Source organism: Eulemur rufifrons, chromosome 9 (assembly GCF_041146395.1).
Source record: "Eulemur rufifrons isolate Redbay chromosome 9, OSU_ERuf_1, whole genome shotgun sequence".
NCBI classification, from domain to species: domain Eukaryota; kingdom Metazoa; phylum Chordata; class Mammalia; order Primates; family Lemuridae; genus Eulemur; species Eulemur rufifrons.
In genome coordinates, this window is record NC_090991.1 from 33,085,258 (window position 1) to 33,208,966 (window position 123,709).

General features: G+C 57.4%; 4 protein-coding genes across 38 annotated transcripts; all 4 read right to left on the bottom strand.

Moving 5' to 3' along the window:
- Positions 1-233: 233 nt before the first annotated feature.
- CACNA1G (calcium voltage-gated channel subunit alpha1 G) lies at positions 234-62,472 on the bottom strand. 32 transcript variants are annotated; one of them, XM_069481175.1, is made up of 38 exons: positions 61,482-62,472; positions 54,450-54,561; positions 54,156-54,289; positions 53,656-53,753; positions 51,521-51,680; positions 50,711-51,011; positions 50,451-50,543; positions 47,243-48,026; positions 45,048-45,424; positions 33,346-33,497; positions 32,364-32,549; positions 32,135-32,249; positions 31,900-32,055; positions 29,020-29,088; positions 27,434-27,518; positions 27,152-27,345; positions 24,541-24,972; positions 23,626-23,726; positions 23,280-23,403; positions 21,650-21,718; positions 21,363-21,547; positions 20,597-20,723; positions 19,282-19,407; positions 18,336-18,425; positions 17,625-17,817; positions 15,737-15,790; positions 10,482-10,633; positions 9,668-9,777; positions 8,860-8,993; positions 8,544-8,614; positions 8,352-8,430; positions 8,136-8,257; positions 7,470-7,823; positions 6,672-6,815; positions 4,992-5,126; positions 3,144-3,321; positions 2,728-2,897; positions 234-1,688 (listed from the first exon to the last, which is right to left on the bottom strand). In XM_069481175.1, the coding sequence occupies exons 1-38, from the start codon at positions 61,721-61,723 to the stop codon at positions 954-956; spliced, it is 7,143 nt and encodes a 2,380-aa protein (XP_069337276.1). In that variant the 5' UTR covers positions 61,724-62,472; the 3' UTR covers positions 234-953. The 32 variants fall into 32 exon arrangements, with proteins under 32 accessions (XP_069337276.1, XP_069337303.1, XP_069337279.1 ...); XM_069481202.1 differs by lacking the exons at positions 4,992-5,126; positions 6,672-6,815 and having other exon boundaries at positions 234-1,385; positions 1,623-1,688; XM_069481178.1 differs by lacking the exon at positions 4,992-5,126.
- Positions 62,473-67,222: 4,750 nt separating this feature from the next.
- SPATA20 (spermatogenesis associated 20) lies at positions 67,223-75,089 on the bottom strand. 3 transcript variants are annotated; one of them, XM_069481212.1, is made up of 17 exons: positions 74,978-75,089; positions 74,524-74,641; positions 73,848-74,027; positions 73,686-73,750; positions 73,376-73,530; positions 73,153-73,296; positions 72,853-73,054; positions 72,256-72,386; positions 72,054-72,158; positions 71,825-71,899; positions 71,516-71,725; positions 71,244-71,436; positions 70,775-70,943; positions 70,281-70,492; positions 68,651-68,850; positions 67,743-67,823; positions 67,223-67,586 (listed from the first exon to the last, which is right to left on the bottom strand). In XM_069481212.1, the coding sequence occupies exons 3-17, from the start codon at positions 73,970-73,972 to the stop codon at positions 67,416-67,418; spliced, it is 2,238 nt and encodes a 745-aa protein (XP_069337313.1). In that variant the 5' UTR covers positions 73,973-74,027; positions 74,524-74,641; positions 74,978-75,089; the 3' UTR covers positions 67,223-67,415. The 3 variants fall into 3 exon arrangements, with proteins under 3 accessions (XP_069337313.1, XP_069337312.1, XP_069337311.1); XM_069481210.1 differs by lacking the exon at positions 74,524-74,641 and adding an exon at positions 74,135-74,254 and having other exon boundaries at positions 67,234-67,586; positions 74,978-75,044; XM_069481211.1 differs by lacking the exon at positions 74,524-74,641.
- A 4,174-nt stretch (positions 75,090-79,263) lies between these two features.
- On the bottom strand, positions 79,264-88,663 carry EPN3 (epsin 3). The gene is made up of 10 exons (XM_069481213.1): positions 88,435-88,663; positions 84,528-85,228; positions 83,469-83,587; positions 82,740-82,820; positions 82,296-82,424; positions 81,287-81,374; positions 80,556-80,825; positions 80,262-80,372; positions 79,898-80,128; positions 79,264-79,755 (listed from the first exon to the last, which is right to left on the bottom strand). The coding sequence occupies exons 2-10, from the start codon at positions 85,087-85,089 to the stop codon at positions 79,415-79,417; spliced, it is 1,932 nt and encodes a 643-aa protein (XP_069337314.1). The 5' UTR covers positions 85,090-85,228; positions 88,435-88,663; the 3' UTR covers positions 79,264-79,414.
- A 1,336-nt stretch (positions 88,664-89,999) lies between these two features.
- MYCBPAP (MYCBP associated protein) lies at positions 90,000-109,013 on the bottom strand. 2 transcript variants are annotated; one of them, XM_069481215.1, is made up of 19 exons: positions 108,932-109,013; positions 102,946-103,073; positions 102,190-102,349; positions 101,935-102,038; positions 100,591-100,774; positions 100,217-100,332; positions 99,510-99,657; positions 98,459-98,574; positions 98,256-98,368; positions 97,625-97,736; positions 96,890-97,079; positions 96,230-96,417; positions 94,568-94,714; positions 93,680-94,090; positions 93,190-93,311; positions 92,373-92,488; positions 91,729-91,883; positions 91,481-91,654; positions 90,000-90,136 (listed from the first exon to the last, which is right to left on the bottom strand). In XM_069481215.1, the coding sequence occupies exons 1-19, from the start codon at positions 109,005-109,007 to the stop codon at positions 90,071-90,073; spliced, it is 2,826 nt and encodes a 941-aa protein (XP_069337316.1). In that variant the 5' UTR covers positions 109,008-109,013; the 3' UTR covers positions 90,000-90,070. The 2 variants fall into 2 exon arrangements, with proteins under 2 accessions (XP_069337316.1, XP_069337315.1); XM_069481214.1 differs by having other exon boundaries at positions 91,738-91,883; positions 102,160-102,349.
- Between the last annotated feature and the right edge of the window lie 14,696 nt (positions 109,014-123,709).

The window sequence follows — 123,709 nt, forward strand, 5'->3', positions numbered from 1 at the left end:
AAGGGGCTTCGCCTGTCCTTCCCGCCCGGGGAGGGCAGGCTGGAGGTTGCAGTCCTCCAGAGCAAGGCGTGTGGGTTCTCTCTCCCTCAGACACACACACACACACACACACGCACTCACACACACCTTCCCTTCCTGCCGCCCACTCCCCAACTCCAGGAATCTCTCTCCAATGCCATCTGGACATGCCTAACTCTCCACACCCTTGGCTTTTACTCTGGACCGTGATTTATTTTTTATTTAGGAAAATTACTTTATTATATATATATATATAGATATGTATGTATGTATATATAAAAAGGTTCCATTTCATTTGTAAAATCTCATTTTTTCCTTTTTTCTTTTTTTTTTTTCTTTTTCCCCTACAGAAAATGATGACGAGGTTAAAGGAGAAAATTAGTTACATTACAGTTTCCAAAATGGTTCTCGCTCTCCGCCGAAGATGGGCCACCGTCGGGGCGGTAATGCACTCGCGCTCCCAGCTTGTGCTTTGCAAGAAGAGGGAATATAACTAGACTGGTTATTTTAGGTTAAAATAGCCAAGAGACAGACGCCTTCGCCTCAAAAATATTCTGAGACACATAAAAGTAGAAGGAAACAAGTCTCTTCAGTCACAAAATGTCGTACATCCCGCATATACTAGATTCAATTAATTTAATAAAATAGAATATACATAGAGATTCTGCACAAACGTATTGCTTTCTCCCAACAGCTCCTGGTGTCGGGAACCTCAGCTGCACTGGGCCTCGCTCTCCTTCCGCCCGGAGCCGGAGGTGCCAGGGCTGCTGCTCCTCACTCTTTGGAAGTTCTGCTTGCAGGTGCCCAGAGCCACCGAGGCGGGCGGAGCGCCTCCTTGGTGTCTATATGGAACTCTTGTCAGGAAGATAGCCCAGGAGGAGGAGCTAGGATTTGGCACCCAGTGGAGAAAGGCGAGTGGGAGGGTGGGGCAGGACTCAGGGGTCCAGGTCTGCTAGGTCAGAGGATAAGCCGGAGAGACTCAGCACGTCTGTCTTTGGGGAGGGTGAGGCAGCCATGCTGTCAGGGGGGCCAGAGGCCAAGGGGTCCTTGGACTCGCTGGATGGAGCCCTCCTCCGGAGGCAGACGCCAGGGCTGGGTGGGGGCCGAGGGCCCTGGCTCTCAGGGGGGTCTATGGAGATACTGGGTGGGCTGAATTTTTTCTTGGGCCGGCTCCCTGGCCCCCCAAGAGGCTGGCCCCCGAGGTTCGAGGGGCCTGGGCCCAGGTGGGGTTGGGAGCCGCTGTCCAGGCAGCTGACGGCAATGGAGTGTCTCCTCTGTTCATCCAGCCAAGACACAGGCCGGCGCTGGCCGCTCTGGGCTTCCACGCTGTAGCACTTCTTCAGGTCCCGCGGGGACGGGGGCTCCTCCTGGCCGCCAGTGGGCAGGAGGTCTCCCGAAACCCAGCTCAGCTCCGTGTCCAACTCTAAGCTGCTTCTGGTCTCCGGAGGGCCCTTGTCCTGGTGGGGTTCCGGGCCTGGGCAAGGGGCTGGCGAGGGCATGTGCTTCAAGATCTTGCTCTGGCTGCGCGAATGCTGCTGCATTTGGATGCTCGACTGGCCCCAGAAGGAGTAGGCCCGGGCCAGAGGTGGGGAGGGCCCGCTCACCTCTGACAGCAAGTCCTCCCGGCTGCCCAGGCCCTGGACGTCCAAGGAATCAGTCCTTATTGCTGCCTGTATGGGGTGGGGGAGGGGTCAGCGCAGGGGTTTCCTCTGCAGTGTGGATTGTCCCTCCCGCCATCACCCCCATGCCCATGCAGCAGCAGAGGTACTGGCAGCTGCTCTTACTGGGACAGAGGTTCCGTATACAGCCTGCCGTCTACCATGCCTCCCCTCACCCCAAATCCTGTCTTCCCTTCCCCATGTCCTGGTATCCTCCAAGCCTGCAGGAACAACTCTCTGCAGCCCCCTATCCCTTTGGCTTTGAATTCCCTTCCCAGTTGGGAAGCACCTCTCAACTTTAAGGAAGCAGGTTCTCTGTGATGTCGTGCTTGACAGTCTCCACCCCCAAGTAAAACTGCCCCCTTCCTCCTCCGTGCTCCCCGTTGCACCACACACGAGCATCTGGCAACTGTGACCTGTTGCTGCAATGATCTGATGGTGTGTATGTCTCTGCCATGGGACTGTGACCTCCAGAGGGCAGGAGCTGTGTCCCCAGTGCCTGGCACACAGAGGCCGTTTAGTGGATATTTGTAGAATAAACAAGGACCGAGCCTGCTGTCCCAGTGCATAGGACTGAGCAGATTCTTACGTTCATGCAAAGGGCAGACACCAGACACGGGCTGTGGACTTGTCACAGGTGGGGCAGATACGTCTCACCTGGCTTCATGTGGCTCTGCTCTGTGCCCTGGGAGTGCTTGGGACTTGGCCAAAAGTGAAAACACTTAAAACCTATTTCATGTCCCTCACCTCAGTCCAAAGTGTGGAGAATAGGGAAGTGGCTCTGGGCTGGGGGAAAGGAGGTCCAGAGGCCTGGGTTCTATGTATGGTCAATATGTGTGGCCCTGGGCAACTGCTGCCCGCCCTGTCCCGGCCCCCAGGCCTTCTCAGTAAAACAAGAGAGTGGGTGTGAAGTTCAAGAAGGCACAGGCCACCTCTGCTTTGCCCTATCCTGTGTCCCTGGCACCCAGAACTGATCTGGCACAGCCTGGGCATACAATAAATGTCTGCTGGAAGCCCCCAGGCCCATGCCCACCACTCCACACCTGCTCACCTGGCGCCTGAGTGGCCTCTGAGCCAAAGGGGAGCGGCCCGGTGGGGGTAGTTTGGGGATGGTGCCCCACGTGGGGGCGCCGTGGGGCTGGAGCAGGTGGGGCACATCTTTGGGAAGCTGCGGGATGTAGCTGGTGTCTGCTGGTTGGGAGTGAACGGACAAGATGGAGCCTGCCGGGGGAAGGGGAGCAGGGGAGGGGTGAGGAGGAGAGAGGTTGTCCTACCCCAGCCCCTCCCTTCCACACTCCCTCCCCCATCAGGGCCTCTACCCTTAACCCCACCCCGCGGGCTGGGGGCTCCCCAGAGGTAGGAGAGCCCCCTGTTGCTGCCTCAGTCCCCCCACCCAAGTCAGGACTGGCTTAGGAAAGGAGGGGGTCTCCCTGTGTGAGCTGAGCCAGCCTGGCCCAGCCCTGGTACCTGACTGAGCTTTGGGGAGCCCCCAGCCCCTGTGTCCCAGGGGCCCCTCGGTAGTGCTTCCATCCCGACACATGTAGCTGTCGTTGGGCAGAGAGTGCGTGCGGCTGACCCCAGACTTCCGCACGGTCAGTAAGTCTGGTCCCAGCATGACCGGCACCTCCTCGGGGCGGGGCTCCATCTGCAAAAGGAACAGGGGTGGGAGGTGCGGGGAAGAGAGGGCGTCTGGGTTTGGTAACTGAGGCAGAGCTGGACTATAGAAACCAGCCCCCCCCCACCGCCCTCACCCCCACCCCTCCCAGGACAAGGTAGAGATGGGCATGAGCGTGGCTGGGGAGCGGCAGACATGGGGAGGAAGAGGGTGGGAGGAGGCCCTGCCCCAGGAACCTAAGCACATTGTCACCTCCAAGCCTCCCAGCGGGGCGGTGTAGGGGCGAGGAGGTGTCCAGAGAAGGGAGAGCAGCCCCCAGCCCCCAGCCCTGCAGCTGGTTCACGAGCTCATTCTAAGGCCCCCGTTTAGAGGCTCTGAAGGGAGCCCTGGTGCCACAGGGGCTGGGCCTGGGCCCTGACCCAGAGCAGCACAGGAGAGGATTAAAAGCTAACAGCAGCACCCCCCGCCCCTTGCTGGAGCTGTGCGGGGAGAGGACACTCCCAGTGAGCAGGGGACTGGGCAGCCCTTGAGAGCCTGCAGGGACGAGGCTGTTAATCTGGTCCCTGTGGCAGTCCCGGTCCCAGCACGGGGCCTGTGCTGAGTTCCCGTGGGTTGAATGACAGCTGAACACCAGGGAGATGCCACAGCGGGCTCCCCTGCTCCACTGCAACAACACAGGGACTCTGCGGGGACCTGGGCTTGTGGACTCAGCTCATCCTTAGTGGACAGACTTAGGGTGGGAGTGGGTTTTTGCTGTTTCAAAGAAAGGTGATAATCAGCCTCCGCCCACTGGAGGGAGCAAGGTTTGCTCCCAAGAGCTTTCTCCATGGCCCTCGTGACCCCACCCCCATTCCTAGTTCCCCATTCGGGTTTCTGTCCCCGAAGTGGGCCCAGCCAGCTGAACAGCCCGCAGGCCTGAGGATGGCTGCGGGAGAGGCCAGTCTCCCTTCCTTGCTTTGTCTCTCAGCCCGGGGCTCCGCTTCTGCCAGCCACCCAAGACCCCTAGGCACCCCCAGCCGGTGGTCAAGCCTCTGCCCCAGCTGGGCCTGCTCCGACAGCAGGAGGGGAAGGGCTGGGAGGAGGGGCTGCTCACAGCTGGAAGGGGACAGGGAGCTGGGACAGGGCAGGGGTGGGGAGGAGGGAGTTGTCAGACACAAAGAAGCCCCCCCCCCACCCCGCTGAGTTCGGCAAAAGGACGGCAGGGACACACAGGGACAGTGACAGAGGAGACAGGAACAGCGCCCCAGGTGAAGAAGGGCAGAAGGGCGTGGTGGTAGTGGAAGAGATGTGGCTCTCACCCACTGTGTGGTGGTGAATGTCTCATGTTGGGGGGAAGGAGGGGTGCAGGGACGGGGAGGGCTGGCTTGCACAGGGCTCCAAATACAGAGACTGGCTCTGATGCCACCTCTGTGTTGGGCTGTGTCACTCCTGGGTGTCCGGTTTAACCCTTTCATAAGCACTGTCCCTACACCCTTCTGGGCAAGGCCCCAATTTAATCTCATCTAATTTCTTTGTCCCCGGTGGGGGACTTGCAGACCTCATGCCAGCAGAGCCAGCCTGCCTGCCAGCTGATGCCTCTGGATGGAGCCTGGTGGCAGAGTGAGAGGAGATGCCCAGGGTCCTCCCTGGGCTGCTCTGGAGCCCTGCAGCCAGCCCAGCCCCGGGGGTGGCCGGGGAGCCGTGAGGGGCAGTGTATGTACATTGCTCTCCGGGGCACTAAGTAAGAGTGTGTGAATGTCATCAGGCAAAGAGTCATCCGTCAGAGCTAGAGAGCAGGACGGTTCAGACACAATCTCTGACGTCAGAGACAGAGCCTCCATCTCAGCTAGAGGGATCTAGACAGGGAGAGAGATGATCAGGCATGAGAAACCAGGACAGCGCGCACGTGTGCACGCGCGCACACTCTCTCCGTCCCCACTTCCCCCTTTAGACCAAGCCTGGGGAAGAAAGGCGTCCCTGCTCTCCCCTACCCTTTCCCAAACAAGCCCACAGCGCCTCCCCTCACCCCCTTCAACCCCCTGCTCTGATCAGAGGCTGCGGCAGGCACCAAAGAGCCAGAGCAAACACTGACAAAGCCGAGACACAGAAACACATTCTAAAGACACCCCGGGAACCTCACCAGCCCCTCCCACACTACCACCGCCCAGGGGGGGAGCAGGGAGGAGGGGGGGCTTTCGACGTTCATAAAGATGATACCAAAAAGAAAAATGAAGAAAGGCCAGCAAAGCACCGTCTCTCCTCTGGGCACAGACAGGGCGGCACGGGGGTGCTGGGGACAATGCCGCCAATCTGACGGCTGTTTTCTGCCTATTCTCTCCGCTTCCAAGAGCCTGGCAGGACTTGGCCTGCCCCCAGATTCCGGCTTCTCCCCTCGCGGGCCCTCCTCCGCCTGCCTGCAGCCCGCCCTCTCCAACTCGGGCTCGGGGAGGCGCTCTCCTCCCGCCCGCCCAGTGGGCGCACGCGGGTGGGCCGCCACACCATCTGGCTGAGACTGAGTCCCATGAGGCGAGGTCCCTTCCCACGTGAGGATCACTGTCCGTGTTTTTGGATCAGGCTAAAGGCTTCCCGGGAACCTGCCTGCGGAGGACCAGGCCTTTCTATCTCCAGCTGACTCCTGTCTCCACTCCAGGTCTGAGCCCCTGACCTAGGTGGAGGGGTGGCGGGGCCCTCTGCCAAGGGGAAGGGATCCAGGGCAGAAGAGGAGGGCAGGAGGAGCCCAGAAGGCAGAAGATCTGGGATTAGATGGTACTGTGGGAAGGGACTGGGCTTGGGGAGGAAGCCAAGCCCTGTTCCACACCACGTCTCAGAGCCCATGCCCAAGCGGGAGCCCTCCATCCCTCCCAGGACAGAAGTCAGCAGCTACTGAGCACCCATCGTGCCCAAAGGGCTCCACGGCTTAAAGAGCCACCAAACGGGACTGGGGTGGGTGCTGGACACAAGAGGAGAAATGGACTGTGGCTGAAGGCATGCCCCTCAGTGGGTTCCCTGGCCATCTGTGCTATTCCTGGCACCTGCGTCTGGCACCTCACCCCTCCGCCCCTAAGGTCCCACTGCCAACTTGTCTTCTGCCCCTTTGCTCTCCTCTCTTTCAGATTCTTTCTTACAAACTACCTCCCCAAGCTTCTTCTCCCTCCATCCTTCCCCCTTGGAAGGGCAACCTCAATATCCCTCCCTTCCAATTCTGTTCCAGAGGTTGATCTCAGCCTGCAAGAACCCCTGACTGCCTCCTGCCAGGCCCAATGCTCAACTGAGGCCCTGAGGCTGCCCTTCCTGCAGATACCCAGGGGCCCGGCAACACCCCCAGCCTCCCCAGAAGCGCGGCACAGCATGGCACAGCCCGGCGCAGTCAGGGGAGGGGCACAGCACGAAGGCACAGTAACCTGTGGGTCGGAGCCGCCCAGGCTGGGGGCAGAAGGGAAGGCAGAGGGCTGGCCCCCCGGGCCTGCCAGCTCGTCCATCAGCTTCAGCTCCCCCTCCAGGGAGCCCTGGATCAGCAGGGACATGGTGTCAAACAGCTGTCTGTCCTGGGGAGGACCAGCCCGCAGGGGAGCCGGAGAGCCAGGGAGCACGGGGTGGAGGGGCAGTGACGGGAAGTGTCGTGGTAGAGGGTGGACGAGAGACAGAGGGAGAAAGAGGAGGTGAGACCCACGTGACACACAGGCACACACATACACACACACACACACACACACACACAGCGCAACAAAGAGACAGAGGAAGAGGAGGGCGTGGAGAAGAGGGAAGGTGTGAGAGGAGGAAGGAGACATGGGAGATGGAGATGAGAAGAGCCCATGTGAGGGAGGGACAGGGAGAGGACAGAGAAAAGGATGGAGGGATGGACGGATATCAGGGGGGTTAGAGGGTGGGTAGGACAGAGGTTTGGCAATTGGGCAAGGGTAAGAAAGAAACAGGAAGGAAACAGAAAACTTAGCCTTGAACCTAAGAGCCAGGAAGGGGAGGCCAGACCAGGCCACGGGAGCCGGGGTGGCCCCGTGGGGTGAGTGTGGGCAGCCTGCTGGGGAGGGGCAGGGACTGCTCCCCAGCGTCCAGGCAGCGGGGTCGGAAGGATCCAGGAGGAGCCTGGGGTCCCCTGTGCTGCCACAGCGCCTCCCACAGTCCACCCCGCCCGCCCTCCCCCTGCCCCAGGCCCCTCGCAGCAGGGCTGGGTGTGCGCTCACCAAGGGGTGCTCCAGGGAGAGGCGGGAGGCTGCTCTAGCACGGGCCTCGGTGCACAGGCCCCCGGGCTCAGGGCTGTCGGGGCTGTCAGGGCCCGTGACCCCGGGCCAGAGGAAGGGGCTGCCCAGCGGCGAGTGGGGCTGGGGGCTGAGGGTCTTCATCTCCAGCTCCAGCTCGGCCTCCAGCTCGGCCTCTTCCTTGGCCTCCTTGTTGCTCTCCTCCAGGTGCTTCATCAGCACAGCGATCACCACGTTGACCAGCACGAACTGGGCCGTCAGCACGAAGGACACGAAGTAGATGGGCGAGATGACCGTGTTGTAGCAGGTGGACTCCTGGTCACAGTCCCGGAGGGTGTCCTGGGGCGGGCGGGAGAGAGGGTGAGGCCGGCAGGACAGAGGATGGGGCTGTCGTGGAAAATCAGGTCACTGGTGTCACAGAACATGGGAACAGGAGAAGGGAGGGGAGGAGGAGGGAGTATCCTGGGGGCAGAAGAACATTAGATGGCGCCTAAGGAAGTATGAGTCAGAGCATGTCCTGGGGAGAGGGAGTTCCAGAGCCTTCTGGCATGGGGGAGAGAAGGTCACATGCTTTTATTCATGGCCAATCCATCTTCCCAAGAAATAGGGCTGCCTCCCTGGCACCTGGGCCAGCCCTGGGTGGGCTCTCACCTTCATGATGCCGTTCCAGTTGTCACCTGTGGAGACTCGGAAGAGGGTCAGGAAGGCCATGCCAAAGTTCCGGAAGGTAGCATGCCGGCCCAGGCCCTCACAGGGATGTGTCTCATCACACTCTGGGGAGGAGGGGGAGGGGGAGAGGGCTGTGTTAGTCCAGGAGCCCCTGGATCTCCTGCCCTGGCTCCTCCCCCCTCCCCCACCCCAACTCACCCAGGTCTCCAAAGAGCTCCACGCCCAGAGCTGCAAAGATGAAAAACAACAACATGAAGAGCAGTCCCAGGTTCCCCACCTGGAAAAGAGGAAAAGAAATGGGAAAGGTGCCACTGGATCTCCCAGTCAGCTTCCCTGAGCCCCCAGCCCCTCTGGAGGGCACCTCCCCATCCCCAGAGGCCCCCCAGCTACCTGGGGCAGGGCCTGCATCACCGTGTCCAGCAGCGCCCGCATGCCCACAGCCATCTTCAGCAGCTTCAGCACTGCAGGACAGGACAACGTCATGAGCTGGCCCCTCTGGGTCCCTGGCCACACAGCTGGCCCAGCCAGGCCGCACCCCCACCTTCAGCCCAACCCTCAATCTTCCCCGGTGGCAGAGGCTGGGAGAAAGACCCATGGAACCCACGGCCACCCAGTCCCTGGCCAGCCACAAAGCTGACTCTTGCCACCTCTCCCTGGGCTGGTGCCCCAGGGGGACAGGTGTGTGGGCAGGCAGCTGGACACCAACCTCGGGCGATGCGCAGCACCCTCATGATGCGGATGATGGTGGGGTTGATGGGCAGCGAGGCGTTGACCTCAATCTCCTCCAGCGTGATGCCCATGATGGACAACAGCACGATGGCCAGGTCCAGCTGGTTCCACCTGAAAGCCCAGGACACGGCCCCCTGAGTGGGGGCAGGGGTCGTGGAGGAGGGGCAGTTGCGGCACAGAAAGACAGGGCTGGGAAGGAGGGCAGAGGCCAGCTGGTCCAGCCTCCCGCCCTGCAGAGGAGAGGCATGGCTTACCTAAGGCCACACGGCCAAGTGGCGGCACAGGTAGGGCTAGGACTTTAGCTCGAGGGCCTCTGCTTTTTATCTGTATTCATTTGCTTTTATACAATGTTTACTATGCACCACTTTACAAATAGGAACCCATAAACTCACAGCTCTGTGATGTGGATATGATTATAGTCTCCTATTTCACAGATGAGGAAACTGAGGCACAGAGAGGTTAAGTAACTTACCTGAGGCCACCGGGATTCAAATCTGGTCCAGTCAGTCTGGCTCCAGGCTCTGTGGTCCTAAGCCCCAGGCTTGGCCACATTGATTTCCAGCTGCCAGTGCCCCCCAGGCCCTGTCTTGTCAAACTCCCTCCACGCTCTCCCATCTCCCAGGCCCTGGGTGCTCCCCTGCCCCTGCATCAGCCACCAGTGGGGGCTGGACCTCAGCAGTTACCAAAGGGCTTTAGGCACTAGGTCCTCCTGGGTATTTCCCCAAGAGACACACCCCTCTCTGCCCCGCCACCCAAGTCTCCCACCCCTCTCTCCTCTCCATTACCTGTCCTGGAAGAACCGACGGAAACCGAAGGCCACGAGTTTGAAAACTGACTCCAAGACGAAGATGACAGTGAAGATGTAGTTGCAGATCTTCAGAGCCTCATCCAGGATCTGGCAGGGACGGGGACAAGATGCAGGGTCTCCTGAGGCCCAGGGCAGAGGCCTGCCCCCCACCCCATCATACCGCCCGGACCTGGGAGACAGGCTGAGTCTGAGGAGAGCTGTCCTCCCTGCTCCCGCCAGGAAGGCTGACCATCTGCCCCCCACCCCAGGGTGGGGTAAGCTCCTCATTCACGAGAATGTGGGCCTCATGAGAATGTGCTGGAAGGCACAGGGTGCTAGGACTGGAAGAGGCCTTGCGCATTACCAATTCAACCTCCTCATTGTACAGATGGGGAAACTGAGGGCTGGAGGGCAGCCAAGGGAGGCTGACTGGAAAAGTGGCAAGATCACAGGTGAGTTCTGAAATTCCAGGAGGGCAGGCACCGAAGTGCCTTCTTTCCCCTCAAAGGTCCAGTGCCCAGCTAGCTCATGGCAGACACTCAATAAGTATTCGCTGGGTAAAGAAACCAGATCCTCCACTTTCTAGCTGTGTGACCTTGGTCAAGTCAACTAACATCTCTGGGCCTCAGCGTCCTCATATAAAACAGAGATGACACCCACCTCCAAAGGTCACCACAAAGGGCACAAGGGGAAACCATGTAAGCTGCCCAGCACTTGTCTGGCACAGAAGTGCCCTGGCTCAAGTGTGCTAGCCTCGCCCTGGGGTTCCATGGCTTGAGGTGGGGGTCGGGTGGCTGGTCCCTTGCTCCTACCTGGGGCTGCTGGTAGTGCTCCATGGCCATGGTGACCACATTCAGCCCGATGACACCTGTGATGAAGAGATCCAGGTAGTGGCTGGTGCACAAGTGGTGGACGAGGAGCCGGAAGCGGGAGTAGTCCGAGTAGTAGGGTTTGGACTGGGCTTCTGGCGGGGCAGGGAGGAGAGCAGAGCAAGCGTCAGGCCCCTGCCCCCGGCACCCCGCCACCCCCAGTCCCTCACAGCTGCCAGCCTCTAACGCCAACATTCCGGTGTCATCAGCATCCTCACCCTCCCCACGCTGCCCTTTGGAGGGGGTGCCGCTCTCTCAGCACGTCCCCCTCCAAGCATCTGTTGTACTGGCTGCAGTTGGGTCAGGACATGCAGAGCTCCCCACCTACATTAGACACCAGGTGAGCCCCCTCCCCAAGACAGCCTCCGAAATCCACCAGCCCCTCTTAGAGCCCTCGACTCAGTGTTCCGCAGCGAGGCCGGATCAATAAGATGAAAAACCACCGGCCTTATCGGGCTCAGAGGAGGCTCCATCAACAGAGCAGCAAAGCCTTTTGCTCATTCACCAAGCTCAGCCCCTTGGGGGGAGCACAGGAGATTACACATAGCCGGGATTGGAAGATAAAGCCGGAGATTGGAAATTGGACGTCTTCTTGGCTGGCTGCACTGACCCACTCAGAGGGCCTCCAGGGGGCAGGGCCTGGGCCTCCTGCACCCTCGTGTGGGGGAGGGCAGCGGGGAGGCCTCAGGGCTCTGCTCCATCCCAGACTCACGCTGGGAGGGTCCCACTTGTGGACTCACCCAGTTTCTAATGAGGCAATGCCTAGCCTGCTCCTGGGTGTCGGGGCAGCATTAGGCTGCAGGCTGGGCTGGAAACACTGTCTGAGATCTGTCAGAGGCACAATATTTCTCTTGTAATTAGTGAACCACTTCGATATAAAAATCATGGTGCCAGAAGGTTGGCCTGCTAAGCAGGCAGAATCTGGGGGCAGGAGATTGCAGGGGGCCCCTCCTCTAGGTGCCGAGGAAGGGCTGGGCCAAGTTGGGGCACATATTATCTGGAGGAGGTTGACAGATTGGTCTCCCAGGCAGCCACAAAGAGGGAGGAGGCTCCTCACGGGGAGGCTTGGGGCAGCCTCAGGTCCCAGACAGCCCTTCCCCCTCTCAGGAGGTCCAGGGTGGAAGCCAGCCAGCAAGGGCTGCAGCCTCTGAGGCCCGTGCCAGGGGCTGGCTGGCTCAGGGGCAGCAGGAAGCTTTGGGCCCAGGCCAGCTCAGATGTAACTGTCCTTTCCCATGCAGAGGACCATTTTACAGAGAGGTAAACTAAGGCAGGGAGTGGCCTAGGGTGGGCTCCCACCAAAGGCCGAAGGAAGAAGAGTGCCCAGGAGCTGCACAGTCGGCCTTGTGAGCTGTCGCTCCAAGCCCACGCGGCCACTCTCCAGCATCGGCCCTGAGGTGTGGATAACCAAGGGGCCGAGTCCCCGAGGAGTTCTAGTGTGCCTTACGGGCACGTGAGGCCATCGTTTTGTTTTCAGAGAAGTGGCTTCATTTGTTCAGGCTGCCCTCCTGCGCCCCGGGAGTGTGGGGGTGGAGAGGCCTGGGCAGGGGACGTGAGGCCCCGGGTCATCCACACTGCGATGGTGGAGGGTGGACCGGGAGAGCCGGGCCTCTTCCTTCCTTCCATCAGTACCACGAGAACCAGAGGGCGCTAGTCGCCCTGCGTTGCCTTAGCAGCCGGAACTCTTTCTCTGCATTAATCTCCATAAATGCCGAGAGCACCCGATCCCATTATGCTAAAATATGAATGGAGAATTAACTAAAATGTTTGAATACAATTAGGTTAGAAAAAGCGGCTCCTTATTAGCCCCATTATTAGCCGAGACAATGTAGAGGAGAGGCTGGAAGGGAGAGCTCCCCCCTCTCCCAGGTCACTCCAGCCTGACTCTGTAGGCAGCCCCAGGCCAAATAGGGCCCCTGCTACCACCAACTCTGCCTTCCAGCCTTGCTCTGGGAGCCTGAGGGGTGGGTGGGCTTGGATTCAGCCAGGGACCCTCCTGCAAGCAGCCCAGAGGGAAGGTGGGGGCAGGAGGACGGAGGCAGGGCATGTGCTCACAGCGACAGATCCCAGGCCCCTGAGGTCTGTACGATACCCCTCCACCCCTGCCCCTGCCCCAGACCAGCAGGTGCTGAAACTGCCAGAAATCCCCCCCTTGAGCACAGGTCCAAAGAGTACCAGGCCAAGCTGATCAGCACCTCCCCGGGAACCATTTGTTTTACAGAGGGAGAGAAGGAGGCTCAGTAAAAGGTGATCCTTTCAACACATTGTGAGGCATGACCCAGCAGGACTGAACTTCCAGCTCGAGTCCCTCACCCCCACTGCCATGTGGGTTTAGACACAGGCCTTGAGGCTCTGGCCCCGAAGATGCCCTTGGATGGTCTGTCCAGAGGGCTCTGGATTAAGCCACTCCCCCAGCCACCCCCCCATCCCCCCCCCCTTTGCTGCTCCCTGGACCTTGTTCTATAGGCAAGCACCGAGTTTGGAAGAGAAACAGAACCCCCCTGGGAGGAGCCTTGGGCAGGTGAGCTGCTCGGACAGCTCCGGCCACAGCCTAGGAGTCTGCCCCGCTGGTCACTGGCAAGCTGGAGGCCGTGGCCCCACCTGCCTGCCTCCCACCAGTGTGAGCTGCCCTCCCAAAGAAAATACCAGAGTCAGACCCAGGACTGTCCAGACCCCCAGTCAGGCGCAAGGGCAGGGAAAGGGTGAGAGGCGCTGTGAGGCAACAGGCACGCTGAGTTAGTAGGGGTCACTGGGAGCCCGAGGCATGGCCAGGGTGGAGGGTTGGCAGAGGAGAGTGGCAGTAAGTAGGTGGGAGGCAGGGGTTGCTCCCAGGGACACAGGCCCCCACGGCAGAGGCCACACCTTCAACTGCCGTGGCCAGGCCTGATCACTGGGCCCTGGCCTGGTGGAAGGAGAGGGTGAGCAGAGGTGGATGCTGCAGGTGGCGAGGACAGTGGAGCTGGGGCTGGAGGCTGAGTGGTCACTTGGGGCTGGCAGGATCACCCAGCAGCCCGAGTCCCTCCCTCCACCAGGGATGCCGGGCTAGGCTGGACGCAGGTGTCTGGTCAGGCCCATTCCCCAGATAATCAAAGGCTCTTTTCTGCTCTTCCCTGGGGTCTGGCTGCCGGCTCCCCCTGGGAGCAGCCCCAGGGGAGAGTGGTACCAGCAGGGAGGTGTGGTGCAGTGTGTGATTCCCACAACCCCAGGCTAGGGGGTTTGACTTTGTCCCCATCATCCCGGTGGGCATCACCCCGGTGGGCAGACAGGTGTATCAGCATCACCAACCCCCGGGAGCCGATTGGAAATGCAGATGCTCAGGTCCTGCCCTAAACCAATCTAGGGGAACTTCTTTGGTAGGGCCGGGGAATCTGTGTGCTCTGCAGGTGGTGCTAATGAACCCTGAAGTTTGAAAAGCTCTGTTCTGGACCATGCAGAACTCCAGGTCCTGGGAAGAGGGATATGGGCTGATCTGAGCCCCTGTTCAGGGTCTCTGAGTCTTCGTTAACAGCCAGGGAGGGTGATCCGTGTACATGCCTGCATGTGCCAGCAGGAGCGAGGCAGCATGTCCCCAGAATGGGGGTGCAGTGCAAGAGTAACCAGGGTGTTTGGCATCGAGTGGGTGTGTCATGTCTCGGGGGCCGTGACGTGTGCATGTGCTGATTCACGGGACAGCCTCCGTGGCAGAGGAGCCTCTGCGGGCCCGCCTTGTGTGAGGGTGGCGTTTGGGATGAGTGTGAATGTGTGCACACTTCCATCGACAGACTAGGTAGAGCCACAGGGGGAAAGCTGAAGGCCACGTCTCCTCCCACTCAGTCCCCTAGCACTTCAGGAATTTGCAAGACAACTTGCTACAGGGGTGGCGGAACCCCGGCAATCTGGACGCAAACCAGCCGGAGACTCCTGAGCCCCCAGAGAGACGGTCTCTCAATGCCAAACACCGCAGCTCAGCACCATGGGGACAGGAGACAGGGATCCACCGAGGGCCTCAGGGATGACTTACGGAAGGGCAGCTCAGGGGTCCTCCCTTGGGTGGGTCCCTGAGCCCCCATAGACCAGACAGCCCAACAGCCGCAGGGTAGCGTCTGCCTGATTCCTGCTGGGGGGTGGGGGGTGGGGAACAGTGGAGAAAGGTGCAGCCAGCGGCTCCCAGATGAAGTCCCCTGTCCCCAGCAGCCTGAGAAGGCAGCCACATGGTGTCCTTACGTTCTTTCCAATACTTCTAAAAGCTTAAAAGAAATGCTACATTTGCCTGCATTAAGACCCCACAGACTAAGGACAAAATGGTCTTTCTTTGCCATCATTTAGTGTGTAACCTTCTGGAGCTCAGAAGCTCTGATTAGCAATTAGATGTGCCTCTGATTAGTAAAAACGGTGAAACAAAGTCATTACTGAAGTGCTCTTAACTCCAGAGACAGCCTTTTAAAATGCGGGGTCTGTTGGACGACACGATAAGGGGCCCCTTGGGGAAGAACAGCTCGGGAACCACCGGCTGGACACATGGCGTGGCCAGGCCCCACGGACTCGCTGAGCCTCTGAAGCTCCGTCCGGGGGCCGGCAGGGGCAGGGAGCAGAGCGGGAGACCGAGGGACCAGAGGAGGGCGGGATGGACCAGGGGGGCCTTCCCAGAGACACAGCCTTTGAAGCTAAGGACCCAACTCACTCCCAAATCTCTGGCTTTTTTGGGAGAAGCTCGTGGCCAGCACAGGCCTTCAACTCCCAATTCCTGCTGTGTGTAGCGATGACGTGGCCACTGTGATTGCTTGACTATTAATGAATCTGTTCAATTATTCATCGTTACATTTTTAAAACAAATCCTTCCCCTCTCTGCTCCTCTCATCCTGCTCCCTTGGATCAAAGTCTTCCCCTCAGACAAAAGGAGACGGGAGAGATTTGCAGCTCTAATAATCGACCGGTGAGACATAGGACGCAGGCACAGGAGGGGATGGGGGGGGCTGCAGAAGCCTCCGCTGGGAAGGTGGGTCCTCCAGGAGGTGTCCTTGGAGGGGTGCCAGGCCCTCCCCTCCCGTCCAGCTCAGCGCAGGCCTGCGGGGTGACGCAAAGCCCAGCGCTGCAGCCCCTGCCCTCTTGGGGGCCCCAAGGACCCTCACCCCGTCACCCCAAGAGGATAGAATCAATGAGCCATGGAGAGGGAGCAAAGAGCACGTCCCCACACGCATGAACCCACACCCCAGACGCAGTACCTGACGCAGCGCTGGCTGAGCTGCCGGAAGCAATTACATCGTCCAGCATTAGATCTAAAAGAACGAAACACGACATTGGTCACTGGCCGGACCAGGTGGGCTGGGCAGGGCCCCTCAGCAGCTCGCATCCCCTCGGCTCCGACCCTCGCTCTGCCTACGAGTAAGGTGCGCTGAGCGTGGGTGGCGGGTTCTGAACGTCCAGCCCCAAACTGGGGGCACAGGGCACTTGAGGAAGATAAATGATCCCGCCAGCTGGCCAGGGTCACGGGGCAGGGAGGCACCAGGAGGGCAGGCAGCCTGTCATCGGAACAGATGTCCGCTCCTACCTCGAGTGGCCTCAGCTGCACCTGGGACGGCTACAGACCCCAGAAGGGGAGCCAGCTGGTCAGGCAGGGGCCACAGTGCCTCCTGCCAAAAGAATTCCATCTGTCCAACTGCAGGGAGGGGGTGGGGCGCATGGAGCAGGGGCGGGAGCGTGGCCGCTGGGGACAGCGCACCTGCTCAGCTTGAGACATCCATGGGGAAGCCGAGGCCAGACCCCTACCCGGAGCTGGGCAGGAGGCCTGGGAGGCTGATGTCGAGGGTGTGGGACAAGCACTGCATTGCCCACTGCTGCCCGGAGGCCAGCGTCTCCTCCACGTCCTCCCGGAGCAGCCTCCACCTCTCGCAGGGAGCACGGGCCCTGTCCCACCCCCACCCTCCTCTGCAACTCCCACACTCTGCCCCCTTCTCCAGGCGCCTCGCTCAGGGCTCGGGTGGCAGGAGATAGAGCCGAGGGCAGAGGGGAGGCGGGGGCACCGCAGCCCCTAACTCACTTGGTGGTACTCACATTTCAACACACGCAAGGGGAACTCGGGGCCCGGCACGCGTCTTATCGGCGGAAGGAAGACGGTTTGTGAAAGGGCAGAGAGAGCGTGGGAAACCCACACCCCCAAACAGGGACAGACACACAGACAGACAGACGAAGGCCTGGAGGAACCCACACGTGAAGACACTTAGAGAGACGTGGGCTGTGACTGAGAGAGGCTCGGAGGTTCTGCTGTACCAGATAGACAGGAGCCCTGAAGACAGGGACCCAGGTGCACACGCACCTGGAGACACACTACAAACAAAGGGACAGGGCGCCTGCCGCTTCGCTCGCGTCCTTCCTGGCCTGTGTGTCTTCCCTCTTAGCCTCGGCCCACCCGTGGCATAAGAGCGCGAGGAGGGACGGGATGGGAGCTTCACCCACCCAACGCCAAGAGACGCTGGAGAGCACAGGTGAGGTCCTGTGACCCCAGACCTCCCCTGAGCCTGGGGAGATTTTTCCTTCTTTAGTTTGGCCAAAAAAAAAAAAAAAAAGATGGTCAGGAAGCCAGGTAGTTTTGCCGGACGCAGGGAGGGAGGGTGGGCTTGGGTTCTCATGCTGTCGTCCATTAATAGGTCCTGCTGAGGCCTTGCTCGGCAGCTACAGACAATATTCGGGCACGGGGTCAAGAGGTTTGCCTGCCACCCCTGGGCGGGCAGGGCTGGCACCTGGGCCAGTCCCCGGGTGGCTGGATGCCAGCACAGGGCAGTGCAGCATCCCACGAGGCTCCTCTGAGAGTCGAGCCGGGGGAGGCCGTGTGTCCGCTCCCACCTGGCATCATCCGGGGAGGATAATGCTGAGACCCAGGGAGCCCCCCAGGCGGGGGGCAGCTCCTTGAACCCCCGGGGCTGAAGTGGCCGGCTTCATGCGGGCTCTAAAGGCAGACATGCTGTTGGGGGGGAGGAGATGAGGAAGGGGGTGGGAGCATCTTCTCCCTGCCCCCAGCCCCAGCCCCCAGCCCCCTGCAGTCGCAAGGCCAAGGTCAAGCACGACCCAGAGAGATGTGGAAAGACTACCGACCAGCCATCTGCTTCTCCTTACTCCTTCTCTTTTTCTCCAGTCTCCGCAGACGCTTCTCCTCCCGCCGCCGGGCTTCCTCCTCCTCCTGGTGCTGCCGACACTTGTGGAAGTTCTCCACCACCACGCCCACAAACATGTTCAGGACAAAGAAGGCCACAATGAGCAGGAACGAGATGAAGTACAGCAGCATCCAGGGGTTGTGGTTCATGATGGGCTGGCGGGGAGCAGGAAGGACGGGGAGCATCAGGCGCTGCCCACAGCCTGAGGTCCCGCAAGCCCACATAGCTGCAGGGAGCCGGCAGGTGATATAAATGCTGTGGGGTTGACGTTAGGCAGTAGGGAGGGGTGGAGACTATGGCAAAGGAGAGAGTATATTCTCAGCTTCTTTGTACCAGCTGACTCCTCCCGCCCTGAGGAAACACAGGCCCAGTGTCCTCAGACCTTCACTCTTCCCGAGTAGACCCAAATCTGGATATTCACGTGAAATTCACCAGTTTTTAGATATTCACCACAAATTCAAAAACTTTTAAACATGTTGCAGGCCAATAAAACACGTCCAGATTTGGCCGGCAGGCCACCAATTACAGCCTCTGCTGTAAGATGTGACGCCCCTTTGATGGCATTTTGCCAACCCACCTTGCTCTTTCTGTCCTGTGCCTGCAGCTATGCCTGGCACCATCCCATACTGAGTGACCTGAGCCCAAAGATGGATCCTGCCCACCTCGGCCCTACCTGCTGGTCCACGCCCACAGCATCCAGCCCATCGTACATGATGTCCACCCAACCGTCCTTGGAGGCCAGCACGAACAGGGACATCAAGGCCTGGGGGGAGGGGAAGGAGATCATGTGAAATCTAGGATGTGTGGCTGAACCACCCACCACCTGCCCCCGAAGTGCCTCCAGGAAGCAGCTCAGGGTACTCTAGCCCTTGAGAGGTTGGGCTGGCGTCCCACTCCTGGCCCCAGGAGAGCTCCCTGTCCCAGGGCTCCATGGCTAGTCTGAAGCCAGAGGAGCCCTGAAAGATGTTCACACTCTGAGTTCAGGCAGGTAGTAGGGCAAGGGACCCCAAAGCCCTGGAAATCCAGAAACCAAAGCCAGGGTGGGTCTGGGAAACGAACCAGCAAAACTGAGCGAGCTACTTCCTTTTCTACATTTGTTTCTGCAAATGTAGAGCGAGGAAAGGAATCGGGAATATGCGTGTGCTCTGCACACGGGAAGCAAATACGCACATCCTCTCATCGCATCCTTACTGGGACCTCCAGGGAGACACTGTATGGCCCCACTCACAAGCTGATGAAACTGAAGCCCTGGTCAGTCAGTTGCCCACGGTCACTGAGCTGACACTGATGGTGGAGAAGTCACACCCAGGGCTACCCCCGCTACACCCGCCAACCTCATGTGTGCTTTCTGCTCTGCCATGCAGCTCTGTGGCCCTGGGTGAGCCCCTTACCCTCTCTGAGCCCCTGTTTCTTCATCTTTAAGGAAGGCTACAGACCCCTGTGGGCGCACCTATTGGATTGCCACCAGAGGGACTGGGCTTTGTGACACCAGAGGGAGTGAAGGGCTGCTCTCTTTGTGGCTGCCCACCTCCAGTGGAGTCAGCATGTGTCACTGAGCCTGGACTTGTGTCCCCTCCTGCCTCCTCCGCCACCACCCCACCTCTGAGCCTGGGGCTCACCTGGCCGAGGTTGTCAAAGTTGTACTTGTGCCGGACCCACCGGTAACTGGCCTCGGCACAGTCAGACTTGTTGGTGATGTTCCTGGTGTCCTCGCCCTGGCACACAAAGAACTTCCCTTTGAAGAGCTGGACACACACATTCCCGGGGACAGAGAGAAATGAGCTGTGAGTGTAGGAAGCCAGGACTCCTGAGCCCCACCCCCCACAGCAGCCCTGGGGCCTAAGAGCTCCGGGCACACCTGGGTGAGCTTGGGGTGCTCTACTCTGGGGTAAGCCAATTGGGGAAGCACTGCCAGGACTCTCCCCTGCAGGCACGCCCTTCCTCTCCCTAGGGAGGGGAGGAATGGTATTGGGGGCAGGGACTGGGACAGGGCAGAAGGGTGGTAACAGTCACTCATCTTTTTCAAGGGCCAGGCCAGTGGAGCTCCAAGGGGGAGTCCCCATCAGCACCATCTGGGACCATGTTAGACATGCACGTTCCAAGGGGGCTGGGGAGCTGGGAGGGGAAAGGCACTGGGTAGAGGGAGGGGTGCAGAGAGGCGCCACAGGGCTCTGATAAATGCAGCCCAGCCTAGCCCCCAGGGCTGAGAATTTCTAGGAAACTGCCTCTCCCCAGGGCAGAGTGGACATCCCAGGAAGCCAAAGGAAGGAGGGAGGGGAAGGGAGGAGAAAGTCACTCAGGAGCAACTGTGCTGCCCCAACAGCCAGCTGTCTACTCTGCAGCTGAAACAGCTGGAGCCAGGGGCCCTGGAAGACTGGGGTGGAGGGGCTCCCAGGCCCCTGAGGTGTCTGCAATCCTGCAGGCAGCTCTGACTCTCTCCTCCAAATCCAAGTCTCCTCCCTGTGCCGGAGGCCAAGTTTCCCCAGCAGCCCCCACTTCCTGCCTGTCTGGGGTCTGCACCCGCCTGCCTGCCAGCGTGCTGCTAACCTGGCCCAGCTGTCTGGGCCCTGGATCCCCGGGCCTGGCCTGCAGCCCACCGTGCTCAAGCAGGGAAGGAAGGGAGGAGATCCCGGAGCAGACGTGGGCCAGCGTCTGCGCTCCAGGAGCTCATGGTTGGGGGCAGGAACAGCAGCCTGCGGCTCCCATGGCCCGAAACCTCTCTGCAGCCGGGATCCTCTGTGGGGCCCTCCTCTAGGCTCCCCGTGTTCTGCAAAATGCCCAGAAGGCAAAGGGGCCTGAGGCCCCGGTCCTGGAGGGAAGCTCCCTGCTTGTGCTCTTCTGGAACAAAGGCAGCAGCAGCAGCTTGAGAGCCTCAGGACCCAGGGCTGAGACGAGAGCACTCCCCAGGCTTTCACTGACAGCTGGCCCACACACCTGCACCCCCAGGATGCCAAAAATGATGAAAAAGGCACAGCAGATGACCACGATGTTGCCGATGGGCTTCAGCGAGGACATCAGCGTCTCCACCACCAGCTTCAGCCCCTGTGCCCGGCTGATTACCCTGGGGAGGGGAGGGAGGGGGGTGAGAGGGGCTCCCCCTGCTCGGGCACACCCTTGTCCCTTACCCAGCTGGGTCCCAGCTCCCCACCCCAGCCTTGGCTCATGGGTCCCTTCCTGGGCTCTGGTGGCAGAGCACAGTCCTCTTTTCACAGGACTCTGCCATCAGGAGCCCCACAATGAGCCCTCAAAGCCGGTTATGGACACCCCTGGCCCCTACATCTCCACCTCCCCCCTCAGGATGTCCAATGTATTACCTGTTGGGGCCGGGGTGGGGGGGACTCAACTCAAGGGGGCGTTCCCTAGGGATGCAATGTGTTGAAGGTCCAACCCTGACCCCTGAGGGGACCACCCAAGGGAGAGCTGAAGGCCGTGGTATGGCCCCTTGTCTTGTGCCCTGCACAGGGCTGCCAGCACCTCACGTGGCATGGAGCAAAGTGGCCCTCAGGAATAGGTCGTGCTGACGGGAAGGAGAGGGATGAGCTGAGAGCAGGTGGGCACCTCGGAGGGAAAGTGCTAGGGCCGTAATTTGAGCGAGTGTCATCTGGGGTGGGGGTCGCAGACAGGGAGCAGGCGTGTGTGGGCTTGCGGGCTAGGGGTGGGGGCCGGTGGGGGGCTGGCGGTGTCCCCCAGGAGGGTTCACCTGAGCGGGCGCAGAGTCCGCAGCAGCCGCAGCACCCGCAACATGCCCAGGATCTTGGTGCCGCTGTCGGAGACCATGGACACCAGGATGTCGATGACGGAGATGAGCGCCAGCAGCCCGTCTAGCACATTCCAGCTGCTGCGCAGGTACGCCTGCTCCCCGAAGCACCAGCCCAGGGCCACCACCTGGGGACCACCGCTGCGTCACTAGCCACCTGCGCTGCAGCCGACCCACCCACCCTCCTCCAGGAACCAGAGGGCTCGAGCCGGCGCCAACCCCCCTGTCACCTTCACTGTCATCTCAGCCAGGAAGACCGCAGTGAAGACGTAGTTGGAGAGGGTCAGGAAGATGCGTTCCTGCAGGAGAGAGGAGGCAGGGCTTGCCCACCGGGAAGCCCCCACCCTCAGGCCAGGGCTCTGCATGCAGAAGCCAAAGACTGCTTCTAACACGTGGCTCAGAAAAATGAGTCACCCCACCCAACCCCACACACACAGAGCCAGTGCCAGGACCCTAACTCACAAGCAGCCCTGGGGACAGTCTCCCCCGCCCCGACCAGAACGCCCCTGCAACGTGGCCTGGAGCGGGAAATGAGCGCACCACAGCGCTGTCATGAGTCTCATATCCCAGGCCCTATTCCCCGATTCCTTTCTTAAAACTGGGGCAGGATTTAACTTGATCTCTGACCCCCGTCCGCCATCCTGCCCTCGTCACTTGCTCTCCAGCTGTGCGCCCCAGAAATGGAGCACACAGACTGTGCACCCCCAGGCACGGGCTGGGGCAGGGCGGGAAAGAAGGCGACCCAGGCTCATCCCTGAGTGGCCAGGAGAGGGTCGCAGAGCACTGGAGGGATGAGGTGGAGCAGGAGCACAGAGGGAGGGGTCTGGCACAATGACAGAGCCGGAGATGGAGTGGCTGAGCGAGCAGACGGGGACAGAGATATGGAGACAGTGACACAGTGACAGAGAGCTCTGAGGCCAGCCGCCCTTGCTCTGCCCCCACAGCCCCAGGCGTGGAGTCTCCCATTATGGTGCTCACTCATCCGCCTGGTCCCGGGCCGACCCCTCCATCTCCACCCTGGCCTGGCTGGAGCCCACCCTAATGGAAAACAGAAGCCCCAGCGGCACTGAAATCTAAACAATGGTGAGGGAGGCAGGGAGGAGACCTGCCAGGGGACACCCTGGCCACCTCCGAGCAAGTGGTGCAAGATGTCATGAGAGGAAACAGATCCATCACCACCCATCCTTCTAGGACCCGAATCCCTGCTGGGGAGGGGCCGTGATGCCAGGCTGGGGAGAGGCAGCTCCCAGACCAGCTGGGCACATCCTGAAGACCTTAGCCCGGGGGAAGCCTGTCCAGCACCCAGGCCTCTGGCCCCTCCTCTCCTGCTGAGCAGGACTGACAGGTTCCTAGCCAAGCACAGGTGACCAGCGTCCCCCCTAATGCCCCTGAAACCTACTTGTTTGTGACCTGGCAGGACCACAAGGAGCAAAGAGCAGCTTCCCTAGCTCGTTCTGCATGGCCTACGAGGCAGACTGGGAGAGCGTCTCCTCCATCTGCACGCAGGGTTGCGTCACCCCTGTCACTCACTGGACACACACACAGGCCTCACAAGCCTCTGGCTCACGACACCATGTTGTCTGTAAATAGCCTGGGGTGAGAAGCACCCAGCTGCTGGGCTGGTGTATCACAGAAGGGAAACTGAGGCAGGGGAGGATACAGGAGGCATCTTGGAGGGCCAGGAGCGAGAGTTGTAGTCCGGGCAACCTAAGTGAGAATCCTGGCTCTCTGCTCCGCCACCGACATGTGACCCTGAGTGGGTCAGTAACTGTGTGGTCTCCTGGCCTCTCGTCTCACTCAGAGGGGCCTGGCATCAAGCAGCATGCAACAGCCACTGAGTTTATAGCCCTGGTGACTCACAGCGCTGTGGGGGTCGATTTTGGGGCGCTCCATGGCAATGGTGATGCAATTGAGGAAGATGATGACGAGGACCACATGGTCGAACATCTTGTGGGTGATGATCCGGTGACACAGGAGGCGGAACCTGCTCCAGGACAGAAGCAAAGGCTGGGGTGACAGGGCAGGGTGGCAGCGAGAGGCAGGGAGCCGTCACCTGCAGCCTCTACCCCCAGTGTCTTCCCAGGCAAGGCCACCTTGTCCCAGACCCTCACTCCCACCCCCACGGCAGGGCACCACTTCTAGCATCCCCAAAAGCATTGCGGGGTAATTTCCCATGAGACGGAGAGGCTGGGGCCCAGGTCTATACCTGGACTGAGGGGGGAAGATGTAGGCAGACCAAGAGTCGCGCTCGCGGCAGCAGGCAGGGAGCCGGGCTCGGATCCACACGCGGACTCGTTCCACTTTGCTCTGTGGAACAAACGCTGGGGCATGAGCAGGACCAGCCTCCACGCAGCTCCACCACCCAGCCCCCTGCCCACCCTCTCCCACACTGGCCTCTCCTCCTCCACCCTAAAGCCACCTCCCCACCTGCCCATCAACCCTGTGGGGGGCCATCCCTCCCCCAGCCCCCCTTACCCTCCGTCTCCTCCCCTGCACCCCTGCAGGCTCTCCACTCTCTTCCCATCCCTGCCTTCAGCCCAGCCCCTGCCTGCCCTCCCTCCTTCTCTCCCTGCTGGGCTCGGAACTACATCAATTATCAAACGTTGTCCCCGTCACAGCTGTCTGTTCAGAGACACACCTGGGCCAAGGAGACTCTGGCCTCTCTCTTCACGTGCTAGCCCCGAGGTCCCTGCTCCCATCCCAGGGGAAAGGTGTTGGGAGGGGCCGGGGGAGGGCGAATGGGTCAGGATGGGCTGGGCAGTCAGGGCTCGTGCTGAGTCGAGATGAGAAAGGGGGATGAGGGCACAAGTTTGGGGAGATGAGTGATGGGTCTTTCTGAGTCACAGGGGGAGGGCCATGAAAGATTCATACACATCTGCCCGACACCATCCACATCACTGGCCACCGCAGAGCCGCAGCCCCAGGCACGGCAAGGGAGTGGGGCTCGGCAGGCAGCCAGAGGGAGGAAGGGGGCTGTTTTGGAGCTCAGCCTCCAGGGCCGGGCACACCTCGAGATCCCTTGGGCTTGGAATGGTAACTCCCTTGCACCCTGCCAGGCCGGGCACAGCTCCCCTCTCTCAAGGGCAGGGGTGAGGGATCACTGTGCCCATAGGGGCCTCACCAGGTTGCCCTCGTCATCGGCGTCATCCCCCTCCAGTGGGGGCTCATCGGGCCGCAGGGCCCGGGCCAGGCGCCCTGAAGCCGACTTGCCATTGCAGTCCTGGTGCTCAGAAGCAGAGCTGCGGCCACTGGCTGTGCGGTGCAGCCCAGGCACCTGCAGTGTGTCCGGCAGGTCGAAGGAGCTCTTGGCCTCGCGCTCCAGGGAGCCCCTGTGGCGGCGGTCGCTGCCTGCTGGGCTGGCCCGTTCCTCTTCCGAGCTCTCCTCCTCATCCTGGCTCTCTCGGCCTTCACCGGACAACAGGGACCGCCGCTCGCCACTCGGGCTCCTCCGCTTCAGGCTGGGGGCACGGCCCAGGCTGTTCCTGCTGGAGCGCCTGCTGGTCCAGCTGCTGGCCGCGCTCCAGGGGCTGTGTGGGGAGCTGCGGGCGCTCGGCTGCAGGCGAGGAGGGCAGTGGTCTCAGCCAGCGCCGGACAGCCCTGCACCGTCACGTGCAGCCTGTCCCCCCTGAGGCACCACACCAGGTGCAGAGCAGTGAGCAGGAGCTCTGAACCCTGACGCCTGTGTTCAGATCCTAGCTCATCCAACCAGCTGTGTGACTTGGGGCAAGTCATGAAACCTCTCTGTGCCTCCATGTCCTCATCCGTAAAACAGATATGGCAATAGCACTTCATCCTCATTTAGCTGGTGAGAGAAGTGTTACCAGCAGCTGAGTGGCAGTATAAAACAATAGCGAGAAGGAGCTCAAACAACTCAACAGCAAGAAAGAAGCCCGATTTAAAAAAGGGAAGCCAGGTGCCATAGCAAGTGCCTGTAGTCCTAGCTAGTTGGGAGACTGATGTGGGAAGGTCGCTTGAACCCACGAGTTCGAGACCAGCCTGGGCAGCATAGCAAGACCCTGTCTCTTAAAATAAAAAATAATATAAAGAGGAAAAAAATGGGAAAAGGACCTGAGTAGACATTTCTTAAAAGAAGACAAATGGCCAACAGGTATATGAAAAAATGCTCAGTGTCACTAATCATCAGAGAAATGCAAATTAAAACCACAATAAGATATCACCTCACACCTGTTAGAATGGCTATTATCAAAAAGATGGAAGATAACAAGTGTTGGCAGGGATGCGGAGAAAAGGGAACCCTTTCTTACTGTTAGTGGGAATGTAAATTAGTATAGCCATTATGGCAGACAGTATGGAGGTTCCTCAAAAAACTAAAAATAGAGATACCATATGATCCAGCAATCCCACTACTGGGTGTATGTCCAAAGGATTTGAAATCAGCATGTGGAAGAGACGTCTGCCATACCATGCTCACCGCAGCACCATTCACAATAGTCAGGATGCAGAATCAATCTACGTGTCCAGCAGTGGATAAATGCAGAAAGAAAATGTGGTCTGTAGACACAATGGAACACTATTCAGCCTTAAAAAAGAAGGAAATCCTGTCATCTGTGACAACTTGGATAAACGCCATGCTAAGTGAAATAAGCCAGGCTCAGAGAGACAAATGCTGCCTGATCTCATTTACATGTATCATCTTAAAAAGTCGAACTCCTAGAAGCAGAGAGTAAATGCTGGTTACCAGAGGCTGGGCCTGGGGTACAGTGTGAACGGGGAGCCCTTGGTCAAGGCTTCGAAGTTGCCATTAGACAGGAGGAGTAAGTATTTGAGATTTGCTGCACAGCATAATGGCTACAGTTAATAATAAGGTAATGTATATTTCAAAATTGCTGAGAGTAGATTTTAAATGTTTGCACACACACAAAAAAGTGAAGTGCTGAATATGTTAATTAGCTTGATTTAATCATTCTATAATGTATCCATAAATCAAAACATCATATGCACTGCCGGGCAAGGTGGCTCACGCCTTTAGTCCCAGCTACTCAGGAGGCTGAGGTGGGAGGATCACTTGAGCCCCGGAGTTCGAGGCTGCACTTCAGCCTGGGTGACAGAGCGAGACTCCATCTCTAAAAAAAATAAAAATAAAAATCACATTGTACTCCATGAATATATATAATTATTGTCAATTAAATGTGAAATTTTAAAAATTAAAAATAAATCAAACCACAGAGAGAGCATGGGCTCTAACAGCAGCCTCCCAGATTGAGGTGCGGGCTGTGCTACTCACTTCAGCAAGCTGAGACTCAGGCCCCGTCTGGAGAACAGGGATGACACTGGCACCCGCCTCCCAGAGTTGCCATGAGGACTCAGTGCATTGAGAATGCATATGGGCAGTGTCTAGAACAGTGTCTGGCACAGAATCAGCAAGGAGATGAAGGCTTGCTCTTATTATGGTTAAGTATTAAGGAGGAAAGGACACCCCTGCCCCCATTTTACAGAAGAGGCTCTGAGAGGTTGAGTCTTGCCCAAGGTCACTCAGCTAGGGGACAGAATAGGCAGGATTAGAACCCCACTATTTTGCCTCCCCGGCTAGGGCTCCCTCACTTGCCTGCATCACCAGGCCCGACTCCCCTGGGGCTTGTCCTGGCACACCTAGGCCCTGTCCCACCCACGGCCCAGGGGCTGTCCCCTTGGACCTGCCTGCCTCCTTCCTCTCTTCCTCCTGCCCTCCTCCTGACATCTCCCACCTCTAGGCACCCACATGCACCCCCTACCGGTGACTTCATCTCGTGGGCCGCCCCCGGCTCAGCCGATCCGCTGCTGCTGGTCCGGCGGGAAGGGGGGCCCAGTGCCTCACCCATGCCCGTGCTGGAGCTCTTGGGCAGCGACATGGGTGTGGCGGCCGTGTGGATGATGAGAGGCGGCAGCAGGCTCTTCCGCAGCTCTGGGTGCTCTCCCAGGGACACCACTGCAAAGGGATAGAGGGAGAGACCCTGAGTCCACTCAGGACTGGCCTGGGGCTGGGGACCGCACCCCACCCTAGGATGGGTACTCACGGGCCAAGCGCTTCTTCCTGTCCCCATTGCCATCCAGACTGGGTGAGAAGAAATCGGGCTCTGACTCAGACTTGGTGGCATCTCCCTAGGATCAGGGAGCGGCAGGCCATTAGGGACCTGGCCAGGCAGGGGTCACTGGGATGGACTGGGTCTCCCTCTCCTCGTATACACACACCACATATAGGCCACAGGAACCAGCAACCACGGCACAAGGCATGCACCGGCACAGGCCACACCACCCGGGCTTGGGGCCCGAGGATTTGCAGGGCCCCCAACGCCTCTGCCTCCCACCAGCCACCCCTCAGAGAGGGCCGTGGCCAACCCGAGCCCACAGCACAACCAGCCTGGCTGGACGACACCAAGGCTGGCTAAGGACAGGAGGGGTAGCTGGGCGGGAAGGTGGCACAGGCCAGAAGGGGCTGGGGACCTGAGTGAAGTGGTCACTAGAGCCTCAATCCCAAAAGTCCATTTGAGGCCCCTGCCTTCTCTTCATAGCTCCCCTGCCCTGAGCCTCAGACCCGAGGACCCTGGAAGGAAATTGAAAGACCCCAGACAGAGCAGCTCAGCCCAAGGACGTCACTGCAGTCCCTCTGCTCCTTCCCTCCGCTTTCCCCAGGCCCCAGCACCCTCCCTGGCCCCATTTTTTACCTCTCTCCCTGTCTCTGGGACAGTTTTTTCTTCCTTCTTAGCAGGTCAGTAGGTTCCCCAGTAATTACACACTTCTCCTTAAGAAGTTATTAAAAAATACTTGATTGCTACTTTTGATAAGGACATAAATATTGGGTAATTGGCATCTCAGGGGATCATTTTCATTAACTCAGTTTACATCCCTAACGAGGCCTTTAATTATCAAGTGGGATCTCCAGGGGGCTGCTCGGGATGCACAGCGCCGTGGGGTCCCGCAGGAATCCTGGCTTCGCCCCGAATTCTGGTGCCAGTGCCGGAAACAGCAGAGCACGGCTCAGCGTGGTGGCCAGGGGAGGAACGTGCCCTGAGATAGCTGGCTGGACCCAACCGGGAGAGTGAGAGGCCCGACACTCAGAGGTGGATTTAAAATATTGGTACATTCTGTCCGGGGGCCACACCCCATCCCCATCCCCACATCCTCCGAGGCCGTGTCCTGAGCTGAGGCAGCTTGTGGGGTCTCCAACGAGGGCCCAGGACAAAGGGTGAAGGGGTGAGAGGAGGCGGAGCGCCTGTGGCCACGGGTATGGACTCCACCGAGGCGGGACATCTGGGACTCCTCCGGGACCTCAGCACAGGCACGCATACACGGGGTGCCCCACACACGTGCACACAGAGGATTCTAAGTCCCTTCCTTCTCTGGCCCGTCCACTGGTCTGGCAGGGACGGGAATAGTGCCCTTTTTGGATAGACGGGGGCAGAGGCAAGGAGGCTCCTCCCTTCCATGTCCTCAAGGGGGAAGGGACTTAAAATCGAAGCAAACCTCACAACACCAAGGACCACCACGGCTATCACAGGTTGCACAGCAGCGGAGCGTGGACACGAGCACAGAGACACGGAGGCGGAGTGGGGGGCGCAGGGCACGGGGCGGGGGGCATGCCAACTCGTGATCGCGTACCTACCCCCTGGGAGTCGACAGGCAGCTGAATACAGCTTAACTGTCCACTCGCATCTTCCCGTTTGCTGATTTCCTACAGGGAAAGGGGGAGGCAGGGGAGGGCCGCTGGTCACAGGCGCTCAGGCCTTCAAGTATCAGCAGTGTCGAAAGAGGATGAAGGAAAGGAGGGGTGCAAACCCCACAGCAGGAGGGGAAACGAGAGACATGGGGGAGGGGAGGGGACAGAACGGCCTTCCAGAATTCAACTGCAGGCCCTCGGGCCGGAATGAATCTGGAGGGCGGCGGGCAGAGGCCACAAAGATGGGAATGAGGGCAGGAAAGAAATGAGCCCCCAGTAGTCCTAATAATAACAGCCGCTGTTCATGGAGGGTGTGCCCGGCACCCGCAAAGCAAACTGCTCCGTGAACACAAGCTTCCTTGCAAGGTAGGAAGTAGGCACCCCTATCACCACCTTACACAGGAGACAGCTGGGGTTTGGGGAAGTGAAGAAAACTGCCCCAAATCAGAGTAGGAGGTGGATCTGGGCCTCGAATCTGAGCATCCAGGTCACCTGTCCTGGCTCCGGGGCAGGGGGCTCGGGATTAGACGGGATGGGGGAGGGAGGAGTGGATGGAAGTCGGATCCGACAGGAGCAGAAACGGGCCTCCCAGCGTCTGGTATTCTCAGCTTACGTCCCACCACATCAGAACAGATCCAGCTGCTCCATTTGGGATGGGATGTGACAAGTAGCACGGAGATGATGGCTATGATGTTGTTTAGTATCAATTAATGGCCTCACACAGGGCCTGCTGCCTGCTCATTTAATTAAGAGTGTGGATGATAAATATAGAGGGATCGAGGGCACAGCCCCCCGCAAGTCAGGAAATCAGCAGCCCAGCAGTCTCCGGCCCCCGGACCACCTCCTCCTACTTCTTGGCAGGGTGGCAAAGCCAGCAGGGGGGCCAGGCTTGAGCCCTCCTGCCGGGGAAGCCCACCAAAATGGGGGCAGCCACTTCCTCCACTGAAGGGGGTTGTCTTACTTAAAAAAAAAAAAAAAATGCTGGGCCATCACCACAGCAAAACCAGCCTCCCCTGCCAGACCGTGGGGCCTCCTTAGGAAGCGACGTGCTTGGCCCCTCGAAACCTACACAGGAGAGGGCAGGTGCCTGTGGAGGTGTCCAGGCCATTGGAATTGAATGACATCCCCCAACCCATGCCCACCACAGGCAGGGCAGGGAGTGGCCACTCCAGCCCCTCACGCGGACATCCGGGCTGCCGCTATTCCCACGGAGGGGGGTTGATCTTGAAATCCTGTCTCCATGCCACCCCAGACAGGAAGCGTCACAGCCCAAGACGCCACCTCCTGAGTGAGACCCTCCCCGCCGAGGCACTTACACTCTGAGGGTGTGGCCACCGGGCTCTTGCTGACCCCTCACGCTGGGGCAGCTCTCAGGCCCCGGCAGGGCCACAGTGACCGGCTGGCCCAAGGGCCAGGCTGCTCTCGTGCCCACACTCAGACTTTGTCGCTGCCTAGCAACCAGGCCAGCTCAGCCGCACTCGATTTAACAAGGTGTTTGCTGAAAGGGCCGGGTGGCGGGGCGGGGGCCGTCTGTGCCGGGCACCTCAAGCCTGGCTTGGCGGCTGAGTGGCAGTGGTGGGAGGGGGACAGGCTCGAGGTGTTTTCCATTTCCCTCCACGCTGTTCCACAGGAATTTTTCAGAGGAGCTGCCTGTGGAAGGGGCCAAAGGGCCCCATCCTCACTCAGCTCCCCCTCCCACAGGCCCCTCCCCCGAGCAGTGGCTGAGCGAGTCCATAGAGACCAACACTGTGGCACCCTCAACTCTTCAGGGCCCAGGGAACCCCCAAATAAGCGTCCCACTCCAGGGAGCGTGCCGACATCCCTCCCTCCCTGCAAGAGGCCCAGCCATCAGCAAAGCTGCCCTCGCTGCCACCCAGCGGGGAGGAGACGTGGTAATGGATAACCACAGAATTAAGAGGGACGCAGGGAGAAAGGCCGGTGTGGGACAGGCGCACGCACCCCACCGACCCAGCTGGCCCACGGGGAACAGCCCTCCCTCGCAAGGCTGGGAAAGAGTCGGAAAATAGATTTTTGTTTTTCCACCGTGTGCCGGGTATTTATAGACCAGGCCGCAGCGGGAGTTTCCATCCGGGTCACCCCGAGAGAACTGGACCAAGAGCTTCTCCAGGCCCAACCTGGAGCATTTCTAGGTTGGGTCAAACCATCCTGTTTGAGGCACTAGGAAGCCGGGGCGGGCCTGGGGGCTTGGGTGGGAAGAGGGGCTGAGCTGGGGGAGAGAAGGGGTGCAGCCCTTCGGACAGAGGCTGTGCCCTGGCTCGGCGAGGGCAGGATCGATGTGAATCAATATTAATTGATGACGCTGCCTGTGACGGAGGTGATGGAGCCTGGGCTGGAAATAGGACACTCATTTCTGCCATGCCCGCAGCTAATTGGGCTCATTTCTCACCCTGGGCAGCTCAGCCCTGCCCCGGCCCTAGTGGCATCTTCATCAGCTCAGCCAGAGCTCAGATGACTTGCACACAAGCCTCCCGCACCCCTCGGCTAGATGGGTCCTCTCGGGATGTCCCATAGAGCACTGTGCTCAAGAGTCCAGCTGTGCCATGGGCCCAGCACTTATCTTGTCTGGCTCTCTGGGGAGGGGTCCAGCCGACTCTGAGGGGGATGCCCACTCGGCAGCTGACCCTTGACCCAGGGACCCCAGACAACCATCCTGTGTGCCACGTGATGAGGGGCGTGGTCTGAGGGGCACTTCCTGCGGGACTTCCCAGGCCCCCACCGTGGGCAGCGGGGGGAAGAGGAGGCTCGAGCCAGGCAGCCGACTCCTCCCAGGTGTGGGCAGGGCAGGTGGGCAGGGCAGGGGGTTACCTCCGCCTGGAAGCCCTCCACCAGAATGGCGACGAGCAGGTTGAAGAGCACATAGTTGCCGAAGGTCATGAGGGCGATGAAGTAGAGGGCCGCCCAGGACGACGTGGAGGCCATGCCGTTGTAGAGGACCTTGTTCCAGTCCTCCTGCGTCAGGATCTGCAGGCGGAGTGCGGGAGTCAGGGCCTAACCAGGGGCACCCGACCGCCCTGCCCTCCCTGCCCTGTTCCCCTCGCACCTGAAAGACGGTGACGATGGCCCAGAGCAGGGAGTCAAAGTTCTTCCGGTCTGGCAGCGTGTCCCCATCCCGCTCGGATGCAAACTTGCAGCCAAAGAGATGCATGCCCAGGATGCTGAGGGCACAGGGAGCCACAGACGGGGTCAGAGCCCAGTGCTCCCTGCCCCTCAGGCCCCTCTGCCCCAACCTGGCCCGTCTCCCAGCCGGCACAGCGTTGCGCTGCCCTCACCTGAAGATGAAGATGAAGAGCATGAGCAGCATGCAGAAGGTGGCCACATTGTCCATGGTCTTCATGAGCACCACGAGCTGCCGCTGCAGCGCCGGCAGGAAGCGCACCAGCTTCAGCACGCGCATCAGGCGGAAGGTCCGCAGCACCGACAGGCCGCCCCCCTGCTGGCCCACGATCTCCCACACGCTGCAGGGGGGCAGACAGCCTGAGCCCACCGCACCTTCGCCCTCTCCCGCCCCTCCCTTCGCCCAAGGGCCTGGACCAGCAGGTGCAGCGAAAGAAAATGGGGCACAGATGGGCCCCTAGGTCGCCAAGCGGGAACCTCCGAGACAGGGAGGATCTGGGTCTCGGTGACAGCCCCGGCCCCCTCCACTCTCCCCTCCTGGCCAGAGATCACATCCTGGCAGCAGACAGCCCCCTCCCTAAATCCAGCCAATGCAACCGCATCAAGTTATGGAATATTTGCTTTGTTCTGTTCTAATGAAATCTAAAGCCAACTCTAAAAGCAATAAAGCAGTTCTCCTGGCCCCAGGCCTGGGGGGGGACGGAGCACTTTCCCAAAGTCTTGGAAACCCTAAAGCAAGTTGCTGGCATCTGAGATGGTTTCCAAGCACTTTGCAAGCAGGGACAGCTGGCTGGACCTCATACCTCCTCTGAATCCTCTCCAAAGTCAATCCCCCACCCTCACCCACCCCAGGACTGGGTGGGGTCGAGGACAAGAGGTGTGGGTGGGGAGAGGAGGCTAAGGAGGCACCGGGCAAAGAAGACGTGTGCCACGGCCCATGTGCGCAAGGTGGGGTGGAGGGAGAGAGAGGGCCATGGGGGCACACCGAGTCCCCCCACTAGAGGAGTAGGAGGTCCTGCAGGTCAGTGGGGCCTGACTCCAGATCCCTCTACCCCAGAGGAACAGACGGCATGGCCCCTGGCCCCAAGCCACCCCACTCACATCCTTCAAGCCAGAAGCAGTGGGGGGCAGCCATACCTGATGACCACAATGACACCATCGAAGATGTTGTAGGGATTCTTGATGTAGCCGAAGGGACCATACACGAGCAGCTTCAGCAGCATCTCCAGGGCAAAGAGGCTGGTGAAGACGATGTTGCTGATCTCCAGGGCGTTGGTAAGCTCCTCGGGCTGGAGAGCAGGGTGGGGCGTGAAGCAAGCGGCTTGTCACTGAGCCCCTCGTCCCAGTCCTCCGAGTGTGGGGTGCCAGGGAGAGGAGGAGCAGGAACAGCAAGCTTGGGGGGAGGGGGTGCTGGGTGCTCAGGCTCGAGAGGAGGACCCTCCTCTAAAACGTCCGGGAGCAGATGCACCCAGGGGCAGCTGTCCTAGGAAAGCACCGCGCAAAACCCACAGCCCTCAGCCGGCCCCGGCCCTGGGTCTCAGATCAGGGGGCCGCAGGCTGGCTTCGGGGCCTGTGCTGTGGGTTCTGTGCTGCCTCCTCCCGGGAGCTGGGAGGCCCATCCTGGCCGGAGCTGCTTGACGTGCCCAGGCCAGTGGCACGGATGACGCTGGCCAACATTAGAGGGCGGTCGCCAAGGCCTCACATGCACACCCGGTCACACCGCCACACACAACGTCACACGTGTTCCACAGCTACTCTGTGGACTTGGCAGCCTTCTCTTGGACAACTGTTGGCTATGCTTTGCTTCCTTCCAGACACACATGCACACACACACGAACGCACACACTCCCAGTCACACACACTGATGGGAAGAAGGAAGACTGCCCAGGAAGAGCTGTCACAGATGAGGAGGCACCTGGAGCCTCAGCCTGGGACCAGGAGACCTGCGTTACTTCTCAGCCTGTCCTATCCCTCACCGAGTGACCTTCAGCAAGATTCTCAACCTCTCTGGCCAAACGTGATACACCGGAGGTAACTCCTTTTATGCTCCTACCCAGGGTCTGGGATTGGGACCAAGGATGCAACCTAGAGAGGTCCTCAGAAGAACTAGGGACAAATCCTATCTCACCTGCTCTTCCAGCTCACTAGTCAGCTCAACATGCAATACGTCCTGAATGCCTAGCAATGCACCAGGCACCCGAGGAGCTGCAAAAACACGCCAGCCACGCTCCCTGCCTCCCAAAAGCTCAGCGTCTAGCTGGAAACAAGTTGTACACACAATACAGCTGGGAAACCACAAGAGGCCCTAGATGCTTCAGTGCCAAAATAAATTACCCAGGCAGTAAATCCAGGACTTCAGGAGAGAGGAGGTGAGGGGTGGACACAGAGAGAAAGGATTTGTCAGGAGGCGGCCATTGAAATGAACTCTGAAGGGATTGTGGGGTCTCCCCAGGTGGGTGGGGGACCACGAGCAACCTGAGCCTGCTACTGGTTGGGGGAGAAGGCAGGGGCATGGCCAGGTGGAGGGAGGGGGACACAGGGAGAGATATGGGTGGCTCTACGGATCCCTGCCCATCTGACGGGAGTCTGGACAAACCAAAAGCCCAAAGTCCATAGTAGCTGCTGAAAAAGTTTGAGTTAAAGAAATAACCAGCTGGGCACGATGGCTCACGCCTGTAGTCCCAGCTATTCAGGAGGCTGAGGAGGGAGGATCGCTTGAGCCCAGGAGTTTGAGATTACAGTGAGCTATGAAGATGTCACTGCACTCCAGCCTGGGCAACATAGTGAGATCTTATCTCAAAAAAAAAAAAAAAAAAAGAAAAAAGAAAGAAAGAAATAACCAAATGAGGCCCTTACTCCATCAGACACCTCCCCCTGTTTACCCAGCTGCCTCATCTGGCCAGCTGCCCAGGTAGGTCACCCAAGCATCGAGCCAGGCCCTGGGTGAGACCAAATGTTTGCTAATGGCTCCAATCTGTGTGGCCAACCTGGGTGGGAGGTGGGGAGGGCTGGAGGGAAGGGGCTTCTGACTAGCAGGTGCGGGCATCTAGGGGCCTCAGGGTCAAGGCTACTCAAAGGAGATAAGCTCTCAGCCCAGGCACGGGTTTCTTTCCAGAGGCCGGCTTGGGAGCAGACAGCCTGTGTCCGGAGGGAGAGTGGCTGTCAAGAGGGCCAGTGTGGCATGGAGCCCGTCGCTCCAGCAGATCTCAAGCAAGTCTCTGTTCCACAGACTGCAAGTGGGGGCAGGCCAGGACACTGCCACCTGACCTAATTAGTCGGGTCACACAGCGACAGGATCTTTAGGCCCCCCAGCGTGAGCATGGTACAGGAGGTGGGGAAGGAGCCACTGTCGGTGCCGATAAAGCCTGGAGCTCAGACCCCTCCTGGCAACGTAGATCCCCTACTCTGTGTCCCCAAGTCCAGTCTGCCAAGGAGTGGTGGTCAGCGAGGCTGCCTCCCTGTCACTCTGCCACCTGCCCTGTTCCCCAGCCTTGCACCAGACACAGGTGATGAGCACAGTCCACACAGGTGTGAGGTTTCACGGGTTCCCTGGCTCCCCACCTACTCACCTCGTGCCATCCACTCAACAGCCCTCCCACGCCAGTCTTCTACATGAGCATGAGGCCAGGAGACAGGGGCTGATGGGTTCAAAGTGACAGGGCAGGAAGAGCCGGGGGCCGGCCAATCCCATGTCCCTCTGACTCCAACAGTCCTAGACAGTCAGGATTGGGACCCATGCCACCGGGACGGCGAGAGGTCTGTGGATCCCGACACACGATGGACTGAATACACAACATGTCTTCTAATGGATATACAATCGTATTTCGGATCAGCAGCAAGCTGATGTGAAAGGATAGCGGAGGGACACTCGCAAGGGGTGAATTTTATGGCATATAGATGAGACCTCAAAAAAGCTGCTGAAAATGAAAATTAATAAAATGCTCTTTAAAAAGTAGCTGAAAACACAGTAGCTTTTGATATCGTGTATTTACTCAATCGGTGAATCCTAAAAGTACAAACACTACTGTGCGTCTTGGAGAGAGGTTGTTCTTATCACTCCTGGGCGTCATCGATGGGGCTGTCGAGGTCTGAAAGGACGGCTCAGGGACAGGCACGCCTTGCTCACCTGCACACCACGAGGGCTCCCCAAGAAGGATGCTGAGGGGCTCCCCGTAAGGCCTGCATCACTGGTCCTCATTGAGAGGGTGGCAGCAAAGCTTGGAGCCCCCACGCCACCCAGCCACATGGCTCTGGGACCGGGGAAGCAGGGGAGCCCGATGCAGGTGGGAAGGGGGCTGGCGGTCCCCCTCGGCGCTGCCTCTCCCTCTAGGCTCCCTGCACACACTCGGGGCAACGTCTCTCCCTTTCCAGGGCCCTGGTCTCCCCTCCCAGTGATCCATGGAAAAAAAGCCGTCCTCCCCCAGACAGCCAGGTCTATCCCAGTTACTAAATTGGAGGCTGGGAACAGTCTACAAATGCAGGACGAGGACACAGTCTTAGCAACAAGGTTGCCCAAGGGACCAGAGCCGTAATTCCAGCTGCAAAGGGGTGGGGGGTGTGGAGCCAACTGCTGCGGGCCCCCGCCACAGGCTCGCACTGGGCCAGGACCTTCCTCCCAGAGGGCCACTCCCTCCGTGCTCACCACCGAACCGGGAGGGATGTGGGCCTCCCAGACAGCCCCGGGCCCTGAGGCTCTGAGAGGTGTGGTAACTTGATAGAGGTCACACGGCTCTTTTGGACAGGCTCGGAGCCAGGCCCGTCACACTTTCCTCTACATCTTTGCCTTTGGGACCCTGTCCACAATGCCAGCCCCGCCACACACCCAGACAGAGCCCACACAAGCCCAACGGCCAGGCACCGGCCTCCCCTCACCGACTGTCCTCAGCTGCAGAAGTCCTTCCCTGGTCTAGCCTGCATCCTTCCTGCTGTTCACAGATGTCCAGTGGAGGCTTCTGTGAGCCGCAGCCAGGCAGCCTGAGCTTCTCCCACCCGGAGCCCCAGGTCTCTTGTCTGTGCTGATGCGAACTGTGTATCTCCTGTCTCCTCCCATCTCCTAACCCTTCCCTGCCCTCAGGCTGTCACTTGGCAGCAGCTGTGGCCCCAGGTAAGCTGCCTGGTACTTCCTAGCACCAGGACTGCCCCCAAACCCACGGCATCTCCACTGACAAATCCTTCAAGTGCCCTCTGTGTGCAGAACACTGGGATGAAAAGGTGGGATTGAACCCGAAAAGAGGACGGTGAGCTCTGAGTCTTTCTTCCTGTGCGACCTTGAGCAAGTCCCTTAACCTCTCAGATCCCCAGTGGCCTCTTCTGTTCAACAGGGTAACACCAGCTCCAGGCGAGGTTGCTCAGGCAGAACTAAGGAGTCAAAGCCTGTGAACACCGCCCGCCCAGGGCCCAGCTCAGGTGGCCCCGGGGGCACTGACAGTCCTCACACGGGCAGGACAGAGTGTCTGCAAGATTGCAGCTACACACAGCCGCGGGGGCCACACCCCGGAGCCGCGGGAGCTCAGTCCAGCTGAGGTCAGTGGGCCAGTGGGGAGGAGGACGCGGGAAGAGAACACCCACAGAGGGCGTCCCCAGCTGCCGCAGAGGGCAGCATGAGGAAGAGATGTGCAGGGCATCCTGGGGACCGAGAATCAAGGGGTCTGCCCAGGTCAGAGGGCGGAAGGAGTGGGGGATACGGCTGCAAGGTCAGCAGGGCCGGGGTGGATGGCTGGGCCTGTGCCCTGACTCAGGCTGGACCCGCCTCTGCTCACAACGCTGCCACTGAGGCCCTGGGGCCGGCGGGGGGGTGCGGGAGGGAGATGTGCAAAGCAGGGTATTAAGAAGATTAATCTGGCTGCAGTGGTGGCAGCGTGCGGACGGCTTGGAGGGGAGAGACGGAGACCAATTAGGATACTGCAGAGGTCCAGGCAGGAGGTCTGAGAGCCGGCTCTGGCAGACAGTGATGTACCTCTCACAGGGAAGGCGTGAGGGGGTGGACAAGCCGGGCCAGAGCTGAGCGAGGCTTGTACAGGGCACCCCTGTCCTGCCCAAGCCCACCCCAGCCCCCATCTCCTCAGCTCCCACCTGCTCTGCTGACCCTGAAATCTCTCGGTCGGCTCACCTCACCTCTGCTTCCAACAGCCCTGCCTACTGCTCCCCCCTACCCAGGAGAGGGGGTCCAGGCAGGCTGCAGTGATGGTGTGAGGGTCACTGGGTCCACGGGAGGCGTGGGAAGTTGGAGACCACCTGTGTGGCAGGAGGTTTCCCGAAATCCCACAGGCCTCGTCATGTAGGTCACAGCTGTGCTGTTCCCAACCCCCAGAAGCTCTCCAGCTTGGACCCTCACCTCTCTGGGCACACTCCCCTCCAGCATCCCATGCCCACTGCGCCCACCATTAGGTGTCATCGTGACCCCAGCACCTCCTAACCAGGGCAATGCCAAGAAGCAGCTTTCTCCCCTTTCCAAGATCTCTCCAGCTCCTAGAAGTCCCCAAAATTAAATACACAAGCCAACTAGGCACAGAGCACCCACGGTGTTCATGCGGCTACAAGACGGCCGACCCAAGGCCCCTGCTGCTTAAAACTCTGGAGCTGCCACCCTGCCTCTCACCCACCGGGACAACCTCTGGCCCACGGTGGACCACGGGAACGCTGCCCTCCTGACGCGGACAGTCCGGGGCTCCTGCCCTGCCCTGCCCAGCCCAGCCCAGGTAAGTCCCCTCGTCCTCCTCCTCTCCGCTGCGGCTCCGGAACTGCTGAGCCGTGCTAGAGAGAGGCACGAACCTGTGCTGACTGGACAGGCGAGTCCCTGCAGGGGCCCACGGCTGCTGTACGGCTTCATCACAGTCCCCCACTGCCCCCCCCACCGCCGCCACTGTTCCTCCTTTGTCAGGTCTCCACCTCTCTGCTCCAGCCGCTGCCTCAAACCTTCCCCATTCCGCTGCCCCCAGCTGCACTCCCCACCTGGCCTCCTGCTGCACAGGGGCTCTGTGTCCTCTGTCCCACTCCTGGAGGGGAGCCAGCCCCTCCTCCACCTGCAGGCCACGTGCTCCCCACCTCCAGGCTCTCTGGGCCCCTCACCCATCAGCTATCCCGGTACCCATCACTTCGCCAATCCCTTCCCCTCCGCCTGAAAGCAGAAAGCTTCTTCCTGACTCTGGACCCATTCTCCCCTGAACCCTGGGCCCCAGCACTGCGGCTCTCCCCAGGGACCCTCGTCCCAGCCCTGCTCTCAGTGGAAGCCTCGGCAGCATCTGAGCCTGTGCTGGCCCCTCCCGCCTGGCACCAGCCTCCCCTGGCTTCCCCGATCCTGGGCCAGCCCCTTCTGTCCCTCTAGGGCCACCCTCCCACTGCCTTCCTCCCTCAGGCCAACATTCCTCAGAGTTCAGTCGAAGCCCACAGCCTCCACCAGCTCCCCCAGTTCCACCTCTCCAGCTGTCACGGGAGTGTAGACGACACAAAACAATCTCCAAGCCCCTGGCTCCTCATCCAGGGAGCCAAGCCTGCCTGACAGCCCTCCCAGGATGGCCTGCAGCCATCTCACACTCAGCACATCCAAAACAAACCCTCTCACCTCCTCCCAAACCTGCTCCTTCCCAGCTCCAGCGTTCTCCACGCTCTGCCTCACAAGCTTGGGGTTAGGTAGGCATTGTGCCTGCCCTCCATCCCTCCGGGATGCTAAGGTGCGGGCCGGAGAACCTGCCCATGGAACTGCTGTCCTACCCACCCCCTCGTTCTCTCGCAGCTCGGCCTCACTTGGGGCCTCATCGCCTCTGATCTGAACAACAGAAATAGCCTCCAGGCCCCTCCCCCACCCAGCCCGCACCTACTGGAAGCTCCGGCTTCCTTCAGCACTGCCCGGGACTCACATCACTCCCTGCTCAGACACCTCGGGGCCAGGGTAGGGCAGAAAACACGACTGTCCTTCAGAGGTCCCGTGCCACCGAGCATTTCCCCTAACCCCTCCACCTAGACCTCTCGGCTCCTACACCCCGCTCCCCTGCACCCGCTGTCAGTCCCACTCATCTTTCAAGGCCCCCCTCAAAAACCACCTCCTCCATGAAGCCCTTCCAAATTCGTCACCTGGTGTATCTCTCTTTGTTCCCTAAAGTCTCTCTCTCTTTTTTTTTATGCATTTGGCATAATTGCCCATGAAACAGAACGGCTTTTCTACTAGAACCTATAGTTCTTGGGTGCTTCTGCCCCCGCCCCCAGCCCCCTGAAATTCTAGTGCTCTACACCAGTGTGCTGTGCACAGCATGTGCTCCCGTGTCTGTGGAATTGGGGGAGCCAGGGGATGCCGGGAAGAATGAGAACACCCCTTAGCAGACATCTCTAAAACAGCACCCCTCTCCTCCCACACCCAGAGGTCCTTTGAAAGTCTGGGGTCAGGTCAGCTATAAAGGACCCTGCTCGGTCCCCAGCCCCTGCTCCTCAGCCAGGGCTCCTCCTGGAGGCCAGGGGACTGGCTTGGGTGGAAGGTATCCATAAACTTTCGCCCCCAAAGGCCACATCTGAAGTGTCTATGCATGTGTGCAATTTCTGGGGGGAGGGTCACCAGCCTTCGGCAGAATTGAAAAGGAGTCTGTGACTCCCTTCAGTAGTTGAGACCTATCACGTCTGGACACCCCCACCCCACCCCCAGCTTCCCTCTCCTTGAACAGCCGACCTCACTCACTTAAAAATAGAAACTCTCCCTGGACATGTATCTGGAGTGACAGGATGGGCCCAGAGTGTGAGCGACCGGCAGAATCACCACCTGCCCTGTGCTCTCCCAGCCGGCCATCTACCCTGGACCCTCCCTCCCTCTCCCCTTCACTGAGCTGCCTGTCCCTCCCCCGACCCCAGATGCTGTTGCCCTCCTTCTAGAATATGAGGTTAGCACCTGCCTCCCTCGCTCCGTGACTCAGAGCCCAGCAGGGGATGATCAGGAAGCTCCGGTGTCCCCAAGACCCCTTCCTCCCCGTCCCCTCCTCCTGGAGAGGCCGGGCCCCCATGCAGATCCCGGGGCAGGGGGGGACACGGAAAAGAGGACAACCACTTTTCTGAGCTCTGGCAGCCCGCTGGATATGGCACCAGGATGGCCCGTCGGCACCTTGCATGCAACGTGACCCTCCCCCAGCCCAAATCTGCTCAAGCCTCAGTGCTCCCACCCCAGGTAGAAACCTGGGAGTCCTTCTTGCTGCCTCCTCTCCCCCAAATTTCCAACTGGTGTCGAGTCCTAAAGACTCAGCCACCTGTCAGCAATCCCAGCCCTCTCCTCTCCATCTCCAGGGACAAAGATGTAGTTTGAACTGCCTGGATCACTGCAGTGGCCTCGGTGCTGTGCCCTACCCTCCACCCTTCACTGGCTACGTCCTACTCTTCCTTCAGACTCAGCTCAGAGGTCACCTCCTACAGGGAGCCCTCTCCGAACCCTTTCCCCAGTCTGGGTTAAGGGATCCTCCTCCATGCATCCCTCTCTGGGCACGTGCCACATCATGTAGATATGACTGTAAACTTGATGGCGACCTCCCTGAGGGGAAGGACGGTGCCTTAGGCCCAGTGGCATGCTGGAGCCACTCTGCACTGGCTTGGGAGAACCAACTGTCCACATTTCTTCCCAACTCCACATTCAGAGGCATCATGTTGGCAGCTTGAAATTGACTATGGTGGGAGCATTTACACCATGGAAATTGGCAAATGCCACAAATCACGCCTTTTTTTAAAGGGCTGGTTGTTAACCATTTATCAGCACACCACCGCTTAAGCCCAGTGCTGACGCCCAGGAAACGTGTGGAATGGACAGAGGGATGGATAATTCACCAGAGTTCCGGGCTCCACGCACTGCCCCCTGGCGGATGGGGCACACACATAGCCTGGCCCTACGTCACACAGCACCCTTCCCACCTCACTCAGGTCATTTTCTTGCTCCCTCCCCAGCGTCCTGTGTCCTTCTCCTCCTCACCAGCCCTCTGGGCAAACCAATCCTGCCAGTTCTCCACCAGCCGGTGGTTAAGGGTGGGGAAAGCAGGAGAGAGTGGACAGCCTGGGGTGGGGTGGCACAAGATGGGCCCTTCCTCCGTCAAGAGGATGGCGGGGGCAGGACCTGACAGTGGGAGAGAGTGGATGGGGCCCCCAAGGACCATAGACACCATCACCTCATCAAGGGCGCTGCAGGGGTGGGCCACCAGCCTCCGCAGACACTCTCCCTCCCTGTGGCTGGCTCCACCTCTCTCTTGCAGTCAGCTCCACTCCAAGCCTACCCTGCCTCTGTCCTCGTTTGCATCTGGGTCTGGTCTCTGTCTTCAGCTCCCTCTCTGTGTCTCTGTGGCTCCAGCTGTCTCTGCCCCCTTGCTATGTCTCCATCTCTCCCTCCATCTCTTTCTCTCTGGTCTCTATGCCTCTGTCTCGCCCCCCCATCCCCCATCTCCATCAGTCTCCTCTGTGCTGTTTCCATCTATATCTCTCTCCTTCCCTGCCCCCATCGCCCCCATGTGTCTCTGTCTCCCCCTCTGTGCCCGCTCCGTGTCTCTGTCTCTCAGCCCCCCACATCTCCTCACTGCCTTCCCTGGCAACCTCCCCCCGCCACCCCCCCCAGCCTGCTCAGGCTCTGGGGCCCAGATGGCGGGACGTTCACGCCGCAGTGCCTGCAAGCACAGGGCCATGGCAGCTTCTGGGACGTCTCACCACCCCCCACCCCTGAGCCCGCTGGGCAGCAGTCAGTCATCTGCCCAGCCTGCTGGGACTCCCACTCAGCCCTGTGGGCCCTCAGCAACCAGGTACTGGGGCAAACTGGAGCAGGAACTGCCACCCCTGAGTGAGGCCTCCCTGCTGCTGAGGGCTTGGGGGTGCCGTGGGCTGTGTCCCCCTTTCCTCAGGAACCTGGGCAAGGAGATGCTGCAGGCATCCCTGACTGATGCCTTTTACTTCCTCTCCAAAGGGGTGTCCTTCTTGATGTCTAACTGAAAGCCCTCTTGCTGTGGCTTCATCTGCCCTGGGTCTGTGTGACTCAGCTTCTTCCTAGTGCAATCAAAGCCTCCACCAGCTGCATCTGGCTGGGCAGGAACTGCTGGCGTATCCCCCAGGGGGCAAGAGGAGGGCACTGAGGAGGTGCCCCCTGGGGAATGGGTACCTGACCATGGCTAGAACTGGGGTGAAGGAAAGGGGGTTGAGGTTCAGGTTCGGGGAGCCTGGCCAATGGGAGGTTAGGGACTACCACCACCTGGGTCCCAGGAGCAAAAAATGCTGCCCCACCACAACCAGCCTGGCAGAGCGGAGCACCTCTCCCCGGGAGGCTGGCTGAGCGGGCATGTGCACGCACACCCACACCCCACGCAGCCCAGACACAACAAGCCCACTGCGGTGCCATGCACGCCCACCTGCTGGCACTGCAGCCGGTGTCCCGCCCCCTCTCCACCCCACAGCTGCCGGGTGGGGGGCCGCCGAGGCAAAAGGAAGAGGCTTCAATGTGAAGTGATGGTGGCCAGACAGGGCAGTTTGGGGCAAGAGTCAAATGCTCACAATGTTGCGGGAACAGAGGTCAGTGGGGTGGAGGCAGGGGGCTTCGAGTCCGCTGCAAAGTGAACATCTCACTGTCCACTCCAGCCCCAGCTCAGACCTGTGTTCCCAGCCTTGACCCCTGCGTGCCTGCACCACCCTGCTGAGCCCGCCTGCCCTCAGCCAGGCCCCACCTGGCTGAGACGCCCCTTCCACGGAGCACCGTGCTGGTGCAGGCACCTGCCCCACACCTCTGGCCCCCTCACGCCTCTGCCCCTGACTGGGGGACATGGAGGCGCGCAGCCTCACTTCCAAAGCAGGAAAGGGTGGGTTCTGGTGGCCCCGTCTTCTCCCTGCTGCCTCTGGGAGGCAAGAACACCCAGGAGAGAAGAGCACAGTCGGCCGCGAGCTGCAGCGCCTGCTTACTGGCCTCCCTCCTATTCCGAGCACCAGCCAAGGGGTGACTAGAAGGCCAAGCGGGGGGGAGGCTGCTGACTTCTGGAAGAAACCCCGTGGAGGAGGAAGCCAAACCCAGTGTGAGGCTCATGGTGCCTCCTCTGACCCCCACCAAGGGTGCAGCCTGGTGTGCGGCGGGGAATCACTGGGGTCCCCCAGGCCACCCTTTCCGTCTCTGTGCAGCTTTGGGAGTTAGAGCAGCCTCCTCCCCCTCAGCCCAGATCCCATTGCTTGCAGCCATTGGCCCCACAAAACAAGCCTGCTCCCTCTTCCACATGACAGCCCTTCAAATATTTGAAGACAGCTCGCCTGTCCCCGCTGAGCTCTTCTCCTGACTAAACATCCCGGTTCTTAGAACGGTTCCTCAAACGCGTTGGTTTCAAGTCCCCTCGCCACGCTGGGCGCTCTCATCCGCCCAGAGCCGCCCTGGATCGCAGCACGGCTCCCAGACCGCAGGCCAGGACAAGACTGCTTCCCGCCCCAACCTCAACCGGCCTTCAATCCACCAGGCGCAGGCCCCGACCCTCCACTCCTCACCCCTACCTATGCAGGCCCCTCCTGCCTCCAACACCTCTCCTCCCGCTGCACCTTCTCCAAAGACCCAAACCTCTTCTAGTGACGCGCCTCTCCCCTTGTCCACATCCTTCAAAGCCGCCACCTCCGAGAAGCCTTCCCAGGTAGAACACACCCTGATCCTGCCCTGGGCAACCTCCATACTCAGAAACTTTGTTGCATTCACCGGTATTCACCCTCTGGAGAATCCTCATGCATTGCACCATCGCCCTTGTCCCCTCTGCCCCGCCATGCAGGCTGCAGCGTGGAGGGTGGAGAAGGAGCCAAGCAGGAGAAGAGGCAGAGGGCCCCAGCGCCCGGGGAGAAGTGGCTGGCGGGGGCCCTGCCTTTGCCCGCACCCCTACCTGTTCATGGTATTCGATGCCCATGCTGAGAGTATTGACCAAGATAGCGATCATGATGCCCCGTCCAAAGTACTTGCTATCCACAATCTTCCGGAAGGTGTCACAGATCAGCCTCCAGAAGGCCAGCACAGGGCCGGGCTCTGCGTCCTGGCTCAGGCTCCGTTGCCGCCGGCTGTGGGGGTCGCGGAGGTCGCTGTGTTGAGCGTCCTGTGTGAACTCATAAACCGCCTCGCTGTCTGAGTCAGGCATCTCGTGGTCAGCGAGCTCCACCTCCCCGGCCCCCGCCCGGGCACAGTAGGGGCAGCTATCTGGACCACAGGCTCCACTGTCTGCCCTCAAGCAAGGGCTGGAGATCTTGCAAGAGCTTTGGCAGGCACCTGGAACAGGAGAGCAGAGGTTAGGGGCTCCAGGGCCTCTTACCTGGGGCTACCCTGCCCTCAGAGTATGTAGAGCCTGAGTGAGGGCGCCTGGGGTGTCACAGTGAAGGGGGTGCTGGGCACTTGGTGGGCCCGGGGTGCTCAATGCCCTGCAATCTGGGCAGTCCTGAACAACAAAATGTCCCAGCGTCCATGGCACCACATTGACAGTCACTGCTGAGTGTCCCAGGGCTCAGGCAGAGAGGCCTGATATCCTCCGAGGTCCTGGACAGCTCCTATGTCCTAGGGGCCTTCAGCAAGGAGCCTGGACCATCTCTCCTTCCCAGAAGCTGGGCCTACATCAATGCTGCTCTGAGCAGCACTTTCCAACAGATCCTTCAGACACACCCACACGTGTGCATTTGCACACACACCCACACCAGACACATGCATATGCACTGCTCCAGACATACACGCATGTACACATATGTACTGTATACGCACTGCATGCTACCATATATACACACATGCACGTACCAAACACATGCTTGTGCAAACATGTTCATACACACAAGGCACATATATTAGATACACAACCCGTGTGCGTGCATACACACCATACCCACCAAAGAGCATCATATCCGTGTGCACATGCACCTGCACATATCAGACACATGTGCACACACGCCCCAGACATGTGCATGCACAAATGCACATACACACCGGACACACTCGTGTGCACATGCACAGTGACCTATCCCAAGACAACAATATCCATTTAAATCCAGCTTCAGTCATAGAATATGAGAGCCGAAAGGAACCTTAGAGACATCCGGGAAAAGCACATTTGTGGAGGCACCTGGCCCAGGGCCCAGCCCCTAGTAGGCACGCAGCGACATTTCCCCTACTGACTGCATCTGCACACAGGAGGGCGTCAGTAAGCCCCCACTGACAATAACGATGGGCCCAGCCCTGCCTTTTACACGTGGGTGTGTGCGACTGGCCCACGTCCCGTGGCAGGGCAGCGGAAGAGCTGGCATAAGAACCTTGCGCTCTGGGCTCTGTGATAGCACCTTCTGGTCCCAGCCCACGTTCCCACGTAACACCCCCACGAATATCCCGCTGCTCCCCACGTGCCACATCCCTCCCGAAACAGTCCCTGGGCTGTGGCTGCAGAGAACCTGTCTGCTGGGGAGAGCCCAACACCCCGTGTCTCACTGCCCCGTGACACTGGGTGCTCCACCCGTCAGACAGGCAGCTCCCCAAGGACTTGCTGCTCCTGGCCCCGGATCTCCCTGCCGGGAGGAACTGAGACTCAGGCTTAGAGTGTGGGGCGTGATGCTGGGCATAGTCACACACCGTCTCCCCTCTGAGCCTTGCGACAAGGAGTATGGAGGAGTATGGAGCGTGGGCCTCAGAGTCCACCCCTCACCCATGACACAGCCTTGGGCATGTCACACAACCTCCCCAAGCCTCCTTTCTCTCACCCACACAATGGTGATACTAAGAGAGCTTATCACCTAATCGGTGGAGAGGATCCAACGGGATTTTGCTGCAAAGCATGTGACAGGCACACAGCCATTAGGCAACAGCCACTAGATATTACTACAAACAGCACAGAGCAGAACACGTGGCAGGTGCCTATTACATGATAATTATCGCTATTACAATGCAGGAATTACAATTCCCATTTTAACAGATGAAAAAATCAGGGCTCAAAGGAGTGACATGACTGCAAGGCCATGAGAGGCAGAGTGGGAGTCTGAGCCCTGGTCCCCTCTGGGACACCACCCAGCCCCCAGACGAGGGCACCAACAGGCCCCCACCCGGAGTTCTCACCCGTGCTCTGTGTCTCTAGCAGCTTGTGCATGGAGCTGTAGGGCCCGGGTGGGATGTTGAGGCTGGTGAGGGTGGGAGGCCCAGAGCTGGGGGCCACCTCTACGAGCGCCTTCTCTTTCAGCATCTCTGGTGGAGGGCTGGTGTGTACAGTGGGGTACACCTTCCCACTGCCCACGGTTCTGCCTGATGCCACAGACGGGGACCGGGGAGGGGGCACCTGGCAGCGGACTGGCTCCAAGTGGCAGTCGGCGTGGTAAAAGCTGTGCACAGACTCTGCGCCACCTGGGGGAGCCCCGGAGAGGGCGGGTGTTGAGGGCGGTGGCAGCATGAGCCGGCGGGACCCATTGGCATCCCTGTCCTGGATCTCTGGGCTGGCCCGGGGGGCTCTGAGCGTCCCATTGCCCAGGTGGTAATGGTGGTGGTGGTGGTGGTGGTGGTGGACCAGGTGGTGGACGGACAGGCGGTGGCGGGAGCGAGAGCAGCTGCCACTGGGTTGGGGTTCCTGGCCCCCGAGGGGTGCTGGGCTGCTCAGGAGCCCGGCCCGCACGCCCACTGCCCGAGAGACCCGGGCCAGCCTGCGGGCTGCCTTCCGGAGGATATACACCAGGTACTTGAGCAGCTCCTCGTAGCAGCTGCCTGGCTCGGAGAAGCTAGCCAGGGTGCTGGCGTTGGACAGGAACCGCACGCGCTGCTCCCGCATCAGCTGGCTTTCCCGCTGCTTGGTCTCCGAGAACTGCGTGGCGATCACCACCAGGCACAGGTTGATCATGAAGAAGGAGCCCACCTGTAAGGGTGGGGACAGGAAGAGCAGATGTCCTGAAGAAAAGCGAATCACAACGTCGGCTGCCACGTACACAGGACTTCCCATAGGCCAGGCACCAGGCTCAACAATTTTCGAAGCTTTATCTCATTTTATTCTTAGGACAGTCTCAGGAGGTGACATCTCCATCTGACAGATGAGGAAACTGACGCCCAGAGAGGTAAGGCATTTGCCCAAGGTCAAGATCGCTCAGCCAATGCAGAGTAAGACTGAGACTTGAACCAAGCTCTGTGAAATTCCAAGGTGTTGCTATGGATCACGGTGTTTTCCTGCAAGGTTATCTCCCAAACTCCCTGCCCCTAAACACACCCCTCCAAGGAGACTAAGCACCCCTCCCCAACTCCCGTCAGGAGTGCAGAACGCTGTGGAAATGAGTGCGCTAGGCACATGGGGTTTTCCAGTTGGATTGAGCCTTTAAGATCTTGGCAAAAACATTGTTCACAAGACTCCTGCTTCTAGGCCCAATTCTAGCTGCGTGACCTTGGGAGAGACCCTCATCCATGGAGCCTTGGTATCCTCATGTGACAGCAGGGACCGTGGGTCTCCCCTGTACCCCTTTTCCCTGTGCTCCCCTCCCCCAGCTGAGTGAGGGGCTGAACCCTGGACCCTACAGACTAGCCCAGCTGCCACTCTGACTTGCTCACACTCCCCCGGTCCCCGTCTCCAAGCCTCAGTTTCCCCAGACTCTGGGACAACCAACGCTTGGACAACAATCCCCAACAAAGGAAATGAATATTTATGGTGACAAAGCAGATTTTCTTTTCTAGATTGTGTCCTAGTAATTATGATAATTAGCTTCACTAGTGTGATTCCAGAGAGCTGTTTGAAAAGATTTTTCGGGGGGTGTGTGGGAGGGCGGAAACTAGGCCCCTTACCTCCCTGTCTGCTTCCTTCCCCCTCCCCCAAGCCTGGGGGTGGGGGGCAGCACAGTGAGAAGACCCCGCTTCCTGAAGCACCGGCCTCAGCCCCTGAGGTGGGGGTCAGGGAAGGGAACAGGCCTCCAGCCAGGCTTCGCCCCAAGCCTGCCCACTCTTCCGCACCAGGGAAGCTAGGGAGGCAGGAGGGGCTGGCCTGGGGGACTTGCTCTTTCTCAGGGCCTGTCCTCTGCCGCTCACGCACCAGGAGCTGCCTCACTCTGTCTCCACCTTCCTCTCGAGCTTGTCCTGGGTCCTGAGTCGATCTCAATCTTCTCCTTCTTTCTTTTCTGTCCTCCACCCCCACATCTCCCCACTTTAATCTGTTTCTTCATCTCTTTCTCTCTATATCTGACCCTGTGTCTGGCTCTGTCATTGGCCTCTTGGTGACATGGAATAAGGCCGAACTTGGGGTTGGTGGCCTGGGGCTGAATTCCCAGCTCCAGGCTCTTACTTTTCTGTGTGACCTGGGGCTCTGAGTTCTCATTTAGGAGATGGGGACCGCCATCCCTGCACAGGGGACTACAGGATTAAGCAGGCAGCAGATGTTACAGCACACGTCAGCACCGATGCCCCACCCAGCGACATTAATCCACAGCTCAGGCAAAGCACGTGGTGGGGTCGGATAAACGAGGAAACATTGGTGTCCTCATCTGTAAAATGGAGACAATAGGATGGCAGCGAGGATTAAATGCAGCAGCCCATTAAAAGGGTATAGCACAGGGCTGGCACATAGTAAGTGCTCAATAAATAAGCTGTGAGTGGTCGCAGTGAAGTTATTAACTATGAATGGTAGTGATTAAAACTATTAAATATTGCTGCTTTTGTCTCTGTCTCCTGCCTTCATAAAGTCTTGGAATTTCTGAGCTGGAAGAAACAAGAGATCACGTAATGTTTCTCAACAGCGACTGATGGGGACTTTGGGTGGAACAATGCTTTGTTTGCAGACATTTCAGGATGTTTAGCATCTCTCCCTTCCTGCTACAACAAAATGCCAATGGCACTCCCCTCGTCCTTATAAAACACTGAACTCTGTGAACATCCTAAACACCATTGGACTGTACACTTCAAATGGGTGAATCACATGATAGGCGAATTATATCTCAATAAAGCTGTTTTTTAAAAAACAAAACAAAACCAAGCCAGAACCACCCTTTCCCATTTCCAAATGTCCCCCAGGGGAGACAGTATCACCCTGGCTTGAGGACCATCCATTTTACTCATGAAGAAACAGAGGCCCGGGGTAGGGTGGGGGGCTTTGAGGGGAATGACTTGCCCAAGGTCATAATAGCAGTTAGGGGTAGAGTCTTGCCTTGACCTTGGATTTCTTCCTGACTTCTCATCCAATGCCCTCCCTATGGGGACTTGTCCTGAGAGCTAAGAACTTCAGACTGAGCAACATTTCCCCCTCTGGACTGTCCCACTGGTGCCCCCAGGATCCCACATCCCCACGGGGGCCTAAGGAGTCACTCACGATGATGAGGAGGATGAAGTAGATGAAGTTGTAGAAGGAATGAGCATCCATCACAAAGTACATGATGTCGACCCAGCCCTCCAGCGTGATGACCTGGGGAGGGGCAGAGGGGCAGGCTGACTCTGGGCCCACAGAATCCTCCTCCAGTCTCCTCCAGAGGCCCTGATGCCCACCCCGACCCTGAGAGCGACCCCTGCAGGCCTGGACCGCGTCCTGGGGCCGGCATGCTGGGGGATCTCCCGGGCCCCAGGCTGCCCCACCTGGAAGATGGCGATCCAGGCATAGCCGATGTTGTCGAAGTTGATGGCGCCCTTGAAGGGGTTGTGCTCCCCAGCGGAGCAGTTGGTGTAGTACTGGTTCCAGTTGACGCAGGTGGTGTTGCTGGAGCTGTTGTAGGCCTCGTAGTCTAGACCACAGGGCGGGCCGCCGCCCCCCTCCCCGCGCAGCGTGGGCACGCTCCTGCAGGAGCGCATGCCGTTCTCGCGAGGCTGGGAGCAGATGAAGGGGCTCTCGTCCTCGTTCTCCGTCTGGTAGTAGCGCTCCAGGTCCACGCTCAGGGGGCTGCAGGGTGGGAAGCGGGGCGGGGATGAGGCTGGGGAGCAGGGCTCTCCAGGGAGGGGGCCCAGGAAGGGCAAGCTGTCGTGAGTATACCGAGGTGCACAGAGTGAGCGGGGGCAGGACTGCGGGTGGGGAAGGGACAGGGCAGGGCAGGGCTTTGTGGGCACCAGGAGAGGAGAGCGAGGGCTGAGCAGGGAAACTCCAGACGTGGGATGTCGGAAGGTCACATCCTAGAGCTGTGGTTTCCAAACTTTGCTGCACGTGAGGATCACTGGAGGAGCTTTAGAAAATTCCAAGCTGAGACCAGTAAAACCAGGACCTCTGGAGGTGGTCCACCAGCGCTAGTAATTTTGAAAACTCCCCAGGGGCTTCCAATGTGTAGCCAAGTTGTAGAACCAGACATGTCTCAGATCTGAGAACAGATGGGTCTGCAGCCGCAGGAAGGAGGGACCCAGGGAGATTCCAGGCCCACGACCACTCCCAGGTCCTCCCCGAGCCCGTCCACCACTCACAGGCTGAAATTCTCGGGTAGGAAGCATCGGTTGCGAAGCAGCCCTGCCCACAGCTGGACGCCGACGATGCCGAAGATGAAGAAGACGAAGAAGCAGAGCAGCAGCACGTTGCCCAGCATGGGCAGCGTGTCCAGCAGCAGCGTGACGAGGATGCGCATGCCTGTGGGGACAGAAGCCACGCTGGGGACGCCAGGCTGGCAGCACTCCCAGAGGGGCCTTCTGGGGACGCTGACGGCCCAGCTCAAGATGGAGGGGAGACCAACAGACACCTCTCGCTCCCCAGGCAGCCCCTGCACCCCTCACCCTACCCACCACCCCTCGTGGCTCACCCACACACCACCACCAAGGAGCCAGAGTGGCGTGGTTTCCAAACGCTCTCACACCGCGTCCCGGCCAACTCTCCCAACATCGGCGCAGGGCGAATGCTGCCACCCCCGACTTACAGATGAGAAGCCTGAAGCTCAGAGGAATGACCCAACTAGCCCAGTGTCACAGAGCTGCTAAACGTAGGTGCCAGGACTTAAGCCCAGGCTTTGTGCTTCCGAAGCCCACCATACCCAACACACACACACACTGCCCTCCCACTTCCTTCTCTCACCAGACACAGTCACCTGACCTTTCCAAGTTATCACCACTGGGGAAACTGAGGCAGAGAACGCCAGGAAGGAGGTTAAGAGGCAGGAATGTCACTCGGAGAGGCAGCTCCGCAGCAGGGGCCAGGACGCCCTGTGCTTCACCACGGTTCTGCGCCCCCCAGCCCTGATTCTGTTCCCAGCTGGGTCCAGATCCCCAAATCAGGACCGGAAGGACACTACACTGTCTTCTCGGAAGTCCATCAATTAACAGCTCCCTCCATGGGGAAAGCCACTGAAACCCCCTCCCAAAAAGCCCTGTTAGGGATACTTCCCTCTCTCCGTACTCCAGGGCTAGAACCAGCCCAAATGGTCTGAACCGGTCCCCCGTCCCCTGTCCACCAAGCCCTTGTCCAGCAGACAGATCTCTAACGGCTCCTTTCAACCCCCAAAGTGCCATCTATGGCCCCCTGCCCCCTCCAGGGCAAAAACTTCTAAGCAGCAGCTAATTAACCCTCTTGGTGACTGCGGCAAGCGGACAGCCCGCCGGCCTTCCCCATCCCCCTTCAGCTCCTCTGTGCTCCAACTGAGATCAATTCCTCAGGGTTTGCATTAAGGGAATTACACCGGTGGTTAGACAGAGGCCTATAAATCTACCAGCCATCACCTGGGGAGGGAGAGGAGGCAAGGCACGCCCCTATTCCGGAGCTCCTGTTAACACCAACACGCCCCAGCCCCCAGAGAACACACTCAGCAGCTCACCCTCCCAGCGGCAGCCACATCTCTCTCTCTCTCTCTCTCTCACACACACACAGGGGAGGGGGCTGCTGCTACATCCATCGGGCACACAATCAGACACAGAGACCCAGAAACGCGTGTCCCCCCACCCCCCACCCCCAGGACCGCAGCGGGACCATCTGCAGCTTGTGTAGGTTGGGGAGTTGCAAAGGGGGCCTGAGCAAAGTGGGGGGGCAGGATGTAGGGGGAGCTAGAGCTGCCAAAGCTTCGCTGGCTCCAGAAACCAATGCGGTTTAATTTAGATAATGGTCCCGGCAGTCGCTGCAACGGGTTGGAAGGGGCTGGGGAGGAGGAAGGGAACAGAGCTGGGAGGGTGTGGCATGGAGTGGCCTTGTCTTGAGAGAAGTCATGTTCCGCCTGGCCAGTGTGGTCTCACCAGTGAGAACCAGACCACAGGAGAGGCTGCTCTGGCTAGAACAGACCATTCGCACCTTGCATCCAGCCTGGCCTGCCAGCCTGTCCACCGTCCCCACCCAGTCCTATCGCCCTGGGGGTCATCTAGCTGAAGGGAAAGGGTCATCTGAGATGTCTCTGAGACTCTGACCCAAAGCCAGGCTAAAATGGGGGGTGCGGTCTTCCCAGGTGACTCTCACAGTGCCACAGCCAGGGGTAGGGGCTCCCTTTGGTGCCAATGACCCCAGCTCCCTACTGAGCCTGTGAGTGGTCAGGTGAGGACATGGTGGCGTGGGGCAGGGGAAGGCTGAGATTTCCACATTTCCTCTTGGGTCCCTCTGTCTAGGGGCTGAGGGCCAAGGGGTCACTCACTGGGCACCCGATTAATGGCCCTGAGCGGTCGCAGCACACGGACTGTCCTGACAGCTGAGAAGCTGACGTTCTGCAGGTCCAGCGAATACTCCAGCATCCTGCGGGAGGGGCCCAAAGGGAGGCCCTTTGAGTCGGAGGCCACCATGGGGTCAAAAGAGGTCAAGGAGGACTCCTGCTGCGGAGGCAGCAGGATGACCTCTGTCTCCTCCTCCACCAAGGGACCCTGAAGATCTGGCTCTGTCTGGGGGTCAGGGCCACCCCAAGCCAAGGACAGACTCCGCATCAGAGGAGGAGGCAGAACTGGGGGGAGGGCACGGAATTCAGAGAAGTACAGGCAGGAGTGCTACAGGCAGGACGGCCTCAGACCCTTAGTGGGCAGCCGGGGAGAAAGCAGAGCTGTAACTGGGCCAGGGCAGGGGCAGGCGGCCTGGAACCCTGGCCCTAAGGAAGGGACTGATCTGATCCATCCATGCTCTCCTGTCCCCAGCCCAGGCCCTCACCCCGCGATGACGATGAAGAAGTCAAGCCGGTTCCAAGTGTCTCCCAGGTAACACTTTTTCCCAAAGATGCCCAAGGCCACCATCTTCACCACCATCTCCACAGCGAAGAAGGCAAAGATGAAGTCATCAAAGGCCTGGCGTGGGGACGAGAGGCTGCTGAAACTAATAAAAGGATCAGGGGACACCCTCCACCCCCTCCACAGTCCCTGCCAGTCGGGTCAAGGTCTCTTGCAGAGGAGTCAGGGGTGTTAGGATTAGAAGCTGCATGTCCCCCAACCCACACGGCACACCCACCTGCAGGATCCGGCAGCGCTGGGAGTCACAGGCGATGTCCTCGCATGGCCGGAACATGCCCAGGGTCACACAGTTGAGAAGGATGACCAACATGCTGATGCGCTCGAACCAGGTATAGGGCCGTCAAGGAAACAGCTGGCCAGGGCTAGAGCTGGAGCCCCCATACCCGCCCTGCCACCTCCTGCTTGTTGGCCCCCCACCCCATCCAAGACCAGCCAGGTGGTGGGAGGAGTGGGGAGGGGGCTTGACCTCTAGTCAGACCAGCCCCCAGGCCCAGGCTCACCTGGGTCATCTCACCTCTCTGGACCCAGTTTCCTTATCCATAAAGGAGGAAAAGCCACAAATACCCTGACTATTTGCACAAGCCATTTGGGGAATAGAATCGATCGTGCTCGTGGAAATGCCAGACACCGTGAGTTTGCTGCTGAATGTGAATCCTATTCTTCCTACCGCACAGGGTAGATGTGAGAAGCAAATGAGATAATGTATGTGAATGTGTTACACAAACCTAAAGTCGGATTATGCTGCCTTACAGTTTACCAAGCACTTTCTCACAATGCCACAGCTGATGCTCACCACAGCCCCGGGAAGCACCCAGGGTAGATCATTTTATTCCCCGGAATCCAAGGAAACTGAGGCCCAGAGAGCTGAAGTCAAGTGCTGAAGGTCACTCGACAAGCCAGGACAAGGCTGAGATTTCCGAGCTCCTGATCCACGATGCTCTCCTCTGCACACCATAGCTGCTCAGGCAGGTGGAGAGGGGCTGTCGTGACTGCCCCAGCACTAGGAAGACAGGCAGAGGTCCACAGCTGTGGTCCCCTTTGCCACAGCATTGGAGCCCAAGGCTCCCTCTTCCACAGCCAGCCTCCTGACCTCTCAAGGCCCTCAAACAGCTGCTAGACACACTCACGCACTCACATATTGAGGACCTGCTACATGTTAGACACTGTGCTAGGCATAGCCCCCGGGGCAGTGCAGAGTGGACAATATACCCTGCACACACAAGCCACAGCGCGATCATACCTTCTTGTGGCTTCCAGCCCAAACCAGCCAAAACAGCAAGGGGGAGAAGGGTTCTTTCTAAACCCTGAGTCTTTCCACAGAGTGGATTCTGCTCAGTGACTCACTTCCAACCCATCAGCAGGACAATGTGCGAAATACCCCCTGGACCTTAAAAGGTTCCGGGCACTAGACTCACAGATAAATGAGGTAAACGAGCAAAGAGAGGGGACTGGGGAAGGGAGACCACCTAGGGAATGGCAGCCGCTGGCACGACCCACCAAGCCAGCCTCAGTGGGGCCCACAGCACGTGGAACCTTCCTGTCTTAACCCAACTTCAGGAATGAGGTTTTGGACAGGCGTGAAGGAATGTCCCACGACTCCCCAGTCCCCTCTCAGCTCTCCCACTCCTCCCCCCCCAACCAGGCCCTTTTCCTTTGGACTCACACCCTGCCCGCCACCTGTCCCTGGCACCCTGTGAGTCCTAAGGCACTGCAGTTTCCGTACTCTACACCCTCTTACAAGAATAAGAGTTTTAAAAAAAAGTTCTAGGTTTTTGGGGGTAAGTAGGTGGGAGGGAGGAAATAGAGAGTGCTCTGTTTCCATGGAACTGTTTTTCTGAGTGGAGCCAGAGCCCAGTGGATCTCTCCCCAGAATGGGGGTCAGCCAGGGGTCACCCTGGAAAAAGGGGGACAGGGAGGGAGTCATCATTTGAGAAGGGAATACAATTACCCTCGAGAACTGGTCTGCTTTCCCCAAGCTAGCCCTCTCCTCTCCTCCGCAGGGGAAGGGGGTCTGGGAGGGTCCCACGTGAGCAAATGTCTCTACATGAGGGAGGGTGGGCAGTCCTTTGGGGAAAAGGGGCTCCCAGGACATCTGTTTGGACCCCTCTAATGGCATGATCCCACCATATTGGTCACCTAAGCACTAGTCTCATGTCCCTTACCGAGCTGTGGGCTCCCGACAGGCAGGGACACTCTGATATACCTTTCTATACCGCACAGAGCTTGGAGTAGTGCCTGGCATGTGGCATATGATCAATACATGGGAAGAGTGAATGAAGGAATTGATCAATCAATCAATCTCCCTGCCTGGAAGCCAGATGTGTCTCCCCATTCATGCTTTCCCGCCTTGCTTCCCTTGACAGAGATAACTGATTATAACCATGGGGGCAGGAGCAGAAGTGACCCCGTAGAGGAGCTGCCTTTCTTTCTGTCCCCATCTTACACAAGCCCAGCCTGGGACTTCTTATAGCCAGAGTCTGCCTCCAAAGGACCCCATGCCCAGCTCTCAACCATGGCAGCCCTTTCGCACTCCAGCCTACTTCCAGTACGTCCTGCCTGCGCTCTACCTCTCACTACAGGTGAGCACGGTGGACAGGGAAGACACCAAGGCACAGGAAAATGTGGGACAATCTGAATAGAGGAATAATTAATGGGGGGGGGGTCTTTCACCCTTCTCAGGGTTGGGCTCGTTTCCTTGGGAACATGGCAGTATGTCACTGTGTGATATTCTTCTGTTGCCATAACAACAGGAGGATGTGTCACCAGGTGGTGTGGATTTGTTGCCATGGTAATTAAAGAGACCCCCCCCCACCCCCGCCGACACACACATGATCTCCCCTCACTCAGGCTACTGTCTCATCCTCATGCAAGGAAGGGGGATCAGGGAGACCCACAGGTTATCAGGTTGGAGGAACCATGTGACAGATCCCCATGGTAACCAAGGGAACGGGGGACACTGGTTGCCATAGCGATTATGAGACCTGTGTAGTCACATGCCTATTGTTGCTATGGTGACTGTCTGGGCTGGAGTGGATCCCAAAGGGGGGGTAGGCGAGGGGAGGATCTTTCTTCTCCCCACAAACCACCATCAAAAGCAGAGAAAAAGGAAATGGCAGAAAGAGGAACCCCACTTCCATCCCTCCTCCTTTTCTCCCTCCTGGGAGAGAGAACTAGAGCATGTTATCTCCACAAATGAGTCCTCTCAGTGGGGCTTTATCTAGATAGAGCCCTTGCCTAGCCTGGCAGCTGGAAGGGTGAGGGAGGTGGGGAGAGGGGGAGGCGGGCTGGGTACCTCTGCGGGCACAGGGGCTCTGGGAATGAACTGAGAAGGGAAGCAGGCCCTCTCGCTGCCCCATTCCCTCCTAGGAATCTGGAAATCTGAGACTGAGGAACGTTGAGGAGGAAATGGGCTGGGACCCAGGAGTCCTGGCCTTCTAGTGAGAGTTGGGGAGGTGGGGTGGGGGCAGGCTCTTGCCTTGCCCATCCCACAGAGAGGCCAGTGTCTGTCGGATTCGGGAATCCCACAGGGGCTCGGCCTCACGGCCCATGTTGGGGGGGGGAGCTGAAAGGGGGATTCCCCCAGCAGAGCCCCTACTCCTACAAGCCTGTCTCTCCGTGGTCCCCCCGCCAAAACTCGAGCGTGTGGGTGTGTGGGGAGAGAGGTTTCCAGCTGAACTGAAAACTGAAGCCCACAGAAAGGCAGCGGGCCCCACCCAGAGACAGAGACATGAGACACAGAGACACAGAGAGACGGCCCACTGGAATCTTTGAGAGGGGAAATAGGCCAGAAATCTGATTCAAGCGTCTGTGACTGTGTGTGTGTGCGCGTGTGCGTGTGTGCGCACGCGCATGCCTGCGCGTGTGAGCAGTTGTGTCTGTCGCCATCCTGGCTGAGGCAGGCAGGGCGGGGTGAGAGCTGGGCGGGAGCAGGCAAGGGGTGCGGGGGGGCTGTGTGGTGGGGGTAATCCCAGGAATGCCTCCAACTGGCACCATGGGTGACGAGGAGTCCCCCAGCAGAGCAGCGGAGTGCAGCGGGTGGGAAGGAGTGTGTGTGTGACAAAGAAGGAAGGTGGGCCTGGGGCAGAAAGACTGCCCAGGGGTGAGCTGCCCCCCAATCCCATCCAATTCCCAGCCCCAGCCCTTCGCCCCAGAATCCCAGGGTTTGGATGGGAGGAGGGAATTGATGAGGAGACAGGAAGAGCATCCACCCCCCATTTCCTCTGAGGACAGCAATGGAGAATTCTCCCTAGGTAAGAGAAACAGGCAGACTTGTGGCACTGGGACAGTGGCAAAGAAGGCTCCAGAAATCCCTGGTGTCCCCTCCACTCTGGAGGCGCACACTCAGACACACAGAGTGCCGAACAGTCAGTCACACACTCGCACTCGCTTCTGGAAGCCATTAGGGCTCCTGCCGGTCAGGCCTCCCCCTTCTCCCCGACTCCTGGCAGGCTCCCCTCTCCCCCTCTGGCCCCCCTCCCACTCCCCCTCTCTCGGCATCCCAAATGCCAGCCTGTGATTTCCAAATGAGAAAAAGCTGTGCTGGGCTCTGAGCTTGGAGAAACTCCTACACAAACTTCCAGATGTGACACAGCAGCCAGAGAGGGGATGCTCAGGATCTCCTTCCGGGAGGGAAACGCACGCCCTCGCCCTGGAGAAGCACACACTGGCGAGGGGACACACGCCCCTGTAACCTGGGGAGGGGGGCTTTTGGGCTTTGAGTTGACTGTCTGCCAATACCCTGCTCTCCCCAACACCAACACATGCACTTGTGCACCCCTGTGCCTTTCGCTGCCCTCCCTCCTTCCCTCCCTAACACACACACACACACACACACACACACCATTTCCTACCTGGGTCTAGATCTCTGCTCTAGGAGACCTGTTCTCTTAAAGAGGCTGAGAGAGGAGGGGGCCAAGAAGAAGAATGTGCCAAGAAAAGCCAAACTAGCTTCAGTTAGTGGGGGGCGGGAGGGGGGGGGAAGTGCCCTTATGTCCCTCATCCCTCTCGCTCAGAGGTGCAGAGGGACCCTTGTGGAGCTAAGGCAGGTTTCACAGATACCACAAAGAGAGAAAAGGAAATAGGAAGGCAGCGAAAATACAGATTCCCCTTGGCGCTTGGGTAGGATGGAAGTGGTGGGGGGCACAGCTCTGGCAGCCCCCTTGCCAAGAAATTGTTCTCATCCCATCCTCAGCCAAGCCAGGCTCAGCTGCTTCTCCAGACCTAGTGATGCGGATGTCCCCCATCCCAGACTCCCACTCCCCCAAGATAAGCCTGCTCCCACTCCCAGGATGAGCACCAGGCTCTCACCTCTCTTCCTTCAACCCAATCCTCACCACCTGTCTCCTTCCAGACCCTCAAGGAAGGAGTCTGCCTCCAAACTCCCTGCTGGCACCTGGAGATAGGGCAGGTGGGAAGAGACGCGAGCCAAGAAGTCTGTTTTGAGGGGCAGGGTGGGGAGGGAGATCTATCTCCCCCTGGGACCCCAGAGGACATCGAGGCTGGTGCTTTTCACCATTTATGGAGGGGTGGGTGGTTAGGGGCAGAGATGCTCAGAGCCCATCCTTCTCAACAGTATTTCATTCTCCATCTCCATCTCTGCCATGGAGAAAGGGGCCTGGGGGTGGGGGATCACAGCTCAAGATTGTGCCTATTCAGAGGACCACAGACCTCAGAAGCCCCCACCTCTCTCTTCCTGTAGCTCAGAGAGAAAGGAAGAAGGGGCAGGGGATGGGGAGAGGGTGTGATGAGGGGAGCTTCCCAAAGACCCACAGGGTGTAGAGGATGGGGGGCGGGGGGACCCAGGCTCATCACAGCTTTGCGCACTAGAGGCAGCAGAGCTGCAGAGTAAGGGCCGCACCAAGCTTCCGCACCCCCCTTCCCCAAGGCAGAGTCCGGCTGGGCTCTCAGGGGCTGCAAGGGAGACCTGGGGCTTCCCACCCTAGATCCCAAAGCACCTCTGAGCTGGAAGGAAGGAATCAGGAGAAGCTGTCAAGACCTGGGATGGCAGTGCAACCTCAGCCCACCTTTCCTTCCCTTGGTGGCAGGACCCACCCCGGAGCCTGGAGCCAGGCATTAGTCAAGCAACACTTTGTGCTTGGGGTTTTGGGGGCTGGGGTCTCCTCTACCACTCCAGACTGGGGGGAGGAGGCCAGTGCTAAATCCATCTCCCTAGAATGTGGGGCTTGCATTCCCCAAACCCATCTGCGGAACAGACACTGGGGTGGTGGACCCAAGTCTTCCTTAGTGAACACACTCACAGTCTCACTCTTCCCCCAATACTTTGGAAGGGCTGCAGTCCCCCATACCTGCCTTGCTAGCAGCAGGAGCACTCTATTTGTGAAAGGGGAGGAGTAACCTGGACCAGCTAAATCCCATCCCCCACTTGCTAAAGCTCTTGCCACAGTCTTTCCCTCCACAAGAAAAAATCCAGCACAAAACTCCCCAACCCAACCTTAAGCACCCTGCATGGAAGAAAAAATTGGGGTGGAGGGAGGCGCTCCAGTCACCCGGCTCCAGCTGAAAGGGGCTCCACTCCAGCTCCAGGGCAGACGGCCCCCCTCCACCACATCTTGTTCTCATTCTGCGCCCCTGACATCAGCCGCCGCCGGAATCTCCTTGTTGTGCCTCCAACCCGCGAGGTGGGGGGTGGCGGGGATAGGACCTGGTCCCCGCCCCCCAAATCTTCCTCTGGGTCAGTAAAAATCTCAGCCTCAAGGACCAGGTGGGGGGATTGAACCCTAGAATCCGCCGCAAACTTTGGGGCGGGGGCAAGAGGGAAACCCAGGAGATTGCGGTTCCCCCTCTTCCGTCCCCGCAGCTTCCTCCACACCCCACCCCACCCCCCAAACTCGGAAACCAAACCCAGCTCGCTAACCGGTGGCTGGCGGAGTAGAGCTCCCAGGCTCCCGAAGCTTCCCACATCTGGAGGACGACCCTCCCCTGTCCACATCTGGAGAGCATCCAACTGCGGACCATCGGGGCACACCTCTTCTCTTTTTCTGGCCTGGACCCCAAACCCCCAAGAAGGACTGAGGTGTGTGTACAGAGGTGGGGCTCGCCCGGGGTACAGACTCGACCTGCTTGCGTCCCCACTCCCACTCTGACGCCCCCTCCCTTCCTTAGCAGGCCCCTCTCGTCTGCCCACCCTCCGGGCTCACTTCTCAGACTCACCTGGCTTTCGGTCCCCTCCGGCGGCGCGGCCCGCCCCGCTTCCGACCCCCAAGCCTGGCCGTCGTGCCCCGAAGGATATGGGTTACAGACCGTGCGGAGACACCAGCTCCGCGGGCGGCTGTCCTGGCTCAAGTAGAAAAAAACCACCGGGGCCAGCGCCGGGTACGGCAGCCCCTCCACCTCGGAGTCCGCACTGCCCGGGTCCTTTTCTGCAGACCCTGGCCCCGGCCGGCCCCCGGCCCCTGACAGGTCGTTGAGCCGCATGAAGCTCCGGGGCTGTCCCGACTCCTCGGTGCCCGCTCCATCCTCCTCCTCGTCCATCCTCTGGCCAGCCGGGGCCCCGGGCGGTCCGGAGAGGGGCGAGCGGCGCCCCTCAGAGGAGGTGTCCTCACGCAACCGGGGGGCCCCGGCGGGGGCGCATCTGGGGGGCTCTAGGGCGCAAGCTGAGCCCCCGGCAGGGCCAGTTCAGCCCAGCTCCCCCTGCCCGCAGGGGCATGCTGCCCGCGGGGCGCCCGGTCGCAGGGAAGCCCCGCCTGGCGCGAGTCCCGCTTCCCCAGGGCCCCCGGGGCTCCCTGGGCCAGCCGGCCGGCTCCCCGTCACTTTGTTCCGGCTTCTTCGCTTCGCGCCCAGGCTCCGGTTGCCCGATTCGGCGCTACCTTCGGCCAAGCGGCCCCGAGAGGGGGATAGAGAAGGGGAGCACCGGCGGAGGGCGGGGGGTCCGGGGAGGGCGCCCCCACTTCCCGCGGCGCAGCTGGAGCAGGATCTAAGGGGTCAGCATCGTCCCGGCTCCGCGCCAGCGGCGGCGGGGGGAGGGGAGGAGGGATCTCTTTGGGGGTGGGTTTGAAGGGGGTGGGGGGCGGCTCCTTCCTCCGCCCCGCGGCGGGCTCACAGTCCGGGAGGGGCGGGGAGACGGTGGGGGGCCGTCCTGGGCGGGGGTGGAGGCGGAGATGCCGCCGCCGCAGCCGCCGCGGTGGCTGCCGCTGCCGTAGCTGTCGCCGGCGCCACTGCCTCCTCCTCCGGCCGAGACGCGGAGCGAGCGAGCGAAAGCGGCGGCGAGGAGCCCGGCGCACACCACAGCTGGATCCCTCACTCCAACTTCAAGCCTCGGCCCCGCCTCTCCCCTGCCAGCCTTGCAGCCAATCGCCGCGCGCCGTCGGCCCCGAGCCGCGCGTCCATTGGCCAGCCGCCGTGGCAGTGCGGGCGGGAGCGCCGAGAGAGAACCACAGCTGGAATCCGGCTCCCACCCCAAAGCCCAGGACCGCCCCTCTCCCCTCCCCTTGCCCCTGGGCCCGCTCCCGAAGGCTGGAGCCAATCACACGGCTGCCCAGACCGAACCCACTTTCCTATTGGCCTCTGGGGTCTTTGGGACTCCCCTGGAGTGAGCCCCGGAGAATCAGTATTCGGCTTGGAGGTCCTGGGGTAGCGCCGCAGGCCCCGGGGATCCTTTGTCCACGACCCCTGAATTGGACAGCAGCCGGAGGGCGGAGCTCCGCTCTGGGCGGGCCTGGAGAAGAAGGGAGGCAGGCGACACGGGGGTGAGGGTGTGACCAGGGTCCCCGAGCGAAATCCTGGGTGTCCACCTGGTTAATTGTCCACCCTGGAGTTGAGCCTGGGAGCGGGACTGGGGAAGGGAAGGAGCAGAGCTGGGATCCCAGGGGTGGGGCTTCGGGCTGGAGGGGGCCGGTCTTGGGGAAGCAGGCAGAGAAGGGAAAGGCAGGGGTAGGCATGGTCGGGGCGTGGCTCCCACCAACCTCTTGGGCTTATTGGTCCTGCTCCAAAGTACACTTCTGAGGCTTTGATCCTGACCTGCTAACCCTGACTTGCTGGCCCTGACCTCACGTTGGCGCTCCTGAGCTTCATCGAGCTTCATCCCCTGCCCCTAGGGATCCTTCGAAGGGCGTGGACTCCACGAGGGGGCTTCGAGCTTGAACACGTGGGCCCAGGCAGATAGCTCCGGACCACAGAGCTCGGATCCCCGGGAGCAGCTGCGGAGCAGAGCGAGGACTCCTGCAAAGGGACCTGCGGGGGTCTCGACTGTGTGGGAGGGGGTGGGAGCACAAACCTGGGCTTTACCAACTCTTAACCTTCAAAGTCCCCACCACCCCTCCACTCCATGCCTCAGTTTCTCCCTCTCGAGTTCCAATATGGCTTAGGGGGAGGCTGCCTGAGGGACAGGAGCTCCGCCGGGCAGCTCCCTTCGCTCCCCTCCACCTCACTGGCAGCGCGTCCTCGTGGGTCTGTGCTTCCCACGCGCGCACACGCACGCGCAGACCCCGGCCCTCGCCCCGCCCACCTCACGGAGTTCTGGGGCTCAGTGAGCTCTGGCTCCCTCCCGCCGCCTGTGCCACTCCAAAAAGATGTGGGTACCCGGGAGCGCAGGGCTGCTGGAGTGCTGGGCGCGGGTCGCGGGGGCATCGGGGACATCGAGGATTAGTCACCGGTAAGCACTTCCCCAACATCTACGAGAGGTAGACACCGCGGAAACGAGCAGGTCAGTTCCCTCTCTGGAGACTTGGGGCGCTTACGCCACTGCGGAGAGGCCGAGGGATAGACCGGATGACCTTCGGTACCCTCCTCCCCCGACTCCCGGACGTTCTTCACTCTCCTAGGACTGCGCCACCCACGCAGCCCCCGCGCTCCGCCGCGGCGGGGGTTGGGGGAGCGTCTCAGCTCCGCCGCGGCCGCGGCAGGTTACAGGGTGGGATGGGGAGGACAGAGTGGCTGCTGCGCTGTCGCCTCCCTGGTTGCCCTTTCGCCGAATCCGCACACCGAGCTGTGCAAATGAGGCCGGGCTCATTTTCATTTCATGCTAATGAGCAGATCCCCTAAGTGCCTTTTTTTCCTGGCGGGAGTCTCTGCTCTCATTCCGAGTGTGAGGCGCCCGAGTCTTGAACTCCAGGCGTCTTCTGGGAGAGGGGGACATTTATGGTTGCACCGCGTGTCTGACACCTTCTTCCCTCCTGCGGGTCCGCAGTCTGCCCGGTCGGCCTGCCCTTCCCGCCAGGGTAGAGGCCCCGGGGCTGGCACGGAGAGGTAGGGGTTCTCGTCACCCACTCTTTGCAGAGGGGGAAGATGAGGCCAGAGAGTCTTGCCCACCTCGACGATCAGCTTCCCTGGTGGTCAGCAGGCCCCACACCCTCATCCATCATCCAGGCCACCCCTGGTCTCTGGGCCGAACTCTGTTCTAGAACATACCCAGAAAGGAGGGCAGGCACGCGTCTGGATAAATTGAGATCCACATCTGCTTCCCTGGGTCCGGGGCCTGGAGGAAGCTTGCCACCCAAGACATCCTCATCCCTGTACTGGGGCACCAGGGGCCTGTGATGTCCAGTCAGAGATGCTCACCCTTAGCCTGGGCGGGGGAGGGGCCGGGAGGGACCCACGGGGAAGGCAAGAGCTGAAACCGTCTTTAACTCCAGCCCGCCAAGCCTCAGCTCTGACATCACCGCCTCAGCGGCCTTCTTTTCAGCAAGTGTTTCAATGCCTCTGAAGTGCCAAGGTGCTGAGGACACACTACCGAGCCAGACAAAAGTCTGGAACCTTGTAGCACTTAGCCCAGGCTGGGATGACATATGTATGTTTGTGGTGATGAAATGACTGTCTCCGCCTCCAGGCTCTGTGTTCCCCGAGGAACTGTGTCCATTCTGCTCACTAGGACCTAGTCTAGGGTTTGGCACATGGTTGTTAGGTGAATATGTAACCTCAGGTGGTGAGAGGGAAGGGGAGGGAAAAGAAATTCCTTTCTCTGGGCTTCAGTTTCCCAAAAAAAGAAGTTAAGCTGAAATGTCTAAGACCTCTTCTGCCCCCACATGCACCCAGCTCAGGGCTCCTGTAATGACCCCTCCCTCACAGCCCATCTGGCTCCCCCAGGAGCAGAGATCCCCCTCCCATGTGAGCCTCTTTGCTCAGGGATGATACACACATGACCCCATTTGGTCACCCCAACAGCCCTGAGCGCTGAGTGGGTGGTCTCCCGTTTTTCAGATAAGGAAGCTGAGGCTTAGAGAGATGAAATGACTTACGTGACTGCCCACACCTCAGGGCCTGTCTCCACTGGCCCCGCCCCCGGCTGTGCTGCTGGGAGAGCAGGGAGCACACACCCAAGAGGGACAGGCGGCAAAGGGGAAAGGAGGCTGCAGGGACTTTCAAAATCCCACATCTGAGCAAAATTTATGTTCAGCCCTGCCCTCTTTAGAAATTCAAGGCCTCCTGGGAAAACTAACCCTTTAAGACACTAACTCCTTCTGAACCCATTTACAGAATCCCATTGTCATGTGCATGCCCAGCCACAGAGCAGACTGGACGGAAGGAAGACACCAAGTGCACCCGCCTTCACAGCTGTGCCTGGGCCTCCTGGGGGGGCAAACCCTGGGGGTCTTTGCTGCACCCTGAAGACCCCAGAGGGAACCAGAAGTGCTCAGGAGTCACAGGGCAGCCTCTTACCTCTCTGGGCCTCCAATATCATCTACCAGTATGAGGATGAAGGTACCTGCCTCACCAGCTCATTCATGAGGGTCAGTGGGATGACAGTGGCAAGAGGGCTTGGTAAATTGCCCAGACTATTCCAAAGCCAGGACTGGGGCTGCCAAAAAGGCCACCTGTGCTTCACCACACTCCATCCTCCCTCCCTGCCGCCTCCCAGGCCCGGCTCCACTTGCCCAGCCCTCTGGCTTCCTGGGGAGGCTGAGCGGGCTCCAGCTAGAATGGGGCCAGCTGACCTCGTTGGCCGGAGCTCTAATCCCCTCCAGATGGGCCGGTGGCTTGCACCGAGGGTCTGGCTGCCCAGCTGACTCTGATCCTGGTGACCATGTGTGGCTATGGGTGACCATGTGCAGGGAGTGACTCCATCCAGTCCCCTGCTCCTTCCTGCTCCACTCCTCCCCACGGCTGACATTCCCCCAGGCAGCAGCCCCATCCGGCTGCTCCTTGTCTCCCGCAGCCTCTGTTGGCTGTGCTGCTTGGTTGGGGGGCTATCAGGATGCCCAGGGCTCAGCAGACCCCTGAAGGCCCCAGGCGGCAGCTCCCCTCCCATTGGCCTCATCACTCCACACCAGCCCTTCTGAAAACATGCTTACCAACCACACACCCGCCCCCCATGGAAGCTAGATGGGGTTTCTGGAGCCAGCGAAGATGTATGTACCAAGGATGGGACTCAAGAGCGTCTCCCAACATGAGCAGGCAGGAGGAGGTCACAGGAAGGCAATGGCTTTCTCTGCAGCAAGAAGGACTCAGATAGATTTGGGGAAGGACTTCTAACCCAATAGATGCTCCAAATGAAAGAGAACTCTTTCCCCAGACCAGCTTGTATGGCAGCAGAGGGATGGACAATATGACCTCCTGCAGGGAGGCCACGCTTCCATCCTGGTGTGGCGGGGGCTACATGGGTATCCCCAGAGAAATGTCCTAGTCCTGATGACAGCAGCTCCCCCAGTGCACCAGAGCATGTGAAAATGTCACCATTCCATGAAATATAAAAGCTCATATAAAGTATCTCCTGCCCCTTCCCTGGCGCAAGACCAGGAGACAATGGGGAGGGGAGGCAGGTCCCCTTCTTAGCATCTCCTGGGGGCAAGGAATGAGCTTTCCCTTTCCAGGCCAGTCCACACCCCCAAGCCCACCTCTGGTCATTTGTACTTCATTTTAGTCCCCGGACCATAGTTTCACCCGGGCTGCAATGGCCATGGATGGGGGTGGGGTCAGCCTGGTGACCTCTGGGAGGTGAAGGAAGAATGGGGGGAGGCAGAGGGGTCAGTCGGGGACTCCCAGACGGGGCCTGGGATGCTGGTTCCCTCCCTCACCAGTGAGGCTGAGCTCCTGAGGTTACCGCGGGACGCTGTTCGGTTTATTCCAGGGTGAGTGGGTGCCCACGGGGAGGCAGTGAGGATGGCCGAGATCACCTGGTGGCAGAGTGCCCAGGGATGGCCACAGGTTCTGCAGAGCCCTGCAGGGCCTCAGTCTCTGGTTGTTTGGGAAGCTCCACCTTCTGCCCCAACCCAAGGGGGCTTGGGGACAGTCACTGATGTAGCAGTTTTCGTAACTCGCAGGGCTCAGTGATGGGCAGGGAGCAGGCTTGATTCTCACACACGTAGGCGGTGGCCCGGTCTTCTAGCCGTCGCAGGGTACTCAGGAAGGGCAGTTGGCGGGACATGAAGCTCGAGGGGTCCCCATCAGCCAGAATCAGCACCTGGGGTAGCAGCAGAGCAGAAAGGGTCACCTGGGGGCTCAAGGCCCACTGGGAGCTTACCTGTCCCCAACCTTCAGTGAGGACAGATGTTGGGGCACCAAGGAGGGGAGAGGGCAGCTCAGGGGAGGAGGGGGTGGGCCCCACAGGGACAGGCACCTTGTTAGGGATGTACATAGAGTGGACGCACTGCACCAGAGCTTTGGTGTCCTTGGCCTGGCGGTCTCCACAGATCACGATCTGGCCGGAATAGAAAGGTCACTCCGGTGTCAGATGACGGAGGGGCTGAGGCCCAGACCAGCCAGGGCTCCCCATCCTCCTCCCTCCTCCTTCCTCCCTCCACACCACCCATATCCCTAAGACGGAATGGGGACTCATCTCAGCTGCCAGGAGGCCACATCAGATTTAATGCTTGGCAAGTGGGAAGACACACACATACACACACACACGCGAATACACAAAGAAGCAATGTCATGCGTACTGGCAGAGATACAGACGCAGGAAGACGCGCAGAAGATCCACAGCACACAGATCCATCCAGAGAGACACAGAGTAGTCACAAATACACACAGCAGATGCCCACATAGAGGCAGATACCACACAAACCACACCAGACACACACATGCACACGCACGCGTGGGCAGACACAGGCCCACATGCAAATGCAAGCAGGTAGACTGCAGACAGGCAGGCACACGCCGGCAAACACTCACACCAGCATTCGCCCCACAGGCAGGTACACAGACACCCACCTCCAGGAACACACACAGCAAGAACACAATAGGGACGGAAAGGATTACACTGATACACAGAGATACACAGAGAAATACTCCACCAGCCACCAGGGACCCGTATTTAGCCCATCTCCTGCCCCCCGTACTCCGACAGCCCCAGTGACAGACACTCACAGGTCTGTCTCCTCAGACCCACAGACACCTCCACCACAGGGAGCAGAGACCCGCCTCACACGCGGGTGCACACACACCCCTGAGCTCTGGGGCAGCCCGCACTGTAGCCCCAGCTCCCCTCCTAGCCGGGGTCCCACCCCCAGTGCCCTCACCCCTCACCTGCTTGAGGGTCTGCTGATGGGCTGAGAGGGTGCGGACCATCTCGGGCAGGGCCACCGGGACACGACGCATGCGCTCCGAGAAGGCGGTCAGCAGGCACACGCACTTGTCCATCCAGTCCTTGTGGCCCGTGAAGCCGTGCAGCCGAAGCAGGTTGTGGGCCGACACGGAATTGGCACTGGGCTCTGCGCCATCCTGGTCTGCAGGGGGTGGGGAGACAGGGGGTGGGGGTAAGGGAAGGTCACTGCGTCCCAGAATCCTGTCCCAGCAGTGTGTTCAGGGACCCCGGGGGAGGGGCACAGAGAAGAGGCCCTGCCCATACTGCCCCCCACCACCCCGGCCTGACCAGTCTAAGAGATGACGACCAGCCCCTGCACTTACTGATGCTTTGCCCTCTCACCGGCGTCCCCAACTCCACTTGTGCCAGGCTGCACTCCTGGTTCCCGGGCTCCACCTCACTGAGAACTCTGTCCAACCACCCAGCTGCCCGAGCCAGGGTGGCTTCACCCTTACCCGCTTCCTCTCCCTCATCCTCCATGTCTAATCCATCCATGACTCCTGCCAGGGCTACGGCCAGAACAGGTCCAAATCCCACCACCTCTCCCCATCTCGTCCCTGTACCATCACCTGAGCCTCCGCCCATGCCTGCCTGGGCTGACACCACTGATGGCCTCCTAAGGGTCCCCCTGCTGCCCTGCCCCATCCCTGTTCTGCCATTGGTCAGAGTGACCTCCTTAAACCTAAACCAGAGCCGGTCACAAGCTGCTTAAAATCTCCTTGCCCCACCCACCTCGGCACCCGCCTCCAGCTTGCCCCTCTGTCCTCCAGGCTGTCCCCTCCCGGTGCGCCTCTCACGCACCGCTCCCCCGTCTGAACTCTCTCCCCAGCCCCTCTGCAACCACATGGCCCCTCTTGCCCCCCAGATCTTGTTTAAATGACACCTGTCACAGGTGTAATCTGATCTCCCCCAGGTCAAGGTGGGCCCCCTCTGTACTTCTCTCCCAAGGCCCTTTCGTTCACTCAGCTAACATTTATCGAGCACCTGCTATGTGCCAGGACAGACCCTGGGGACAGAGCAGTGACAGAAAGTCCTGTCCTTTGAAGAGCTAAAATTTGAGTGGGGGGAGAGAGACCATTAACCACAGACAAGGCACAGGGGTAAACAGGGGACAGGTACATGGCAGAGGCTCCTACTTTTCCATGGCACACAGCACAATTTTAACTACATGCTGGTGCGTGCAGTTTTGCATCATTACTGTCTGTTACATAGTTGTCTCTCAGATTGTACTGTAAGCTTCATGGGGGCAGGGACCAAGTCAGCCTTGTTTACTGTCTGAATCCACGGTGCCAGTTACTGTGCCAAGTGTGTTCACGGAACGGCTAAATGAATCTTTACGCCAACCCTGTAAGGTAGTGCCAACGTTAGCTCCATTGTGCCTGTTAAGAAACCAAGACTCAGGAATACGAGACCAGCCCAAAGTCATATGGCTAAAAAGTAGCAGAGACGTGCAGCCAGGAGGCTCCTGCCCACGCCAGCTCCTCATCGCCACACCGCACTTACACCTCCCTCGGGGAAAACCAGGCCCCGGCTGGGGCCAGGACTCCGGGCCAGCCCCACACCCCCACTGACCGTCCTTCAGACGCAGGGGCAGGCCAGCCCCGAGCTCGGCCTCGCTGCAGAAGTAGCCGCCACCCTCGGAGTCCCAGAAGAGCCTGTCTTGCGTGTCCTGCAGCCGCAGAGCCCACTCGAGCCACGCGCTCTCCTGTGAGGCCTCGTACAGGTCCAGCAGGCCCCGCACCACGAAGGCGTAGTCCTCCAGGAAGCCCCAGCAGGGCGGGTTGCTGGGGACAGGCATTAGGGGAGGGGGTGGGGACAGGCCCAGGAGAGAGGGCCTTTCACAGAAGGGGCCCCTTTCATGCACTTGTTCATTTAACCGTCCAAATGGCCCTTCTTGGGGGCCTTCATTTTCCAGAGGAGTCAATGGGCCCAGGGAGGCTGAGCGCTCACGGCAAGCACGTGCCGAGCCAGCACTGGCGCCCACTGGAGGGGAGGTCAGGTGGGGACATGCAGGGAGACGAGCCACCACCACCCCCGCCCCCGCCACAGTCTTCCCAGCCCCCCACCTTTGCTCCACTGTCCCCCCTGAGGCAGTATAGCAGGTCCGCATCAGGCGGCCACTGGCCACATCAAACATGTGCCGCTTCAGGAACTTGGCACCATTGGTGGCACAGCTGACCAGCTTGTCTAGGCCCAGGACAGCCCCGGTCACAGCATAGCCGGACACCATCAGGCCTGGAGGCAAAAGAGACCAGTGGTGGTAAGAAGCGGGCCAGGGCCCTCCATGCCTCTCCACCCCGACACCTCAGGCCCCGGACACCTCTCCGGAGCAGTGGGGTGGAGCACAGACCACTTGGGCCCCAGAGCCAGGCAGGTCAGCGTCCCTGGCCCTTGGGTGTGACCTTGGGCAGACTACTAAAGCTCTCTAAGCCTATTTGCTCCTTTGCAAATTGAGGATAATAAACCCAAGAAACGAAGCATTAGCATTTAGCAGGTGCCTGACAGACTAAAGGGGCCTCTGACACGCCGCCCCACCGTTCCAGGCGGCCAGCATCTTGTTGTCCAGGTGCGGCTTGGGCCGGTGTTTCCGGGCCTGGAAGAGCTTCTCCAGCCCCGCATTGAGCAGGGTCCGCACGGCCTCCACGTCCAAGCCGAAGCGGGCAGCGGTCAGCTCCAGTGAGTACCGGACAGTCAGCACGTTCTGGCCCTGCAGCTCCCCCTTGGGGTCCTGCGGAAAACAGCCTTTGTCGGGGTGCCCACAGGCTGGGCAGGCTCCAGCCCCCTCCCGTGTCCCCAGAAGCCCTCACCTGAGTGGGGCTGATGTTGCCGGCCTCCGTGAGCCCGTAGTGCTTTATGAGGAGCTGGCCGGAGGTCAGCGGCTCGGTGGCGCCCGGCACAGGCTCGGGCAGGAGCTGCTGGACCTCTTTGACCGTCCACACGTAGAAGGCGCCCTCTTTGGGACGCATGCCCCGCTCTGGGGGCGAGTCTGCGTCTTCCGCACAGTAGAAGCCTCCCGACTGTGGAGAGGGAGATTTGCTGGCCCCAGCCTACAGGGCAGGGGAGGCCCCAACCCCCTCCCGCCGCTGCCAGGTCCGCCTGCCTCGGTGGACACACACCCGGTGGGTCAAGCTCCGAGACACGTACTGCAGGATGCCTTTGGCAACATCAGAGTAGAATTCATCGCCAGAGATCTGAGGAGGGGAACAGAGGAGGCTGTAAATGGAGGTCACTGGGGCGGCCTAGGGATGTGGGGGTGGGGGTGACATTCTCCCAGGAAGATGGGGAGGGAAGACTGGGTATATGGGACGGAATTGGGGGTTTAGGTTAACTGGGAGCCACAGTCACCTGGAAGGCCTGAGAATAGGCCACTGCGAGCTGGGCCTGGTCGTACAGCATCTTCTCGAAGTGCGGGACGTGCCACTGGGGGTCCGTGGAGTAGCGGTGAAAGCCCTGTGCCAGGCAGGACGTGGGACTGGAGGCTGATCCCAGCCTCTGCCTCATCCCCCTGCCTCCCACCACCCCTCCAGGGAATGCCCAGCCCCCTCACCTGTCCCACGTGGTCCCGGATGCCACCGTTGGCCATCATTTTCAGGGTGTGCAATGCCATCTGCTGGGCCCGAGAGCCATCCTGGGTCAGTCGATGGCTGAGCCAGTAGGAGAACAGGAAGTTCAGGATCACTGTGGGGCACCAAGAACATACGGGTGAGAGAACAGGGGAGCGAGAGCGCACATCCGGGGGCTAGGAGTTCACCCCACAGGCAGTCTCTGGACAGGCTGGGAGTTGGGAGGTCAATGGTCAACCCAGAGGACAGAAGGTCACGGCTCAAGTCAGAGGTCAGAATATCATCAGCCCACATACACAGGACCAGAAAGTTGCTGACCAGACCAGAGCCCACAAAGTCACTAGCCAAGGCAGGGTCACAAGAACCAAGTCAGTGACCAAAGGTCAGAAGGTCATTATCTAGGTCAAGGTCACAGGGTCACTGCTAAGACCAGAAGTCAGGTTGTCACTGACAGGCTAGGGGTAAGGAGGTCACTGGTCAGGAGGACAGGAGGCCCAGGACCAAGCCAAGGGTCAGAAGATCGTTGACCAGGACAGGAATCAGAGGCCAGGCCTGGGTAAGGTGGGCACGGGGACACTGACCTGGCGTCGGAAACTTGGGGGCCTCTGCAAAGCCACCATACTCCTCGTCATAGCCCTCATCCAACTGCTGGAAGCAGCGGCTGTTCATGGTGGCCGCAGAGGGTGGCAGCTGACGGTCACCCGTGCTGATCTCCGACCGGGCCAGCAGGGTGGTTGTGACACGCTGGCTGTTTTCTAGCAGCGTGTTCTTGTTCTGTTTCCACTTTGGGAGGTGGGGGCACACCTGGGGGTCAGCTTGGGGTGGGGGCCCTTGTCCCCTCATCCCCCGCCCAGGTCCCCGACTCCCCGATGCACACCCACCTGATCCCGTATTCTCAGCAACACTGTGCGGAAGCCAACTCGGGTCAAGCCATCCTCAGGAGGGAAGTAGGTGCCCCCGACAAAGGGCTGGAGGTTGGGGGTCAGCCACACATTCATGGGCCAGCCCCCACCACTGCTGGTGGCCTGCGGGAGAGGGCAGGGCTGAGGGGAGCCGCCCCCAGGGTGCGAGCAGCGCACACACTCCAGTGGGAAGACCGCTCACCTGCACGAACGTCATGTACACCTTGTCCACGTCTGGCCGCTCCTCCCGGTCGACCTTCACGCTGACAAAGTCCTCGCTGAGCAGGCGGGCGATCTCCTCATTCTGGAAGGACTCCTCCTCCATCATGTGGCACCAGTGGCAGGTGGAGTACCCCACTGGAACGGGGCCGGGGGAGGTCAGGGGCCAGTGATGGGCTGGGGCACCAGCCGAGGGGCCCCAGCTACCCAGAACAGGTCCTGACCTTCAGTCTCCTGGGAGCCCCCGGAGCCCAGAGGACCCTCCCCCAGCCCGGGGAAGGCGGGTGCATTACCTGAAAGGAAAATTGGCTTGTTTTCTTTCCTGGCCTTGTCAAAGGCTTCCTGTCCCCAGGGGTACCTAGACACGGCAAGTGGGGCATCACTCAGCAGATCGGGGGGTCGAGGAGGAGCCCGGGGTCCCAGCTGCTTTGGGAGGGCACCAGGAGGGCACGTACCAGTCCACAGGATTGTAGGCATGTTGTAGGAGGTACGGTGACTTCTCATTAATCAGGCGGTTGGGGGCCCTCTGGGGCGCAGATGGGGGACAGCTGGACCGGCCTCCCTTTCCTCCAGCCGTCATGGACCCCGAACTACTGACCGATGCACTCCGGTCCTTGTCCCGGGAGGAGCTACCCCTGGTGAGGCCAAAGGGTCACACAGGCAACGGGTCCCCCCCAACCTCCCTGGGGCCCCCAGTGCCCTTCTGGCTCCACCCAGCCCCCAGCCCCACTGTAGAACCCACCTTTCTGAGCCACGGGGGAGACTGTGGCCTTTGTGCTCCCCCTTGTGTTTTGGGGGGGGTGAGGAAAGGTGGCTCATTGGGGGCTCCTTGCCAGGTTAGTCTCCCCCAACTTCTCGGCCCCTGGCCGTGGGAAGAATGACTGTGAGGTCGGGGCGGGTCACAATGGGCAGAATGGTCCTTGGGGCTCCGTTCTCTCCCCCTAACTGGGCCCCTCCCCGGGGGGGCTGCCTGGAGGCGTCTCTCTGGCAAGCCTGGGTGCGTGACCTGGCAGGAAGGCTGCCCACTGCTGGTGGCTGCACAGGCCAAGAATAGTAGGGTCTGGGACTGGACGGGGTTGGGGGCAACCAGAGAGGAAGACCGACACGGAGACTCCCTCACTCAACGGCCACCTGCTGGGCACTTCCTCGGGGCCAGGTCCTGTGCTAGACCATCAGGACACCCAGGGAATCCGAAACAGGCCCTGACCTCAGGGAGTTCAGCCTGGGAGGGTGGCACTGCCAGGCAGACCTAAATAATGACAGGTCCGTGCAGCAGCAAAGGACAGTGACAGGACACAGGGTGCTGTTGGAGAAGGGCCCTTGGGCCAGCATTGGGGTGCAAGGAAGGCTTCCTGGAGGCAGTGTCGGACAGTTCTTGGGGAGCCAGCCTTGCAGAGGGGTGGATGGGGGGTGGGGGAGCCTTCCTGCAGGGGCCAGGCCGCGGGAGCAGACCGGAGGCGGGGTGGGGCTAGGACCAAGCATGCAGGGGTGGTCCAGGCAGGCACTGGGGACGGCTCCGGGAAGACCAGCCACGGGGCCCCGTAGACGCTGGATGTGTCCCCGCGGCCCGCTCGCCCGCCCATACCTGCGGCTCGCGGCGAGGCCCAGCCCGGCTTGGCACAGCAGAAGGCCGCGGCCCACCCAGACCCGCGCGCCCAGCATGGCTGCTCCCGGCCGTGGGCCGGGACGCCGCGGACAGGAAGGGAGGGCAGGAGGCTGCGAGGGGCGGGCCGGGCCCCGACCGAGCCGCGGGCGGGTCATTGCCGAGGCTCGGGGCTGCGTGGCTGGTCTCCGAGCGCCGCCCGGTGGCAGAGTGCGGAATTGCAGACCAGACAGCCCGGGCTTGCAAGTGTGTGCGTGAAACTCGGCTAGGCTCAACTCGATTAAACCCCTGCCTGAGGGAGGACAACCCTCCTGATGGGAATAGGAAGGGATGCGGGATGCCAGGGCCAGGCAATGCCAGAGCCTCAGCTCATTTTGTCCCACCCTTGCCCATTGTACAAATGAGAAATGAGGCCGGAGCCAAAGGCATGCCTTGTCCAGGTCCACGAGCTAGCAGGCTTCAGTTTGCACAGCCCTATCTCAAGGCTCTGCTCAAATCCCACCCACCCCGGGAAGCTGTCCCTGAACAACAATGGCGAGTCAATTTTATGTCCTAAGTACACTTTGCACACTTGTCTCATTTGCTACATTCAGCCAATATTTATTGTCTGCTGCCTACCACTCTGCAAGGCCCTGGGGTGTACAGTGGTGAGCAGAGAGAGACAAGGCTCCTGCCCTCATGTGGCCCACAGTCTGTTGAGAGAGGCAGAAGCTAACCCAACAGCCATACAAATGAATATACAGCCACCCACGGTGACAAGTGCCATGAGTGGGTATAACATAATAAGGGATGTGAACTGCTGGAAGAGCCAAGGGATAACAGCCTCCCTGAGGAAATCACATTTGTGTAGTAGCTACGGAGAATGAGAGGAGGGAACTTGGAGGGAGCATGGGAGAGTGTGGGGAAAGAGTCAGAAGGAACAGTATGTGCAAAGGCCCTGTGGCATGTCAGTGAGCCAGGGCTGAGGAGCTGCAGGAAGGAAGACAGGCAGTAGACGAGCTTAGGAGGCTGGGGAGGAGAGCAGGGGCCAGGTCTTGGGAGGACTTGTGAGCTGTCAGAGGGGATTTTTTTAAGAGAGAGCTGTGGTCTCCTCACATTGCCCAGGCTGGTGGTCTGGAATTCCTGGCCTCAAGCGATCCTCCCACCGCAGCCTCCCAAAGTGCAGGGATTACAGGCATGAGCCACCTCACCCAGCTAGAAGGGGATTTTTGATGAGAGCAAAAGGAAGTTGTTGAAGGGCTTCAGTCAGGAGAGTGACCTGGTTGGGTCTGCATTTGGGAAAGATCCCACTGGAGGCCCAATGGAGAAAGGGGCGAGAGTGGAGCAGGGGCAGGCAGGAGGTCATAACAGCACCCAGGGCAGATGGGGGGGTGGAGATACACAGAAGGGGATGGGCTGGATGGAGGTCAGGAGGAGGAAACACAGGACGGGCAGTGAGGAAGACGGGGGTGTCCAGGCTGACTTGCAGGTTCGTGAGGTTCATTTTTGGACCTGTTGGTTTGAGGTGCCTTCGAGTATGTGCACACGGAGGCAGAGATGACAAGGCTTGGAGCACAGAGGACAGGCTGTCGGGAGAGAGGGATTCGGAGGTCTTTACACGGGGACGATGTGGGTGTGTGGAGTTCACTGGGAGAGACTGCGGCGAGCAGAGAAGAGGACCCAGGTCTGGGCCTGAGTGAGCCTGAGAAAGACACAGGCGGGGACCAACCAGCATACAGAGGGGAAACCCAGAGAGGGTGGCAGCCCAGAGGCAAGGGGACCGAGGGGTCCAAGAAGGATGGAGTGTCTACACCGTCAGACTCCTGAGAAACCAACCAGGATGGGACAGAGAAAGGTCCCTGTCCCCACCAGAGGGCTTGGCAGGCATTGTCCCAGTGAAGTCAGGCAGAAGGCTTTAAGCCAACCGGAGTGGGACGAGGAGGAAGGGGAAGGAAAGGGCAAATGGAGACGGACGGGCGCCTGGTGTGAGGGGAAGGATGGAAACACACTTTCAAGATGGAGGAAGCTAGGACACATATGGGTGGGAAGGATTTGGTTGAGAGAAAGTGACTGAAGCTGCTGGGGAGAGAAGAGATGGGTGACACCACGAGGTTCTGAGATCGGGGCGGCATGTTTCAGAAGGGTTGGCAGACGGTGGGTGGGGGTGGGGGGGAAGGTTCTGGTGGGTGCTCCAGAGAATGAGCTCTGGCTGGAAGGCATTAAGCTCAGAGAACTGGAACCTGCCTTGAATGTAGAGGAATCTGGGGTGATGACAAGCCCCAAAGTGTGACCATGGGTGAGGGTAGCCGAGAGGTTGGGGGGCAGAGAGGTCATCTCCTAGGATGATGCAGTCACCTGAAATTGACGTAGAAAAGGAGTGAGGTAAGAGCTGGGTGAGAAGACCATGCCCCAAGACCAAAGCATCCCAAGAATGAGGTGGAGTGACAGCCCCAGGCAGGGTGGAGGCAGGACAACCCAGTGGCACCAGCCTCCGAGGAAGAAGGGTCTCATGAGGAGGAAGATGGTCCGGAAGTGCCTATGGGAAATGAGACTCCCAACCGCTTCTTTGTGGAAGACGAAATAGCTCCCCGGGAGTCCTCAGGGGAGGGCCAGTTTAGAAGAGGGCCTGATGGGGGAGGCACAAAGGATGGATCAGGGACCAAGAAGGAGGGAAGCTTCCAGGTTTGGGTGTGGCAGAAGGCAGATGGGGCTGGACTCTGGCTACTGCCTGGCAAAACCAGGGTGGGTTCATTCCTCATGGTCATCTCTGCAGAGGGTGGGCCCCGGGCTGAATGGACACTGGCCTGGGAGCGTCCACATAGCCTCATAAGGGAGGAACTCTTCACCCCATTTGACGAGTAAGGAAACAGGCACAGACATAGGGAGGTTAAGTAATTTACTCAAGGTCATAGATCATAACCACTTATTACTAAGTGATTATTGTTATTATGAAATTCAAACCTTGGAGCAGGGTTTTGAACCCTGTCAGTCTGGCTCCTGAGCAGGTGCTCTTGTCCATTCCATCTATCATAGCCACGGTGGGACCCCCTTCCCCCACCCCCACCTCAGGAAGAATAGTCTTGTGTCTCCCCCACCCCACACACCAAATTTGGCATTTCTGGTGTGTGTAAGGCCGTTTACCCACAGCACCCCGAAAGGGGGTTGGGAAGGGCCACTGGCTGCCTGCAGAGCCAGACCCTTAGCACTGAGGACACATCAGTGTCCAGTGGCCCAGGGATCGGGGGCACTGGGTAGAAAAGGAGGGTGACCATGGTGGCTCCCCTGGATGGAGTGCCAGTCCCTGCCCCCATCCTTGGTTTCACAGACCCCACATAAACCTCCAAGAAGGATCGGACTCCTCTGCGTGGGTAAGGTTGAGGCTCCTGCCAGCCCTGGTGAGGGGGGCAGAGGGTAGAGCAGGATTTAAGGTGACTCAGTAGGACAAAGCTCCTGTACCCGCCTGGTGCCGCAACCCTCACGTGCCCCTGGCTTGCCTGCCCTGCCAAGCTCTGAGCTCCTGGAGGTTGTGGGCTTAGCCACTCCTGGATCCCTCCCAGCTTAGCCCAGCACTTCCTTCACAGCAGTCGCTCAATATTTGCTTAGCTAAGTCTGGAGCCCAGCCTGGGAGCTCCCCGCCTGACTTTGAGTTCTAGCCCCACTCCACGCTAGCTCTGTGCCTTGGAACTGCCGCTTAACCCTGCTCAGCCTGGGTGCCCCGGCCTGTAAAATGGGAGCAGTGCCGGCTGCAAGAGTGACAGACCGCACTTTAGAGGGCTTTGTGTCTGATTTCATGCTCTGTTGTCCCCGTTTTGAAATCCTTAACCCAATTTTGAACAAGGAGCCCGCATTTTCATTTTGTATTGGGACATTATCTACTTCAGAGAGATGTTGCAAGATTAAATGAATTGATAGCCTAAAGTGCTTAGCACATAATGAGTGTGCGGTAAATGGGAACAAATGCCTGCTGTCCCCTGCTTTAGCCCACCTCGGTGCCTGTGTGTGATAAATGAATGAAATGCCCCAGTGAGGGAGAGCTTAGGAGCATCTGGAAGAGAACATGTCAAGTTGCCGGGGGGGTGAGGGTGAAGGGAGCTGAAAGGGGCTGTACGGGAAGTGGGGGCAGCTCTGCGCCCCAAGTTGAGAAGCAGTAGTTTCCTGGGCAGCCGGTGATCGAGTCGTTGTGGTCCAGACCGGGCTGCCACGCCCCGCAAAAAGTCCACTTGGTGAGAGCTGAGGGCGAGGGTTCCAGTCTTTATTATGGGGGCGTTCTGTCTCTAGTTCCCAGGACATCGCCGGTCTCTGGCTTCAGGAGCTACCACAAGGCTGGGTCGCCGAGGCCTGAAGCAGTGTTCAACACACCCCACCGTTCTGCCCGAACCCGAACCCGGAGTCAGGGTGTGCCTGCGCCAGCAGGCCCCCAGGCAGGACAGGGCGGCACGCTCAGAGGAAGGGGTTGGTGCCTGGCTGTGGGGGCCCGGCCGAACCCGACGTGGGCAGCAGCGGCTGCGGGAGGCCGGCGGCCGGCGGCGTGAAGGCGGCGGGCGGCGGCGTGAAGGCGCCGGCCTGCGGGAAGACGCTGACCGAGGCGGGGAGGCTCACGCCCGGCACGCTGCTGAGCGGGAGGGGCAGGGAGGTGCTGTAGGTCATGGAGCCCAGGGGCGCCCCGACGGGCCCGCCCGCCGCCAGGCCCAGCGCGGGCGACCCCGCGCGCATCTGGTTCAGCGTCGGCCTGCCGGGCTCGCCCGCGCCGAACGGGTTGGTGGGGGCTGGAGCGCCGAGACCTGCGGAATGAGAGTGGGTGCTGCTTGGCGCGGGCCGCGGACAGAGCCCTAAGCAGGGAGGGTCTTCGGGATGGGGAACAAGAGTGAGATTCTAGGGCAGAGAGAGCAGGGGCCCAGCGTTGGGGGACCAGGGGTGTCCTACCTGTCAGGAAGGGGTTCCGGGTCTTTGCCACCTGGGGCGCCTTGACCAACGAGTCAAGGTTGACCAAGGAAGAGGCCGAGGGGCCCAGGAAGGACTCAGGAGTGCGGCACGCTCGGGCCTCCTTGCTGGGCTGGGTTAGCGCTTCCCCTAGTACGTCGAGGTCAAAGGCATCTGGCTCCTTCATGCCATTTTGCTTAGAGCTGGGGCTAGGCTCTCCAAACAGGTCCAGCTCTGGAAGAGAAATGCTAGAGCTCATTGGTGGGGAGACGGATTGCCCCCCCACCCCGTGCGAGGAAGAGGGCAGAGGCCCCTCTGGGCGGGACCCTGTTCCCCAAACCTCACGGTCCCCTTGCCTCCTGCTCACCCACAGGGCTGCGGTGCTTCCCCGAGGACAGGGCCTGGGCACACTCCAGCCTCTCCTTGGTCTCCGTGGATTCTGGGGGTTTGGCAAATGGGTCAAAGGTCGAGGTACCACCTAGAGCTAGATGAGAAGAGGGAGAGGAGGCGTGTTGGCAAAGAGAGTAGGCACTGGTCTGACCCGTTTCCAGGGAAATGGCCCTCCTAGCACGGACAGGATCTGCTGTCCCCTTGGCACTTGAAGGAAGGGGACCCTGAAGTCCCACGAACCCTCACCAACACCCTCAGGCCCTGTACTTACCAGGTGTGTCAGAGGTGTCCACGGAGGCCCCCCAAGGGTCAGCCCCAGCGCTGGGGTGTTTGTGGTGGGGAGAGTTCAGTGCCCAGGGGTCTGTGGTTGGGGGTCCAGTGGGCAGCACTGGGGTCCTGCCCCAGGGCTCAGAGGAGGAGAGCATAGGAGGCAAGTCCCAGGGCTGGCTTCGGGACAGGACATTTCCCGAGGGCACTGGAGACCAGGGGTCTGCAGAAGGCCCCCAGGAGGAACCACTGGCTTCTGTGTTTGGCCTAAGACCTGAAATGGGAACAGCACAGACATGATCCCAGACCCACCCAATCCCTCGTCCAGGCCCTTCCCAGTTACCCTGCCTGGTTGGGAGGTGTGGGATCCATGTCACAGCTGGGCCGCAGACTCGGGACCACCCAGCAAGCTGGAGCTCAGATTCAGCAAGTTAGCCCAGGAGCCTGGATCACCAGGCAGGGGCGACTCAGGCCACCTTCTCAGGCCGAGACGGGCTGAGTGAGTGAGGGCAGCAAGGGAACAGGCTGCGTTTCTCATGAGCTGGGAGTTTTAGACGTGCTCCCCTGGCCCTCACTACGAGAGCCGTGTCCCAGAGACAGCAGAGGCTCAGGGCAGTGAGTGACTTGCCCAGTGACCGGCAGTTATGGGAGGGAGATGCTTTGCCAGCAAGTGGCTGGGAAGGAAGGGGCTCCGTGGGGACAGCCTGGGAGCCTCTTGCAGCCCTCCATGCCCACCTGGGATGTCCCATGGGTCAGCAGAGCAGTGTGTGGAGGGCGGGGCCGGGGCAGGTACGAAGATGTCGGCCAAGTCCAGGATGGAGGACTGTGGAGGGGAGAGGCAGCCGTGGCTCAGGAGTGGGCAGGGCCTGGAGGGAGGGCAGGCCCTGACCTGTCAGCCTGACGACAGCGCATGCTCTCCTTTATTCACTCCACAAATATCTACTAATGACCCCTCACCTCTGTACACTGCTTGACAGTTTGTGTTTCCTTATCCCTGTAGTGCCTGATTTTCGTAACAAACCTGTGAGGTGGGTAGGGCAGGTGATGTACCCATTTTATAGATTAACCAGCTGAGGCCTGGAGAGGGGAAAGAGTTTGCCAGAAGTCGTACAGCCAGGGAGAGGCAGAGCTGGGATAGAATCCAGGCCAGCAGAAGGGGGTAACAAGGGCAAAGAGTCAGATTTTTTCTACAAGGAGCTTACCTCCCTAGGTCAGTGTTCAAGAAAAATTGGCCACAGTGAACATGGGCAGGAAGGAGACAGGCACCCGGGGGCAGCAGGGATAGCTTGGGAGGGTGGCCTTCCTCAGCCGTTACCCACTCCCCCCTCCTGGAAAGGAGTATACAAGCCAAGGTGTCTTCAGCACTGTGTGCCTGAGCCCACCCTCGTCCTGACCGGCCGTATCACGCAATCCTAGAATGTCAGCGCTGGAACTGTCCAGCAAGCCCACTGTGCAGAGGAGGAAACAGGCCAAGACAGTGATGTGCCCCAAGCCTTAAAGTAAGTGGCCGAAAGTCCAGCGCTCTCAGATCAGGATTCTTTTGCATCCTACTTGGCTGTCAGCTCAGTCACCAGCCCATGCAATATGAGACCAGGGGCTGCTACACCCTCCAGCCCCCATTTTCATGTAATAAGCACTTAAGTGGTGCTTACCATATACCAAGCACAGTTCTGTACTTTGCAAATACTAACTCGTCCCACCTCCCAGGCCCTGTCCAGCCCACACCCGCCAGCCTGCTCCCTACCTGGCTAGTTTTCAGCTTCTCCTCCTCCTGTTTCTCTTCTCTCTTGGGCTCTCTGTCCTGCCGGCGGTGGCCAGTGGCCCCTGCACCATTGGCTATGGGGGAGTCATCTGCCCGCCAGGACCTCACCTCCTGCAGAAGGCACAGAGGAGTGAGGCGTGTGAGCAGCTGGGGCTGGACTTGGGGGAGCCTGAGCACCCGAGGCTGGAGTCAAGGAGAGAGCGCAAGGTGGGGGCGGCTGGGAGGTTAGGAGCAGCGGGACCACCAGGTGCAGCGGGGAGCCTGTTAGTGCCTGTAGCGCCTCCACCAGTGCCTCCGCCAGCACCAGCACCAGCGCCTCCACCAGCGCCTCCACCAGCACCTCCACCAGCGCCTCCGCCAGCACCAGCACCAGCACCAGCACCAGCAGCGCCGGCGGCCTGGGCGGGCTCGGCCCCTACCCACTACCTTCTCGTGCTCCTGCCGGCTCAGGCGCAGAGCCAGCTGCAGCTGCAGGTCCTCATCCCTGTGGGAGGCTGGGGGAACTGGCTGTGAGGGAGGAAGAGAGGGTGAACTTGGCCCGGTGCTCCCACCCCGGGGCCAGGACAGCACAGCCTGCCGTGTAACGGGGATGGAGAGAGAAATGCAGCCCGCCAGACGACAGCGTGGGTGTGGCCTTGTCCCTGCTTGGGTCTGCGATGTAGTTCTAAAGGTCAGCAAAATTGATCTTTCTCCCCTGGCTCCCCCGAGAGCTCCCCAAGCCCTGCTACGTGAGGCCCAGCTACTTCCTGCCTGGTCTTCCCGGATCCACAGAGGTAATGGCAGAGAAGATGGTGTCGGGAGACCATCCCTCTTCCCCCAAAAGGACACCTGATGGGGACAGTATATCCCAGTGTCTCTTAGGGACATGTCTGTCAGCACACTCACCCGCCGCTGCCGCACGGCAGTAGCAGGCCCCTGCGACACACGATGCACCCCAGCCGCACACGCACTGCCCTTTGCAGCTGGAGAGGCTGGAGGCGGGAGCCAGTCCCTGCCTGCGACCAAGCCAAGGACACAGACAGGCTCTGTGCTGTCCTTGGGGATGGGAGTGAGACTTTGGGGCCCAGGGTGGCAGAGCTGAGTCAAGGCTGAGGGGCACCCAGGCCCCTCTCCCTCCTCCGGGGTCCCGTTCCCACCACACCTGCAGCCCCTCACCTTCTCGGCTTCCTCGCGGCTCATGGCCAAGGCCAACTGCAACTGCAGCTCCTCCTCTCCTGACGTCTGAGGCCGGGCCTGCTCCAGGTCAGAGGTGTAGCGGGGGGATGAGGAAGAGGCTGCAACAACCATCGTGGCTCTGTGACCACACTGGTACCCACCGGTTCCCGTACCCTCTACCTGCTGGGAAGCTGAGGCTCAGAGAGGGGAACTGAGGGGGAGGGGAACGACTGGCAGCCAAGGGCTCTCGTGGGCCAGGCAGTGTGCTGGGCACTGTAAGCTCACTGATCCACCCCGCGGTGCAGACTCCATTGCCCCCCTGGCATGCACAGATGGCCCAGAGGGGCCCTGGCCGGGGTCCTGAAGCAGGACTTGCACCCAGGTCCCACGACTCTTACTACTTGGGCCCAAGGGGAGCAGGAGGGCAGGAGGTTCCAGGCAGATAAGGTCACAGCCTCAAAGCCCTTAGCAAGCTGTCAAGGGCGGTATGAACAAGGGGCCATTCTGAGTGTTCCTCAGACCAGGGATGCCCCACCGCTGGGGACAGAGAGTCAGGCACTGCCCAGCAGCCGCCCTTACTTTCAAAGGCAGTGCCCAAAGTGGAGGGATGAGGGGAATGCCACGTGTCTGGGCGCAGGGCGAAGGGCATTCCTGGACCTGGTGTCCTTTAATTCTCAGATCAAACAACAGAGGTAGGTGAGCTTATCCCCATTGTACAGGTGAGGAAACTGAGGTTCGGGGAGCTAACTGCCCAGGTCACACAGCTTGGAAGGGGTGGTGTAAAGGGCACTGTCTGACTCCAGAGCCTGTGCTTCTGCCATCACGCCATCCTATCAGACAGCTAATCAGCAATAATAACAAATAGATAACAGCTATTTGAGCCAACTTGTTGAGCACCTACTGCATGCCAGGGGTTGTGCCTTGCGTGCTACATTCCTTATCTTGGAATCCTCCTGACAGCCCTCTGAGGTCAGTGTTCGTAACCACGGCTCGGGGTTGCAGAGGCAGGGTTGGCACTCCAGCCACCTCCCTGTCCCGCCGTGTGCAGGGCTCACTCACAGTGGTAGGAGGATGGGGAGCCTCGCGGGCGGCCGTAGTCCTCACCGTGGCGGCGGCTGAAGCCCAGCTGCCCGCTGCCGATGCTCGTGCCCTCCAGCGCCATGCGCTCCTTGGTCTTGAGGGCGTGGGTCCGCTCCTGCCGCAGGCGCTCCTCGTCCTTGAGCAGGGTCATCACCTGCTTGACCTTCTCTCGCACGTTGACGCCCTGGTCCTTGCCGTCACGGTCGATGTACTGGAAGTCCTTGAGCGTCTGGATGGTGTAGAGGTTCTCACGGCACTGGTGGGCCACCCGCTCGGAGCCCGTCTTGAGCAGGTAGTCCAGCAGCGTCAGCGCCTTGTACACGTGCCGCCAGTTCTTGCCGCTGTCGTTGAGCCGCCGCCACAGCATACCCATGACCTCCGCGAAGGCCACCGTGTTGAAGGTCAGGTCGGCGATTTCCGACATGAGAGAACTGGGCGGGCCCCAGGGGTCATTGCTGGTGGCCTCGCGCACCTTGATCTCTGCCTCGGAGTAGTTGTGCACAATGTTCTTCACCTGGCGCCGCAGTGCAGAGGTCGTCATGGCTGGGGACTTGGAGGTGGGCAGCCCCCGCCCCCGCTGGAGGTGGAGGGCCGAGGGCCACCGTCTGGAGGTCACGGTCTCGAAGGATGGGCCACCGTGCTCTCAGCAGGGCGGCTGCGTCCTTGGGTTCCACATGGGGCTGAGGAAGAGAGGGTCTGGAACTCAGCGGCAGTGGCCCGCAATGCACTGGTCACTCAGCCACCGACCAACGAAATAAGGCCCAGCCAGAGTGCCCCTGCTGCCAGGAACAGGCTTCAGCGGGCACCTTATTCTTATTTTTCCTTATTTAACTTATTCAGCAGGCAAGTCTAATTTTGTATACTCATCTGTCTTCACCATCACACCACAAACATGCTAGTATCTCCATTCACAGGTAGGGAAAGCGAGGCTCAGAGAAGTGTGAAACAACCTGTCTAAGTCACAGAGATGACAAGTGGGGGGCCAGGATGACCCCAGGCAGCCCCCCCAGAGAGTGCACGGCCCCAGGGAGGACCTAACAGCAGCCTCAGGAATGCCCACTGGCCCTGCTTCTGCTCAGCCACCTCCTCTGTTTCCGCCAGGCTCTATCCAGCTTGAAACCTGTCCTTTCCAGCTCCTTCCTTCCCTTTCCTCTTTTCTCATACTGTTAATTTTTGTAGTTTGAGTTACTCAACACCTATTTCCTGGAGGACTTTTCAGAGCCAGGCACTGTGTCCAGAAAATTGCAGTCCGGTGTGGGAGTGCAGAGGAGCACAGGGAGACTCAAGCAAGGGAAATCAGGGGAGACTTCCTAGGGGAGGTGGTGGCTGAGCTGAGATCTGAGACCGAAAGGGAAGGGTGCAGAGTGACCCAGCAAGGCGAGGAAGGGCAGCTCAGAGCAAATGCTGTGAGCTGGGCCGGGAGGCCAGAGAGGGAGGAGCGTTTGGGGAAGGCTGCCTCGCAGAGATCTGGCCACTACCACCCCTGCCACCCCATGTACTCGTGAGAGCACTCAAGCCAGAGAGGGGATGTGACCTGCCCACGTCACACATGGCGTGTAGGTGGCAGAGCTGGGACTACCTACGTCTCCGGAAGACTAATCCAATACTTACTGCCATGTCACCCGGTTTGGTAATTAATTCATCTGATTATTTTTCTGTCTCAGTCCACCTTCTCAGCCAGAGTGGAAGCTCCCTGAGGGCAGGGGGAGTGTGGGCTCTCCAAAGCCCAAAGGCCCTGGGCAGATGGCAGCCCTCTGGTACCCCAGCAGAGGGAGGGTCAGGACCAGCCACTTCCCTTCCCAGCACTCAGGTCCGGCTAACCTAGGCCCAAGACAGAGGAAGGTCCTCCCGGGGCCCTATCACAGACCAAAAGTGGAATCCCCTGGCCACCGCCATTGCTCCAGCACCAGTACAGGTATGTGCGTGCTTACACACCCACACACACACACACACACACACACACACACACGCACTGAGCCTGCAGAGCCTCCACTTCACCTATGAACCCCTCCCCACCCCCCACTCCACCCCACCAAACGCCCATGGAGATGGCACTTCTCAGCTCCACCCTCTATCCCCAGCCTGGCTGCGCCCCAGCTGGTCCTCAGGCTTCCAGAAGGCAGGACTCAGGAGGTTGTCCCAATCCCCTGCCCGAATGCTCCCCCGCCCGAATCCACGCTCCTTCCACCCCAGCCCTGCCAACGCTGGGCTCAGTTCAAAGCAGCCCCACAGGCCTTGGCAGGTCTCACCAGGGCCCGGGTGCCTGGGAGAGCCTGGGCTCAGAGGATGGGGTCCCGTGGGAGCGGGCGAGGCGGAGCGTACCTGGCCCAGAGCACTGCCTACCTTCTATCTGCTGTCTGTCTTTCCGTCCAGCCGGTCGTGGGCTTTCTGTGAGGATGCCACGGCCACAACTTGTTTAACTCTAGCCCTCCCCCTCGCTAGTGACTCAGACCTGCCTGCGCCTCCCCAGCGGTGGAGTCGAGATGGGAAATAATACGCACCAAAGCCCGCCCCAGCGCACGCCCCTCCCTGCTGGCCGCTGGAACTAGCAGAACCAGTTGGGCACAGTGACTCCACCGGAGCCCTACCTGGGCCTGGCTGCCCTGGCCCTCCTGCCTGGCCCAGTGGGGGCACCGGCCTTCGTGGGAGGGGCCCTCAGGGCAGGCCCAGTGGCCCTGTTTGGACTTTTCTCCTAGAAGGTGGGCATTCTCCCACACCTCGGCGGAGGTGCCTTGACCTCCCTCCCCTGGAATTTGAGGGGACAAGGCTGGCAGGAAGAGGGGGCAGGGTGAGGCCACTGGAGCACGGAGGTGGGGGAGGAGAGGAAGGGACGCAGGAGGGAGCCGCTGGGAGTGCTGCCAGCGGTGTTACAAGCAAAGGGTTTTATCGAACACAATATGCCCAGAAATAAAAGGGAGTGAAACAGAAACCCAGCAGCTGATAAGGTGGCGGTGGTGGTGGCGGCGGTGGCAGCAGCAGCCCCGGGCAGCTGAGTATGGAATTACTGCAGTGACCTTGAGCCAGACCCTGTCAGGTGGAGGGAAGGGCACTGAGAAGGCAGGGGTGGGAGGCCAGTTCAGAGGTGGGGCAGAGGGCAGGCGAGGCAGGAGGGCACAGGGCAGAGGAGGGGGTGGGCTGGGGGTCACAGGACACAGCTCTCTCCTACATAGAGGGTCCCAAGAAGGACTGCATGGGGGGCTGGGGCTGCTCCTCTCAGGGGCCCCAGGACCGGGCAACCTGGAGAGATTCCCAAGTCAGGACCAAAAAAAAGCAAATGGCTCATCCCCAGAGTGGGGTTCAAAGAGAAGGGAAGAACCAGATCTGTCCAGTCATAAGTGCATGAATTTGTCCAAAGTCTGAGTGTGCCCCCACCAGCCCACAGCGCCCCCTGCCCTCGGCTAAGGTGGCTAAGGCGGGCTCCAGCCCCCCAATCGGGTCCAGCCTGAGCAGTGGCATTTCGGATCCCTCCCTTCCCCCAGCCCTCTTGATGCTGGAGGGACAGAGTGAGCTCCAGCTCTAGGCTTCTGTCAACTTCATCAGCCCTGGGGTGGCTAAGTCCTGGGGGCATGGAGTGGGGTGGGGGCTGCCCTGGGCTAGAGGCGCATCAGGGGCTGAGGAAGAGGGAACAGCAGAGATGCTCAGGAGTCTGTGGGGACTGCCACCAAAGATGCTACGTCCCAGGGTGAGGTAGGGAGCGGGGACCCTGAGTCCCTTCCTGGGGGCTGCAGGGAGGGAGGGGCAGCAGGCAAGAGCCTGTAGGTCATCTGCAGCCCAGCTCTCCTCTCCCCTCCCTGCCCCTGGGAAAGAGACTAAGCTCCAAGTCCACTCTTTGCTCCCCGCTTTCATGCAGGGCACTGCCAGGGAGGGGGCCCGGGAGGGAGCTTACCTCTGGCGCAGGCTCCCTCGGCCCCAGCCCCAGTAGCCTCTGCAGTGACCCTCCGACCTGCGCGGCAGGGGGATGGCACAGCCTCGGGAGCGTCTCCAGAGCCATCCACCATGGACCCTCGTCCCAGAGACCCACCCACTCCCAGGAGGCGCAGACCCCTCAGAAGGGCGGCGGCAGGGTCCCTGGAAGGGGTAGCAGCTCCGCCACTCTCCCGTTTGCCTCCCAGACACCGGCCAGCCAGCGGCACTGGGGAGGGAAGTTGCTCAGCTGGCCAGGCAGGTCTTCCTCAGCTGTAACAGGACACAGGAGGAAGCGCAGGGCGGGTTAACCCCTTCCTGCTGGCCAGGCAGGTGGTGCAGCCAGAGGTGGGAGGCCGGCCTTCCTGCGCCCCGCCCAGGTGCAGACCTGGGCCAGTGCTGGACCCCTCCCCTCTGCAGCGAGTTAACCCTCCCCCTGCCTCTTCCACAGGAGGGGGAGCTCCGACACCCCCACCACACCGCTCCCCTCCCTCCTCTGGGCCTGGAGGACATTAAAGAAGAGGCCAGGACCATCCCCTGAGGCTGGCTTTGGGGGAGCTGCTGCCTTCTGTGGGCTCCCAGCTGACCTCCTCAGCACCTCAGACAGAGCCCCCTCTGCCTCCAGTGTCCTGCTCTCTGCAGACCTCCTCCCTGTCTCGACTGGAAGATGCCTGCGCCCCACGAGGTCCTTATCAGACACAGCCATGGGGCTTTGAGCCTGTGGCCACTCCCCCAGCCTCCCACCCACACCTTTTCATTGCACTTAAAGACAGTAAGCCCACCGCCCACCATGAGCAAAGCTGTTCTTCAAACTCTGGGAGCCTGGAGCGCTCTCCACATGGGAAGCCCAGCCCAAAATGGTTATGACTGAGTGAGCTGACGGCATCTCTGTCCAAGAGAGCCATCTCTTGCCAGCTGCACGTTCCTCTGAGCAAGGGAGTAGCATGAAGCCTAGAGGCTGTTTTTTAAGGCAGAAAAATGGCTCAAGGACAGATGATTTGACTTGAGGAGGGGAGAAGATAGACTAGAACCCAAAGTGACAAGCGGACGTGGCCTCTAGAGTTTAAGAGGTATGGTGAGAGTGGTCTTCAGGGACTGGGATGGGGCCCTGGACCCAGCTAAAGTGGGAGGCCCTCAGGGAGCCAGGGTTCATGGCGTCTAGTTCTCCTCCTGCCACTTTGTCATACTTGGTCATGACACTTTGGGAAGACCTGGCTCCGGGAAGCGTGACCCTACAAGTGTGGGCCGAGGAAGCCAGAGGCAGGGACCACAAGGGGTGATGCACTCTGCCTGTCCCCCAACTCATTCCTCGTCCTGCCACCAACTTGTTCTTCTGCTTGTCATCCCACGGGTCACATCTGCCTCTCCTCCCGCTAGAGAGCTCCAGGAGCCGGGAGGAGGGGGTCTGAGGGAACGTGGGACAGGGGAGGGCAGGTGGGACAGCGCAGGGCCTGGGCCACGAGCTGATCTTACCAAGATCCAACATCCAAGACACAGAATCACGACAGAAGTGGTAGAAATCTCAAGATTCTTTATTGATTTGTTTGTTTTCTGGTTTCCCAGAAGGTTGCTTGGGCCTGAGAGTCAGCTGCAAAGAAGCAGAGTCTCCTCAGTATCCTTTACGGGCTGAGCTCATCAGCCAGCACCACCAGCTGGGTCACGAGGGCGCTCAGCAGCCCGTAGACCTGGAAGAAAGGGACAGGCATCACGGGCCAAGGTTTGCTCTGGGCAAGCACCTATATATACATCAACTGCACCAGGAGAGAACAGCTGGAGAGGGGGAAAAACCAAAGTCGTGAGACTTTCTATAGAACTTTAGCTTTGGCAAACAGTTTTAGTTTTAAACCAGTCTGGGGAGGTAATTCTGCACTGGCGCCTGTGACATATACAGGCCCTAGAGCCTACAGAGGTTAAAGGGGCAGCTCCAGGGAGCCCAGGGAAGCCAGGGAGCAGTACCCATCTAGCCCCTGGGGTGGGCCTGGGCTCAGCCCCAATTCTGCTCCCAGATCTCCTTCCTGTAAGCCCACAGGTCCACAAACTGAAAGGCCTCCAACACTGAGTCCCCCAAGGGGCTGGCCCACACGAGCCTAGGCAAGTTGATTCTTCATTTCAAAGAGCCACAGATGAGTCTATCCCCATGGGTCCTCAGAGCACATTAATTACTTTCTAGACCCCGTCATCCATCAGAAATCTCAGTGATGTCAGCAGCAGCAAATGGAACTCCTGAACAAATGGGATCCGGAGCGTGACCACAACGAGTGATGCAATCCCGGCCCCCCAGCTGCCCACATCAGAGGAAGCCAAAATACCGCCATTAGACACGCTAACATACCGAACGTGGTTTTGTAGACCTCCCCTCCCAAACAACGACGACAGTAGCAAAAAACAAACAAAACAAAAATTCTGCATGAATCTCTAAGGACCTGCTGCTTAAGAACAGCTCAGGATGCAGTCTCTCCAGTGTCTCAAAACCCTTACAATTGATGGAAACGCACCCTACGTGGCGTTCTCCCGAGGAACGCGGCTGCCAGGATGCACCTAACACAGGAAGTGGAAGCAGCCGGAAGAGAGGGCTTCCTTCCTTTCTGTTCTCCAAACGGCTGCTAGAGCCATCTTCTAAAGCCTAAGTCAGACCACATCACTTTTCTATTCAAAACCTGCGCAACTTCTCATTACGCTCTGAGAAAAATCCCAAGTCCTCGCAGTGGCCTGCAAAGGATCCCCCTCCTGTGATCTGTGCCCTCCCTGTGGCCCCGTCCCCTCCACCTGGGCACCCTTCACCTCCCGTCAAGTCTCTGCAGGATGTCACCTTCTCACCGAGCCCCACCCCACCGCACCTCTGCCCTGGTCTGTCTTCTCTTCCCCTCGGTGGCTGCCACCTAACACACCGGGCGTGTTCCTTATTCACGGGGTCTGTCTTGCACTCTAAAGCGCCCCTCCCGAGGCGGCTCTGCTTCCATGGTGGGTGGAGCCGGCCCTTCTTTGTGGAATAAAGGGGATGAATGGGGCGGGTGGGAGCCTCCCTTCACCTCGCTGTGCAGCCTCTGGGTGTACTTGTCCATGACCAGGGGATCGATGGGCTCCTGGGAAAGGGTGATGCTGTCGGGGCCGGTGTCCTCCAAGAAAATCCCTTCCAGGCTCGCAGGTTTTGTTACTTTCTTGTCATCCTTTGCCTTTTGCTTCCTGCTGTTCAGTCGTTCTTGCTGGAGGAGGTGGGGACACACGCACAGCCGTCAGTAGCTCCCTCCCCTGTGCCCTCCCCATCCCTGCCCAGGACCCAGCTTGCCTCTTTCCAGGGCAACTTGGCTCCTTTTTTGTCCTCTTTGTCTCTGATTCCCAGTTGCTTCTTTTCCTGGGCTGTCCCTTTCCGCTCCTCCTTCCCGGCCCTCCCAGTAGGCACCTTCGCTTCCAGGACGGGAGGCAATTTTTGATCTAAGGGAGGGGAGTAGAGGACAACGTGACAGGCCCCTGTGGTCTAGCTGACGCCGTGGGCATGTGACAAGGCTGGAGACAAGATGGGGGAGCAAGGGGGAACGGCCTGGGCCCTGTCCGTGCCCTCAAAGCTTTGAGAACTACAGCCTGGGCGTGGAGGGGGGCCCTGAGCAGGACGCCCCTTTCCTGAGCCTGTCATTCAGGCAGGTGACCTTGTGGAACAAGACTGGGGCCAGGGTGGGGGTAGGGTGGGGGTAGGGTGTGGGGACCTGGGTTCTCTTCCCAGCTCCGCCACTCCCCGACATATGCCCATGGACAAGTCATTGAACTCTCCCAGGACTACTGAACTAAGGTGGTCACTGAGGTAGCTTCTGGGTCCAAATGCTGGCAGCAGGGTCCCCGCCAGAGGGGAACGACTGGCTGAGGGACCACCATTTGGGCAGCAGGACGGGGAAGCCCACCCAGAGGTGTGGCTGCACCGTGTCTGACCTTGATCTTGTGGCATATCCAAATAGACAGTCTCCTTCTCAGGCAGGCCCAGCACAGTCCTCAGCCACAGGGAGTGGCTCACCAGGCTGTCAATCACATCGCGCCACAGCTGCAAACTAGAGGGCAAGATGCATTGGAGAAAAGCCATCACTCTTCATTTGCCCTTGAACCTGCGGAGGCTTGGGTCCCTCCCTTCAAAGACCCTGGTGCCAGGAACGGCCATGGAAATCTGTGCCCACCCTGCAAGTGCTTGGATGGGGTTCTGGCTTCCCTTGGGTGGTGGCCAAGAAAAAATAGCCGAGGACTAGGGTTAGGAGGCCTGATGAACTCAGTCCTAACTTTAGAGTCTACACTCCAGCTTGAAGCCTGGACTTGGGTCCAGCCCCACTGGAGGGGTTGAACCTTGCACGAGATTTCAGCAGGAGGCTCCTGGGGCTGTGTCCTGAGGGCCTCGCAAAAGGCTCCCCCCCCCCCCAAGCCTATCCAAGCAAGTTCCAAACAGGCAATGGGAAAGCTGACAGCAGGGAAGTGAAGCTTTTAAAGGAATCTGCCCTTCTCACTGCCTTCTGGTTTCTCCTTTTTTCATTCCTCTGCTCCTTGAGAAGGAACAGGAAAGAAGAGGAAGAAAGAGAGACGAAGGGTTTGTTCTGCCATGACTGCTCCCCAGAGAGCAGCATGCACTGCACGGTTCCAGGGCATGGAATGTTTGCAGCATCTTTTAGCAACCTGAGCTCCAGACCCCTGGAGTCCTGCCCAGGACCCCTGGCCAGATGCCACAAGGAAGGAGGTGGGGCAGCTCTCCTGGCAGGGCACCTACCACGTCTGTTGCAGGAGGTCGGACTGCAGCGGCCTCTGCTCCTGGCACAGCTCCAGGGCTGCTTTGTTGAGCGTGATTAGCGCGTCCTCCCTCTGGGTCTCCTCGGGAAGCACATTCACTGCCTGGCAGGGACACAGGCACCATGGGCAACTGTCCTGCCCACGGACAGCAAGGGCCCCTGCATCCACTAGTTACAGACATGGTGACGTGGGGCAGGCGGCAGAGGACCAGGAGCCAGCAGGGGACACAGCCATGAAGCGCCATCTGGGGTGCCATCTGTGGGAGCCTGGGGCCTCCCTCAGAAACTGTACCCCGGAGCCCCTTTTCCAAGCATTGCCAGGGTCAGAGACGGAGCCCCTCCTGCCCAGTAGTGGCCCGGACAAAAAGTGATGACCCAAGACAGCAATCTCTCTGGTTCACCAGCAGGAGCACTGGCAGCCGGCTGTGCCAGCGCCTGTCCCCACCAACCCCTTCCAGGTCTCAGAAGCACCTTTCTGAAGTCCTCCAAGCAGAGGTTCCACTCGGGCATGGGAAGGCCATCCGGCTCCCAGGGGCTCTTGTCACCCTGCACATCTGAGCTCTGCTCCACCACGATCTCTAGCATAGTACCCTTCTTCTGGGGACTCTTGGTCTCTGTGCCAGTCTTCTGGGACCCCAAGGGATTTCGGAAGTCCCTGAGGGCCTCATTCTCCTGCCAGGGCACTTGAGGTTCCGAGACCGGACTTCTAGGGCGCGGTGAGAGTTCAACGCCCAGCATGGCCTTCTCTGACGGGGCCGACTGGACCGTGAAGTTGAGGGGGTCTTCCCTGCTTGGCTCGGCCTCCACAGCCTTGGTGGGCGTGACCACGTACTGGCGCCACAGTCTGTGTAGGTTTTGCACCACTTGGTGCTGGTAGTGCAGCTGCAGCAGAGGCGAGGGGAGACGCATGAGGGGGAGTCTGGGGTGCGGGGCCCCCAGCGCCCACACCGGCTGGCTTTGGCTCCCCCTGTCTCCGCCACAGCACGGATGGGGGAGGCAGGGAGGAAGCCAGCAGGAGCGGCTGTGGCCAGAGGGGATCCCCACTTCCCCGTCAAGCCAAGCATCTCCAAGTTAAGCCTGTCTTTGCATTTGGGCTTCCAAGTAAGATTGGGATCGAATGAAGGAGTTTAGGAAGCTCCATTCTCACCAGGGAACCCCTTGTTAGCTACCTTGGGCAAATTACTTAACCTCTCTGGCTGGGCCTCAGTTTCCTCAATGTAAAATGGGGATGTAAGTGGTAGCTATCTCATGAGACTGCTGCAAGGGGCAAGTGAGTTACTCTTGGAAGAGGCTCAGAAGAGGTCCTGGCTGTCACCCAGGGCACGCACAAGCGGGCAGGGGCTGGCGCTGGGCCCGCACCTGAGGATTCCTATGGTGGAACAAGTCCTCCTCGGTGAGATAGGCGTCCACAGGCGACGGCACGCGTTCCGGGGTCAAGATCCCCATCAGCAGCTCCCGCAGGACGCTCTGCACGATGGTGAGCGCCTCGTGGGCGGCCAGTTTGCTCTGGGAAAGGGAACGTGGCACAGGCTGGCAGCCCAGGCTCTCAAAACTCACACCTCGGCCGGGCGCGGTGGCTCACGCCTGTGATCCTAGCACTCTGGGAGACCGAGGCGGGTGGATCGTTTGAGCTCAGGAGTTCCAGACCAGCCTGAGCAAGAGCAAGACCCCGTCTCTACTAAAAAAATAGAAATTAGCTGGGTAACTAAAAATATATAGAAAAAATTAGCTGGGCATGGTGACACATGCCTGTAGTCCCAGCTACTCAGGAGGCTGAGGCAGGAGGATTGCTTGAGCCCAGGAGTTTGAGGTTGCTGTGAGCTAGGCTGACGCCACGGCACTCACTCTAGCCCAGGCAACAGAATGAGACTCTGTCTCAAAAAACAAAACAACAACGACAACAACAACAACAAGAAAATGCCACACCTCACCGAGGAGAGCCAGAGCCCTCAGGACTTTGTGCCTTCCTAGGGTCTCGGTTCCTGCCATAGTGTCTGTCTGTCTGTCTCTCTCTCTCTCTCTCTCACACACACACACACACACACACACGTGAGCGCACACACTTTTCCCAAGACTCAAAAACCTCTGGGTCTCTCCAAACCTCCTTGTTCCCTAAAAGAGGAGGAAAAGGACCCAGAGGAGGGCCAGTCCCAGGGTTGAGCTGCCCCTGCGTGGGAGGTGTCGGTCACACAGTTGGCATGTCCTCCACGTTAGGAAGAAGGGCCAGGGCGCACAGCCTGGGCATTCCTGAGACTGGCCGTTAACTCTCATCTGGCTTGGCCACGCGGTCAGTGTCACAGAAACCCAGTGGAGGGGTACCTCGTGTGAGACGTTGGTCTTACAGTCAGCGAGTAAAGCAAACATGGTATTTGTCAACACTACCTTTGATCACGGCCGGTTGGGCCCAGCTGAAGTAGCCGGTGGTGTTTGGGAGCCGCAGCGAATAGAAAAGTGGAGCTTTCCACGGAACAGGGTGCCCCGGGAGCCGGATGACCCCATGAAGCCGGGCACGAGATGGCCACAGCGAAGCTGACGGGGCAGCAGACTCCCAGCTGCCCTCCCTTGGGGGTGGGGGGGGGAGGCTCACTGAGCGGCATGGTGGGCAGACTCGCCCCTGCTGTTTCAATTGTTTTCTCTGGTTTTGCAGTCTCATCGGTTAAATGAAACTCCACTGTGTAGCGCCAGGCAGCAAGCAAACAAAATACAGGTCCAGTGCGTAAGGCCATGAGGGTAAGTCCTCACGCAGGTGGCATCTTAAGGCTCAGTCCGAATTCTTTCTAACTCAGTGGGGGCCACGCTTGGTGCCAGGGGCCACAAGTTGCCCCTCCACTAGCCTGTCCACCCATCTTTTACATCACAAAGCCCTGGGAAGTATTTGTTCAGCAAGAGTCGTTACCTATTTGCAAAAAATTCAATTCACTCCTTAGGCTGGGAGAAATGAGAGCCCTGCAGGCACGGCCAGGAAGAATACCAGAGTAACCTACCTGGTGTCCACAGGGGCCACGGTCCTGGGTCCCTTACCTCCAGTGACTTTCTCTCATCCCTAAAAACGTCCTGGGCCAGGGACACTGCATGGAGATTGACCTGCAGGACTGCACCTCCTAACAGGGTGGGATGGGTTCCAAACTCCCACGATTCCCTGAAGATCCCCGCCGTCAAAGACTTGAAGAAGAAGGTGAAGTGTTTAGTTTCTCCAGGCAGGATCACACCTGAGAGAGACAGAGACAGAGGGTTTCAACAAGCAGGAGCTAGCTCAGCCCCAGGCCTGCATGTATAAAGCTAACGGAGCCCCAGGTCAGGTGACCAAGCACCCCAGCTTGCCCAGGGCTGAGAAGTTTCCAGTAATGTGGGACTTTGAGTGCTAAAACTGGGGACATCCCAGGCAAACAGGGACAGTTGGTCATCCTAGCCCCAGGCCTGTGCCTATAGGTAACTGAGCCGCTAGAATGTTTCTGCTCCCTGGGGGCTCGCCTCCCTGTGTTCCGAAGAGTCCCGTCATTCTCTCGACAGACATGAGTAGTTAGAACACACATGTCACAGAAGAAACGGGAGGGACGAGGCGGGGAAGAGGGGATCAAACTTGCAGGAGCTGAGCAGTGACTAAATTTAGCATCTCACAGACCTGAGCACAAAACCAGCCCCAGACCGGAGCTGCCGAATAGGGCGGCTTCTCCTAAGTACCTTCTCGATTGTTAAAGTAAAACCGCTGCATCCTGTTTCGCTTCAGGTCCTGGAAAGTGTCCAGCTGGTGCTGCCGTCGCCAGTCGTACCAGATGGCCACTGTGCCATTATTCGTCACAGTCAGTTCTGAAGATGTTTTCTCCCCTTCTAGGGTTTCAAAGGTCAAGCGAGCAGCAATTCCGACATGCCTCTGGGGGAGGAGGGATGAGAAATGTCTGCGGGAGACCCGGCCTAGGGTGACCAACTCATCCCGGTCTGCCCAGGACTTTTCTGGGTTTGGCACGGAAAGTCCCGAGTCCCAGGCCTCCCGGGCTTGGCCACTCCTAAGCAGAGTGGTCATATTGCAACAGGGTCTGCCTCTGAGGTTACCGTCAGTAATAAGAAAAGAAGAGAAAACATAACTTATACCCAATGAACGTTTCTGCTCTTTAGCATCTGAAGAATAATTCAGAACCTTCTTACAGCCATACCTGCTTGAGAGGGTTTGCTTATTTACATGCCTGGGGACTAGCTACAAACTGGTGGCATGTGACACTCTCTTTTCTGCCTTGTGATTTTTTTTTCTTGCTTACAAGTTAGTGTCGCTGTTACCATTTTCAGACATGCTGAAAGCATGACCAGGTGAAAATGCAAACAGGAGACCGTGCAGGCTCCTTGTGACTGCCACAGTCATCTTGGGGCTGCGCCGCGAGGGAGGCCCTCCCAGCAGGCGAGCGAGGGTGGAGGCGGTTTTACCTTATCGTGTGGGTTACTGCCTCTGATCCAGCAAGCTGGCTTCCCACAGAACAGCAGGGAAGGGCCAAGAATAGGCATGGAGGACACGTCAGGGTAAGTGGTCAACAAGTCTCTGTAAGATAAACCAATGACTTATTTTCCCTGAGGCTGTCACAGTCGTGGCATGGAAATGGTTGCCTAGAAGTCTAGAAACATGGCCAGCTCTGCCCTGCAATGGAGTCTTATCAGCTCCACTCCAGCTCAGCTTCCTCCTGATCCACTCCTCTACGTGGGAGTTTCTCAGACACACATTGACTCTTTGAAGCCCTCTGCCAGCGCAGCTCGGGGTGCACAGGAATACACAGGCTCTCCAAGCCAGAGCCACGCCCTGTGCACAGCAGTGGGAGCGGCTGCAGGGCCCCATCCAACCAGCAAAGGAATGTCTCGGCAATCCCCATCAGGAGTTGGTTGTTGGGAAGGAGCAGGTGGCAGTGGAAAAGCCAGCTCGGAATGGCTAGAGGAGGGGGTGGCAGCCACTAGAGAGAAGCTGGTGTGGAGGCACCCTGATTTCAGGGAGGGAACCCTGCCCTTTAACACTGTGGGTGCTGGAGGACTCTTCAGCCTCTCTCCCTAGGGTGCAGGCTCCACTCACAAGCACGTGTCTTCAGAGGAGCTTTCCTGGGGCCTTGCAAACACTGTGTAGTCTTCCACCGTAACGGCCGAGAAGGGCTGCCCTCTGCCCACCACCTCCAGGCCATCAATGTCCTCAGGGAGACCGAGAAAGGGAAGGTGAGCTGACTGAAGACAGGAACCACCACGAGGGGCTGCAGACTGGGGCGTGGAGGCGTCACCAACCTGCTGGCTAAAATCCAGCTCTGCCAGGATGCTCTGCAGCTCCTTGCGTCGGTAGATCAGAAACAGACTCCGGTCCCAGGTGTAGCGGTACCAGGCATCCCTCTGGGCTGGTAATCCTAGAGCGGGGTCCAGGGACCCTCAGTACAGGCTGCTGCCATGCCCCCTTCCCCACCTACTTCTCAAGGGCTCTGAGAGCACCCATCCCAGCACCTTCGCTAAGGATGATGAAAAATACAGCTTCCCCGTGGCAGCCAGACTGCAGTTCTCCCGCCCCATACCTCCTCTGCAGCCCCACACAGGACTCCTGCCAAATTAGCTTCCAAGCAGCCACATCTTTGGATTATAATAAAAATAACAGCAGCTACTTTTTACTGAGTGCTTACCAGTGGGCCAGAACCTCTTAATAACCTGCATGTCTCATTTAACCTTCTCACGACCCTACGAGTATTTTACAGACGGGGAAACGAAGGGCCACAGGGGTTCGCAAACCCAACACAGCTGGGACCCGCACCCAGGCGGTCTGGCAGGCTCTAAAGCAGTGCTGCCCGGTAGAAATATACTGCAAGCCACAAATACAAGCCATGTTGAAAAAGGTAAGAAGAAATAGGTGGGATTCGTTTTAGTGATATAGTTTATTTAACCCAATATATCAGAAATATTATCATTTCTACATGCAATCAATATAAAATTATTAGTACAATATATTTTTTCATACTGATCTTTGAAACTCAGTGCGCAGCGGACACCGACAGCACATCTCCACGAAGACCAGCCACATCCCAGGTGCCCGGTGGCTGCACGTGGCCAAAGGCTGCCACACTGGACAGCACAGCTCTGCCGCCCACGACCCAGCTTTCTTACCATTCCTAGACCCATTTTACTGCAGAGGGAACTAGACCTGAGGGAGGTTCTGGGACTTGCCTGAGGCCACACTGGACCAGGATTTGGTCCCAGCTCTGACTCACAGCAGAGTCCTGCCGGTCACCACCACACTGCCCCACCTCCTAGGCCAGGCGCGAGATGCCGGCTGGTTTATAGCCCCGAGCCTCACCTGTCTCCTCCTTGATGGAGTGGGGCTTCCTGATGTGAGTGATTGGCTCCAGGAGGCCACGCTGAGTTTTTGTCTTGGTCATGACCAGACCTGTCGTCTCATCTCCCAAGTATTCCAGTTGACTCCAGAAGCCACTGGTCTCCCAGCCCTGGCAAGGAAGGACAGGTGAGTCAGATACCTGGATACCTCGGCCAGATACCAGGGGACGTGGGAAGACAAGAGCATCACAGATTCCCGATGCTCCCTCTGGGGAATTCATTGCTGCCCTGATGGCAGAAGAAAAGCACCCACTTTCCTGTTTTCTGGATGCCCCGCTGTAGCCTGTACCTGCCCCCAGAAAGGTGGCGTGGGTTGGTGCATGTCCTGCACTGACACACCAGAACAAAACATGGCGCTTTGGGTAGTCCAAAAGCTGGAGTCTAAGCTATTTAGGGGACAACACTAAGACTAGTCTAATAACTCAGCACCTGTGATATCCTTCTCCCCAAACTGACCACCAGTGGCCACCACAGGCCAAATTACTTAACTAACCAGTCCTTGAACTCCCAGTAACAGGACTGATAACATAATGTGGTAAAGGTCTCAAGGCTTTAACAAGGCTTTGCAATGGATAGCTTTGTTTTCCCCCCAACTGTGCAACCGGAGACACGCCATCCCCGTGTCCAGACCCCCCACCTCGCAGGGCACTCAGGCACGGCGGTCCTCACTTTCCTGTCACGCTGTGCCGGAAGCGTGCGGTCCAGGAGCTCGCGCTCCTCCTGGATCTGCCGGTAGGTCTCCCCACTGTGCATCAGCAGCTCGCTGACCGGCTTCTTCAGGCGCTCTAGAGAGAGACGCAAGGATGTCACTGCTCCGCCAGACAGAACAAATGGGGACTCTGGCCCCCTGCACTGGGCAGCCCCACGACGGGGCTGATTTTAGGACCCACCGTGGCTTAAGAGCAAGAAGCCCTTGGGAGTGCACGGCACAAATGTGGTCAGTCCCAGGCCAGGCTCCGGGCAGGGGCAGAGGACAAAATACAGCAGAGCCCAGAGTCGCGACACCAGATGGAGGCCCAGGACGGGAGCCAGCCGATGCTCACCACTGAGGGCTTCCTGCTGCTTCTTCCGCAGAGCCACGTTCCGCCGCCAGTTCTTCAGAAAGTTGTGCTGAGGAGGCGGAGCCCAGGGAGGTCTCTTCTCTTCCTTTGGGGCTTTGTGCTTCGGCTCTTCTCTAGCTGAGATGAGGGTCAGCAGGCAGGGCGAGGCGGGTATCAGCCGGGCCAGCTGAAAAGTCCAACACGGGCACGTGCGGGGTGGTGAGGAGGCCCTGAGCGGGGCTGAGCGGAGATTTCCAGAGGCCTAAATCCCTGCTGTTGTCCCACTCCACTGAGAATCCCTCCCCTTGAGGATCTCAGGGTGGCCAGTGACAGAAAGCAAATCACAGAACCAGGGGGCCGTGAAAGCCGCTGTCAGTCTGCTCTCCCCAGAGAGGGAACTTTTGTTCTAAGATCATGGTCAACATCTTTCAGTGTGTCTGTCCTCCTCACAACTGGTGTTAATTGGCACCTTCACCCAGGGTGACGGAGTGGTTTTTTTTTTGTTTTTTTTTTTTTTGAGACTGGGTCTCGCTCTGTTGCCCAGGCTAGGGTGCAGTGGCATTATCATAGCTCGCTGCAGCCTCAAACTCCTGGGCTCAAGTGATCCTCCTGCCTCAGCCTCCCAAGTAGCTGGGACTACAGGCACGTGCCACCACACCCAGCTAATTTTTAAATTGTTTTTGTAGAGACAGGGTCTTGGTATGCTGCCAAAGCTGGTCTTGAACTCCCAGCCTCAAGCAATCCTCCCGCCTCAGCCTCCCAAAGTGCTGGGATTACAAGTGTGAGCCATTGCGCCCAGCCTAACTGGGCCATTTTTACATGACCCCAGGTCCCTTAGCACCTGACCAGTCGGACAGTCTGCCCAGAACAGGAGAATTGAGGGATGGAAGAGACAGAGAGAAGCAGTGCGTGATGGGGAGATCGGAAAGACAGACTCTTCATGTGGCTCAGGGAGCAGCGGGGAGCTAAGTGGCTAAGCAGGGGCTAAGTCCACCACGTGGACTGGGGAGCGTAGTCTCAGAGAAGGGGCAATGAAGCCAGTGCACAGAGCAGCAGAGGGAAATGAGGAGTGGGGGCCCGAGTCCTGAGATCTTCCCAGGTGCAGTCTGCCCAGACCCGGGGACACTTGCCTTTGGTTCCATGAGCAACCTCTACATCCTTGTAGTAAATCCCCGACTTCAGTGAAGCCAGCTTAAGTTGGCTCCTGTGATTTGCAGCTGCAGTGTCTAACTAGTTAACAGGAGGGTCGCTTCCTGGACTGTCTCTTTAATCCCAGCCCTGCTTGACTCTGCCAGGTGGGAGACTGAACCGACTTCAGCTCATCCAGGCAGCTCCGTGCAAACAAACCTGGGTGTTCCCACGAGCAACTGCAATTCTCTTAAAGTCATGGAGGCTCCCCAAGATGTGGTGGGGCAGGATCTGGTCACTGCCTTCAAAGCTGTCGCCTGGACCTGGGCGGAAAAAGAAGGAAGGAGAAAGATACGATGTAGGTAGCTTATCTAAGTTATTCAAGTGGGTGCCTTTTTGATGGAGACCCAGCTTTCTCTAAGGCTGACCCGTGAATTCAGAGACCAGCAATGCCAGGGCCAAGACGCGGCGTACCAGAGTAGTCCAGGGGCTTTGTGGCTGCATCTGGATTAGCAGGATGTGCTACTAGGTGGCAGACCTTCTTCCTGGGATCCGTGGGTCTGAGTTTGCGGATGATAAATTTCTGGGTAATGACAGGTTTATCTCCCGTTTCAGTAAGACGAGGAATGTGTTGCTAAAAAGAAACAAAACAGAGGAAAATTCCACCTGAGATGGGGAGGAGGAAGAGCACCACCCATCGCTCTGTCCTAGTTCTTGGTGGAATTCCTGAAGGGTGACAAATCTGTTTCTTCAGCTCTGTCTATATGTTCTGTCGAGGAAACGGCTGTGTCACAGACACGTGACTTAGTAATGTCCTGGAGCGGGAGAAACAGAATATTTTATGCCTCCAGATGGTTCAGACAAGAAGTGACTTACCCTTCCAGGTAAAGCACGGGGTTATGGTTTAACAGCTTTACCCACATGTGTAACTTTGCTGCTTAAACTCATTTTCCCCTCTGTGAAATAGGGACGATGGCACCTGCCCCTATGGGAATCGAGAAACCTCATCGTCTCATTTCCCCTGTGGTTCTAGGTGGATCTCAGAAATAAAACAAACAACATAGTAAATGCCTTTACATGCTAAAGTGAAAACAATTGGTGTTCAATGGATTTTTCCATGGAATTAGACACTCACGATGGGTAGGGAGCCGGTGGAGCGACAGTGGACATTAGCTCACACGGGCTGGCAGGGCGCTTCTTGCAGTAAGGGAACTTGGCCTTCATCCTTACCTTCTTCAAGTCTTCCCTCTTAATGGCTAAGGCAAGAATGTCATCTCCTTGTAGGACATTGCTAACAGGCTCAGGCTCTTCCTGAACGGGGGGTGTGGGCTGTTCAGAGATTTTTGCTCGCCTCTTTTCTGAAGAGAAGTAGAAAGTTGTAAGTGCTTCAAGAACTCTATGTATATATACATATAAAAATAAAAAATATAAGTATATATTAGACTCCATCGGGGGGGAGGGGCAAAGTTGGCCACCTGGACAGACAGCAGAGGCTGCCAAGGTGGCCTGGGCAGCTCTACTCTGCTGGGGCAATGGGCATTCTCTCCCTCTTTCTTTTTTTTTTTTTTTAAGACAGGGTCTTGCTATGTTGCCCAGGCTGGTCATGAACTCGTGGCTTCAAGCAATCCTCTTGCCTCAGCCTCCTGAGTAGCTGGGACTATAGGCACGATCCACCTCGCTCAGCTGGGAGCTTTCTCTTGAGGGTCCTCCACTCACTCCCCCTGGTCCACCACAGTGACTGAGACTCTGTAGCCAGAATAGAGATCAAAAGATGTTCCATTTCAGGCTGTGCTAGTTATAAGCCAAAGACCCTTGGCTACACATCATCACTTAACCTCTCTAGACCTCAGTCTTCCCATTTGTAAAAAGAGGTAGTTGGACTAAATCAGTGGACCCCAAATATTAGTCTAATGTCTGCCTCAGAATCTTCCGGGGAGTTTCATAAATACAGCTTCCTGGCTACTACATGGAGCCAGGGCCTGGACACTGTCATTTTTTTCAGCTTCCTAGCTGTGATGCACAATGGTTTGGGACAACTGGACTAGACATTTTGTCAGCCTCCTCCAGTGCTGGCACTGATCTGAGTGAAAGCATTGGGTTTTGTAAGACACTGTTTAAAATGCAGAACCTCTGGGTGGAAGCGGAACATTCACCGCTGACCATTTACCGCACACTATTTCATTGAATAAAGACCATTTAAGCAGCTTCTATGTACCGGGCACTGTGTGTGCTAGGTTCTGGGGCTCTATGTCAGAGCCTCAGTCTTCCAAGACTGCCAGACTGACTGAGCCAGGCTTACTTATAGGAGCATCGGGGCCTGGGGACAGCCCAGACTAGGGGGTAGTCAGGGAGGGCTTCCTAAGGAGGTGATGTTTAAACAGAGCTGGAGGAGGAAGAGAAGTTAAGAGGAGGGAAAGGGAGCTGGGAAAACAGGCATTCCAAAGGGAATAGCATAATGAGGCCTAGAGGCAAGAGGGAATGGAGTGGTCCCTGGAACTCAAAGCATGTGAACTCACAGCTGGAGTGTGGCGAGGTGGGAGAGCAGGAGGTAGGAGCCGCATCACCAAGGGCTTGGCGAGGCGTGTGAAGGGCAGCAGTCTCCACCCACTGGCAAGGGGTGGATCGGGGGTGCGAGACCCAGGACGAGCTTATTTAGGAGTCGACTGCAGTCGGGAAGTGACCGATGATGACAGTGGTTCATGGGACTGGAGAAAAGTGGAGAGATCTGGGCCTTTGTTCCTCACAGGGCAACCAGAGCATGGCACTGTCAACACATGTGGCATAAGGGGGTTACTCCCCAAAGGGGACACACTCCCTGCCTTCCTTCCACAGAGGTGGCTTCACAGTTTCAAATACGTCTCGTTTCCCTGGCTGGCCATCCCCTGTCTTCTTCCCTCCGGTTCAGAATGATTTGATGTAAGGCCCTCCACAAAATGATCAGAAGAATACCAAAGTCCTGCCTTCAGGGAGTTTAGAAAAACAAAATTTGGTTTCATCCACTGCTTCTGACAGCACCTTAATCTTTAAGAGGCACTGTCACTAATACATCGAGGCAGGTGTTTTGGTTAACAAAATCAAACTGTTACTTTAGAAAATGTCCACATAGTTGGTGGCAAAAAGAACCACACCAGAATCCTTCCAAACATAGCTCTAAATTCAGCCTGCTGGTCACAGTCCATCTCCCCGGCAGAAGCTCAGGAGTATCTGCCTGTTAAACACATGGCTTTGTGAGTACACACACACACACACACAAACACTCACATTCACACACTCACTTGCAGGGAGGGCTGAGCAGCTGGGCCCCAAGTTCTGGTCTGATCTGCCACCATGCGTGGGGATGCAGCCTGGGGTTGTACTCCCCTTCTCCCTTCTACACAGACTCACCAAAGTTGGTGGCAGCCCACGAAAAATTGTTACCAGTTGAAGGTCTGCTTTAATAAATATTTTGGTATTATTTATATTTTCTAGGACATTTGTTTTCTCTGTTCATCACCTTGGCTGGATCTACATCTTCCCAAGTGATTAAACATCTCCAGATGTATTTTTTATTGGTGGGTGTATATTTACCACGTGTAAATAGAAAGCTTTAACGTTGATGAAGATTTCTGAGGGCCAAAGCTCCCACGCCTACAGTGATAGAGAAACTAATCTTTCATGTTTGGTTGAGATTGGAATTGTGAAACTCTAGTCTGAGGTTTTTCTGAGAAAGTTACCTTGCATGTAGTACAATAAATGCTCTGTTACTGCGTACATTCAGGGAATGGTATGTTCTAGCTAATGAAATAGTCATTAAAATGATATATACAACTTAAATGCATCCTAGAGAATATTTACCAAGCACCTTCTCTGTGCTATGAACTACAGAGCAGATGGTATAAAAGGTGAAGATACGGCTCCTTCTCTTGAAGAACTGAAAAATGTAACAGATACTAACACACCAACCACAATGATGTAAGTGCCTATGTTAGTGGCACAGGCAATAGGTTAGGTTAGACATCAAAAAAGGGACAGATCAATGTGGATCTCGCAGTGCAGGGCTCTAAAGAAAGGTTCAGAGGAATAGCTGTGGAGGCGGCCACAGGCTACATCAGGCCTTGAAGCGGAGGAAGGCTTTGCACTGGCAAAGCAGCAAAAGAAGATGTTCCGGGTGAGGTCACAGTCCAGGCAAAGCTGGAGGCCGGGCTGAGCATGGCATGTTTCTGACACGATGACACGGAAGGCTTGTTGGGGAGGTGGGTGGGGTGATGCTGGGGATAAGAGGGAAACCAGGGCATGGCAGCTCTGTAAGTACGGCTTGGGCATCTTATCTCTGGTCCAGGGTAGAGAGGTGGTGAGAGGCTCGCCCGCTGAGGGTGAGCCAGACAGACTGGAGGGGCAGAGGCAGCTGGGGAGACCTGGGAGGAAGGACGAGCCCCGCAGGGTCATTTCAGGACCTGCAGGAGGACTCCACAGGGTTGAGGTGTGTCTTGCCACTGAGCCTGTAGAGGCCCAGCTCTTTCTGGTTCTTTGCTCTGGAAACCCAACCTGAGTGGGGTTCCTAGCGAGCCTCAGAGCTGACATTTCTTCCTCGATCCTGACAGCTGGGGGTTCAAAGAGACCAGTGCCCTTGCACAGGGCAGTTAGGTGACACCTCGATGGAGCTAGGCCAGGCAACTAGAAGCAAGGAGCTCATGAGGGATAGGGGTGGGGGAGGGGGACCTATGGAGGGAGAAAAAAACCTGAACCCTATTTTTCTGCTTCTTGTTTTATCTAAACGTTACTGTTTTTTGTTGTTGTTGTTTTGTTTTTTGTGTGTGTGTGTTGATTAAAGCCTTTGGGAAATCTTGACCTCAGGCTTAAGCTGGGGGAACCAAAGAAGGGGCTGTTCTTATCAGGCAGAGCTTTAGTAGGTGGAGGAGGGGGGATCTGATATTGCTGGGAGGCTTCTGGTTTCTCAGCAACAAGACCAGGGAGCAACCTGGGACTCTCAGGTCCCTAAACAGGTTTGAGTCACTATATTTGCTTGCTTTTTTGCTTATGATTCAGAGACCATGGAGAAACATAGCACAAGATTACATGATTACATTTGTTGATTAGCTGCCCTATGGGGGAAGGAGTTTAGTATCACTCCTGTTTAGCCTACTACATTAGAGGCTTCCCTGAGATATTTAAGGAAAAAAGGGATCTTGCATGCTAAACACTTTTTCCCTCCTCACCCTGGTGCATGTTAACTCAGGGGCTATTTAACAATCTAAATTTTCCCCTTATTAAAAATAAGTATGGGCCAGGCGCGGTGGCTCACACCTGTAATCCTAGTACTCTGGGAGGCCGAGGCGGGAGGATCATTTGAACTCAGGAGTTCGAGACCAGACTGAGCAAGAGCGAGACCCCGTCTCTATGAAAAATAGAAAGAAATTAGCCAAACAACTAAAAATAGAAAAAATTAGCTGAGCATGGTGGCGCATGCCTGTAGTCCCAGCGACTTGGGAGGCTGAGGCAGGAGGATTGCTTGAGCCAAGGAGTTTGAGGTTGCTGTGAGTAGGCTGATGCCACGGCACTCACTCTAGCCCAGGCAACAGAGTGAGACTCTGTCTCTAAATAAATAAATATGCTGTGAAAAATCTTTCCTTGATGTGTTAACAGCAGAAAGTTCAAATCTGATAAGCTCTCCCAGAAACCAGGTGAGCAGGAGGCAGTAGCTAGGAAAGCCCTTGACTGCCCTTGGGAAAGGGGACTAGATATTCTTTCTCTGCCTCTCCCAATTATTAAAAAGTATGTCATGAAACAGCACTGGACTCTTATTTTATATCTTTAAGAGATGGGGTCTTGCTATGCTGCCCAGGCTGGAGTGCAGTGGCTACTCACAGGTGCACCACAGCCAGGAACTCCTGGGTTCCAGCGATCCTCCGACCTCAACCTCCTGAATAGCTGGGACTATAGGCATGTGCCACTGCATCTGGCTCAACATCAAACTTTTATACTATGAAGAAGCACAAAAGAAAGCCATACTAAAATGTGACTAAGCTCTTGGTAGTTTTCTGAGCTTCCCAAGGGACCCTACTGACTTGGGCATGCCCCTCTCCTAACACTGAGCTTTCACCTACTCTGAAGCTGGGTCTCCCCAGGGCCTGCCAGAGCACACCCAGACTTTCTGACCCCTTCAAAGTCTGGCCCACCTTTGCAGCCCCCTCTGGCTCCCATATCCATAGTTCCATAAACTCATGCTGCTCTCTCTACACCTGGAGAAGCAAACCCCTCTTTTTTTTTTGGTCTGCCATAAATGTCAGACCAAACCTTCAGAAAACCTCCCCCCATAACTCTACCATCCACGGCTTGGGTCAGGTGCTCTAAGACCCCTTAACCCTGATGGGCACCTATGTCACAGCATTCCACATTTGTCTGGTGACTCCTCTGGGTCTTCACTAGTTTCTTGAGGGCTGGGGTCACAGAGTTAATACCAATAACCTTGAAGACCCCGGCACAGTGCCCACACAGCAGGCCCAGCAAAAAAAGATTGGAAAGGGTGTGGGTTGCAAATGAGAACCTGTCCATGGGGGTCAATCTGCTGTCAGACACCCTGAGGCTCTCCCACCTGAAACCAGAGGGTAGCTGCAGAGGCCGGGAAGCGATCATGCCTAGTGACTCTTTTGGAAGGGATACATGGTAGGAAAAGGCAGTCAGAAACAAATAGCCAAGTAAGGCATTTATTCTGCTTTTTCCAGCAGGACTCTTAAGTGGCACCCCCACCACCCAAAGAACCCCATTCGAGTGGCTGGTTTCACCACCTCAACGTGTTTCTTGTCTTCTTTCCTGAATTCCTCTTCCCAAGGATCCCAATTCCTGGCCCTTCTAGCCTTAAACTCTTTCTGGCTCTTCTGCACCTCACCCAGTCCCGGGATCCCGCTTCCTGCATGCCGCCCTAAGACGTGGTTGGGGTAGAGGTCTCCTGTGCCTTCCTGCGCAAGGCCATCTCCCCAACCAATGGCCCCTGAAACCTGTCAGTCCCCCATTTCCTACACCCCCATCCCCATGGCCCAGTGCGCTGTGCTCCCTCCCTTCGGGGCTCTCCGCCTTGTCCATCATCCCTAAGGTTCCCGTGTCCAGTACCCCATTTCCCAGTGATCTTCACCTCCATCCTGGTGTCACCCCATCCTCCAGGCCCCGTGTCCTGAACCTCATCCCAAGGGCCCTTGCCCCTGTCGGGTTCTCCTGAGCTCCCCGGGCGGCCGGCGCCAACCTTTGATGGTCTCCGCGGCCTCCACAAATCTGTTTGCAGGTATTCGGAGGCGGGATTCCTTCTTTAGGGACTTCATGGTACCGCCCGGGCCGTGAGCGTGGCCCTGCGCCGCCGCCGGGGCCCCGGGACACCGAGGCTGCGTGGCACCCCACGCCACCCCGCGCGCGCCGCCCGCCAGCGGCCGCCGCTGCGTCCATAGCAACCAGCGCCCCGCGCGGGGGCGCGCACCCACCGATCAGCCTGGGCGGAGACGACTTGGCCGCCACCTTCTTCATCAGGCCGTGCCCGCGCCCGCCGCACTTGCGGCTCCTCCAGCGCGCCGACCCTGACAACGGCCCAGGTCGGCCCGTGACGTCACAGGGACGCCGCGTGACGTCACCAGCCCGTCGTGGGCCGGGGCAGGGGCGAGGGCGAGGACCCCCGGGAGCGGCTGGGGAGTTAGCGGCGTGCGACCTGCCCCGCCCGTCCTACTGCTGGGCGACGTGGGGCGGAGGCGCGTGGCAGGTGCCAGCCCGGACGTCCCCGAACTCCGGCCGCGGCCAGCCGACCTCCCTCCCTCCCTCCCGGCTTTCCCTCCGCCCCTCCACACAGCCTGCACAGGGGTCCTTATTTTCAGGCCGAGCTGAAGTCCCCTGGATGGCTTCCGGTGGATTTTAGGTGCCCTTGCCGGCCCCCCCCCGCCCCCCACCCCGCAACCCCTCCGCGCTCCTGGTGACCTTTAGAGCCCACGTTGGCTCCAGCCACTTTCGCCTTCCACTTCTTCCCAAACCAGCCAAGCTTTTACCCCAGCCTGGGGTCCCCTCACACTGCCAGTCTCAGTACTTGGAGATGCTGCCCTGACTCCCCAGTTTAAAGTATCCCCTCTCTGTTATCCCAAGTTTATAAACGCACCCGCTTTATTATCTTTTTCTAGAGCCCTAACGCATTCTGGAATTATTTTGTTTGTTTATGCGGTTGCCTGTTGTCAGAATTGCTGTCAGAATGGAAGCTCTGTGACAGCAGGGACTGCCTCATGCTCTCGCCTCCAACCCAAAGTTTAGTCCATTGTAGTCACTCAGTAACTGTACTTTAAATAATGAAGGGGCTCTATCTCTGCCTACTTGCTAGCTGTGTGTTCTTGGGCCAATCCCTTGACCTCTCTGAGCCACAGTTTTCTCGGTTATATAATGGCGGTCATAATGCCACCCTCACAAGGCCACTGTAAGGGTTAAATGAGCATGCATTTAAACTACCCAACGTGGTGCCCTCTATAAACTGTCTTCTCAGTCAATTCTCAAAATCATGCTGGGGTTGGAGGGAGGGGGATACACTCTGTACCCATTTTACAGATGAAGGAATGGAGCTCCATAGAGGAGAAGGGTCTAAAGTTACCTGACTAGCAAAGAAGCACAACTTGAACCTGGTTTTTGCAAGTCCAAGGCCAGGGCTCTTTGGACCCTGTCTCCTGGGCCATCTCTGAGATTTACTGCAGTTTGCCCCAGACAGAGAAGGAGCTAGGGAGGGTGCCAGCAGGGCTGGTCAATCCCTGGGTGTCCTCTGTGTTCCCCACTGCTGGGCTCCTCCTCAGGGGCCCTTTTCCATGCCCCTCTAGACTACACTCCTCTCAGGAGTGAGACATCCTCCGTTGGCAGCCACTCCTGTTCTCTGAGGCCCAGGCACCAGACTCCCTCCACCCTCCAGAGAGTCCTCAGTTCATTTCTCTCCAGAATGTTGACTGAGCGCTTATGATAAACCAGGCTGGGTGCTGTGTCACCTGGGCCCTCTGGGAAGCAAGCACTGAGACGGACACAGGAGCACAAGAGGCTTATCAGGGGGAGGGGGTGCAGGGGTAAGGAGCAGGAGGGGGAAGGAAGCAGGGCTGAGCTGGGAGGGCCTCAGACTGTGTTGCAGATCTAACACAGTCTTGGCCAACCCAGTGTGTCCTCTGGGCAAAGAATGTTCGTTAAGATCTGTCAGCTAACTTCTGCCCTTGCAGGTGAACAACAAGTTCTTTCTTGAAGAAAGATAGCTCACCTCCATGGCTGCCCCGGGAGCTCTGTGAAAGAGGGAGAAAAATAAGAAACATTTCCTCTTGCCCTCTAGGAGTTCAGAGTCCACTCTACAATAGAAGACAGACACTTATGAAACTCTAATGTGTATGCCCAGCTTCTGGAAGGCCTTTTAACTTTGAGAAGTTACTCAACTTGTGGCCAGCTTGGCTGGGAGCAGGACAGAGGCTTGGGGACCGTGCAGAGAGGGTTCAGTGGAGATCAAAGGACAAGGGAAGAAGGGGGCAAGGGGTGTGTGATCAGGCAGGTAGGTGTGCAACCCGGCTGACTCTGCCACCAGCCCCTGAGTGACCTTGGACAGGTCTCATCCCTTCTCTGTGTCTGAGTATGGCCATCTGCATCATGAAGGGGCCCTGACCAGATCAGAGCTGCTTGACCTTTTGAGAATCTGATCAAACCTTGGAATCTTCTCCCAAGAAATGTGCATTTGACTTTTTTTTGTGTGGTAAAATACATATAAAATACCATTTTAATGTATACAATTTAGTGACATTTAATACATACACACTGTTGTACAACCATCGCCACTATCTAAATCCAGAATGTTTTCATCACCCCAAAAAGAAACCCTATATCCATTTAGCAGTCACTCCCCAGCCCCCAGCAACCACTAAGCTCCTTCCTGTCTTTATTGATTTGTCTGTTCTGGATATTTCATATAAACGGAATCATACAGTCCTTGGCCTTTTGTGTCTGGTTTCTTTCATTTAACATAACATGTATTAGTACTTCGTTCCTTTTTATGGCTGGATAATATTTCATTTTATGGGGTATCACATTTTGTTTATCCATTCATCAGCACATTTGATTTTGCACATGGTTTTGCATTCAATTCCAGGAATTCCCTGAAGCTCACTCATGTGCCCCTGGGGTGGGGGTGGAACAAGGTCAGAGTACTTTGGACAGGGAGTTTAGTCATCCGAAAGTCTGTAGTGCTTGGGGGATAGTGATTAATTGCAATTTGGGAACTGCAGACTGGATATGAAGGGAGCTTTCTTAGAGGAGGTAGCGTTTGAGGTGGGCCACTGGATAAGAGCTCTGTGGGCAGGTCAGTGGCAGGCACTCCAGGTGAGGGCAAAGCAGCAGGTACAAAGGCCAGGAGGAGGTGAAGCACTGCTCAGGGAACAGCGTCACTCAGCCAGCGTGGCTCTAGCAGTCTCCTCCCAGTGCAGCAGCTCTGAGCGACTTCCTCAAGCCCAGGGAGGAGCTGGTGGCTCGGTTGACAGAAGACATGACGTAATTATTGCTTCACGCCTCTGTTTATTTCTACCCAGCCAGGTGCCAGGCATGTCGTCACTTACTCCTTCCAGGGGCTGAACAGCTGCCCCAAATAGAAAGCATGTGTCCTCCACAGACTGCATCCTCCGTTTCCCAGGGACAGCCACCTTCCCAAAGCCTGAGGCTGGGACGTGTCCCTTCTCCAGCCTTTCACATCTGGCCCCCCTCCCAGTTCATCTTGCCACTCTGTCTCACTTCTGCGTACACACCAGGCCCACTCTCCCATTGTTTCTGTTGGCCCCTCACATCTGGCTGCTGCCCCCTTAAACAATGCATCACATGCCAGGCTCACGCTCAGCAGGAATTGCACATGCTTCTCAGCCCTGAAGACGCTGCTCCCAGATGGACTGACTTCCTCAGGGGTGAGGTATAGACTCTGAGACCCTCTTTGAGAAGGACACAGGGCAGACTTTATGAAGCCATATAGAGCAGGGGCCTGGAGCAAGGGGGGTTTGGGGGTAAAACGTGCGTTTGCTTCCCAACTTTGCCCCCGTCTGGGCTGTCCTCTTTAGAGTGGAGACAATACCTGACTCACTGGGTTGCTGTCACCCTCTATGGTTTCATCCTGTTTCTTATCCACAGAATCCTTATCACATGCACTTCTGTGGGGTCTGTCTGTGCCCGCTAAAGCACAAGCTCCGGGGCAGCGGAAGCCTTGCCCATCAGATTCACGGCTGTGTCCTCAGTTCCTGGGTGGCAGCGGCTGGCACATGTAGGCTGTCCTAACGGATGGGCTGGGGGAAGCCTGCAGCAGCATCAGTGGGCCCATGTACCTGGCCTTCCAGTACCTGTGGGGCAGGGAGACAGCTGGCTTCTCTCGTGTGCTAGCACCCAGGGGCAAAACCACAAACCACAGTGACACGTTCCTAGGTGGATTGCTGTAAGAAGATTTCTCTAAGAATCAGAGCTCCCTCCTGAGCACGCAGGAGTCCCAGCACTGGTCCAGTCGGCCTGGGCTGCTGGGGGGGACATGCCCAAGAAGGATGGACACTGAGTTCTGGGGCTCTGTGCTGACCTCCGCCAAAAGGAAGCTTCTCTGCCCTCACCCCTCCCTCCTCATCCTGGTCAGAGGCCGCTTGCTGAGGGCAGTTTCAGGGCTGAGGGAGCTGGGCCGGCTCACCCTGGGAGCCTGGTTCTAGATCATGGGGGTAGCTGAGGAATTGCCCTGATCCACCATCCAGAATACACTGGAGCATGGCCAGGACCTGGGGGGAAGGTGTGCTGAATTAAAATACCCGGGCCTGAGTCTCTTTCTAGCTGTGTCACTCAGCACAACGCCTCCTCTCTGAGTTTTATCTACCCCCATTTCGAAGGACTCACTACCACCTTCATCTACTTGCCAAGATCAAGGCAAGGAGAGAAAAAAATGATGTGTGTAGAAGTACTCTGAAAACTGTCTAGATGAAAGGGATTGTAGTTAATGGCCAGGACACTCAAGTCTGCTAGATGTTTTCTCCCTGAGTGCGGTAAGCAGAATAATGGCTCCCCCAGAGATGTCCATATCCTAATCGCCGGAAGCTGTACATATGTTACCCTACAGGGCAAAAAGGACTTTGCAGATGTGATTAAGGATTTGGAGATTTGGAGATTATCCCGGATCATCCGGTGAGCCCCATGTAATCACAAGGGTCACTAAAAGAGGGAGGCAGAAGGGTCAGAGTCAGAGAGGGAGACGGGGTGACGGAAGCAGAGGTCACCGTGCTGTGGCCCTGAGCCAAGAAATGCAGCAGCCTGTAGAAGCTGGAAAAAGCAAGGAATGGGTTCTTTCCTAAAGCCTCTGGAGGAACACAGCTCTGCTGACATCTGGATTTTAGCCATTTCACACTTCTGACCTCCAGAGCTGTCAGATAATAAATTTGTGTTGTTTTAAGCTGCTAAATTTGCGGTCATTTGTTACTGCCACAAGAGGAAGCTAATATAGGGTTATAGAAGCATTGTTTCCAATCTGATTCTCTAACTCTCTTTTTCCGTCTACCTTCTCAGTCAATGAAAGCTTCAGTTCTTACCAGGTCAGCTCACAGCTCACAGCGCCCATGCCGTCATTAAGTAGGTCCCTGCATATCTGTCTTGAGCTCCATTTTAGCAGAACGTGCCACGATCAACACACATGGGTTCCAATCCCAGCTCAGTAACTCTCTAGTGGAATGACCTTGGGCTAAGTCACTTAACCTCTCTGAGTCAGTCCCTCCCATGGCAAAAATAGGGGGACGGGATATAAGAATTAAATATGAGTCCCTCAAAAACTTTCCTTTCACAGAAATTGAGTCATGTCTAGGGTTGCCAGATAAAATGCACGGTGCCCAGTTAAATTTTAATTTCCGATAAAACAAATAACTTTCAGTGTAAGCATGTCCCATGCAATATTTGGACGTACTTTAAAAACACATTCATTGTTTACCTGAAATTCAAACACAACTGGTGTCTCTATTTTTATTTGCTAAATCTTGCAACTTTAGTCTCATCCCAGGTCACATGGCTTGTAAGCAACTGGGCTAAGCCTCAGTCTCAGGCCTTTCAACCCCAAGGTCAACGAGTATCCTACTCTATCACAGGCCCGACCTTGAGTAGATTCTCTGAGCCACATGGCAGCCCTGGACTCAATCCAGTTGAGACTTCAAAAACAAATGCAATTTAAACCTGGATAACCCATTTCATATGTCAAAAATATCCAAAGTGATCATAAAAATAAAATTTAAAAACACACGAATAAATGTTTATGTATATTATATATGTATACATGATACATATGTATGTAAAATCAAGACTGAGTATGAAAATAAATGAAAGAAGAAACTACATGCAAATAAATGCTTTAAAATATATTAAGTATGTGAATTCAGTCTCTAACAGTGGTGTTCCTTTTAGGATTATTTTTTCCTTCTGCCTGATCTGGCCCCACCCACAAATCCAATGGAGTTTATAAAATACATGGGAACTAACTGCGCTGAGGGCTTATCATGGCCTGAGTAGCTTTCTAAGCACCTTATGTTACCAACTCCTTTTTTTGTTTTTTTTTTATTTCTTTTTTAGAGACAGATACCGTTTTTTATTTTTGTTTTTGTTTTTGTTTTTGTTTCTTTAAGAGATGAGGTCTCACTCTGTTACCCAGGCTGGGTGGAGTACAGTGGCTGGGTCATACATAGCTCACTACAGCCTTGAACTCCTGGGCTCAAGTGAACCTCCTGCTTCAGCCTCCCAAGTAGCTAGAACTACAGGTGCTCACCACCAGGCCTAATTTTTTAATTTTTTGTAGTGACAGGGTCTCACTATGTTGCTCAGGCTGGTCTTGAACTCCTGGATTCAAACAATCCTCCTGCCTCAGCCACCTGAGTAGCTAGGACTACAAGCATGTGCCACCACGTCCAGCTGGGTTTTTAAAATTTTTTATTGTTTGTAGAGATGGGGTCTTGCTATGTTACCCAGGCTGGTCTCAAACTCCTGGCCTCAAGTGATCCTGCCACCTTGGCCTCCCAAAGTGCTGGGATTACAGGCATGAGCCACCAAGCCCAGCCTTTTTTTTTTTTCAACTTGAGATAATTCACATAACTAAAAATGTTATATAACATAAAATTCACCATCTTAAAGTGTACAATTCAGTTATAGTATATTGACAAGGCTGTGCAACCATCACCACTATCCAATTCCAGAACATTTCCATCACCTCAGAAGAAACCCTGTACCCATTAGTCACTCCCCGTTTTCCCCCTACCCCCAGTTCTTGGAAACCACTAATCTACTTTCTGTCTCTATGGATCTGCCTATTCTGGACATTTCATACATATGAAATCATACAATATTTGGCTTTTGTGTCTGGCTTCTTTCACTTAGCATAATGTTATCATGTATCAGTACTTCACCTCTTTTTATTGCTGGGTAATATTTCATTATATGAATACACCACATTTTCTTTATCCATTCATCAGGTATTAGGCATTGGGCTGTTTCTACTTGGTGGCCATTATGAATAATGCTGCTAGGAACATTTGTGTACAAGTTTTTGTGTGACCACATGCTTTTAATTCTCTTGGGTATAAACCTAGCAGTGAAGTTGCTTGGTCATATGGTCACTCTCGGTTTAACTTTCTGAGGGACTGCAAGACCGTTTTCCATAGAAGCCACACCATGTTACAGTTCCGGCAGCAGCGTACGAGGGTTCCAGTTTCTCCATATGCTCACCAACACTTGTTATTTCCTTTTTTAATTTTTTTTTAATCAATTTTCGTTGGCATCGTGGGGATATTTTTCCTTTAAGAAAAAAAATTATAACCACCCTAGCAGGCTTGTTGGTGACATCTCATTGTGGCTTTGATTTCCATTTCCCTAATGGCTAATGGTGTCGAGCATCTTTCCACGTGCTTATTAGCCATTTGTGTATTTTCTCTGGAGAAATATCTATTCAAAAATTGCCCATTTTTAAATTGGGTTGTCTTTTTGTTGTTGTAGGAGTGCTTTACATATTAAATATATGAAACCCATATCACACATGGTTTGTAAATATTTTCTCCCATTCTGTGGGTTTTCTTTTTATTTTCTTGATAGTGCCCTTTGACATACAAAGATTTTAATTTTGATGAAATCCAATTTATCTGTTTTTCTTTGGTTGTTCTAGTTACGAGTGCTAACTTCTTGACCATTTACAACTATCACATGAGGTAGAGAACGTCATTAGCGTCTCCGCTTTACAGATGCGGCAACTGAGGCATAGAAAAGCTAAGGGCCTTGCCCAGGAGTGAGCAGCTAACGGGCGGCAGAGCTGGGATCTGAACACAGCACTCACACTCGGGCCCCCCAGTGGAAACCATTCGCAGCTCCCACGCTCAAACTGGGGTGCATGAATGGGAGCTTTAGTTTGTCCTGGGACCTTCAAATCTTGCTCCAGATGAGGATTGCCAGCTTGACGGTCTTCATAGCTCATTTTTTTACCGTGCGTGGATTAATCTGACAGGTCCATGCTTCGTGGGTCTGGGAAGATGGACATTTCCACAGCAACTTCCTCAGTGATCCAAGGCAGCCTCCCTGAGCTGAGGCCCTGCCCACCTTGCTCCCTCCTCAGCACTGCCAAGGCCCTCAGAAAGGGGTTCTGGCCGTGACCTGGGGTCTTTATTACAATAAGAAAGCTCAGCCAACCACGTGACATCTATGTGAGCTGGTCAGGTCCAAGGGCAGAGCAAGCCCCAGGGTGAGTCAGGGACAGCAGGAACAGAGGTGAAGAGGCCCTAGGTCCGGGGAGGGGTGTAGGGGAGACTCAACCCAGATTGAGGGCAAAGGGAAGGCACACTCTGGGGTGTCCTAGGTATCCGGGGTCTGGGAGGCAGGTGGGGGTGGTCACTGCCCGGACTGATCAGCCACGTGAGGAATGGGGCCGTTCCTGCCAGACCTGTTACGGGAAGGCAAGGAGTCACACAGTGTGGGTGCCCGCTGCCCGGAGGCTGCCAGTCAGCCCCAGGGTACACACCCTCCCAGCCACCTAGGAGGTGACAAGTTCTACACTGAGCCAAGGGAAAATTTTCCAGGAGCCCAAGGCTCCCTGCTGACAAGCTTTGGCATCACAGGGAAATGACAGGTCCCTCTTGGTTTTGTCAGGCACCAGGAATTCCTGGTTGGGACCCGAGTTCCCTAGAGCCAGCATGCCCAGGGCATTGTGAAGGAGTTAAGAACACGCCACCCAAATATCTGCCACTCTGGTATATTGACTATTTTGAGTTAAAAGCACTTGAAACATAGCAGGTGTGAAAAGATCACACGGACCTTCCTTCTGCTTCTTAAACATAGTAGATGAAATTCCCCTGTGAAAGATGATCTCCCTACACCAGAGGAATGTATCGTTCTTAACGTCAAGAACAGGAAGTTAGGCCAGGCGTGATGGCTCAAGCCTGTAATCCTAGCACTTTGGGGGGGCCAAGGTGAGAGGATCCCCTTGAGGTCAGGAGTTCAAGACCAACCTGAGCAAGAATGAGACCCCGTCTCTACAAAAAATGGAAAAATTAGCCGGGCATGGTGACGCATGCCTGTAGTCCCAGCTACTCAGGAGGCTGAGGCAGGAAGATTGCTTGAGCCCAGGAGTTTGAGGTTGCTGTGAGCTAGGCTGATGCCACTACACTCTAGCCCAGGCAACAGAGTGAGACCCTGTCTCAAAAAAAATAAATAAAACAAAACAAAAGTTAGCTGGGCATGGAGAATCACTTGCGCCCAGGAATTTGAGACTGTAGGGAGCCATGACTGCACCTATGAATATCCACTGCACTCCAGCTTGGGCAACATAGTCAGACCCCCGTCTCTATTTAAAAACATATATATATATATATATATATATATTGTTTATATATATATATATAAAGAGAGTTGAAATTTCTAGAAAATTCACTTCCAAAAAAGTAAAAAAATCTATGAAAGATAAAAAGGATAGCATACTGGGAGTTCTATTTGCAGCATCTAAGACAAAGAGTTGCTATATTTGTAACATCTATCTATCTATTTATCATCTATCTGTCTATCATCTATCTAGACAGTCCATCCACCTTGATCAGGAAATTCTCAAGGCTAAATAAGCAAAGAGTTTAAATGTGCACACAACACAATAATTAGGAAACAAGTATTTAATGGAAATGTTTAATCTGGTTGGTAAGCCTTTAAAATGTAAATTAAAACGAGGTACCATTTACATGTTTGATTATTATTATTATTTTTTTTTCTTGAGACAGGGTCTCTCTCTGTTGCCCAGGCTAGAGTGCAGTGGCGTCATCATAGCTCACTGCAACTTCAAATTGCTGGGCTCAAGCGATCCTCCTGCCTCAGCCTCCCGAGTAGCTGGGAGAACTCAGGCATGAGCCGCTGTGCCCAGACTATTTTTAAACTATATTTTATATATGTACATATTGTCAAAGTCAAAATAAAAATGTAGAGATGAATCTCTAAATGTAGTATTTTATTTGGGAAGTAAGAATTACAATTTGGAGCATACACACAGTCCAGTGGTCTTTGGTAAGTCTGAAGAACAAAGAGGAGGTTGGAGGTTTTATAAAAAGGACAAATGTGGCCAGGCACAGTGGCTCACGCCTGTAATCCTAGCACAATGAGAGGCCAAGATGGAAGACTGCTTGAGTTCAGGAAGTTTGAGACCAGCCTGAGCAAGAGCAAGACCCTGTCTCTACTAAAAATAGAAAAATTAGCCGGGCGTGATTACCTATGTAAAGAAACAACAGAAATAATAAGTTAAAAAAAAACAAAAAAACAAAACTACACTGCCCAACCTCCCTTGTGAATAAGAGTGGCCAACTAGAAGCTGATATTATGGGGCAGGAGGACTTCCGGGAAAGCTCTTTAGAGGGAGCTGATACATCCGGGAAAAAGCACACTGTTGCCCCTCCAGCCCTTCTCCTTCTTGTTGCCTGGAATCCAGGCATGATGGCTGGAGCTCCGGGGACCATATTAGTCCATGTGGAGACCTTAGGGACAGAAGCCATGAACTGAGGATGCAGAGCATAAAGTTAGGAGCCTGGGTTCTTCGTGACCAGTGAGCATGATCCGCCATGCTAACCCTGAAATACTATGTCCAGACTTCTTCTATGTAAAGAAAAATAAATCCCTATCTTGTTTAAGCCTATGTTATTTTGGTTTTCTGTTATATGCAATCGAACCTAAACTTAACTGATATGCACACCGAAACTCCACGGAAGGGAAAAGAGGACTTTCACATTTCAGTTTCCATGCGATGGTACTGCTTACATTTATTATTTTTATCTTTTACAATAAGAATGCATTCATGTGTTTCTCGTATAAGCATCTCTTTGGGAGCCCCAGAGAACTTGGCTCGAGCACCAGCCCCACTACTCCCTAGCTAAGTGACCTTGTGCAGTCAATTAATTTCTCTGAGCCTGTTTCCTCGTTTGTAAAATGGGCACGACGATGATAGAACTTATCTCATTGGGTTCTCATGGAGCTTAAATAAGCTAATGCAGATAAAATTCTTGGCACGGTACCCGGCTTACAGCTATTACTGTACTACATTATGCTACCATCTAGGCACTGTTGGTGGCAGAACCAATTAGAAAAACCTGGGCCATGTTGTTGAGTAAAAAAACAGGTTGCAAAACTGGCATGTGAGTATGATCCCTTTTGTGAAAAATTATTTTAATGTCTACATCTATATGCATATCTATGCATCAAGAGATGTCTGGTGGGATGGTTGTCCAAATGTTAGCAGTGGTAATTTCTGGGTAGTAGGATCCTTGCTTTCTTCTTCTTCTTCTTTTTTTTTTTTTTTTGAGACAGAGTCTCACTTTGTTGCCCAGGCTAGAGTGAGTGCCATGGCGTCAGCCTAGCTCACAGCAACCTCAAACTCCTGGGCTTAAGCAATCCTTCTGCCTCAGCCTCCCGAGTAGCTGGGACTACAGGCATGCACCACCATGCCCGGCTAATTTTTTCTATATATTTTTAGTTGGCCAGATAATTTCTTTCTATTTTTAGTAGAGACGGGGTCTCACTCTTGCTCAGGCTGGTCTCGAACTCCTGACCTTGAGTGATCCACCCGCCTCAGCCTCCCAGAGTGCTAGGATTACAGGCGTGAGCCACCACACCCGGCCTGCTTTCTTCTATATGGTTGAAAAAGAGCATGTATTATTTTTCGAGCAGGAAGATAAAAAAAGAAAACCTTTTGGAAAACAATGCAACAATTCATGCCAAGAATCATCAAAGCACTCATACCCTCTGACCTAGCCGTCCCACTTTTGGGAATTGACCTGAGGAAACAATTTAAATAAAGGAAGAAGCTATATCCATAAAAACATGCACTACAGCATTATTTATAATAGGGGAAATCGAGTAACCACATAAGTGGCTTACATTAGGGTAATGATTATTAAATTATTCACTCATTGGAACACTGTGCAACAATTAAAATAAGATGATGATCATGTAGCAATGTGGAAAACTGCTTATGACAATGAGAAGAGAAAATGGCAGAATGCAAAATTAGCTCTGTGCCAGGGTCACAACCGGGCAAAGGGAATGCAGGCAAACGAAAACAACTTAATTTGTTGGGGCCACTGATTGTGGGAGACTCTTTTTTCTTTTTCACTTAGCATTCTGCCTAATGCTTCTATTATGTTGTTTGTTTAATAATAATAATTGGCTTTAAAAATCCCCTCAGGGAAGAGAAGGGGCAGCTGGGAGAGGAAGAGAGAAGGGAAATCTGGGACTCTCCCAGGAGAGAGGTCTGGGTAAGAGAAATTCAGGGGTAATTTACAAGCCAGGGAGAAACAGCTCTGGCTCAGTTTTCCACCTGGGTGGTCCCAGAAGTTGCATCCCCTTTGCTCTCTGGCTTGGGAGTGATCAGATGACCACAAGACTTGCCCAAGTTAGAGAGGCAGTGTGTTAGCTGATGATAAAGCTAGGGTCAAGAATGCTTTTCAGATTGGAATCATCCGGAAAAACTGATCATGCTTGCTATTGATGAGATCGTAGAGAAGTGAGCACTATCAAGCTGGCAAGAGGGTGAACCGGGCAGGCTTCCTGGAGGGTAGGTTGGCACTGTGAATCCAGAGGATGTGAATATCCTCAGAGTCAGCAATTCCATCTCTTGAGATTTATCCTGAACCCAAGGAAATGATCAAACCAGTGCATAAAAATATTCACATAAGATGTTCATCACAGAGTTTAATAATAACCAAAAATTAAACTCTTAGTTTCATTAAAAAAATTGGAAAACTAAATTTTTTGGCATAATCTTGTAGAGATACACTACAGAGGCTACACTAAAAAATAGGACATAGATGTAAATTTAATGCCCACCACATATTAGATAAACCAAGAAGGCTCTTTGGAGCAAGATTTATATTATCCCATCTTTCTAAGACTGTGTATCTAAATACATGCATTGCATACCATAATTGCTGCTAAAATACACATGGGAATCTTAACAATGGTGAATCTTTAAATGGTAGAATTATAAATTGAAATCAGTCACTTTAGTCTCCATTATGGTGTAGTATCAACCTGAAAATCTGGTTTACAAGTGCAAATGTTAATTTCTCTCTACTGCTCACATACATTGTTGTTGACTGCTTCCCGTGCCCACCTCCTTTACTCTGGGACCCAGGCACACAAACCAGTCCCCATGTGAGTGCTGCAGGTCACCACGACAGAGGGACAAACTGGTGGACCACCCCCTGGCTCTTAAAACCAGTGCTGGGCAAGTCTCATGGCCCTTCCCAGGCTCAACAAGGCAGGGATACATAGGCCCCCAGGGAGGGGTAGCAAACATTTTGAACAGTAATACAATCTGCCACACAAGTTATTTCATTCTATTATTCAAAGTTCTTTTCTTTGCAGAATGCTGTGGGAGGAGAATGCAGTTTTATCCCAGGAAGGGGATGGTCTCCCGGAGATGGGGCCTGGGTAACACAGGTTCTCATTGTTAGAGCCTGTCAAGCAGGAAAGATAGAGACAGAGTCCAAGCTACCCAGTGCCAGGTGGCTTCAAACCTGAGGCAGAGGGGCCAGAAAGAGGTCAGAATTTTGCCTAAGGACAGGTCAATTGACCTGGACCCACAGTAAGTAAAAAAACGATGATGAAGGCCAGGCGCGTGGTTCATGCCTATAATCCTAGCACTCTGGGAGGCCGAGGTGGGAGGATTGCTTTAGGTCAGGAGTTTGAGACCAGCCTGAGCAAGAGTGAGACCCCATCTCTATCAAAAACAGAAAAAATTAGCCAGGCATGCCTGTAGTCCCAGCTGCTCAGGAGGCTGAGGCAGGAGCATCACTTGAGCCCAGGAGTTTGAGGTTGCTGTGAGCTATGATGATGCCACTGCACTCTACCTGGGGTGACAGAGCAAGACTCTGTCTCAAAAAGTTCTAGATGTCCAGAAGTGTTATAGCAGGTCTGCTACTTACTACTTATAGCTGTGGTCCCCAACCCCTGGGCCACAGACCAGTACCGCTATGGCCCATCGCCTGTTAGTAACCGGGCGGCACAGCAGGAGGTGAATGGTGGGTGAGTGAGGGAAGCTTCATCTGTATTTACAGCCACTCCCATTGCCTGCATCACCGCATAAGCTCTGCCTCCTGTCAGATCAGCGGTGGGGGGGGGGGGGGGAGGCATTAAATTCTCATAGGAGCCAGAACCCTACTGTAAACGTAAACTGCACATGCGAGGGATCTAGGTTGCGCTCCTTATTAGAATCTAATGCCTGATGATCTGAGGCAGTGATGCTAGCACTGGGGAGTGGCTGCAAATACAGATTATCATTAGCAGAGAGGTTTGACTGCACAATACACGTAATGTGCCTGAATCATCCTGAAACCATCCCTCCCCCTCACCCCCTGTCCGTGGAGAAACTGCCTTCCATGAAACCAGTCCTTGGTGCCAAAAAGGTTGGGGACCACTGACTTATAGGACTTGAGTCAAGTTAGAGAAACTCTGTGAATGTCCCCATCTGTAAAATGGAAATTAAAAT

Coding starts and splice junctions, on each gene's coding strand:
- CACNA1G (XM_069481175.1), bottom strand. CDS start 61,723: ATGGACGAGGAGGAGGATGGAGCGGGCACCGAGGAGTCGGGACAGCCC. Junction 45,425..47,242: donor GCTAGAGACACAGAGCACGG/GTGAGAACTCCG, acceptor CTCCTGTTCCAG/GTGCCTGCCAAAGCTCTTGC. Junction 32,250..32,363: donor CTCTTCATCTTCATCTTCAG/GTGAGGGCAGCG, acceptor CTGTGCCCTCAG/CATCCTGGGCATGCATCTCT.
- SPATA20 (XM_069481211.1), bottom strand. CDS start 75,054: ATGCTGGGCGCGCGGGTCTGGGTGGGCCGCGGCCTTCTGCTGTGCCAA. Junction 70,944..71,243: donor GATGCTGGCCGCCTGGAACG/GTGGGGCGGCGT, acceptor TTTTGCCTCCAG/GCCTGATGGTGTCCGGCTAT. Junction 68,851..70,280: donor GCCCCTGCGTCTGAAGGACG/GTCAGTGGGGGT, acceptor CACCCCCTGCAG/ACCAGGATGGCGCAGAGCCC.
- EPN3 (XM_069481213.1), bottom strand. CDS start 85,089: ATGACGACCTCTGCACTGCGGCGCCAGGTGAAGAACATTGTGCACAAC. Junction 81,375..82,295: donor AGAAGCTGAAAACTAGCCAG/GTAGGGAGCAGG, acceptor TCCCCTCCACAG/TCCTCCATCCTGGACTTGGC. Junction 79,756..79,897: donor CCGGAACCCCTTCCTGACAG/GTAGGACACCCC, acceptor CTCATTCCGCAG/GTCTCGGCGCTCCAGCCCCC.
- MYCBPAP (XM_069481214.1), bottom strand. CDS start 109,007: ATGAAGTCCCTAAAGAAGGAATCCCGCCTCCGAATACCTGCAAACAGA. Junction 98,575..99,509: donor CTCCATCAAGGAGGAGACAG/GTGAGGCTCGGG, acceptor ACCCCGCTCTAG/GATTACCAGCCCAGAGGGAT. Junction 91,884..92,372: donor GGATATGCCACAAGATCAAG/GTCAGACACGGT, acceptor CCCCTCCCTTAG/ATCAAAAATTGCCTCCCGTC.